The following is a 144,179-nucleotide window of genomic DNA, read 5'->3' as shown; positions in this document are numbered from 1 at the left end:
AAGCCTTAGCTCAGAAAAATCCTGAACAACAGAATTTCAGTTTGGGCTGAATCCTAGGGAACTGTTTGGGGGAAGAGGCAAAGAGAGAGGGCAAGGAGGTGGGGAAGAGTGAGAAGGGGAGGGTGGTGTACCTGCCTGCTGACCTGAGGGCTCATTAGGAACAAATAGATGAAAATGTCTCCTCACCATTCAGCACCACACATAGGGTCCCCCCTGGCATTTTTCAAGAGACTCCATTGATGATTTAAACTGCCTTTCTGGTTTGTATAGATTTCAGGTTTAATTATTTTTTTTCCTGAATGTGACACTGAGGTGAGCCTGATCAAGAAGGAACCTGCTTTTATTCTGGATTCATTCTCTTTTTATAATTACTAGTAACAGGAATGGCTCAGTATTTATGCAAACTGAGTTGTACTATCATGGTTAGATAATTATTCTGATATAAAAACACCAGAACTTTGAGTAAGAGCTGTTTGTAGCTACCTTTATTCTCACCCTGCAATTTGTCCCGAGTCCTTAGCAGAGGTAGAAGCAATGGATAGGAGAGGCTGGGAACATGTGACTTTCATTGGAATGACACACATTATTACCACGTAATTAGTAAACAAACCATTTTATAAATTGTGTCTACAGTCTGTTTTCTTATATTAAAATATGCTTACAGGAATTCGTTGGGTAAGAGGGTTGACACATCTAAGAACAGACTCATAAGATACATCTTCTCTTAGTAGAATAAAAAGAATTAAAATTGAAGGGTCCTCAGCATAGAGCTAGTTATTTTTTTTATATATTGGTCTTCGTATGAAGTGCTCTCACCACACAGCTAAGCTGCAGACAAGACCCACCTGAGTGGGTGTTTGCCAAGAGAAATAGGCAAACATGGACTGTCTTCTAAAGAGGAAGGAGTCACAAGGATGCTAAGTGTGTTGTATTGTCTTAGTCTCCATTTTCGTTTTAGATGCTTGTTCAGGTTGAAGGAACATTGATTTCTAACCCCAAGGAGAATCCACAAACACTTGGAATTCTGGAATGGAACAGATTAATTTAGAAGAGACTGGAAGGTGGAGGTGGGAGGCTTTCATTCCCCTGAGACTCCAGGAAGAGCACAAGAACAATGCATTGATTTTAACAAATACAGAGGGACTGACTCATAGGCAGCTTTAGAGTTTTAGGATTGGAATGGAATTTAGGATTTATCTAGTTTAGTTCCTTTAAGTTTCTGAAGAGGAAGGTGGAGTCAGAAGTGTGATGAAGTTATTTAAGTTTGTACAGCTTGAATTTTGCCTCTGGTATTCCAGACATTCTGCTACCCTGGGATCTGCGTGCTAAGGAGGCCAGGATGGAACTAGTGGTTCTCCTGACTGTGTGCATAGGTCACTGAGTTGACCACTCAATTACTCAGAACAATTCTCATGATCCAGAAGATTTCACCTTAAGAAAAGACTAAGCACCCAAGATGGAGGGCAGAGGCTGGCAGTGAGTTCCGTCAGTTAGTATTTTGACTCAATATCATCCACCTGTAACTTAATGAAGTGTGTAACCCTGTGCTGATTTCTTTCTTGAAGAAAGTAATCTAGTCAGAAACTTAAAAAAAAACAATGCTTGACTGAGCTATTTTTAGTATGGTTCTGTGTTCATCTTGTTTAAACGTGAAGATACTAAGATTTTAGGATTATGTTCCTTACAAGCCTTTAGTTTATTTTTTTCCTAGTATATGAACTTGGCAGTTGCTTATGTACAATAAATATGGCTTCGTTTTCAAAGACACCTCACTACTGGACCACAACTAGTGTCTAAATGCCCCCAAATGCAGAGCCATTCCTTTGACTTAAGCTTTCCTTGACCTGTTTTTATTTTTAAATTTACATCCCCCTGTGGGATGAGAAAATACTTTTCGCCTGCTTGACACTTCACCCTGCATCTGTTTGAGATGATGGTCTTCAGACATACAATAGTGAAGTGGTTATGCTTTCTCCACTTTCATCACTAGGGCAGGATCTAGTTTTCAAGTTAGTGGGCTTACATGTCCTTTTTATTATTACTTCATAACATTTATAGGTTTCATGTATATTCTTTTGCACGTATCAAATATTAATTAGCAGAATATTTAAAAATTAAGTAAGTTTCCAGAAGCAACAGACTCCTGAGGAGAAGGATCGTTTAAGTTTTTCATGTGTGTTAGGATTTGAAGCAGACCACTTACCATACCTTGGCCAATGTCGTATCAGCCCATCAAAGCCTGCATCTGAACAGTAAGCATCTTTTACAAATGCCTTTGGTTTTCCAACTCATGATTCTTTTTTTTTTTTTTCATTTTTCTTTTATTATTCATATGTGCATACAAGGCTTGGTTCATTTCTCCCCCCTGCCCCCACCCCCTCCCTTACCACCCACTCTGCCCCCTTCCTCTCCCCCCCACCCCCTCAATACCCGGCAGAAACTATTTTGCCCTTATCTCTAATTTTGTTGTAGAGAGAGTATAAGCTATAATAGGAAGGAACAAGGGGTTTTGCTGGTTGCCAACTCATGATTCTTAGTACGATACAGTCTTTTTGGGGCTGCATCCTGTGCTTACCTCTGAGAACCACGGGGATTCTTAGGCCTTTTGAAGCACTCCCTGTCAGATTTCAGACTAGATATGGGATCACTGTTGGCAAATTGAGGTGCAGAATTTTCAGAACATGAGAGATCCGATTTAGAGGATTAGAACTAATCATTTATTTTAGAAACATGATACTCAGTAGACATGTACTCCTGGGCTTTAATGTGGGAGGAAGTGGGGTTTGGAGCAACGCCTTTCTTACTCTGAGCTGCTCCTGTGCAAAGCTGTCCAGTCCAGCGGCCTCAGGAGGACTCACCTCCAGTTCCTCTCTTACTCAATCTATGGGTTTGAGTGTTGCCCATGTAAGGACTACAACTTTCCCTGGGACTGCCGACGTCATCATTCTATTTTTCTGTGCTGGTTGTGTGCTTTCCTGCCCAGCAGCTGGGGTGACTCTGACATAAGTGCAGAGCACCGTGTGGAACTGCCCACGGTTACTCCTCCACACGTGAAAGCGCTTTACAGCCTGCCAAAGCATGTTTTCGTGCCCTGTTTTGTTGAATCCTCCTTCAACCTGAAGTAGTTATGTGGCTCAGTTTTCCTTATTTTATAGATGAGTTAACTGGGATTCAGAGAGAGGAAGTGGCTTGCCCCAAGATCTCTTGGTTATTAAGTAGCAGAATTGGATCTAGATTACAATTCTGCCAGTTGTTATCCTGTTCTTTCTCCCGGATAGGAGATTGCTGATTGGGCACTAACTATGGACTGCAGCAACTGCCTTCTGGGTTCACTTTGAAGGGGAGCAGGGGTGGGCAGAGGCACCATGTGTAACTGCTGCTCCTCTGGACTAAAGGGCTCCATACTCTTTCTATCATCAGCATAATAAGTGACAAATTTTTGGAATTTCTACAAGGGTCCACTTAGACCCATGGAGAATTTTAGTTTATGGGAGTTAGTTTACTTGTCCTCAGTATTATGACACTGCTTTCTGTGATCACATTAGAAAAGCTGATACCCACTCAGCAAGGGGAAGACTTGTACTGAAATGTGAATGGTTGATCAGTTCTACCTTGGCTACCCACTGGGTAGTGCCCAGAAATGTGGGCCTCTGTTGATGTACAATACCCACCCGTAGGTATCAACAGAACCTGCTTGTTCTGGTTCCCCTTGCTTCTCTCATGCCTGATTCTTTATTGGTGGGTTTATATAATTTGGGATTCTTAGGGATAGCTTGTCTTTGGATACAGAGACAGTGGATGCTGGATGTGTATGTGTGTCCTGAAAACCACACACGTGACTGCAGCATCTTGCTTTGTGGCTGTGATCATATTGCAGATCCCTGATCTGTCCTACAGCTTAGTTTCAGAGCCACCTGTTTCTCCTTGACTGCCTGCTCAGCTAGATTGGCAGTACCTTGGTTCCAAGAAGACCACAGCTGTGCTGAGTTGCTGCCTCTTACGTTTCCCTGTGTCTGGTCACCAGCAGCTTGTGGTCACTCATGACAGCTCTCTACAGAGCAGCTGCTTAGGTCGTATGTTAGTAAGGTTAATAAAAATAATAACAAGAACAATGAAACATTTAAAAGGGTCACAGAACCTCTGAAAATGGAACCGTTGTGCGATCACAGATTCTTTCCTATTGCTGTCATTGGGTGAGAAGTGATAAACGTATGCACGTAAAATGAAAGCCATCAGACAAGCTGGGAGAAGTGGGTAGAGCTCATTCTTACTAATCCCCTTTTTAGAGTATGGTGCTGCCTTCCACCACTTCCCAAGTGCTCATCTCCACGAGGTCCATTTCTTTCACTTGTGGTCATTTCTCCAAAAGGAGCAAACAAGGTTACTAAAGTCAAGTACTGAGATAATATGTGTGAAGCCAGAGACAGCTACACCCAAAGCAAGCAGAGCCCCTGTGTTCTAGCAGGCTGTGCAATGACCAGGTTTCAACTCAAATCAGAAATCTAGATTATATGTAGATGTGAACATATTATTAACTTCATCAAAATAATTTTATTAAATACCAAATAGAGACAAAGGAATACTACATTGTACATGGGAGATATTAAAAGTGGCCTAAGCAGACATATGTGGACTATTTCCAGTACTTTGAAGGACCTTCAAAGACCCTGTCCTTCCTCTCTCCTTTGCCTTTTATAGGTAATCATTATGTTTAAATCTGTGTTTATTATTTTCTTATTTTGCTTGAATATGTAAAGTTTTGTTCCGTTTTCCAGGTTTTAAACTTTATAAGTAACTATAGTGTATGTAGCCCTGTTGACTTATAACTTGGCTGAGTTTTGTGTTTTTCTAAAATTTACCCATGTTGATGGGATGGCCTGTACTTAATTGTTTTCTATTTCTGTGTAGTATTTCATTGCTTAAAATTCTACAATTCATCTTCCAGATCCATTACAAATAGTGTCATTATCAATTATTATTTAAGTCTCTGACTGTCTCTTGCTAGGATTGTGTGGTGTGTAAATGTGTAGGAGTACAGTGCTGGATTGTGGGACACACACACAAAATACACACAATATATACACAATATACACAGACATAATACGTACATACAACACACACAATACACACATAATGCACAATATATATGCACATAATACACAATACACACACAACACACACCCACACACTACACAGATACACAATGCGGGCCAAATTGTTTCACAAAGCAATTATAAAAATTTACACTCCAACCATCATTGTGTACATTTTTATTACTTTTCAATCTTGTTAACTTTCTACATTTCTAGACTTTTTATTTTTTGCCAATCTGATGGGCCTAAGATAGTATTTTTAATTTTAATTTGCACTTCATGAAGTGGAGCATCTTTTTAAATGCTGTGTTTCCTCTTCTGTGGGTGACCTGTTTCTCTCTTAACCCATTTCTCTACTTTTTGTTTTTCTAATTGATTTGAAGAGTTTTCTATATATTCTCTGTGTTACAGTTTTTCTTTCAGTTAGAAGATTGTCCTTTTATTTTCTTCAGGAATTTTTCTGCCAACAGAATTTCTCAATTTTAATTTAGTCAAACACTTTGGTTTTTCCCTTTGTGACTTGTGTTTGTGAGATGCTTAACGAAATCTTCCATTCCTGAGACCTCATTTTCCTTTTCATGAGACCTGTTGCTGTCTGGCAGGCATCCCTTCACCTGTTCTTTAGGAATAGCTAGGTTATTTCTCATCTTTTGCTTTTTATGTACATTTTAGAACTATCTTACAAAGTTTTACAAATTCCCTGGGATTTAATTGAACTAATTTATATTAATTTGAAAAGAATCAACTTCCTTATACTTTTCAAATCTTTTCTGTCAATGCATTACATTTTTCCTGTTGGTTTACATCCTTAACTTCTTCTATGAAATTTTGTTTTTTTCTATACAAGATGCTTACATGTTTCTTATTACACTTATTTCAAGTGACCTTGCATTTTTTGTTGCCATTGTAAATGGTGTCTTTAGAAAAAACACCAATTAAATGTTTTTCTTGGCATAGAGTGAAACAATAGAATTATATGTATAGCTATACATTAGGTAGTGATGGGGACACATTCTGAAAAGTGAACCATTAGGTCATTTCTTTTTTTTTTTCCATTCAAGTGAGTGAATAATTTCTTTTCTTCATATGTGCATACAATGTTTGGGTCATTTCTCCCCCCTTTCCCCTGCCCCCTCCATTTCCCCTGTCCCCTCCCTCACCCCCCTACCCCCTCACTACCAGGCAGAAACTATTTTGCCCTTATCTCTAATTTTGTTGTAGAGAGAGTATAAGCAATAATAGGAAGGAACAAGGGTTTTTGCTGGTTGAGATAAGGATAGCTATACAGGGCATTGACTCGCATTAATTTCCTGTGCATGTGTGTTACCTTCTAAATTAATTCTTCTCCAACTAACCTTTTCTCTAGTTCTTGGTCCCCTTCTCCTATTGCCATTAGGCCATTTCATCATTGTGTGACCATCATGGAGTGTGCTCACACGAAACTAGATGGTGCCATGTACTGCACACTTGTGTGAGGATCTGGGGAGAGGGTTGTTCCCCTGAAGCACTACCCACAGCACTGTAAGCCTTGCAAACACTACCCTAGGCTGTGCTAAATTTATAAAAAAAGTTCTTCAATAAATTAATCTTACTGCAACTTTTTATTTTATAAAATTTAATTTTTTTGTGGTACTGGGGTTTAAACTCAGAGCCTACAACTTGAGCCACCCCACTAGCCCTTTTTTTTGTGTGTGAAGGGGTTTTTCGAGATAGCATCTTTTGAGTTATTTTCCTGGGCTGGCTTCCAACCACGATCCTCCTGATATTTGCTTTCTGAGTAGCTAGAATTACAGGTGTGAGCCACTGGGGCCTGGGTAAAATTTAAATCTTTAAAAACCCTTTTGGCTTTTTTGTAATAACACTTCACTTAAAGCACTTAATTTATGTATTACATAAATTTTTTCTGTTTAATTTTTTGTTTGCTTTTTAACCATTTCCTTTTGTTGTTAAAAACTAAGACACAGATACACACAGAAGCCTGGGACTACACAGGTCCTGATCATCAATAACACTGTTTTGTACCTCCATATCTCGTCCCACTGGAAGTTTTTCAAGGACAGCAGCACATAGGAAGCCAGCATCCCCTGAAAGATCTTCCCGAGGCTATTATAAAAGAGGTGTCACCCTTTTCAGACATATGCCCATGGTGGTTTGCTTCTTTTTATCATCATAGATTTCCCTGCAGATAGATAATGCACCACAAATCTTCCTCTCTATGAATGAAATTGTTCAGTGTTGGGGTCCATGTTTTCAGATGTTTGTTGCTATTTGCAAAAGCTTCTGCTAAACTCTGAACTGTCTGTTTTGGCACTGTTATTTTCTTCTCCAGATTTCTTTTCTGTTGCCACTGCAGCTACACGTCCTGTTCCAGTTCCAACAACTGCACATTCATCAGTTCCCAGGAACGATGTCTAGGAGCTCCTCAGTATCATTCCCATCCAGACCCAGGTTCAAGTTGTTGGCCATCTCAACCACAGCCTTGCTGAGTTTGCCTTCTCATCTTTGAAGTCATGTATGAATTTCTTGAGTGTTTTCTTCCCAGTGCCCTTTCTATACTCCTTGGGGATGTCACCCAAAGCCCAAGCAAAATTCCTGATGCTGTCAGAGATGTAATCCTTCCAAAACTACATCAATGACTTCCTCAGTTGCAGCAGTAGTCTAGGAAAAGGTCCTCCTCAGGTAATAGGCCTTAAAAGCTGCCTACCAAATTGATGCATTTGTTGGATCAGAGGGACACACAGCACTTTGATTTGGAATGAAGATTACTAATAAAAGGGGGGATATGCACGAGCATTATCCACAGTAAGCAAAACCCAGAAAGGTATGATATCTTCCAAACCATGCTTCTCCATTTTGCTGGTGTAGCAATTCAGAAAGACATCTTGGAAGGGGAGCTGGGACTGCCCATAACTGGCAGTGTGTATTTATTGATATGCTTAAAAGCTCTATGGTTCTCATGGTGCCAGATCACAGAGGAATTCAATTCAGAGCCTGCAGCATTGTTCCCACGCAAGACCATTATCTTGGCCCTTGGCATGGGAGCCTGGCATTGACTTGTTTCCTTGTGGGTGAAAGCCATTTGAGGGATCCCTTTCCAGAGTAGGGAAGTTTTGTGCATATCAAAGAATAGCTCTGGTGAGTAATGCCTCCCTCCCCACAATCAGCTTATTTAGAGATTCCAGAAATGCTTCAGCTGCACTCACATCAGCACTCACAAACTCTCTAGTCACTCTTACATTATGTAATGTGTTCCTGAATAATTTAAGCTACCCAAAACTAACAGTATCATAGTTAGGCCCAGCCTTTTTTCACACTTATCGTGATAAGAGGGATATCCTTCTGTGTCTGGTCTTCAATCCAGGTCATTAGAAGTTTTTTTCACATCTGATATGGACTCTTCTCAAATTTCTGTGAGTTTCATTATCTTCAATGAAGCAAATCCTTTAGCAGCTTCTGTCTTTTTATTCTTGTTCTTCAAGATCACAGCTATGGTGGAATGGGATGTGCTTGACTGGGGAGCTGTAACCATCACTGATTTTTCAACTTTGTAGACTTTAATAACTTTTATAGGTCAACCACTTGTCATAGCCCCTTCCTGGTAATGTTAGCAGGAGGTTTTTTTATGCTAATGAACAAAAAACTGTGAAATGAATTCAAGTACAAGAGGAAATGATGCAATCAAGAGGTGCATGACACAGATGTATAAGGTGCCTGCTGGCTTAACATGGCTTAATGTTTTACAGTAAAACTTGTTTTTATAAGTAGAAAGTATCATCTGAAATAACAATAGAAAGCATAGTGTAGTAAATACATAAACTAGTAAAATAATCATTTATTATCATCAAATACATACTGTACATAGTTTTATGTGTAATATTTTCATACAGCTGGATGTACAGTATGTTTGCTTATGCCACCCTCACCACAAATGAATGAGCAACACTATGTATGATGTTGTTATGACAACTCTGAGGACAGCAGGTGATAGGAATTATTTAGCTTCCTTCTAGTCATATGGAACCACTGTCATATATGCAATCTATTGTTGGTGAAATATCTATATGTGACATAGGACTGTATCTTTTTTACATCTTTAAATTTTAAATCCTGAAATACATTTATTTTATAATCTGAACTTGATTTCAGTGAGTAAAAATTTATAGGTCTGGGTCTATAGTCTGTTGTTTCTTTTAGTTCTGGTTTCTTTATGTATTTTGTGACATTGTTCTATGAACTGGATCTTGTATTTCTTAGAAAATTATTTAGTTGAGCTGGTCATGGTGACACACACACCTGTAATCCTAGCACTCAGAAGGCTGAGGCAGGAGGATCCTGAGTTCTAGGTCAGTCTAGGCTACAGAGTAAGTTTTTTTTTTTTTTTCAGTGCTGGGGTTTGAACTCAGGACCTACACCTTGAGCCACTACACCAGCCCTATTTTTTTTGATGGGTTCAAGATAGGGTCTTATGAAATATTTACCAGGCTGACTTCGAGCTGCAATCCTCTGGATCTCTGCCTCCTGAGTAGGTAGGATTACAGGCGTGAGCCACCAGTGCCCAGTCTACATAGTAAGTAGATCTGGCTACATAGGTAGATCTGGTCTCAAACAAAAACAAAAAAAAGAAAGAAAAGAGAAGAGAAATAAAGATATTTGGTGGGGGGGGGGTGGGAATATTTGTAGTCTGGGTACAAAGTGTACTCTTCACATAGGACTTGTGTTTGCTTTCGATGTTTGCTACTTCTGACGTGAGAAACTAAATTATTAGGTTGATTGTTTTTTTTGGATCACAAAGGTAGTGTTAGAATTCAGGCTAGATTCATGTACAATGGCTGGTTGGGGTTATGAAACATCAGAGGAGAGCAATGCTCAAATAGAGAAATTTTAAGTGTATTTTCTGTGACCTTCTGAAAGGAATTTTTATTTGTATTTCACTCTGAAATGTCTGAACAGGCCTTGGAATCCAACTTTATGCAGGTATCTCTTGTTAGACTGTAGGTAGCTTGGGCTCTTTTCCTTTCCCTTGACCTTGTGCTGCTGTCAACTGAAGCTCAAGGTCTCTGGGCTAAAGGTGACCTCTGACTGGAAGCCTCCCTCAGAGTTCTGCCCACCTTCTTGGATTCCAGCACTCAGTTTTCTTTTTCCCCTCTGAAGAGTCCTTATTTTCTTGCCTGTTCAGTGATAAGTTTTAAAAGATGTTTTCTATACATTATTCAGTATTTTGGGTTATTATCAGAGGATGGATTAGGGGAGCTGTTCATGGTATATATTCTGTCATACAGTTAGAAATGAAGTACCTTTATTCCTTTTCTTAAGGATGAGGAAATTCAAGTTCAGAGATGCCAAGTGTCTGCCGCAGGTTGAGGGACTCAAAGGTGTTAGGTGGAGGATTGCTAACCCTGGGCCCATTGATGATGTCAGCTGATAGCCCTCTGAAAGCTTCAACAGTAGCTAAAGAGGGATGTACATGCTGTACATACAATTAGATAATTTTCTTTAAGATTTTAAGGCATTTTTCCTAAATGGCAAGGTAGTCAGCCATGAATCATACATGAGACTTCTCCAAGTCAATTTTGATACATTTGAAAGTGGCTTTGAATTTTTCAAATAACTTAGACAAAAATCCCCAACATATATGCACAATGACCATTATATTATTTTCATGTATTATATTATTCTCATTTCCTCTTGGGAAATGAGAAGCAAATTATTCAAGTATATTTTATAAACAACAACTAACCTAACAGTTTTTAAGTAGAGGTTTGTGAATTTGGGGAGCACTTCATACTGAAGAATGTGTTGGATGACCTTCTAAGCACGTTTCTGTGTTTGTGGCAAACTTTTCTTCCCTTAAATAATTCTGCACACATGGATCAGAGCACATTAGGTAAGGAAAAAGGGTCAGCAAATTCCATGTCCCTGGTGTCTGGGTGCCAGTTGCTGTGGTTGATACTGCTAATATGACTCTATAATTTGAAAAGCAATTAGAGGAGAATTTGATATGGGAACAGGTGAAGCTCAAATAGTTTTGGATTGAGGTGAGATGAGCAAATAGCAGCTCTTCCAAGCAGTCTTGGTGCAGTTACTATGGTGTTTGGACAGGAAAATCTCCTAATGTGATTTCATTATGCTCAGGTTAAAAACTTGGGTTTCAGATCAATGATGTACAAATTTGGGTTATCATTTGAGTTCAGAAAAGAGATGACAGAACTCTAGCAGGAGAGCTCCAGCATTTGCCAAGACTACAAGCAGAAAAATTGCTCTGTTGAGATCTCTTCTGGAACAAAAATTCTGACTAGAAATGTGAAATTATTTATATTAGAGAATAAGGAATAGTTAACATCAAAGAACACTCTTGAGAGATGTTGTTTTCGTGCATGCATCTTTCTTTTACTTTTAAAAGTAAGCTTTGCTCTCCATTCCGTAATTTTAGCCCCTCCCGTACTTTATGATTTCACAGTAATTGTCCTTAGAGTAAATGAATCACAGAAATACTTAGTGCCAATCTTACCCAGCCTTGCCCTGTGTTACAGAGGATAGGAACCAAATCCTACAGCCCTATTTGTCCTTGTCAGAAGAGCAACAATGCTTGGTACTAAAACCCAAAGTTATACATGACTCTGAAAGAGCAATTTGTCAAGTGTTTATTGGCACAAATTGAATTGGAATGAGGACTTGGGCTCTTAAGGTCACTTTGCAACAGGAAGAATTCATTATCTAACTGTACACAGAGGAAACCGCCTCACAGTTGTATTTGCATGTAAAGGATGAGCGCCCACACATAAAGCCAAAGTGCTAGAGGTCACTGACAAGAAATGAGCAGATGAAAGCAGAGACTGGAGTGTCCCATGGTTGATAGCCTCCCACTCCTTCCTTCCTTCTGGGTCAGGCTGCTATGAGGCATTGTTCTCAGTGTACTGAGGGAAATGCTTGTGAAGTTCTTTGTTGTTTGTATAAAAACAATTGTACAGATCCTGTTGGAATATTCACCAGAACCCCACTGCACCCTTATATGTCTTCTCCCCTTGGGTAGGGCAAGTTTTCTCTCTATTTATATCTTCCATATTATTGTTAAGTGGACATTTCCTCTTAGAAGCATATCACATTTTATGGTGTTCTTCCATTATGTGGAAAAGCAACAACCTTGAATATTGAACACATTAGTTGAGCACTTACATGGGGTAAGTTGATGGGTTACATCTAACCCATCAACTCTGAGGGTTAGATTTTAAAATTTATTTGTGAGTAATCTAGATTAAAGAGTTGATTATTACACTTTCTGTTGGGCTGTTATGACAGCCAGAAAGAGAGCATAAATCAAAGTTACTTTAAATGGAAGAGAATAATAGCATGACTGAAGAGGGTGATTCACATGGGGTCAAGTACAAGGAAGTAGAGAGAGAGGTCCACTCCCTTAAACCTTCCCATGCTCAATCCTCTTCAAACTCAGATGTTAAGGAAGAAGGGCAGTGGCCATTTTTTACTCCTGTGTATTTTTCCTCATCCAGTCAAGTCTCTAGTTGTTTTACATTTTATAAAAAATGTTCTTTTTCTAATAACGTGGCCTGATGTGTTTTCACTTTCTTTCCTTTTTTATGACTACCGCCCTGGACGGGGATTTCATTGAATCTTTACATTGCTTTGAATAGTGTGGACATTTTAGCAATATTAAGTCTGCCAGTCCATGAACATGGGATACCTTTCCACTTATTTTTGTCTTTTAACTTGTTTCAGCAGCATTTATGGTTTCAAGCATTGCTATGGATGACTAAGTATTTGTGTGTTATAGTTCCTCTTGGATAGCAGGTGACTCTGAACATGACAGTGGTGCCCTTTTGTTGTGAGGTACAGGAAGAGAAGCTGTAGGCAGGGTATTGGTGAGATCATGAGACCAGTAATGGCTCTGATGAGTTCCAGATAAAAGTATGGCATCCTCAAAATGTCTTGAATATAGTGATTGGAGCTAGACATTGATGATGGATAAAACCATATATATGAGTGAAGATGCTTAAGAAGTATACATTCAGAGAGAAGGAGGAAGACAAAAGTCAGTTCTCCATTCATCTCTGTTCCATAAATAAGCCATCTGAGCGATGCAATGTCCCAACCTGCTAACCCTAATTCTTCTTTAAGTGCAGGCTCCGGCAGTTGGACCTGGTCAGTATTTAGATGTGAGTGCAGGTGACTACAAGGCAACAGAAAAGGAGGAAAAAGACCCTTAAAAAAAGACCCTTATTCAGACAAATAATACTACCTGTCAAGGCCATAAAAGCTACCTGCTTATGGCATCAGTCTAGCTGTGTAAAGACCATCTTCAAATATAATATTTATCCAGGAAGTTCTCTATCTAAATGCTTGTAAGTCATATGACTCTTTTTGTATTTCTTGATGATGGAAATAACCATTGGATTTTAAAGTTTGTGGAGAAAGAGATTTAGCTTCATTCCATTTTATTTTATCATTTTCTTATCATTCTCTCTGGCTTCCAGTTTGACTGACAGGCCAAAATGATTTCATTAAGTTTTTTTTTAATTGTCTATTGAGATACAATGTCATTTTTTATAGTGAAACTTTGATAGTAAAGTTTTTTAGGAAAGGAATACTTTTCAATAGACTGAAAGTGGGTCCTTCCCAGAGTGAGAATGAGAACAACCTACAATGTCATTTTAGCACCATGTGAGATAGTAAAAGTGTAATATTCTCAGTCTAGAATGGTTTAGATTTCTAAAATGGTTTGACATCAAAGGAGACTGGACTGGGTGTACTATCAACTCCATCATTCAGTCAGTGCTGTGTAAGATAACAGCAAAGAAAATGAGCGTTGGCTTCCCCAGCCTTCCTCCCTTGGAGATTCTTAATTCTAGTCTTTCCTGGTCCAGTTTTTGGCTTGTTCCATTTCCAATGACTTAGCTGTGATTTGGCTGTGAAGAGGATGGAAGAAACATGATGGTGGTGATTATTGTCCTCATAGCCCTGTGATTATGGAATATTATGTTTTGTATGTAGCTTTTATTAGGATGTAACTTCCATGAGGACAGGGAGCTTGGCTGTTTTGTTCACTATTTCATCTGCAGTGCTAATAACAATGTCTAGTTTACAGTAGTCACTCAGAATTTTTGAATTAATTTTATGGTCAGACCATGTGTTGGGTGTACCCATTTTTAGTTTGGGATGTATATGAACTGTGACTGTTCTACCTTGCAGTAAACATAATTGATTGTTAACACATTTTTAATAATTCATTTTCTAGTTTCTTTGGTGATTTGTTTTTCCCTAGAGCCTTAGTTTACCATCGGTTCTTAAGCCTGCATGTATATTTCTGTTAGATATATAAAGGTAGCTATGTCTTTTTGGCAAGTTTGATTTAGTCCTTGAATTCATTGTTACTTGTCTGGCCTACAAAGAGACCTCAATAATTGACAGTTCTGTTCAAGTGCTGAACGAACTCACAGAGCTGGTGATTATTGGTGCCTTCTAGCTGTCACTTTGATTTCAGTGGGATTGTAGTTCAAGGCTTTGCCTAGGAGCACTAGGAGAGAGACAGTTTTCCATTACAGACTCCCTATGGAAAAAAAAAAGATACCTATCAAGTTGCTTTTCATCTGGAATTAATGTGATCAGCAATGTCCAGAGAAGGTAGATAAAGCATGTTTTCATTTCAGTGAAATCAAGATTTTCAAAGCTTTTGAGCTGCTAATCCTCCCCCCTCCTCACTGCTACATTTTCTTCTTTTCTTCCATGCAATGTCTGCATCAAAGCTATGCTTCTGACGTGACCAAACAATCAGAGGGAAGGTGAAAATGCAATGCCCACGATACATCGCTGAAGCTTCACAGAGAAGCAGCAGACCTGGGCCGTGTTGTCCAGTCAATTACCAATGCACCAGGAGTGGAATGAAAGGTGGCTTGCTGGATTATCTCAGGACAGCTGGGCTGCCATTGAGCTGGGTATATTCTTAGCAAGAGACAACAAGTCAGAAAATGGAAAATGTCGGGGACCTGACTACTTCTTCTGGGGCCAAGATGAGCTCCCATTTATCCCCTCATGGGCTTTGGAAATAGCTTCACTTTGACAACAGCAGACCATGGGAACTGGGGAGCTAGGGATAGGAAGTTTTCTGACTTGCTAGTTGGATTAAATGTAGGCAGGTGGCATGTTCCTAAGTGAGCTACTGTTACTGGAGAAGCAGGGGATAAAGTCCCATGGCAGAATCTGGTGGGAAATAAAGTCAAAACAGGTATTATATTGAGAAGCCACACTTGTTTGAGTGAACACCAAGTACTTTGGGGGTTCTATTGTGTGGAAAACTGGACTCACTATTTAAAATGAGGATACCAATAGGATGGAAGAAAATATTAACTTGGAAATGTTTTAGACTGCACATTATAGTGCATGATCCTTAAGAAGAGTAACTTCTTTTCTAACCAAAATAAACAATGGTCACAGTTTCCAGCTGGAAGATTTTAGCCAAAGAGAAAACTTGTTCTGCAGACATTGTTAGTTTTTTTCCTTCTCATCTTCAGTTCTGGGCCTCAGGAAATCTTAACCACTTGCTGCATCACTGACTTGGCATGCCTCTGACAGTGCTTTGAAAAAGGACAGAGATAGAGTTGGGAGAGGGTCTGTTCATGTGGTTAGCACTGCTCTCGGGCTGGATGCCTTTCCCCTGTTTACTTCACATTCCGTGTGGCAGTTTGGAAGCAAATCTTTATTTGAACCATCTTTATAATGAAAAATCAGGCCTACATGAGAGGGAGCATATGGATTATGGTGGGAGTCTTAGGGTAAGGAAGCAGTACTGACCAGGATGTGGCAGGCCAACTGCATTATGCAGATAAATGAGCAATAAGAAGTAAATAATTTGTCATAGCCAAGTTCTCACTAGAGTGTTGAAATCTCCTAGCTGTCATCAGTTCTACCAAAGCTTCCTCTTCATTATTTTCAGGCTGTCATTTACTCAAGTGGCATAGCAGGTAGTGGGGCAAAATTCTATGGCCTTTTCCATGGCCATTTTTCTCTTCTCAGGGGAAGGAAAATAAATTAACTTTATCTGTGAGTTGGAAGGAGTTAATGCACATGGGTTTTCCATTCTCTTTTTTTCTTTAGAAGCAGACATGTTTGCAAAGAGCCTGAGTTCTTCCTATCAAAGTATAGCACATCCTAGAACTGAATGTATGCATCTACTGAATTATAAAACTTAGGTGTCCGAAGCCCATTACCCACAAATGTGAATCCCATTCTTCAATGTCAGCAAAATGGTGATAGTATATTTCAGATTCCACCTGTCTCACTCTGGTCTTGCCTTTTAATTGGTTCAGAGCTCTGGTGGGAACGGGGGTGCCATTTATCAGTCTCCACTCACTCCCAGAGCTGAGGTGTTTGGGTTTTCTAAGGCGTAAGCTCTAGACCCAGACTATTCCATACTGGATAGATCAGCACTCACTCAGCATTGTGTGTGTGTGTGAGTTTCTTGTGAAGAGAAACTCTTGGGGGGTAGGGTTAGGTAAGGACTGTATACTGGGTAAGGCCTTTCCAGTTCAGCTCCTCAGATGGGCTAGTCAGTGTACCAGCTACAGACAAAACAGGGAATGCCCAAGGAGTTTTGGATCCCACTGAAGGGGCTGTCATGCAGTGTAAGGAGGGTAAAGCAGGGGCCAGGGTCAAACAGTGATGATTGTTTTCCACTGTTTTAGCACTGTAATGAATGAGCACCACGTGGGGCAGTTTATAGGGTTATGCATCATCCTTCTGATAAGGCTAGTGAAAGATGATCTGACATTGTTCCCATAGGTCTAAATGGATCTAGTAGTTTATATTAATTGCATAGAGCAATATACATGGGAGGTAAAGAATATATGCCTTGGAGCTTGACTGAATAGGTTTTCTTCTTGCTTTCTAGCTATGTAATCTTGGGTAAGCTACTTAACTCTTCTCTGTGTAATGACACAAAGCGAGGATACTTGTGATTGCATTGTTGTCTTATGGTGAAGATGAACTGATTAATACAAGTGCTGAGAGCAGGTCCTGGCGGAGGAGTTCTTAACAAACATTAGCTCCTATTGATATTAGATGTTATCCAGAAGGTGTGTGTGGAGGAGGAGATAAGCCAGGGAGACAGGAAGGGTAGTTCTTCAGCTCATTGGAGGACTTTAGGTCCAAGACTTCTTTACAGTAATGGTGGAAACAGATAAAATTAATAGCAGAAATGACTTTTACTTCCAGAAAAATTAATTACCGACCACCTGTTCATTTTACCCCATCTTGTTGTCATAGCAGGAAAGCTTGATGCTTAGCTATGGCATGTTGTCAAGAAGAGTCGGGGAGGTAGAGTGGCTTGCAGCTTTACCAAATCTCACTGGTTTTGGATTAGTGGTAAGGCAGGAGACAAACTTTAATGGTTTTTATTCACTTGAGAGGTATAGCTGGTTATTTCATTATGATTGAAAAATTAGACGAAGTATTATCAATGAATTTATAAAAGCACTTATTGAATGCTTAGTAGATACATAGATCCATATCAGGAGCTTTGTAATTATTTTATAGTTTAACCTCAAGAAAATCGCTTGAGGTAGATGTTATTTTGATTTTACAGGTGAGGAATTTAAAGTTTAGAGAGGTAGTATGTCTTTCCAAATACACTAGGATATAACTTTCTGGAATTTGAACTCAGGTCTCCAATAAAATTTCTTAAAAATTACATAGCTTTAATGAGGCCCTACTGTGTATCATTAGAGCATAGTCTACTTCTTTTTATGAACTTTAAGAAATTGTAGAAATACAAAAAGTCAATTAAAATCACCCATAATGTCAAAATTCAGAAATAGTCACTAAGTTTTAGAATATTGTCACCTAATTTTAATGGCGTGTGTGTGTGTGTACTAAATGTCTGCTTCCTTTGCAGTAAAATCCCCTTTAAATACTATGTTATAGGGCTCTTAGCATTACTAAATTGTCTAAAAAATCTGATCTTAAATGGGCGCATTTCATCATGAAGGTGAAGGTCTCAACTCTTCAAATCTGTGGTTACCCCCATTCTAAACACGGATGCCATCAACATCTTTGTCCTTAATTCTTTTGCATATTTCTAATTACTCCCTTAGAATAGATTTCTGGAAGAATAATTACTACATAGGGGATTGCGCCTGTTATCTATTGCTATAACAAACCAACCTAAAATTTGGTGACATAAAACAGAGCATTTTATTATCTTCCTTGTTCCCATGGGTTAAGAATTCAGAAGGGACACAGCGGGATGGCTATCCTCTGCCCCAAGACGCTGGGACCTCGGGGGATGACTCTGAGTGGGGCTCTGCTAGGCCTGCAGCTGCAGTTTCTGTTGGTGGCCTCTCCCCTGGAGACCTCTGTGTAATCTGCGTAGTTCTCACTTCATACCCAGATGTGGGCTGAAAGCTCCCAGAGCGAGTATGCTAGTGGCACAAGGCAGAGGTGTTCAGGCTTCATCAAGGGGTCTTGTTGACCATGTGGTGTCACTGGTCCCATACGCTGTTGAAGTAGCAGTCACTATCCCACCTTGATTCAAAAAGGAAGGGGTACAGACCCCCAACTCCTGATAGAAGTAGTGCTAAAGATTTATAGTCATGTTTAAGAACTGCCAGAGATGACATGTGCCATTTTAAGCATTTCAACTACATTATCAAGTTGCCCTCAAAAGATGTACGCATCAACACTTTTTCTAGTGGTGGCTGATTGTACACTTTTACCCATATTGGATATCATAGCTTAGGTATTTGTCTATGTGATATATAAAATATTATGTCATTCTGATTTTCAAATTTTGAGTACTGTGAGATTTTGCATGTACTTTTGATCACTTGTAAAATTTTATATGAATTTTCTATTTTTTGCTTATTTCTCTGATGGAGAGTTTATCTTTTCTTATTAAAACTGGTAGGTTTTGTTTATATATTGAGACTAAATCAAATCATTCTGATTCTTATTCGAATTATTTACCACTACCCCTTAGCAACTCAATCAATAAACACTTTTGGTACTATGTTTATGACATAAACATAAAGTATGTTTATGACACTGTCCATTTGTAATCGTTCCAAGTTGTGTGACTTGGACAGTTTAAGTCAGCCTTCCGGACCTTATTTTCCTCATTTGTAATATTGAATAGCAATGTTGGTTATTGTGAGAACTTGGTAGTGTGTACATAGATGCTTAGAAGTCTTATTACATGCTAAGTGTTCAACCAAGTTTAGTGGTTATCATTAACATCACTAGTGTCCCCATACCTGGACACTTGTGAGTACTTTGGCAACCAGGTAATTCCTTACATCGCCCCATTTATCACTGTATAACCACAGATCTGTTAGTCATGCAAAACCATCTGGCTTTTGAATTCAAGAGTTGTGCTCACTCTGGGAAAGATTTCGTCTTTTTTGCTTTTAATTTTTAAACATGACTGTCAATTTTCCAAAGGAGGTAAGTCACTTACAAGGCAGGGTGGGCTTTGGAACAAGGTTGTGAGGGCACCTTCTTGCTGGAGGAGACACTGGGCAATAGTCTCTACCTGTGATTGTCACACCAATGTAATTAGAAAGAGTGAGGGAAAGAACTCATTTCTCTGTGAAACTCCTGAGAGAAAACCAAATTCGATGCTGTTTCTTCTGCCTCTTTCATTTGTCTTTTTATTCAGTTAGACTGATTGGGCACAGAATTGAGCATCGTGGAGCACATTGTAGAGTAGCAATGAAAGAGAAACAAAGCCCCTTTCTTTAGTAGGATAAGGCCATGTGTTGGTAGCACTCAGGAGAGCTGTTGAGACAGGAAGTTGAGGTCCAGAGTCCGAAGCAAACCTAGGCAGGGCTCAGCCCCAGGCTCTGGTTTCTTCTAAGTGGGCACCTTCCTCCCAGCCTGGCACAACCTCCTAATGCTTATGGGGCTGTTGTAGGCCCATGTATTGGTGCATGGGGGCATGGGGTGAGGCTAGCTGGCTCCATCCCCACCACCCTTGGGGGCATGGAGCAGTTGGCTGCAAAGAAGTCCTCTCTGACTTGATTGAGCCCAGCTGTTCCAGTGTGAGAACCACCATCACTAATAGTCTGGTGATGAACCACTTCAGGTCCCTGCCTCACTGCTCTGATTGCCCTGTGAAATATGAGTCAGGGGAGTTTTCTGTGACAAAGGCCTGCTTGACTGAGCCCCTATTCAGGCATCCAGTGTCAGCACTTGTCACAGCCAGCCAGCCAGACAGTGACAGATTCAACCTCCTGCTCAGACAGTCAGGGGAGTCTCCTGTTCAGGCTTGGGCTTGTCACAGGAATGCCTGGGCAAATCCTGCCAGGGCTGTGGGCTGCACCTGTGCTTCCAAATGTTAGTGGGCCCCAGCGCCAGCCGCTCTCTCCAGCGCCCTTCTTGTCAAGGTCACCTGGCTCTCATGGGGGAGGGGAGCCCCTGAGAGAGCCAGGACTGCCTCTTTTGTCCTTTGTTCTACATCAGAAGACAGACCCTTCCATATAGGGGCTCCAGACTTGTCAAAGAAAGCATCTGAGGTAGAATTTCTCCCTGGAAGCAATTGGTCCAGGCAAATTTGCTTCTCTGTGATATCCTTTCCAAGTTCCCTTCAACAGTATCTGTGAGTCTTGATTGCCTATGAAGTGAGGGAGAACAAAAAGCAATTATGGGCAGTAGGAAAGGAATGGCTCACATTAGTGACCACTTTTGAGAGGCCGCCAGGGCTGGCCATGTGGTGATCATATGATTTATGGATCAGAAGTTGCAACCTGACGGCCAGGGGCTGGATTTGGCACAAAGGATTTTTATTCAGCCAACAATGTGTGTTTGTTTTTAATGAAACTTGATGCTAATATTTACAAATCAGAAAATTTCATAAACAATTTCTGGCTTCATTTCAAAACCTGAAAGCTGTGGCAGCCCTGGGCTTGTGTGCTTGTACAGAGATGACTGTGATAAACCAAGTTGTTGTCACTCTCCCTTGTGACATGCCCCCTCTCATTTACCACAGTCCTCACCTGTCCCTGGTGCCATCCCAACCTGCTTTTCTCATTTCTGCTACTTGGCTGGTTCCTGTAGATGTGTGAGTTGTGATTCCTGCAGATGTGTGAGCTGTGGATCCTGTCGATGTGTGAGCTGTGGATCCTGGCTGGCACAGTCAGTGCAGTTCGTCTTTGCACTCGATCTGGAAGGAAGTCTTGAATGAAGTCCCCTCCCCTCTCCTCCCACCCTTGACATGAAGGAGTATTACTCCAACTTTCGTGATTTGAAAACAGCTAAAAATAGGAAATAAGAAATTATGGATTTACTCATATTTGAGGATTATGGTTAACTACTGATGACCTTTAGTTCTGGGCCTTTGACCTTGCCATAAACAATAAATTTCTTGACAACTTTTTTTTTTGCCACAAAGAGGGTAAGAGACATGTTAGCTGAGATCTGTTACGTTATCTTCTTTGAAATCCTTACAAAAATCTTCCCAAGGCAGTGACACACTTACTTTTCCATGAGTGAAGAAATGGGGCTTTGAGTTAAGAAACTTTCCCAATATTTTAAAGTTGGAAATCAAGGAGCCAGAACAGATTTCAATACCCAAGTCATTGCTGTTCTCTACAACAAACTGCCCCACTTAGTGAAATTCTGTGGCTCTATTTAGGCCTAAATTCTGGTATTGTTAAAGAGTTAAAGTACACGAGCCTCATTAAGCAGGATGCATTTGAATTTTAGAAGCATGTGTTTCATAATAAAAAGAAAAACCTTTACCCATGGTGGGAAATTTTTTTCTTGAAATGGATTTTTTAACCCACATGATCTTCAGATAAAAGATGCTTTATTTCAACAATGAAAATAATAAGGGCAAACTTTTACTGGGCATGGTGGCTCATGCCTGTAATCCCAGCTAATCAGGAGGTGGAGATTGGGAGGATTGTGTTTCAGAGTCAGCCTGGGCAAAAGTTAGTGAGATCCCATCTCAACAAGTAAGTTCCTACCTGTTGTCCTAGCTGTGCAGGATAGGTAGGAGGACTGTAGTCTGAGGGCAGACCTAGGCAAAGATAAGAGACCCTAACTAAAAAATGACTAAAGCAAAAAAGGGCTGAGGGGCATGGCTCAAGTGGTAGAGAACCTGCCTACCAAGCATGAGGCCCTGAGTTCAAACCCCAGTACTACAAAAGAAAACTTTTATGGAGTGCTTGCTATTTGTTTATAGTTATACGTGACCTCATTTAACCTTCTCCACAGTTAATCAAGGGAGGATACTTATTGTCCCTATTTTACAGTTGAGGAAACTCAGGCCCAGAGATGCGATGCAGACAGACTTGAATAAATTCTGTGACAAGGAAACTGAGGCAGCTGGGATCAGAACAGCCAAGGTAGCTTTGCCTTCAAACTCTCTGGTAGTTGGTGAATTTTAGCCAAGATGTACACACCACACCACTGTCTTCCTGCAGTTTGCACATGGCTGTTCTCCAGGGGTCACACTTGAACAAACTCAAAAAAATATATATATAATTTTTTTTTAAATTTTGCTGGGTGGGGGTATATTGTGGCATTTATGAAAGTTATTACAATGTATCAAATATATCATACTTGAATTCACCCCCTCCACCATTCTCCTTTATCTCCCTCCTCCCATTCCTGGAATAGTCTCAACAGGTCTTATTTTTCCAATTATGTACTTGTGTACATAATATATCCTCCATATTCCACCACCTACACCCTCTTTCTACATTCTCCACCCTCCCACTGGTACCACTGGGTTCTCCCCGAGACAGGACCTGTTCTGCCCTCCTGCTCTCCAATTTCATTTTTTAAAAATGACATTTTTGTTTGTTTAAGATAGCTACACAGGGAGTAGGGAGTTTTCTTGTGACATTTCCATGTATATATGTATTATAATCCAGGTTGGTTCATCTCAATTTTTCTTCTTTCTACCTTAGTCCCTTCTTATGGTGATTTCAACAGGTTTAAAAATTCTTTGTTCATTCTTGCATAGGGAGTACATCAACCACAGCAAATCACTTGTTTTGAAGTGGTGTTTGAATTAAGTGTCATAGAAGTTATCTGAATTTTGAAATATTCTGAGTGTTACTGATTATGAGAGATAAAACATTTTAGATGATCCTACTTAACCACAGTAGGTTTGCTGTTGGAAGTGTGTATAGTACCGATTAGTGAAATACTTGGATGGAGTGCATCTGAGGTGTGGAGAAGCGATGGCAGTCATCCCCTGGGCAGTGGTTTTACCTCCCAGGTGTGAGGAGCAGATTAAAGCCTATGAGAACTGGACACAAGCAAGGCAAGATGCAGTTAATTGCTTTTACCTGTAGGCCAAGATAGGCACAGCCCTCAGCCACAGAAACAGGGAAAGGAAGAACAGCTATGTCTCCTAAGCTGAGTTCAGAGAAGCAGAAGTGCAGGTTTCTCCAGTAACAATGTCACGCCCCTCCCCGGGGCTCCACCCTGTTTCCTGCTATAAAAGACCCCTGAAGGAGGAAGAGGGGCTTTTGCTTTAGCCTTTAGCGGCTTTATTTTGGGCTTTTGGGGGCTTTACTTTGGGCTTTTTGGTGTGGGAAGCTTTTGGAAGGGAAGAGAATTATTGAAGGGAAAAATTGTTGAAGGGAAAATGCTAAAGGGAAAGGCGAAAAGTTGCCGAAGAGAAAATGCTAAAGAGGTGTTGACAGAAAGTCTGCACCGAGAACTTAAACTTAGTCTTCAGAAAGCAAAGCTGAGAAAGAACTTCATACACAGGCTTTAGGAAAGCTAAAGCTAAAGAAAAGGCAAAGAGAACACGGGACAGTGTGCAGGGCAAGTCTAAGGACCAAGACCTTAAGAGTTATGCACATGCAGGTTGTAGGTGCGGCTGTTTGCAAGTTTGTAGCACCCAAGCTTTAAGACAGCAAAAGAGAGATGGGACAGTGCAAGCCTGGGGGCAAAGACTTGAACAGTGATTAAGCTAAAGAAAAGCTAAGAGCAAACGTGGGACAGTGAGAGCCTAAGGAAAGAGGTTTTAAGCAAAGTTTTTTTTTCTTTATTCATTTATTCAAATGTGCATACATTGTTTGGGCCATTTCTCCCCATTCTCCCCACCCCCTCCCTCTTCTCCCACCCCCCTCACTTCCAGGCAGAACCTGTTTTGCCCTTTTCTCCAATTTTATTGAAGAGAAGACATAATCAGCTTTAGAACCAAGGTTTAAAAGAACTGCAAGGAGCAAGGCTTTAAAGAATCAAGATAGAGAAAAAGAAGCAATGAGGGTTGTACGTCTCCAGCTGAACATACAACACACATGACCCTAAATTTCTTTCTGTCTGTCTGTCCCGTATCTTTTCTAAAATCTCCAGTCGCCTCCTGTTAAGCCCAGTTAGGTCCAGTAATAACGAAGGAGCGAGAGAGAAAGCTCACTCCAGCAAGGGAGGGAGTGCAAGAAACAGCGCCCCCTTCACCCAGGCTTCTATTCCTCATGGTCAGCCACAGGCTGCCAACATCAGATGCGGCATTGCAGGGGTAATCCGTAAGTTGTAAACCGCATACCATATCTCACTCCATCCTTCCTAGGAGATGAATCATCCCAATGTCCAGTGTATCTAGGCTGTGTACGCCACACACCCATCCATTACTTAGTGGCCTTCTAGGTTGTCAGATGGACTGCTGTTGTTTCATGGTTCTTGTGTTTGAGTAACCCCTTCTGTACTTAATAACAGCCCCATGGTGCTGGAGCTGTGATACAAAGGAGGCACAGGACAGAAGCCGGGTTAGCCCTGGACTATGTGTATCACTGTAGAGCGTAGAGGAGAAAACACAGTTCGGTACACTCTGCAGTCTCAGACACACAAACTTGCGGATAAGAGGTGACTACTGTGTACCTCTCTGCCCTTGAGAGACTACCTGGGCCACGTTGGCCAGCCCAATATGCCCACTATGAAGTGGAAAGCCACCTCACAGATAATGATTTGGAAATGTCAGTTCCTGATGCCTGACTTTGAAAGGACTTAATCTCTCTCTCTCTCTCTCTCTCTCTCTCTCTCTCTCTCTCGCTCTCTTGCACTTCCTGCTGGGAATCAAACCAAGGGCTTGGTGCATGCCAGGAAAGCACTCTTCTACTGAGCTCCTACCTGTCACCCACTTTCTCTTGACACTGGACTGGCCTGTGCCTTTTGGAACCCAGGGACCCTGGCTGCCCCGAATGCCCTCACAGATGGTTGTGGGAGGCGGTTACATCACCTGCTATTTCCATCACTCCTCTTCACATCCTTGGACTCAGTTGGAATCCAGGAGGTGTCATATAGCTGTGAGCATGCAACCACCCTGCTGGTTTTCTTGCATTCCTTTGTGTGGCATGGTGTTTTTGTTTGGGGGTATTTGGTAGAAAATAACCCGAGAAGCTCATGCCTGTGGGTGAGCATAATCTTATCAAGCAAACGGAATATCCGGGAAGTTGCCTTCAGCTCAATATGAGCACTTGGATTATCCATAGCAGAAGGAGAACTGCAGGTACTGAGCAAATTCTTTTGGGTTTGAACTCAGGGCTTTGCACTTGCTAGGCAGGCTCTTTACCATTGAGCCATGCCCCCCTCAGCCATTCTTGCTTAGTTATTTTTCAGGTTAAGTCTTGCATTTTTGCCTGGTACTGTCCTCAGACTTTGATCCTCCTACCAGTAGCCTCCTGTGTAGCTCAGATTACAGGCAGGAAACACCATATTCTCCCTAAATTCTTGTCCAGACTGACCTTGAACTGTGATCCTCCAGATCTCTGCTTCTCTTTTAGCTGGGATTATGGGCAAGAACCACCACGCCCAAACTCTAACTTCTTGTCACCAGAGTTCACATCAGGCTTTTTAAAAAGCAATTCCTTCTCTGGATAGGAATTTGTGGGTAGTTGATTAAATTGATTACCCAAATCGTGTTGTAAGTATCTCTTATGTTACCCAGTTTTTTTTAGTACTGGGGGTTGAACCCAGGGCCTCATGTTTTCTAAGAAAATGTTCTACCACTTGAGTCATATGCTCAGTCTTGCTACCCCATTCCTCCTCCTCCTCCTACTCTTCTTCCTCCTTTCCTGGGTGGCACTGGGGTTTGAACTCAGGGCCTCATGCTTTCTAGGCAACCCTGTTTGTTAAGTGTGGCTATTCTTTCATTATTCAATAAGCTTCAATTGGGCAATTTTAACAACCCTGTAATTGTAGAGAGATGAATGGAACACTGTCTCTGTCACTGAAGAGATCAGTTTGTAAATAAACAACATAACCTTTAGACATCCCTTGCTGGCATTTTTTTCAAAATCTCCCTTTGCATTAAAAGAATAAGAACAGAGATGGGAGTGAATATGAAAGAAATGTCTGTTTCCTGTTGTGAAAGAAAAATTCCCTAAGGAAAAGTGATGTCTGTAATGTTTTATGTGGGAATGTATCGGTGCTCTGGGGACACTTCAGTCTGTTTTATCTTTTAAGGAGCATTCAGATGAGGTATGTGTTTGCTTGGACACACTAATGGTGCCCCTTTAAAAAAAGACCATGTTCGCAGACCCAGAAAACCAGTGTGGCTTTTGTTTAGTCAGGTCTTGGTGGAGGGTGTGTTAGTCAGTTTTCCATCACTGTGACAAAAGCCTGAGAGAAGCAGTTTAAAGGAGTAAAGGCTTATTTTGGCTCATGGTTTCAGAGGTTTTTAACCCATGGTTGGCTGGCTCCATTGCTCTTGGCCTGAAGTAAGAGAACATTGTGGAAGAGAGTTGTGGTGGAGCAGAGCTGCTCACTTAATGGCAGCCAGGAAACAGAAAGAGAGACAGGAAGGAGCTAGGGATAAGATATCCTTCAGATGCATACCCCCAGTGACCTGCTTCCTCCAGTCAGCCCCCCTTCCCACCATCTCTCAACAATGACCTGGAATTATGACTCCATCAATGGATTCATCCAGTGAATCAGAGGCTTGATGATTCAGTCACCTCTCCATGACTTGATCCACCAGCTGGGGACCAAGCTGTCAACACGTAAGTGTTTTTTGTGGGATACTTCCTAGCTAAGCCATAACAGAGGACACTATGGAAGGAACTGCCCCAGTGTAGGACTAGACTAGGAAGAGGACAGAGAGGGGCTGAGGGCAGCCCCAGCAGAAGTATGTGATCATGGAGGGAGAAGTAGGAAAATCTCCTAGACAGTATCTTTGGGTAATTAAGGATTAGATCTTATGATATTTTAAGAGTATGCCATTCCTCTAAGTTTAAAACTACTTTGAAAAAGAAGTTTACTCTATGAAAGAATGTGGAATGGTTAACTTAAGCACAGGGTGAGAAAGTGAGACATTTGATTATGTATCTTAGCCTCATTTGTGCCCCTGATCTGGGCAGAGTGAAAAATCAAACTCACTTGTTTACTCATCGTTTCCCATGGTGTGATAATTCCTTTGCTTTTTCCACATGACAGATGAATGTAGTTGATGAACTGGTTGAAGACTCTCTAAATAGAGCGTTCTCTACATGGTATTACACATTCAAACATCTGCTGTTTTCAGGGTATTTCTGGACGCAGAGTTGCTTAGTGTCTTCCTACACTGACGAGCAGGACATGCATTGAGTTTCCACATTGTGGTCTCCTGGGGGAAGCTGTCTTCTGAGCCACCATGGGTAAGCAGATGATGAAGAGCAAGGGCCTGGGCCCAGAAATATAAATTGCGCTGCCTCCCTCACCACAGAGCCAAGAGAGCCACCATCCAGGGGCAGAGTCACATTCTTTTGGACCCAGGAAAAGTCTCAAAGAAAGATTATTTTGAAAAGGTGAACCTTAATTTTTCCTAAATTGATTAAAACTTTTAAATGTCATTCTTGTCAATACCAGAGACAAGGAGATCCTGAATAGCTTTGTGAAGAGCCATCACTTCATTGCTTCCCAATAAATCCAAAGAGCAGTGGGTGCTGCTTGTTCTCAGGATGGACCTCTCTGCTGTTAGGTCCCTGTGGCATGGGAGAGGTAGGGAGCTGATCTCAGCTTCTGGATGGATTACTTATAAAAATGGAATCTGCTCAATTGTACCAATTTTTAGCAACTCAGATTATAATATATTGCTAAAGTAATCCTCCTGAGGATGCAAATGTAGTATTATAAATGTGTTAGCTGTTGTCCCAGAGGAAATAGTATTATAAAACATTGATATGTCACTGACTGTTCAGTAGGTTGCTGGCTTATTGGTGAACTTGGAGGGCAAGCTCAAGATTTCTCTTTCTGCTCTTTGCTATGCTCAACTAGAAAGGGGTGTGAAGATGCTGTGATGGTTGTCCCTGCCATCCTTTTACCACAGAGCAAGAACTGGAAAGAAAAGACTGACATCCTTAAAGTGAGTGTTCCCATCATGATTTGCCAGCAGGATAGGTTCAAGATGGAGATTCCCTTGGAGAGATCCATTGTGCCACTGAAATTTTAGCCTGATCGGAGCTTAAGGATCCTATCCCATTCATGGTGGACTATTGAATTTTTGATATTTAGAAGTGCTCTTGCTGGGGAATTTAGGGATCTGAGTTTCAGTCAGCCTGGGATTCTTCCACCCACATACTCCCTTAATTTCTTTGGGACCTAATTCCCTTTCTGTGAAGGAAAGAAGGTTAAGTCAGGTGCTTCATTAGAACTCTTTTGCATCCAAGTTTGCCTTGTTATTAAAAAGTCTTTAACTGTGACACAGGTTACTCCAGAGGCACCTGCACACCCATGTTTATTGCAGCACTATTCACAATAGCCAAGTTATGGAAACAGCTAAGATGCCCCACCACTGACGAATGGATTAAGAAAATGTGGTATCTATACACAATGGAATTTTATGCAGCCATGAAGAAGAACGAAATGTTATCATTCGCTGGTAAATGGATGGAATTGGAGAACATCATTCTGAGTGAGGTTAGCCTGGCCCAAAAGACCAAAAATTGTATGTTCTCCCTCATATGTGGACATTAGATCAAGGGCAAACACAACAATGGGATTGGACTTTGAGCACATGATAAAAGCGAGAGCACACAAGGGAGGGGTGAGGATAGGTAAGACACCTAAAAAATTAGCTAGCATTTGTTGCCCTTAACGCAGAGAAACTAAAGCAGATACCTAAAAAGCAACTGAGGCCAATAGGAAAAGGGGACCAGGAACTAGAGAAAAGGTGAGATCAAAAAGAATTAACCTAGAAGGTAACACCCACGTACAGGAAATCAATGTGAGTCAATGCCCTGTATAGCTATCCTTATATCAACCAGCAAAAACCCTTGTTCCTTCCTATTATTGCTTATACTCTCTCTACAACAAAATTAGAAATAAGGGCAAAATAGTTTCTGCTGGGTAATGAGGGGGTGGGGGGGAGAGGGAGGGGGCGGAGTGGGTGGTAAGGGAGGGGGTGGGGGCAGGGCGGAGAAATGACCCAAGCCTTGTATGCACATATGAATAATAAAAGAAAAAAAAGTCTTTAATTCTTCTTAAAAAGTCTTAAATTTTTTTTTTCTGTTTGGTAGATTGAACCAGGTCTTTGGGCACACAAGACAAATAGTCTGCCACTGAGCCTTACCCCAAACCCTCATTTATTCATGTTCATTCACTTTTCCGTCATTCAGTCACTCAATAGTACTTCCTTAAGTGCGGATCACTGTGCTTACAAGGGTGGATATCGGAGCTTTTTCCCCAGGACCTCAGTGTACAGTGTGTATGTGGAGAGCAAGGAATGACAATCAATACAACACAATGACAAGCACAATACAATGTGCTGCATATAATCTATGGGTGGTTTGGGAACTCAAATAAGGGATCCCTCTTTGCTTGAGAGTGGGGGAAGACAGAGATGGCTTCCAGGAGGAAATGACATTAAACTGATTCTGGAGACAGTTGTGCTAAGCAAGAGCATGAAGGGTCAGAGCTGCAACATGTGGGATATTCAGAGGCAAGCCTTTGCACGAGGGCTGAGAGAGATAGAATGAGGATGAATGTGAGTTGTGTGCTTGTGGGACTGGAGGGAATTCAGCATGAAGCTATGACATAGAGAAGAACAGGGAGCAGGAAGTAGGATGGGCAGGTTACCATGTGCACTGTACTTTGAGTCAGGGAGTTTGTATCTCATTCTGAAGGGTGATGGAGAAAAGGGAACTTTTAAGCCTGGGAAGGATCAGTGCTCTGTTTTTGAGCATCTTGGGCATATGTAGAAGGTGTGGGGGAAGATGACAGGGGCCTTGGCTGGGCAATGCTGGGCCAGGGCACAAAACCAGTGAAGATGCTCCTCTCCTGCTTCTTGACAGGGCCCACCACTGTGTAACTGGAGGAGTTTTCCAGGCTGGTGGATGTGGCTCCTGATGATGTTGACTGAGGAGTGAGTAATGAGAGGGTACCAGATGCTGCTGTCTAAACTTAGGCCCCCTCTTGAGCCCCAGCAGGCCCGAAAAGCGCTGTTCACTGCCTCTTCTAATCTGGGAGCTGACAGTGGTGGTGGTGGGGGTCTCCTGTCCAGGCTGGGGCTGCCATTTGTGACCTCACCAGGGGTGTAGAAAGAAGGGCCAGCAGCTCCTTACGCAGGCTGTAGGAAGTTGCTGAGGCTCCACAGGGCACTGTCAGCCAGGATTTCCTCATTCTTGGCTGACTTGTCCAAAGGGGCCCATATGTCCTCCAGATTCTGTCCATGCCCTTGGATGACTTTGCCGCTTACACTTTTGTTGCCTCGTGAGATACTTGCACTTTCCCAAAAATGTGCAACCTCCTCCTTTATACAAAAAGACAGCTTGGTCATTCTTACAAAGGGCTGCAAGTTCCTGGATGAGGGCCTACCAAACACCTAGAGAGACACAGGCTTACAAAGGGAAGGGAAAGGAAGCAGCCTGGGCTATTTGTTTTAGGCTCTTTTGAGCCTAGGGAAACAAGCAGCACACGTGTGTGAAGTCACAAACACTTGGCAGCTGTACTGTTCCGTTCATGCTCAGAGACCAGGGTGGGTTGAGAGAGAAGGGTCGTCAGTCTGTCTATGCATAGGGTCAGGGCTCCTGTCTCTCCTTTGCTGGGCTTCACTTCTGGGCCTGAGGCAAATCCAGTGGGAATCAGTTATTAAAAAGCCCATTCCAGAGACTATGGAAAGCCTTTGTGAGGGTGTTCTGAATATGTTGTGCTGCATTGCACCTGTCTGTCATCACCACATTTAGCTATTTGTATAACATCATAGCTTGTAATTCCCTGAAAAAGCAAATGGACTTTTCTATCCTTGTTTTTCTAGAAGCACTAAAGTAGGGTGTCTTATACACACTGGGTTCCCAACAAGAGCTTTATTGAATAAAAGGGAATATGGCTGAGGCTTGCTCACCTGACTTTGAAGAATGTGTTGAGGAAGCCCTAGGGTATCTTGCCACTGCTCATGCTATTTAAACCACTGGGCTGTCACTTTGGACACATTCCTGTGACAGAAGATTCCAGATACGGAACTGTTTCTGGATGCTCCACATCTATGGGTGGATCTGTGGAGAGCGTGCTGTCACATACCTGCAAAGCCTTGGAGTTTACTCAGTGATTATGAACCATTGTAGCCCCAGAATCCACTGGGAGCTCCCCACATCCCGGGCCTCAGTGTGAGACCCTGGCTCAGGGCTTTGCATCAGTACTCAACCTGTGAAAGCAGTGTTGCTGGGTTCAGGTGAGGACACCTAGACTCTCGAGGTCATGCCATTGCTCAAGGCTAAATAGCTAGTCATGCTGGAGCCAGAACTCAGACTTGGATCCTGCTGATTCTGTAGCTCCAGAGCTTCACTGGTTGTGTTAATGAGGTCGGGTCCCAAGCATGGGGAGCAGTGTCCCTGATGGCCTCACTGAACCTGGAGGAGTGAGGGTAAGCGTGTGTGTGAAGTGACCAGCTTCCTGGGAGCCACAACAGCAAGTGGAGAGCTACCACAAAGTCCAGACTCCCTGCTCCTGGCCCAGGGAGAAGAAAGGATGGTTTCTGAAGATTTTCAGGTATGATCCAGAAAGGGAAGGAAGAGAGATGTAATCTTGGAAGAGGGGCCGTTTATGGAAGAAAGAGAGAGAGAAAGGAAAGAGAGAAAGGAGAGGGGTAGAGAGAACACAGATTTTTTGGGGCCTCTGGCTGACTGTTATAAGATGTAAAAAGCAACCTTCAGAGTTTGGTAAGTTGGTTTGGACACTGAACAAACAACCTGAACCTAGTGTCCACCCAATAGTCACACTTGGGCTACCGCCTCTAGGAAAAGTTCAATTGTAATCAAGCATCTGCTGTGCTGTGGAGCAGAAAGGATGCCTCCCTGGGTTGATTACCCAGATCGTGGGGTTGGCGGGGAAGTGGCAGGAAGGAGGTGGTCTAGAAGCTGGAAAGTCTAAAAAGAATAAGTAATAAAGCAATAAAAGAGCCACAAATTGCTGTGTTGTTGAGGTATTCTGTGTTGCAGCTTCTGAGTGGTTACAATAGGTAGAATCATTTCTTGTTCTTGAGATCTTGGTGCATGGGAAAGATAATATTCTCAAAACATTTGAAGCTCGACAAAGTTGTAGGAACCCAGGGAGTTATTACTATAATGTAGCAATTTTTGCTCTACCAACACCCTGATATTTTCTTGTGAACCCAGCCAAAATGTTAAGACATAATTTCCCGAAGTACCTGAAGTTTCTGTTGGAAAAATAAAAGATGTTTTTCCATGTCATATTCATAATTCCAGCGAAAGTTCCCCTGTCCCAGTAAATAAGCAAAGTTCTCTAGAGACTATGTTTTGGAAGATGAGGATGAGATTCTAAACCTAAGCTTGTAGCTGTGATCGATCCATTTCAATTAGTGGAAGAGGGGGAAAATTTTGTTTAAAAACCCAGGAAACAAAACTAATTAAATTCATTTCCTGATGATGATCGACATAGCTTCTTAGAAATCTGTGCCATTGTCAGAAGGGTGGGAATTTTTTGGTGGAAGATGACCAGTGGCATTGGCACTGTGCACTGAGCACTGAGCATGCAGTAATCCTTGCTCCTGGCAGGCTTAATTTATCCACTGAGGCAGTGAGTGCTCATGGTTAGGTACAGCTCTGACATGATCAAGGCTATTATGACAGGGAGAAAACAAAAAGATGTATTGAGGTTATGTAGCAGAACAAATGGTTATAGCTCTACCTGGCTTCACCCTTGTTCCCCATTACACAAGTGCTGTGAGAGTTGATCTGTGTTCAGAGACAACCTTAGAGTATAATGATCCATTCCTGGAGCCATACCTGGACTCATTAAATCCATTTCAGTCTCCTTCCTTCTTTGTAGAAAAAACTCTCCATTCTACTATTGACTAAAGCAACTCAAATTGGTAACCTGACTTTGTGAGGGTCTGTATTATTTGGTTAGGATCTACACAACTTATTTAACTGATTAAGGAAAATCACACAAGACTCAACAATGCAAAACAAATAGATTTTATTGAATTTCGGTTGCATTTTTCAAGTGGCCTCTCTCATTTTGAAGTCCCTTTCAGATTGATCAAAAACAAATTTTAAATGACAGTGGTTGAAGAAACCAGGGGTTATTTGGATCTGTTTCTTATGGGCAAAAGTCCATCCCTGGCCTGGATCTGAAATCTTCAGTTTATACCCCTTTCCTATAGAGTCCAGTAACCAGAAGACTTCAGAGGTAGGTTTTGGGCATATAAAACTATGTTCCTTGGATGTAGAACATCTTGACACAAAGTTTTGTTCAAAGATTATTGTGGGGAGCTTCTTAACCACTTTTTTGCATTGGTAAAATGATTCTTAATTAAGATAAGGATACTCAAGGATGAGTGTGAATCCTGACCTTATGTTGCTTGAGTTCCATCAGTGCCTGGGGCAAAACTGTGACTTCATCAAAATTAAAGCCTTTTGTACTTCAAAAGATGCCATCAAGAAAGTGAAACCCCTATAATTGAGAAAAGTTTTGCAAACCTTGTATCTGATAAGGGACTTGTATATCTGTAATATTTAATTTTTACAACTCAGTTATAAATCACAAAAAGACACAACCCAGTTTTAAAAGGGCAAATGATCTGAATAGACAGATCTCAAAAGGAGATATACAAAAGTCCAACAAGCACATGAAAAAATGTTCAACATCAGGCATCAAACAAATGCAAATCAAAACCTCAATGGGGTACTCCTTAACACCCACTAGGATGCTCTAATAAAAAGCACAGGTAATAAATGTTTGGGAGGAGATGAAGAAGTCAGAACCCTTGTACATTAATGCTGAAAATGTAAAGTGACACCACTGTTCAGGGGACAGTCAGGTAGCTAGTCATCAAATGGTTAAACACGGAGATTCCCGTATCATCCATCTATTCTCCAAAATGTATACTTAGTGAAATGAAAGCCTATATCTACCAAATGCTGTGCATAAATGTTCACAGAAACACTTTTCCCAATAAGAAACAGGAAAACCCCAAAATGTCTGTCAAGTGATTGAAGGGAATAAATAAAATGTGGTATATCCATGCAATGGAATATTATTCAGCCATTAAAAAGAAATGGCATTATGATATATGCTACAACAGAGATCAACCTTAAAAGCATTAGAAGAAGTGAGAGAAACCAGTCACAAAGGACCATGTTATATGGTTTCATGTGTATGATATGTTAGAATGGATAAATGAATTGCATGGTATGTGAATTACAGCTCAAAAAAGACATGAAGAAAAAAAGAATGTATCTGTGCTATCTCATTGACTTGACTTTTGCACTTGACTCTCAGAAATAAAAAGGCTTTATTTTAAAATTATATTTAAAATCAACTGGAAATCCTGAAGGGGAGAAATCCAAGGATTAGATGTGAAAACCTTAAACTTCAAACTTCTAGATTGATGAAGCACAAATAAACTGTGAATTTGAAAGAGTGAGCACAGACAAATTGTCTTTTAATGCTGCCTTCTTTTGAGACCAAAGAACAAATTTTGTAAGAAATATGATAGTTAATGGCCAAAGCAGGCAGTGCACAGACTTGGAACTGAGGAAGAGAGACACAGAAACCAGAGGCAGAGACTCATTTCTGAAGCGCAAGAAGCCTTTGAATCTGGTGTCTTTGTTCTGCCTGATTCAGGGGTTGGTGGTATCTTTCTGCAGACTTGTTGTCTGTTGTTAGGAGATAAAGAATCAAAGCCGTGCCCATGGCTACTCTCCTTAAAACTGCACCTCACTGAAGGTTTTTATGTGTCGCTGCCTCTAGAGTGTGTTTGGGATGGAAATTGTTAAAAAGAAAATACAGCAGAGTCTGTAAGCCAAAGCGGCACTGGAAATTCTCCAGCCATCCTGCAGAGAAAGCACAAAAGAGATGTTTAAAGCACAGCTTCATTTTGAAAGAAAAGCCTGAAGGGAACACGTCTTAAAAATTCTTTAAAAAGTCTTTGTTTGGTGCATGAAAGTGAAGCAACCAGAGGGAGGAGGAAGTTAGAGGCAGCTAGACTCTCAACTTCAGGGCAGTGGCTGGTTTTCTGTTCTTTCTACTGTCTCATTGCATCAGCTACCGTTCACTGCTTCAGTAATTGATGAGGGAGACAAAGAAAACGTGGAGGAAAATGGCAGAAAATTCCATCAATGAATGGGATTTAAATAGTACCCAGATGAGTGGCATAGCAACAAGGTAACCACGCAGTCAGACACCTGCTCCAGTGTGGAAGTTTAAAGCAGAAGATTCAGGATACTGAAGTTTTGCCCTCCCTCCTCCTTTATTTGGTGCAAGTTTGTATTTAAGAAGTTTAATTAAAAAACAGCAACAACCCTAAAATGAAGAAGACTGAAGCTGAAATTCTTCAGAGCCAGTGCCCAAAGCATCTTGTCGTTTGCTCTCCCATTGTGATTTATCTGCTGTGTGTGTTTGTTTGCATATTGTTTTATTAGTTGGTGCCAGCTCTTCTGCAGGCCAGTCAGATATCAGTGGCATTATCTAGTGTTTTGTTAAAAGACAAACCCCCAAACCCTCGTCATGGGAGGCACACCTTGGAACGTGCATTTTTAGTTATTAAATTTGCCTCAACTTGAGGTGAACTCTTACATTAACCACTTATACTGTAAAGTGTTTCTAAAAAAGCATTGACTCCAAGATGATAGAAGAGCCATGTTCCTAATATTTCCTGCATGTGTTGAAATGGTTGTCTGTGGGAACAGACAGCAGGGGTGATCTCACTGTGTTATCAGCAAGGACTTGGAAGCAGATGGATGGCTGCCCCTCAGGTCACACTGCACCTGCTGATTGGGAATTGGTTCTGGAGCAGGGTCTAAAGAACTTGGTTTCCAGACTATGGCACTTTGATCTTAGATAAGCCTTAGTCTGTTCTTGAACTTGGGTTTTGAATACAAGGATTGAACCACATGAACTCTTACAACCCTTGTAGCAATCAAACCCCATTCTTCTGAATCCTCAGGTCTAGGCTGCCATTCCAAGAACAGGTTAGACCCAACACATCACTATAATGTAGAGTGGGCAAAGTGTAGAGGACACGGATGTTATCCTTGCTTTTCTTAATAAAAAGTTTGATAATATATTATATAGATCCATATACACATACATTAAAAGAATATTATTTTCCTTAGTAGTTAAACTGAACCTTGCTGGTGATAGATTTTCATTAGCCCAATTGCCTATGACCTATTATAAATTTTCACCAGTGTGCAAAACAAATAGCCCACTAAAGCCATGACTATGAATCTTGTTCTCAATTAACAAGCCGTTATGGTGCATTCAATGTGTATTCACTGTGTTCTCAGATCTCGGTGGTAACCAAAGAAGTTTAAACTTACCTCAACAGAGAACAAGCCCTGAACATACTTTGGTATCACTTGTGTACAGAAGAGGAATCAAAGAAGGAGGAAAAACATAGAAAGTGGTTCGAGTGAGAACAGGCTGCCCTGGCTGCAGACTCATCTCAGCACCAGTAAGTCCTCAGAACTCTGGGCTCCAGGTTGCCCCCAGCCCCAGGCTGACCCCCATAGCTGTAGGCTTAAGACCTGCTCCAGAACCGAGCCAGTCACTGCAGCCCTAGTCATCAGGGTAGAACCTTGGACTAAACCTCTAGCCTGGCTCCTATAGATACAGGCCCCAAGCCCACGTGGTGTCAGGCCAGCCCTGTAGCCCCATGCTCCAGGTCTGCTAGGTACAGATTGGACTTTAGATGTCTCCCAAAGGCTATATGTTGAAGGCTTGTTCACTAGTGTGGCACTGCCGGAAGGTGATGGAACCTTTAAGAGGCAGAGTCTGGTGGAAGGAAGTTAGGTAATTGGAGGTGTGGCCTGAGGTAGATATTGGGACCCAATCTCCTTCTTCTCTGTCCTTGCTATTTAGTCACCATGTGTTCCCCGCCTGGTATTCTGCCTCACCACAGATACAAATACAATGGAGCCAGCTGACCACAGCCTGAACCTGAAACCATGAGCCAGAATTTATCTTTCCTTATTTTAGGCTGTTTATCTCGGGCATTTTGTCATAGCAAATGAAAGCTGCCACAGGGCCAGCCCACTGAGCTCCAGGCTATGGGCCTATCCCAGGGTCAGGTCACTCGGCCTCCACAGCCTCAGAAACTAGTCCAGCAACCACAGACACATGTTCCAGGCCTGCCTGCTGTCAAGCTGGTACCTGCAGCTTCACCCTCTTAGCCAACCCCTGAGCCCCATACTCCAGCAGCCCCAGGGTCCTGGTAGTCTCCATGCTGGTGTGGTGCACCCCAATGTAGGCTCCAGGACTTCTGGTAGAGCCAAGTTCCAGGCTGGCACCAGGACCTGGGACAGTCCTCACAGACCTAGCCTCTGGGACCATACCCAGCCTTCAAACCAGCGTCTGTGGACTTAAACTCCAGGCTGGTCCCAATAGACGCATGCTCCAGGCAAGCTCCTGTGTCCTCAAGCAACAAGCCAACCCCTGTAACCCTGATTCTTACCCTCTCTATTACCTCATTACCCCATTATTAGCCATCCCCAGGCTCTGGTATAATTCCAGTGACTTCAGGCTCCAGTGGACTCAAGGTCCAGGCCTACCCTTTAGACCTGGTGCCAGGCTTGCCCCTGTGGACTGAACACTCCTGCATATGCAGTCTCCAGGTTAGCTGTATGGACCCAGCAGTCACTCCTGTGAATTTAGCCTCCAGGCCAATCCCAGAGCCTGACTGGTCCCTGCAGATGCAGGCTTAAGGCCTATCCTACCTCCAAGTCAGCTCATGGGGACCTTAGTTTCAGGTTCACTCTGGAGATGCAGCTCCAAGTCTAGCCCAACAGAGCCAGTCAGCGGGTCCCTCCTGGTTGATCTGTGCTCCAGGTCTGCCCACCTGCAGACTCAGCCAACTGGTGAAACAGTCCAGTGATTCTAGTACTAGCCAGCCTATGCATCATGGTGAGTCTGGAATCTCTGGATGGGTGACCGATGAAGAGCATTCTCAGACAAGTCAGCCTTCAAAGATAGTAAGCACCACTTCTTCAAATGCATGGTCATCAATACATGGCAACAAGGATCAAGAATAACCAGGGAGCAGTGACGTCAGCAAGATGGCTGACTAGAGGTGCCTGGTGTGCTCCCTTCCACGACAAGGACTGAAACAAGGAAGAAAACTGTTAAATCTCTGGGATATTTGAGGCAGTGTTAGAGGCAGAGATGTTGCTCAGCTCAAGGACACATGAGAAGGAAACTTAAGGTAGAAAGGAGAAAAATGGAGGGGATAAACCAATTCAGGTTGTAATACATATGTACATGGAAATGTCATAATGAAACTCCCTGTATAGCTATCTTATATAACCAAAAATGTCTTTTTTTCAAAAACAGAGCAGGAGGTAAAACAGGTGCTGTCTGGGGTTGGTACCAGTGGCGGGGGTGGGTATAAGGAAAGGGTGCAGGAGGGTGAATATGATGGAAATACTATGTACTCATGTATGAAAATGGAAAAATGAGACCTGCTGAAACTATTCCAGGAATGCGAGAGGGAAAATAAAGGAGAACGATGGAGGGGGTGAATTCAACTATGATATTTTCTAAGAACTTTTGTAAATGTCACGATGTACTGCCATACAACAATAAAGAAAAAGAAAAGAACTAAGCCAGCAGTATCTGCTGCCTTACTTATCAAATCGATGCTGGACCAAGAGGGGCTCTGGTTGTCAGGGAAAGAGGAAGCAGCAAGCCTGCAGGCTTTGGCCATGCTGCAGGCCCCTGAGGTGTTAACTGCAGGAGAAGTCTGTGGCCCTTGCAGAGATCCTGAGCTCAGTTTGAGAGCTGCAGGTTTAGTTACCACACCATTGATTTGCCCTGGAAAGAACCCAGCCCACATTGTACCCTCCCCAGTGAAGCTCTTTCCACATGAGCCCTCTGAAAGCCTCACCCACCCACCCAGGACCTGTTAAGCAGTCAGGCATCTGCCCCCAGAAGCTCTGCCAGCACAACCCTGTGAACAAGCCAGGAGGTGCTATCCATCTTCCCACAGCCTTGGGAAACACCTGGGAGCCTGTCCTGAGTGGCTCTGCTTTCAGAGGCCCCCAAAACAGTTGATCATCCCCGCACACCCCAGAAGAAGTTCTATCTACCCACTCTTGTCTCCAGAAAGCAACGAGGTAGGCCTGTCCGTCCCACAGACAATGAAATGAAAATAGTTATGAAGATGTTGGTTATTAATATAACTTCTCAATCATCACTTTAAATGTGAATGGCTTAAATACTCCAGTTAAAGGAAAGAGATTGCCTGAGATTAAAAAAGGCAAAAAATAAATAAAAAATAAAATACCAACCCAAACAGGAAGGTCAAACTGCATGTTGTTTGTAGGAAGCCTGCTTTGTATATAAAAACTTCTATGTGTAAAAACTTTCAGTGACTTTCTATGCTACTTGGGATAAAACCTACTTCCCACTGAAGTCCTCAAGCTCCTATAGTCTGGCTCCTGGTACCTCTCTGATCCCTTTGCCTATTACTCTTGCCTTGAAGTATTCTGGTCCAAAGTTGAACTCTAGGACTGCTTTCTCCTCACGACCCTTCTCTGTGCTTCTTCCTTCACTTGAACTGCTCTATGCTCAGATGTCTTCATGGATGGCTCCACGGCTGCCTCTGGGGCATTATTCAATAGCTACTTTATAGAAGGTCTTTCCTGAGCTCTTGTTTAAAATCTTAATGACTACCCTCATGACCTTTTGCTGTTTTATTTCTTCCTAACTATAAGCCATCTGAAGTTCTTTTATTGTTTTGTTTATTTGGGTTTTTATCCACTAGAATAAAACTCCATGAAGCAGGTTTTATATGTGTGTGTGTGTGTGTGTGTGAGTGTGTGTGTATTTATTTTTAGTGGCACTGGGGCTTTGAACTCAGGGCCTTACCCTTGCTAGGCAGATGCTCTTAGAGCCACTCCACCAGTCTGTGTGTATGTATTTTATTTTTTTGATGCTGTATCATCAGGGCTTAGAATCATGCTTTATATAGAATTATCCCAATGTGTATTGCATATTTGAAGGAAAACTTGATATGTTATTAAATACTGAATCTATAGTGCTTAGCCCAATGCACAGAACAAGAGCTGAAAAAATACTTGTTGAATGGGGGGGAATAACACCTGATTACAGGCTGAGCTTTGGATTCAAACTCCAATGAGCTCGGGTCAAATGGGCTGTGAGCCCTGATTTACCTTTTTCCTGGGCTCCACCAGGGATATGCTGCAGCTAGTTTGTACCAGTTCCCCAGTGACCACTGTCATGCTTTCAGGAATGATGCAAGGTAATTGTTACACCAGATGAAAGTGGCCATGGAGGGCTATTTATGCCATAGAAGGTAGCCTACTGTATAAGTCAGTGCTCACATTCTTCCTAGGTTTGGAGAGCCACTGTTTTGCTAATACCCAGTGGGAGCAGGAGGCAGTGGGAGGGGCTTTTCTTCCTTCTTGCAGCTAAATAAGGACACCACCTTTGACTTACTTGGGGAACTTAAAATACACACACATACACAAATGTCAGTGGCTACGTTCCATTCAGACCTAGTGATTAAAGCAGTGAGACAGTGTTTTATTGCTGCTAAAACAAATTGCTACAAAATTAATAGTTAAAACAATATAAATTTATGATTTTGAAGTTGGAAAGGTCAGAAGACTTCAGGAGAGAATCTGTTTCCTTGTTTTTTAATCACTTAGAGGGCACTTACATTCCCTGGCTCATGGCCCCTTCCTCATGTCACTCCATCCTCTTCCTTCTGTCATGGTATCTCTTACTACTGCCTCCCTCTTACAAGAACTCTTATGTGTACATTGGGTCCTTGTGGATATATACAGGATAATCTAATTTCAAGGTCTTTAATCACATTTGCAAAATCCCTCTACTAGGTATAGTGGGTTTTGGTACATGGACATCTTTGGAACAGTGGCATTTAACCTTTGCTGAATATTAGGGTCATCCAGGGAGATAAAAAATACTGATGCCCAGGCTGCCTTCTAAACAATTAAATTAGAATTCCCAGGAAGCCTTATATCAAAAACTCCTCAGGAGATTCCAGTGTGCAGTCAAGGTTCACAAACACAGCATTTGAGGCTACAGGATGGGATCCAAGGATGTATGTTTAAAAACATCTCCAGAGGCGAAATCTGAGAGCACCCCTGACTTAGAACTTGTGTTTTTAAAACAGGATTTATTAATTTATACTATCTGTGTTTTTTGTTGTTGTTGTTGTTGTTGTTCAACCTAGCTAGACTGTGAGCTCTTTGGGTTCAGGGCCATCGTTTGTCTTTGACATTACAGGACACTGTGTGTTAAACTTTTGCTTAACGCAAGGATAAACAGTTTAAAAATACTTTGTTATGTAATTCTTCTCACACAGTCTACTAAAGAATGTCTATCTTGGTAATTTCCTTGGGCCCTTACAAACTTGTTAGGTGCATCTGGAAGAGCCTCAAAGAAGGGCTGAATCATCCCTGGGAGGGGACTGTGCCTCACCATGACCTTGCTTACCTGATGGCTGACTCATTTCCTATGTAAAGTTCTCTGTTCTCTTGTATTTCACCTCATTCTCTGCTTTTACATATAGCCAATGGAACATAGAGTGCCTCTCTTTCAAGAGTTTTCTATACTTACTAGAAATGTGCATGGTTTAGTTTTAAGGAGAGCTCACACCACAGAAGGTGGTACAGAATATCTGTGTCAACATTTCTTTTCCACCTTGGCAACTACTTTTTTATTTGTATTTTTCTTATTGAGACTGAATAGTACAAATAAATTGACAAGCAAAATAATGTAGCTAAGGTGTACAATGTGATGATTTGACATATTTAAATATTGTGAGATGATGTTAGTGAAAACATCCATCACTCACAGAGTTACCTTATTATTATTATCATTTTTTTGGTATGGTAAGAACACTGTCCTTGAAAGTGTTCCAGGAGATCTATTCTAGAGAATTTCAAATATATAATAAACTCACCAGGCTGCAGGAATCGTTCATCTGATAACTGGAAGATTGGACCCTTTGACTGACATGTCCCCATGTCCTACCCCTCCCAGCCCATGGCAGCCAACATTCTACTCCTCATTTCTACGAGCTCAACCTTTTAGATTTCACATATAAGTGAGATTGTGCAGTACCTGTCCTTCTGTGTCTGGCTTATTTCACTTAGTGGAATTCTTCCAGGTTCATCCATGTTGTCTGTCATGATGGCAAGATTTCATTCTTTCTGTGGCTGAATAATACTCCAGTGTGTGTAGGTGTGTGTGTATCTGTATGAGTGGACCACAGCTTATTGATATACTCATCATCCATCAGTGGATGCCCACAGTGTTTCTATGTCTTGTCTCTTGTGCTGTAATAACCATGGGAGCACAAATACTTGAGGTACTTCTTTCATATCTTTGACTATATGCCTAGAAGTTGGGTAACCCTACTTTTAGCAGTTTTCCATAATGACTGCACCAATTTATATTTCTACCTTCAATAACTCCTCTTTAAAATGAGTAGGAAGTAGCTAGATACAGATGTATATATTGCAGCAGACACAAAGAACAAGCAGAGAGGGGAGGTGGTTTTCAAGAGGGGTGGGTGAATCCCTGCTTTTCCCCCCAGTCATACTTCTCTGACCACACTGGCCACCTTCTTGCTTGTGAATATTCCAGACAAGGCCAAGTACCCTCTGCCTGAGAGCTTTTGCCAAGTTGTTTTCCAATTCTTTGATGCTCTTCCCCAGCCGTCCCTGTAGCTAACTCCTGTCCATGTTCCCATTTGTCTTCACAAGGCTACCCCTGCCATGCTCCTACACTCCTGTTCCCTTAACTTTCAAAGGATCAACCACACTCTAGTATTTTTCTGTCTTCCGAAAATCCAAGGACTTTTTCTGTTTTGTTCATTGATGTACCTCAAGCCTCCAGAACAGAGCCTGGCACAGAGTTGGTGCTCAATAAATATTTTTGAGTAAATGAATGGGAAAAAAAGATTCCAACAGAAAGCAGAGGCACACAGAGATTAAGTCTAGGGGAAGAAATGACGGATGTGAGCAGTAAGCATGGTGTGGAGAAAACAGGATGCAATATCCTGGATACGTGGAAACTTACACCCAATGCCAGTGAGAAAGGAGATGTAAAGAAGCCAGCATTGAAGAAGGAGGTTGGATGTCAATGCAGTTTTGAGTAAAGTTAAAAGGGATGAATTATGGTTCAGTGGAAGAGACGTATTTCTCCTGAGGAATCCGGAAAAAGGCTAAAGACAGTAATTTAACTTTAGCCTTGGAGGTGGAAGTGTGCAGGTACTAATCATTTATAAGCTAAAAGTTCGGGGCATTAGCAAAGGGCGTATAAGGACAGTGCTGACAAGCACTGTCTGGAAAGAATTGTGCTTAGCGTATTTATACCTGGACTGTCACCAAAAGTGGTAATGGTGCGATTGAGTGCTTTAATTAAATCTGAGCTGTGCTGACCGCCTCATGTGAAAGTGTAAGGACTATGAGTTCAGTGGAATATGATTTGTGTCTTCAATTTTCTCACTCTCTGGCTGTTCTTCTGGCTTTTGTGTGCTGGACTACTCTGAGCAATCGGGGATGGCTGTTGCTGGATGGTGGTAGGGGAAGCAATCTATAGAGAACATACCTTGTAGGATGCTAGAAACGGGAGCAAAGGCAGGTCAAAGTCAAGAACAAGATGAGGCCAAGCTACGCACACACCCCTATAATCACCATGCCTGCTCAATCAGAACCAACAGGGCCCATATTTTAAACTGCTTCCTTTCCCCTTAAGGAACTTGTCAGAGTTATGATCAAGCACTTGAAATTAATAATGTTGGTGTTTGGGGATGGCTGGTTGTGTCTTTTGCAAAGAGTGCTATGGTTCACAATTCCACCCTATGCTGAACTGAGGAAAAAATTGCAGAATGAACCCAGGTTGGCAGGTAAGAGCTGATCAATCCTGTACTCCTGCTTAGACATCAGTGTTTTATGTCTTACTGAGGTTGGGAGTTCCTATAAAAGCTGCCCACCATGATTGTGTCCTCAGGAAAGGGGGGTAGCAAGTCATCTTTATATTTTCTAGTCTGGATAGATCAAGATATTTCTGGCAAGTCAAATAATTCCACTGCTCTACAGAATCAGTGATTTGGGAGGGGAAAGGTAAGTGTACTGAAGGATGGAGGTGAAGTGACATTGGCTCAGAGCTGAAGCTCCACCCTCCTGCTTATTGTACCCACGATTCCTTCTGAAATTTCTCTTAAAAGCTAGCAAGCAACTGCTTACATGGTCATGCAGAACCTTCTGAAGTCAGATCCCCCTTCTCTCCTCGTCCCTGAATCTCACTCATGAGCTTTGATTGCTGGCATCATTCCAATCTTGTTTGGCTTCGATTGCTGACATAATGGAAATGTTGTGATTTTCTGTAAACTCAACAAGTAGGTCTCAAATAACCTAATTAGCACTGAGGTTCATTAATAGGGAGGAAATTTGCCTCATGAAAGGACAGACATGAGTACACGGTGTCATTACACACTGAAGACTGAGAACAGAAAGATGGAAACAATATGAAGGAATATGAAGAGTCTGTGTTGCTTTTTTTTAGGACTAATAAGATAAAGCTATATTTACATGCTTGTTGAGAAATGGCGTACTTACCCTGATGTGTCTCATTGTGAAGAACATCCTGGAAACAGCCCAAATCCTCTTCCACAGTGAGAAGCTTTCTCCCTCTTCCAAGTTATTTATTTACTCTTCAAGGCTTTGCGGGATGAGAATTTTAAAAGTCGGAAGACAGAACATCATGCTTTCTCTGACTTAAAGACAAATACAAAAGTATAAAATGATCTCAGATGATATCAGTACATTAGATAATCACATAAGCTCTTTGAGTGTACAGTACCAAAAACATCAAGAAAAATATTTGCTTTGTTGAAACAAAAATAGAATTTATACTGTTACTCATATTAGTTGCCAAATGAATGCCACTTCTCATATATTTTAGCTCTCTAAGTAAGAATTATGTCCAGAGAACAACTCAGTATTCTGGCTGTCATTGTGATCTGAACAAAGAGCATATGCCAGCACACCAAAGGGCTAGTTTGTAAGTCTGTGACTTCAATCTCAATCTGAGAAAGAACCAAAAGGACAAATGTCCCCCAGCACCCTGTGCAGCCAGACCTCTGTGATGAGCACTTTGAATGTAAGCAATGGGCAATTTCCCTGGCTTTATTGTGTCTGTATGTGCTGCCCATTAGTGAGTACCTTGGCCAGTCTGTCCACAAAAACCCAAACCATGATGATGGAGGAAAATAAAGAGCAAAGACTAAAAGATGTCTTCAGTTGGAGGTGTTAATTATAGATTTTGAGTGTGAGAGCCTCAGGAAAATGGAAGTAGGAGGTGCAACAAAGAAAGGGCATTGTGGGAATTTTAGAGACAGTGTTCTGAGTGTTGGGAAAATTTACTCTCAGCAGACTGAAAAGGGTAGCGTGAAAGTGGTAGTGATGGCTACGGTTCCTGAATATCCCAGGGAAAGACTGGGCAGGAAGACCGCTGGAGGAAAAGTACGGAAACTGTGGGAAGACTCTTGGATCCAAGAGTAAATTTGATTTTTCCGTCTTGTCCAGTTTCTAGATTAAACTTTCATTAATGATGGGGAAAAAATGAAACTCATTTGTTATTGACAGGCAGAATGTTTGACTAGAATACAGCCTACCGCTGAGCTACTAGGCTTGGCACAGTGTGTTGGGAACACTGACCTCCTAGTGCCTCATCACCATGCTTGGGATGGTGAAGTTAAAAATACCGACCTTCTGAAAGAGCAATTGGGAAAGATGAGACAAGGTCTCTGCTTGTGGTTTATGGTGTGCTTAGTTTCAGCTTGCTCTCAAGGGCAGCGTTTGGGGCTCATACCATCTCAAGTGGCAGCTGGAAAGACATTTGCAGCTTTCTTTGTTTTCTAACATTTTTTCTTTTGGTTATTCCTTCAACTCAGGGCATTTATCAGGGGTCATTACCTATTATTTACATTGGCTTGTTATTTAAACCCCTCAGGTCTTAAAAAATGTAAGGCCATAAGAAGAAACGAATCATAGGCTTTTAAGGGTGGGAAGGGACCATGAAGGTCAACACTTACCATTTTTATTTACTCTACGGTTCTTAAGATACTTTGCAAAGCTGACTACCCCTGGATCGGAGAATAAGTAGGACAAAAAATAAAGAATCTAGCAAGTGTGAGAACTGAATTTGCAGCTAGGTCTGTATTTCCTGCTTGGCTTTCCATTGTTTAGAATAATTGCAGGGTTCTGTCTTCTGGACTACAGGAAGTAACATCCTTCATGGGGTGAGAACCGTTCAGAGAGAATCACAGAGACAAAAATCTGCCATTTGAGGGCTGCTCTCCTGCAGGCAGCACCTGAGCTGTGCACTGTGGGAAACAGGGGAGGCCGAATATCTGTGGCAGCCCTCTGACAGGTGTCTGATTTTGCCTACACATTTAAAGTGGTCATGCATACCTTCCTGGAGAAGTTGGGAGGCACTTTTTATCACTGAAAAAGGAAGACATTTCTTTATCTTTCAATTGTAAAGAAAATGTTGAAATACAAAGACTTTCTTTGGTGTTCTCAGAGGGTTGGTTCCAGGATGCCTTCAATACCAAAATCCGCAGACACTGAAGTTCCTTATATAAAATGGCCAGCTGTATTGCTATGCCAAGATCTGATCCTAAAATTAAGTGTGGGATAGCTGCAGAAGGCTGAGACAAAGGGAGGCTGAATTTTACTGGATCATTTAAAAATCATGCTTAGAAATTTTATTCTCTTGTCAATTACACTGGAAAAGGACTCCCATACCTCAGAGGCAGGATAATCTCTGTGCCCAATCATGTACTATTAATTGATTGGTCATGGGTTTATTTGACCTGGTATATGGCAGATTTTGTGTTAGACATGGGTTAGAAAGACAACATTGACTTAGTTCCTAAAAAAATCAGATGTACCTATCCAGTACATCTATTGAGTGTGACTTGTGTTTTCTTTTCTCTACCTCTGATGGAGAATGTGCTGAAATGGCTTGTGTCACCCTTGGAAGGGAAAAAAATCATTGTTTCTTATTTGACATTTAAAATAGATTTTAGTTTTCAGAGAAGTTTTATGTTCCCAATAAAGTTGAGAGGAAGGTATAGAGATTTCACATATACTTCCGGCTCCAAACAGTCATAGCCCCCTTATCATCAACATTCCCCAGCAGAGGGAACATACGTCAGTGACCCAGGAAATCCAGCGTATCAATCATTTCCATTCTTGACTGTGCCCTTGTTGCTATGTCTATAATGTCCTCATTCTTCCCAATGTTTTCTGGAGTTTTCCCCATGCTGGGTTCTATCAATATAGCTTTGCACTTTACCTCCAATTCCGTGACCCATTTTGAGTTACTTTGTGACTGGCATAAGGCCTGTGTTTACCGTCCTTTGTTTGAATGTGGATATTGTTCCGCCATTTACTCTGAGTGCTCTCCTCCTCATGGCTGGTTCCCTGGGCTTTCATCTCTCAGACTTGTGCACAGCATGATTCCAGGGATTCCTCAACAACAGCCCAGGTTTCCCTGCGCAGGCCCTGGTTCCCATGGAGGTTCCTGTTGAGGTAAGTTGTGATTCTTTGTAGTTGCCTGTTGATCTCTGCAATTTCTGGAGAAATAGTTTGCCCTTTGACCTCACTTCTCTGACTGAGGGATCTAGGAGCTACCTCCCTAGTCTTTTTGTTTTTATTTTGCCTTTGAGACAGGGTCTTGGCCTTGACCTCTCGATCCTCATGCATCAGTCTTCTAAGTAGCTGGGGTTGCAGGAGTGTGACACACTGCATGGCTTACATTTCTGCTTTTTGTTAGGACGTTAGTATGTGAGATGCTATATGGCACATGGCTTGAGGAAAGTGTGAATCAAAATGATACTATACCAAGCTCCCTCATTTCAGACTGGAAGCGCTGTCCCTTTGGGCCAGACTTGCTTCTCTTTTGATTCCCTAAGTCCCTGGGATCTTGGGTCATAGAGAGGTGAATTCCTAGGAGGGAGGTCCCCATCAAAGATGATCTTCATTGCGAGTGGATTCTGTATTTGACAATTATTTGCTTACTTGCTAAGATTTATTTGTAATACCAAAATTAATACCTTCAACACATTGTGCTCATTAGCCAATAATTCCAAAATGATGAAAAGTTCAAGTTGCCTAATGCTCACATCCCCTGCTAAACAGAACCAGCTGCCACCTGCTTGGTTTTAGTTGAAGCGGCCTTTCCGTGGTCTGTTCAGTGCTACTGTTCTCACTTTGTGCTTTCTGCTGATGTTCTAGAGTGCCATGTAGTATGTCTAAGTGAAAGAAGGCTGTAATGGGCGTTCTGAAAAGGATAGTATGTTAGGTAATGTATTTAGTCATCACTTGTACTGTGGCTGGCCTTCAGTTCACTGTTAGTGAATGAACAAGTGATATTAAATATGTTGTTTTAAAATAGAAACACATATAAAACAAGGCTGTGTGTTGATTGGTTGATGAAAATGTGACCAGGGGTTCATGGGAATCTCCAAGAGCAATGGTTTGATACTCACTAACTCATAGTATGTGGCAACTTTATAGAATGTAAGTAGCATGAGTAATAAGCACCAATTGCACCTATTTTTTAAAATGTGAGTGTGAAATAAGTGAGCTAGGACTATATTAAAACCTTTAGATTATGAAAACGTTCTTAAGTTTAAATGATTAAGGATAAAGCTTTGTAAGTTCCCTGACAGAAATTATATAGATTGGTCTGTCCTTAACATTTTCAGAACAAGAGAACAGAATGGGTAGAACCCATCCCTGGCTCTACTGCACACCACATACAACCTTGCACACATATGTAGACACTTCAAATTCTATGTCCTACCTCATTCATGCCCTCTTCCACCCCTTAGTCCAAACATTCACACCTAAGTGATCCCCAGGGCTGAGCGATGTGTATGTTGACAACCTGGCTTGCTCTGGGAGTCAGACTGGAGAGCCTTTGCCAACCCTGGAAGAGAGCACAGAGGCAATGAGCAGGAAATTCTGAGGTCCCAGTTATCATGTCTAGAAGGTTAGGAGAAGCACAAGCTTCGGGTGCTTAAGTCATTGTCCCTTCCCCTGGATTCCTTCTTCTATGGGGTGGTCACAGTCAGAGTAGTATGGTGCCTGGCATAGGAACTGAGTTTGCTATGTCTGATGCCAGTGCTGTGTGTGGAGTGTGGCAGCACAAAAAGGTGTTATTTCTATTTTCAAATTAGGTAAGGGAGGTGCAGGGGAATTCTTTACAGAGGAAATTATCTATGAACTGAGTTTTGAGGACTGACTGGGAGCTTCATTGGTGTGCTGAGATAAGGACTGGATGAGGAGAAGGTACTTGGGCAAAGGCAGAAATAAGGACCAAGTCAAAGAACCCAACAGTGTTGTGGTGTTCTGCAGGCGAGAGGGACTCCGTTGAGTTCCAGCATAGTGTGAATGGCATGGCAGATACAGATGGCAGCACAGGCAACATCACAGAGGATCTTGATTGCCATAGTGAAGGGTTTCTCCTTCATCTTGTTGGTGCTGGGGAATTATGGAGTGACACTATTAAACCTGCATTTTATTACAGTCATATACAGGCTGGACTGGAGAAGCATGGAGTTGGAGAGAGGACTGTGGAAGTAACTATGGGAATACTGTCATTTGCCCAAGAGAAAGGCAAAGAGAAGCTGAACTGAAGTTACACAACTGTGGGGTGATAAGAACGGACATGAACAAGAACGATAAGAGTTCATATTTGTTATAAAACAGGTACTGTTCCAAGTGTTTTACAAACATGACTTAATCTTTATATCAATCCTGAGCAATAGGTACTATTATCTATTCCTATTTTACAGATGGAGAATCTCAGGCAAAGAAAGGTCAAAGGTCATATTTTTTTGGAAGTGGTTGTGTCAGGATTTTAACTAGTTCCAACTCTACAATGCATTTCCTTAACCCACTACAATGCACTGAAAAGAGAGGTGAGGTGGAATTTGAGAGACTGTGCAGCATGTAGCATGTGGAAGTTAATGTGCTGAGGACAGGTTCACGTGTACACATTGGGACAGGTTCTACAGAGAGAGTCAGTCATTTGAGAACTGCTCACCAAGAAACAGAGGACGAGGGGAGAGTGACACATTCAGCCTGGAAGTGACTTACACCAAAAAAAGGCAGCAAGGAGCAGACTATAAGGTGTAAGCTATGAGCTTTACCATGTTCTGGTCGTGCTACAGTGAGTGGCTTTATCTTTTCAGGTCTTGCTTTTCAAATCTGTAAGATGGAGATGATGAACATCTCTCCCTCCTAGAGTGATTATTGATGTTTGATGAGTTCCTTCTTGAAAATATTTACAACTCTGCTTGGAACATAATAAGGACTAGGTAATGATTTTAGTTATGGCAGGTTGCTCTACAAAGAAACTCTAATTCCAAAGCAGAGTCTCCTTTTCCCCATCTCTCTCTTTTTATCTATGTCCTTCTGTCCTTTACTCTGACACAATGTGTCAATTTGTTGGAGGGTTCCTTCATGAAGGAGGGACCACCTGTGTAAGGCATATCCATTTTGTCATAGATGATGCTATTGAAGTGAAGTAATATCAGGTCAGACAGACACACACACACATCCCAATAGCTTACTATTTTTCTTCTATGTCTTTCTCCTGACCTTGCCCTGCTGAATGTATGAAGACAAGTAAATTTAATCCAACATGAAAATTTTAATCCTTTTCAGAAATTGCAACCAGCAGTAACTTACTCTCTGTCAGATAAATGCTAACATCTTTCAGAGTTTCTTCCCCTTTCAGACTTGACTCTCAGGTGGAGGTTAGGTATATGGTGTTTGAGGTGGGACTCAGACAGTTTTGAAGTGACAGAGAAGAGTGTGGCCTAAGCCCATGCTTGTAGGACTTAATCCTTTCATTTGGGTCTCTGGATTCTGGGGTTGTCTTTGTCTGTCAGTGTATCAATTTGATCTTCATGTCTGCAGCTGGTAAACTCATGACAGGTTCTTCAAGCCCTACCTTGATCACTGCTGGCTTGTGTCCACCTGAGGTCCCTTTCAATTCAGGCTGAGTAACTGGCTTGGTAGGCCTGGGCCACAGGGTTATATCACACTATCAATGTGAACCCTGAGATGAGCTCTGGAGATAGACTTCTTTTGCCTTCCACTCTCCAAACCCATGAAAATGAGACCACCTTCTGCTCCACATGGGAGCCCAGGGTGTCTGGTGACTCAGATGCTTCACTCTCCCAAACTTACTGAGCTGCCATTCCCCACTGAAGCAGCAGGTTGGGGGAAGGGACAAATAAGTGTAAGCTCATCTTCTCTACAATGCCATCTCCTCTCTTTGTCACAGAGAACAAGGGCACAGTACCTCTGTGCTTCGAGTTTCTGGTTCAGTCTAATATACTTTCTTCCCTATGACCTGAGTCTGGAGGATGTGGTCATGGCAGCCTGTCTTACTGCCTCCTCTCCTTCTTCAGTGTCGTCTCCAAATCCAAAGGAATGTAGGGGAAAAGGACGAGCCCTTAGGCACTGTTGGTGAGAATATAAATCAGTGCAGCCACTATGGAAATTGTTATGGAGATTTTGCAAAAAACTAAGAACTACTGTATGATTCTTCTGGACCAGTCCTGGGCTATATCTAAAGGAACTTAAGTCAGCATACCATAGAGACACCTGCACGCCCATGTGTATAGCAGCACTGTTCACTATAACCAAGCTGTGGAATCAGCCTAGGTGCTCATCAATAAATGATAAAGAAATGGAGATATACACATAAACATAAATATATGAATGAAAAATCATAAGGAAATCCACTGTTTTAAAAGGGGAGAGGAGAGGAGAGGGTTAGGAAAGAGTAATACAGAAGTGGTGAATTTGATCAAGTACATTCGGTGCATTTTTGGAAATACCACAATGAAACTCCTTTGTACAATTAATTTATGCTAATATGACACAAAGGGCTGGAAACAAATGCTTTCTACTTCTTCTTGTTTTATGGGATGCTTTCCACAGCATACTCTTGTGTCTTATTAAGGTGATCCTCCCTGTTCCCCTTTCTAGGGGGAGCAAAAGAGGAAAAGAAAATACATAGATTACCTAAGTGACATTAATGACGGGAGCCTCTGTTTCTGAAGCCATCATAACCCTTCAAGAAAAGATAGAAAAACCATAAACCTCTACACAAAGTTAGATAATAAAGCTTATTCCGAATCTTATAAAAATCACTTTAATGCACTTTATTCCTGGCATGTGTAAAGAATTCTACAGTATTGGAAATGCTACTTTAGCATATAAAATGAAACCCAGATGTGTCATGAATTAGTCTTCTTTAAAATCAGTATGGCAACATAATAGGTATGTATTAAATATTTAATTAGGTGTGTGGCAAGTCTCCTATAGGCAGGATAGGTAATAAATCCACATTCTTACTAACAACATGCGCTTTTAAAAGTTACTTAGCCCTCAGGTGCCCTGTTTGTAAAGCAGGAGTCTTAATAATAGCTACATCTAAAGTGCATGATGTGCAGATCAGGCCAGCACCAGGCACACAGTAGGCACTGCATTAGTGCTTGCTGCATTCATTATGATTTGAGTGATCTCAGCCCTAATGTTTTAGCTCATGTTTTTCTTTTACTGTTACAAACATGGATGTTAAAAGTGATTACTTTGATCACTGTTCTTTGTATTGCTTTATGTTAGATGTCATTGTTGCAGCTGAACATTGAGGTCACCTTTGATGTGGCTAGTTGTGAAGGTTTGGAAAAGCGAAGTACCTTGCCTTTGTGTGGGACATTCCTTTTCACTCCTTCACTGTTTTGTATCTACGGTCTTTTGCATTTGGGTGTGCTACAGTTCTTTCTGCCTCTTTCTCTCTCTCAAAATTCCTTGAGAACCACCTGTAACCCTAGCTACTCAGGACGATTAAATCTTGAAGCCAGCAAATAGTTCATGAGACTCTATCTTAAAAAATATCCAACCCAAAAAAGGGTTGGCAGAGTGGCTCAAGTGGTAGAGTACTTGCCTAGTAAGCGTGAGGCCCTGAGTTCAAATCCCAGTACTGAAAATATAAGGAAAATTCCTTGAGCACTAAATAATTCCAGCATTCCCAAGACTGTAGCCAGTTTTGAATCTCTATATATGTAGAATTCTCCCAAGTGGTAAAAGACAGATATGATGTTATACATTTGCTAAGCATGGTCATACCTACAGTGGTTTTGAACACTAGAAAAGTTAGAAAAGAGGTAAGAAGAAACACTGGTGCTAGAGAAGGGGCAGAGAGGATGGACATCGAACAGTTTGTCTACACTTGCATTTTTGGGTTCACTAGTGTTGTGGACCTGTTACCCCGTCTGTGTTTTCACTAGCTGATTATTTTCTTTTCTGTATCATCTGTTCCTGTCCTTGGTTCATTTGTTAGAATCTTACTGACTTGGACTTTGATTTGTGTCAGTTCCTCAAAATTATTAAAACCCTCTGTGTCATAGTTGTAGCAAACATTTGATTGTTGCCTGTTGTCTTTTGATTTCAGGTATGAAAAAGTTTTGAAATTTTACAAAACCAAATCTAGTGATCCCATGTCCTAAGACTTCTCACATTACTGTTCAGATGGCAGAATTTTCCCTCTGTAAAGATTCGGCAGATTCATTTAAACATTGTTCTCAAGCTTTGACTTTGTAAAGCACTTAACTCTTTTGTGCTCTTGGAGTTTATATTGCTTGTTGTTTGTGATAAGTACATAGGCTAAATTTTAATTTTTCTCTTTTATCAAAAGAAAATTGCTTATAATATCACTTACTGAATTCATGATACTTCTTATCACATGTAACCTTTTCTGTGCCTGCATTGTCCAAGACAGTAGCCCCTAGCTATGATGCCTCCTGAGCACTGAGATATGAAAAATGCTGTGAGTGTCAATCACACACTGAATTGAAAGTGCTTAGCACAACAACGAAACAACCAGACCATTAATGGTTTTGGATATTCATGACATGTTGAAATGGTAATATTTTTGATAGAATATATGATATAATATACTATGTTAATGATGTGTAATTATTGACAATGATATATCTATATATGGATAGATAAAGATATAGATATAGATCGTGGTATAAAAATTACTTTTCACCTTTCATTTTTACTTCTTATTTTTTAATTTAAATTTTTTGCTGTATCATTAGATTTTTCTTTTTATTTGTCTATTTTTTAAACATTTTTATTAGTATATGACAGTTATACAGGGAAGGTTTTATTGTGACATTTCCATATATGCATGTATTATACTCTGATTTGGTTGATCCCCTCCATTATTCTCCCTCCTTTTTAAGGTGGCTTCAACAAGTTTCAGTGTTCCATTTTCATACTTGTACAGAAAGTAGCTCAACGATATTCACCCTCTTTTACCCTCTTCATTTACCCTCCCTTTCCACTACTGCCCTCCCCATAACATGACTTGTTTTACATTCCTGTCCTTCATTGTTTAAGTGTCTGTTTTTCAGTGGGGGTTTTGCCTTGGTGTTTTACCTGTAAATATATTGTGTTAAATCAGACTCACCCACAACACTACTCTACCTTACTCCTTCCCCCCATCCTGTATTGTTCAAGAGTTTTCAGTGTGTTTCATTGTGTCTTGTTCCTACACAGATGTGATGTGTTTCAATATTACTCACTCTGTATCATTCTTTTCTTCCTCTCTTAGTCTCTACTAACAGTCCCACTTTTGGAAACATGTTCTTTAAATATATATATGTATATATGATAATGATTGCATTTGTATTGGATCTATCTTTCACATATGAGAGAAAACATGAGAACTTTGTCTTTCTGAACCTGGCTAACTTCACTTAAGATGATGTTCTCCAGTTCCATTCATTTACCTGCTAATGACAATATTTCATTCTTCTTTGTGGCTGAATAAAACTCCATTGTATGTAAATATCACATTTTCTTAATCCATTCCTTGGTAGTGGAGCATCTTGGCTGTTGCCATAGCTTAGCTATTGTGAATAGTGCTGCAATAAATATGGGTGTGCAGGTGCTTTTGTTGTAACCTCGCTCACATTTCTCCGGGTATATCCTTAGGAGTGAAATTGCTGTATCGTATGGCAGATCTATTTTTAGTTTGTTGAGGACCCTCCATAGTGTTTTCCATAGTGGTTTTACTAGCTTACATTCCCACCAGCATTATATGAGAGTTCCTTTTTCCCCATCAACATCTGTTGTTGTTTGTGCTCTTGATGGTAGCCATTCTAACAGGAGTGAGGTGGAGTCTTTCATGTTTTTTCTGAACATTGTAATTCCTTTGAAAAATCTCTGTTCAGTTCATTTGCCCATTTCTTCATTGGGTCATTGATTCTTTGGGAGTTTAGTGTTTTGAGCTCCCTGAGTAAAGTATTGATAATTCTTTTTAAATTATATGTGTGGCTCATATTACCTTTCTGTTGGACATGTCTGCTTGATACCTCAGTGTTGTTCCTAAGCTGTGGATTCTCAGAGCTGTCTCCACATTTAATGATTATAACTTTAGAATAGATTTTCAGATCTGCTTGAACTACTTTCTTTCATTGCTATTCTTTGTCAGTTTTTAATATTTATTTTTGCTTGTTTATTCTTCAATATAATTTAAATAGTTTTTGACAAGTTCTAGGAAAATTAAATCCCTCTGGGACTTTGATTTTAATCACACAAAATTTGTAAATTGATTTTAAAAGGATTTACATCTTTATAAGACTGAGTCTTTTTTTCCTTCCAAACATGGCATCTCTTTTTATTTTTGTCTTTTCTTTCACATTACTTGGCAAACTTTCTGGCTTTGTTCATATAAATTAAACACATTTGTTCTTTAGATTATTGTTAGGTGTTGTGTTTTTATTGTAAATGTGAGTTATTACTTCAAGTCATTTTCTAACTACTCTTTGTTGGCATAGAAAAGGTGATTTTTAAAATGCACCTTGTAACTAGACATTTTTACTGAGCTGTTAAAAAGATTAATTCCAATAGTTTTTCATCTGATTCTCAAGTTGTTATTTTCAAATTAAATTACCATATCACAGTAAGTTCCAAATGAGATTTTATAGTGCTCTCTAAAATTCTTGCTTTAAAAGTCTGCTTTTGGAAGAAAGTAGAGTAGTTAGGTATAAAGTCCTGTTGTTTATTTTAGATTGATTTTTATTCAAAATTTGTCTATACTATTGGAAATCACAGAGTTAGACTCCTTTTCTTGTTTCTTTACATCCAAAGACTACCAGAAATAGTACATGATTCAGAGAGCTCAGCTACTAGATACATTTGAATATTTGGTGAGTGAGAGGAGTTAAGACCGGTTACAAGAAAGAGTTGTTTGTATAATTGCTTTACAAGAAAGAGTTGTTTGTATAATTGCTTTTGATGTGCACCTGGGGTGTGTTCCTTACCCAGACAGTAACAATGGCTGGCTGGCTATCTTCTTAACTGGGAGTTTACCTCAAAACCCTCACTCTTTTCTTGGATCTCTGAGAGCCTGGGACTTAAATTTCATTGTTGCTCTGTAATTATAGGGATTCAATTTTTATTTGGTCCTTAGTATGTTTTCTCTTTTGCATTCTGCTTGTATATTTTACTAATGCCTTTGAAAACCTTTTTTTTTCCTTTTTCAGGTAATGTAAGTAACGTTTTTATTTCATTTTATTAAAAAACTAGTAGTTTTAACAAAAATCTTTCTGCATATGATCATTCAGGTATTACACTGGTTTTAGCTACCTTTGAATTTGTTATGTTCAGAATCATCCCTGGTTATGGAAGTGATGATGTCGTCATGTTCTCAAATAGTTGTTACAGCAGTGCAGAGCAAGGCAGGAAAGAGCGGGGTCAGGAAGGAGGGATACTGCCTCATTGGCATGAACCTTCGACACCATCAGAGAGCAAACCAGATTAATATAAACCTTTCAGGGGTGACACGAATTTGTAGATTAACCTCAACCCTTGCCGTAAGGCAGAAAAGAAATCCTCTCTCTATTGACATATTCATATAAAGCTACCAGCTGTCCTCAGTGGAATGTTTTCTCTCTGGCTTAATTTAGGGACAAAGACAGGCTTATGTGCTCTTGTGGCTAAGCACTGCCTACCCTTTTGTCACACCAGAATTCCATAAGGTGCTGTCACAATGGTTGGCAGAAAACACGATTACAGCTTTGGGAACATGAGATTTCTGTCATGCAAAGTACGTGAAGTATCTGTGCACACATGCAGACACATTGGCTGTAGAACAGAAAGGTTTTTATTTGTTTGTTTGTTTATGGTGCTGGGAATTGAACCCAGTGCCTTGTGCTTGCTAGGCAAGTGCTCTACTTCTTGAGCTGTCCTCTCTACTACTTTTGTTTTTATTTTGGTTTTGAGCTAGGGTCTCACTGACTTTGCCTGGCCTGGCCTTGAACTTGCCATCCTCCTGTCTCTACCTCCCAAATGACTGGGATTACAGCTGTGTGCCACCATGCCCAGTTGGAATAGAAGTCTTTACTGAAAATTATTATACATTACACCTCCCCCCACACACTCGCAATTTCACATTCCACATTTTTAGTTACGGTAAACTGTGGTCTGAAAATATTAAATGGAAAATCCCAGAAATAAAGAATAAGTTTTTAATTGTGTGCCATTCTGTGTAGCATGATGAAGTCTCACACTGTCCTTCTCCCTCTCACCCAGGACAAGAATTGTCCCTCTGTCTAAGTGTGTCCACGATGTGTATCCTATCTGCCCATTAGTCACTTAGTAGCTATCTCAGTTGCCAGACTGACTGTGATGGTAGCACAGTGCTTGTGTTCAAGTAAACTTTATTTTACTTAAAAATGGACCCAAAGCACAAGAGTAGTGTTTACTTTATTATAATATATTAACATAATCATTGAATTTTCTTATTGTTGCTGATCTCTTATTGTGCCTAATTTATAAATTAAGCATCATCATAAGTATGTTCCTGTAGGAAAAAATAATGTATGTAAGGTTTGGTTTCAGACATTTGCTGGGGGTCCCGGAACAAATCCCCTGCAGGTAAGTTGGGAGATGTGCAGGTGTGTGCGTGTGTATGACGACTCTGTAGATGAAGCTGTACCTTAGGCCTTTGGATGCTGACGCAAAGGGAGAACATTTACATGTGGTTGGCAGTGGATGTGACTGTCTGCCACAGTAATGTCATCAGAAAAGAAAAGCCCATAGCATGTAAGTGTTAAATATCTCTTCAGCCCCAAGTGAGAAATCACTTCAAATAAGACAAGAATATGTTCATCTGTGTTCCATGAAAAGATGGAAAAGTAGCTTGTGAATTATTAATCTGTCAGTGACACATATTATCTGGAGTGACTGTGAATCTGGCTGAACTCATGCCTGCTCATTCTCAGGAAGGAAAGCCTCTGTGAAACAGAGGACAGAGCCAATCCCTCCCAACCCCAACCAACACCAACATGGGGGCTTTCAATGGAGTGGTGAAATATGATCAGAGTTCTTTCTCATCCTTCAGAGAACACCACTGAAACTGTGGATTTAGCCCTTCCCCTAAAACCAACTCTGAAATAAAAATGTATTATTAGCTGTAAGAAAAGCAACTCTTAACAAAGAAAGGAAAATACATTCACACATATTTTTAAATAGAGCATGTTTTAAAACAGAATAAATTATAGTACCACAACAATACTATCTGAGAAGTATGAAAAAGTAAAAGGAAAACATATATTTCAATGCTAATAAATGTATTAAAAATGCATGTTTTTTTATAACTAAGTATCTTGAAAAATAAATATTTGCTAATTAAAACTCAAAAGTTTGCAGCATAAATTCTCAGTAGTCTTAGAAAGACATTTAATGTCAAATAATTAATATTCTCCTTACCCACTTATTTATGGCCAGAAATAGAAAATCTTAGACTATCTTGTAGGTGAATTTAAATATGTCCCCCAAACAAAGAAGCATGATATGACAGGATATAAGGCTCTAGGATTGTCCTTGACAAGGATGCTTTATATATTTTGGTGTGGAGTTTGTATACTTCAGATACAGTTTGTGTATTGTAAGTATCACTTATGTATTTCAGATTTAGAGTGTTCAGCTAAGAAGTATCTACAGTTAATTGCATGGTAACAAAATCTTCTTAATAACTCTGTTGCAAAAACTCTAGTAAATTGTGTCATATACCACATCCTCTCTAGTGACTTAGTGACTCAGGGCACAGTAGACTGCTAGTATACTTAATTATTGAGGTTCCTATTGCCAGGGACCCAGGACATTTTCAGGGTGTCATAAGGGTTTCCCTGGGAACATAACTAAAGTAGGAATGAAAAAAAATATTTCTTGCCTGAAATGTCTTGAATGGCCCTGACACTGAAGTTCATTCTGAGAACACTTGATGAGGACAGCTGATAAGAAAGCTGTTTTTGTTACAGGGTAGGTTTCTTAAAGAGTATTGTAAGATAATAGCATTTGGCAGTAAAACTCAATGTACAACATGAGATCTTAAAATTATACCAACTAAAGTACAGTGGTCACTGGGGTTATGATATCCTCTTCTGAGAGAGGCCAGAATTTCAGTGGTGCCAGAAATGAAGTCCTGTGAAGCGTTAGGTCATGGGAATGGCCTGGTCCCCAGTAGGAAGGAAAACCCCCTGGTGGCCAAAAGGACCTTTAATGTTTTGCCTCCTCTAGGCTCTGCCTCACCTTTGCTTCTGATCTTTAACTGAATATCCTCCTACTAACCTAATTGGTGGTCCAGCTCACTCCTCCTGCTGTTTAGCCCCAATTCTAATGACAAAGTCTGGATAATTAAGTTCTTTCTCAGCTGCCTCCAGCCAGCACTGTCTAATAGCTTTGGCCAGCAGGCTGACTAACCCTGCATAGCCCTTTGCCAGGGTCCCCTTCCTTCATTGGGACAGGTTTTCAGCATCTTTGGGCTGAATTCTCCTCATTGGGTGCTTTCATTAACCCCTGCCTAGTGCCAAGAAACAGTGCTCTGAACACTCAACATGCCCACCTTATCAAAGCAACATAAATTGTACTTGCACTTGACCGCCTCCTCCGTTTACCTGCTTCACCCACTTCGACCTCATTTGAACTGTGCTTCTTCACACTACATCCTTAACGAGGTTATTTACCCTGCATGCCCAATGAGCTTGCCTCTTATGTAATAAGTTCTCAGCTTTGAGCTGTGCCTGAGAGGGCAGACTTTTCAACTGCTAAAGGAATTAACCTTTTAGCTGAGGATGGCCTTTACTGGCAGAGATGCTCTCCTAGCCCAAGTTTGTGACCATTTAAGAATGTCACAGTAATAGATGGGGTTTTTATATCTACATGGAGATCAGTTTCATGAGTCAGAGTAACCAAGGGTGAATAACAATCCATGCCAGCTATGCAGTTAAAAATGCTAATTTATTTTTGAAATGGCTCTACACAGTCAACTCGATTATTTATCAAAGTGGGAGAAAGGAGTGACAGTGATAATTAGAGCCCACTTGCGAATTCAAACCTCATTTGGACGAGTTGTCCAACACATTCTCTGCCTGCTAGAGGAAGGGAGAAAAACCAAACTGGTCAAATAGGACATTGACATGCTTGTGGTGTGAGGGAAAATGTTCTTTAGTTTTATGAATGTTTACTGAGTGGTTTAGACTGATTTGATAATTATACCTAGGACTTGGCTCAGGTAGGCATACAACAAATTCTAATTCCTGCTGTATTTATGTGTATACCAGATGCATTTATTCATGTTTATTCAATACTTGCTCATGCTGCAAGTATTCTCTCTCTCTCTCTCTCTGTCTGTCTGTCTGTCTCTCTCTCTCACACACATGCACAGCATTTTAGATCTTGGGCACAAAAGGGGACATTCCTACAACCTTAAACCTCATTTTTCTGTCTTCTTCTCTTCTCCTTTGGTCCCAATGAATTTTCACTTGTTACTTTTGTCATGGAGACGGTTTGGTTCTCATGTGTGACATTGAGAAAGAAAGAAAGAGAGGTGGCAGCAAGAATTTGGGATGAAAATGTCATGCATTTACTGGCCATTTGTACCTCTTCCTTTGAGAATTCCCTGTTTAATTCATGTGCCCAGTTCTTCATTGGCTGTTGATTCTTTAGGGGCTGAACTTTTTGAGTTCCCTATAGATTCTGGATATTAGTCCCTTGTTGGATGAGTAGCTGGCAAAGATTTTATCCCATTCTGTGGGCCATTTATCCCATTCTGTGAGTCTGGTGACTGTTTCCTTTGCTGTGCAGAAGCTTTTTAGTTTGATGCAGTCCCATTTGTTCATTGTTTCTCTTAGATGCTGAGCCTTTTGAGTTCTGTTTAGGAAGTCATTCCATATATCTGTCTATTCCTGTGTATTTCCTACTGCTTCATGGATTTGTTTCAATGTTTCAGAACTTATGTTAAGGTCTTTGATCCACTCTCAGTTGATTTTGGTTCAGGGTGAAAGACAGGGATCTAGTTTCAGTCTTCTCCATGTGGATATCCAGTTTTCCCAGGGGTATTTGTTGAAGAGGCTGTCTTTTCTCCATAATGTGTTTTGGGCTTGTTTGTCGAAGATCAGTTGGCTGTAGATGCATGGGTTTATATCTGGATCTTCTATTCTGATCCATTGGTCTTCCTGTCTGTTTTCGTGCCAATATTATGCTGTTTTTATTGTTATGGCTCTATAGTATAGTTTGAAGTCAGGCATTCTGGTGAAGACATGTTCAACTTCTCTGGTTATAAAAGATATGCAAATCAAAACAACACTTAGATTTCATCTCACCCTAGTTGGAATGGCCATAATCAATGATAATAACAATAACAAATGCTGGTGAGGATGTGGTGAAACAGGAACCCTTATACACTGATGGTGGGAATGTAAGTTAGTGCAACCACTATGGAAAGCAATATGGAAATTCCTCAAAAAACTACAGAAAGAACTGCTATATGATCGATCCTGTGATACTACTCCTGGGCATCTACCCAAAAGAATATAAGACAGGATACAGTAGAGACACCTGTACACCAATGTTCATCACAGCACTATTCACAATAACCAAGCTCTGGAAACAACCCAGATGTCCTGCAACTGATGAATAGAATGAGAAATACACAATGAAAAGTATTGCTCAGCCAAGGAATAACACCATGGGGTTTGAAGGTAAATGGATGCAATTGGAGGACATTATGTTAAGTGAAGTTAGCCAGGATCAGAAATACAAAGGTCACATGTTTTCTGTCATACGTGGAAGATAGATCCAAAGATAAACGTATACACCAAAACAAGCATGATCATATAAAAACTCAATTGTAGAACATGTTTGTAACAGTGGAACTACTTTATGGAACTCAGGGAAAGAGAGAAAGCAAAAGAGAATGACAGAGCATCAGTAATATCGCATACCATAAGATATGATGGTAGAGGATATAAGAATGTGTAGTGAAAACTATTGAAAAACGGGGTGGGAGGTAAAGGGGTAAGGGAGAGTATTTGAAGATATTGAACAGACCAAAGTAAAGCACACCCACAGTGGGCATACATTGAGATACCCTATTGAATGTCAACTCAAACATTAATAATGAAAACCAGGACTGTAAAATAGGCATGGTGTGTGCAGAGCCCCACTCGTGGGAGTGGGGAGGGTGAATGTTAAAGACTAAGGTGACAGTATATGGTTGATGGACTTCATACACCTATATGAAACAGAAGTAAAATACCTCTTGCAATGGCTTTAAGTGGAGAAGGGGCTAGAGGGAGAGATAATGGGGACAATGTAAATAATGTACCATATAAGACAATTCAGAATTGTCACATGAATCCCCCTGGTATAATGAATATATATCCTAATAAAAATTTATTTACAAAAAAAAGAATTTAGGATGAAGGTCTGACACCTTGTGGCACTGAAGAGTCTTGAGTGTGGGCCAAGTGGTAGTTGCATGCTGCCCCACTTTTGATGGCACTCGGGGATACAATCGTGGTTACAGGGTGAAGGGGATTTGGAGAAATTGAAGAGAGAAGATTCAGAAGGACTCAAGCACATAAAATGAAAGCATTGATTTCACGACAGTGCTGCATGCTTCACTAAGCATGGACTCGTGTGCTTCATGGAGTCGTCATTTAAGGAAGGGCAAGGGGAGCCATAGATCCTTAGGCCCTCAGCCTGTGCCTGAGCCTGTACAGTGAGGCAGGGCTATGGAACTGAAGGCTGCTGAGAGGAGGGAAGGCCAGGCTGGAGGAAGAGGAACGACCTGGGCTCAGGGCTGCCGTGGAGCAGGGCTGAACCAGAGCTTCCTGCAGCTTCCCTGGGATCATCTGAGATTCTCACTTGCTCACCTGAACCAGAAGGTTCTCATGCGAGAGTAAAACAATCCTGGTTTCCTTAGTTTCTATGGAAAATGTAGTTGTTTGAGAGGAATTTCATTTTCTTAAGTCTTTGTCTTTTGCTGCTGCTTGTCTATACTAGAATCTTAAACACGATGGTTTTTAATTTGACCCCAAATAACAGCATTTTAATTTCAAGGTGCAACCATGGCAAGATGGTCTGAAAGAGTCCTCTGCCAGCATGACTCCTACCTTGGTGGGACATAATGCTGTAGTCACAAGACCACACATCATCTTAGAGTTGGAGTCTCATTTTTTATACTTAGTGTCTTCTACTTACTAGCTCGCTCATTCTTAGGAGGGCCCCTCACCTCTGTGGATCTGTTTTTATTGAGAATCTGCAAATTAGGGTAATACAAAAACCATTTGTTGTGATTATTAGTTGCAATTATCCATGTTAAAGCACCCATGTCTTGCCATTGTGTGTGCTGTGTTCATGTACACAGTGCACATTTCCCTTCTTTTCTTCTCCTGAACAAGTAGGAGGCATTGTGATTTCTCTCAAAGGAACCTAGACTACATTTGCAGACTTTCCCTAGACTTTTGCTGAGACTCTGTATAAAAACAGATATGAATGGAACTTGGGTAGGGGCCTAGGGCTTCCACTTTTCCCAGAGCTGTGCTCACACATGTCCTGTGTAGATAGTGACCTGCAGGTATGCCTTGATATGTATTCTCTGGCATCTCCCTGGGCTACACCAACTCTATGTCACTGGTAACTTATTCTTTTTTCCATGCTTTACTTATTGCTCTGAGATGTTTTGCTGGTGCCACATACTGGGCGCACAAAGACTATAGGAGAACACTGCGCCATGCGTCCTCTCTAAAACCAAGGGAGGGGAACACATGCTTGGGGGGGGATTCTGAAGCACCAGTGTTTGGACCTGAGATATGCACAAAATGTCCTTGAGGGGTTTCATCATGAGAAAGGCCATTCCATTTTTAAACAACACGAAGCAGCTCTCAGCACATTTGCCAAGGATTATTGCTTGTCCTTGGGTGTACGCTGTGCCTGGGGTCAAGGTGAATGCAAATATTTACTAAAATCCCAAGCATGTAGTGCATTTCCTCCTGCTAATTTATAAACAATAGATTTTACTAGAACATTACCAAAAAGTCCCTTGAAACACTGAGCTCATTGATGCTCAACTCAGTGGTGCATCAGCACCCTGAATATTGAATCTTCTCTAAACAATTAGGCTGAGTCCTTATGCATACTAACAAGTGTGTGAGTGTGGGATATTTATCCTTTTTCTGAGGATTCCACAAGCTTTTGGCAGGTGCTATCTCTTTCTATTTGGCTGTATAATATGTGCCCAGAGGCAATTATTCTTTGCCAGAATACATGCTCCAAACAACAGAAATGGATGGGGCTAAAAATTGTCCTGAAATACAAGTCTCAAATCATCTATGGAGCTCCCCTCACTAACCTGTGCCACCACTTGGTGGCTGCCCTCCTGTATCTCTAATAATCCATTATGTTGGTTTTCAAAATGTGTCTTCCATTTTGCAATCATTTAAAGAGGAGAAGCACTAGGATTTCTACCTTTTCAATTTTTTAGTATTTCATAGCTTATAAAGCAATTTTGTGTGCTAAATTCTTAATTCCTTTAAACTGTTGTTGGTTTATAAAAGTGTGTACCTTTAGTGGGTTAAAAACCTTGAATGGCTGAATGCAATACATGTGAAATTAATATGGCCCAGATGATGGTTAATAAAAGAAGAGAAATTGACAAGTTATAGAACACTGTATTTGATTTTTGATTTGGGAGAAATACTTACATGGCTGACACAAGAACTGAATTTTAATCCTAAATTGCAGTTGATTTGGAATATGGCCTCCTGCTTTCATTGTATTCTTCTGTGTCTTTGTTTTGCTTTTGTTCATCTTATTGCATCTACCAACTGAAGTAAAGGTCTTGAAATTCAGGAATAGCCATTCCTTTGATGTTTCCCACCCAGTCTCCATCAGGCAGTCCAGTGGGAGGTCATACCTTTGGAATCTGACTGCTGGGCTAGAGGGCATTGATCTCCTTCTGACTCCAGTGAGACAGGAGGCAAAAGAATATCCCTGTCTCAGGTTTTCTGAATCCAGACCCATGTACCACAACTGTTTTCAGGTGGTCGGTGTCGTGTTGTTGGTAGGTAAGTTAACACTCACCAGTATAACTATATCATGTTGTTTTATTTTTTTATCTTTATGACCAAACGTCAGTGGTATGCTTTGCTGTCTTATGGTTTAGTGATAAACATTACACAATTACCTGATAGTATCCTAGATTGGGTCTCTATGGTTGTGGCAGGGCTGGTTTCTACTTCTAGTATATTTCTTTGACATTGGTCACTTAAATTCTAGACCCTCTTAGCACAGTTGATCTCAGTCCTTATATGTGAAACCCAAAGAAGCAATTTGAAATGACAATGACTATTCTAACCCATCATGTAGTTGTGATTCATTCTGAGTAACGCAGTTGAGAACACAATTGATTTTATCATACAAAAGCATCTATGTGAAACTATACCCCAGTGAGCTCAGTGTGCATCAGTCTGTATTCTTTTCTAGGAGCATAATTTCCTTGTATCTGTTACTGCTAAAAATAAACATGCTGTCAATGGGATCTGGGTCAGAGTTCTGTCACAGAGATACATATTTTTTTGGTGTTTTGATACCATACATGTACTATGGGTGGCAATGTGTTTTGAATAAGAAATTGATAATTCTTATCATTCTTGTCATCTTGTAGCTGTGTAAGTCTGATGAAGTGTGGAAATAGTGCACACTATCATTTTATATGTACAAACTGCAGGTTTGGTAAAAAAGCATAAGCTTCTGTTCCTGAGATTTCATCGGGAAGTTGGCTATAGAGGACTTTGGTAGTACTGGGGTTTGAACTCAGAGCTTCGTGCTTGCAAAGCAGCAGCTCTGTCACTTGAACCACTCCTCCAGTCCTGGCTGTCTGGGATTTTGATGTGGTAGAACTGGAGGAAGAAATCCTTAACTAGCTCCTGACTCAAAAGGAATCACAGCCCAACCCAAGGGAATCATGTGCTTGCCCTTAGCTTTTGTGCAGAGCTTGGCAATTCCTTCTCCTCAAGGTGAGAAGGAAATGTGTGCAAGAGAAAACTGGTGTTGAAAAATACAAACAATGGGGATAAATTCTGAAGTCAAATCTTTGCAGGTGATTAAAGGTCCTAGAAAAGCTTGCTGAAGTGAGGGCACCAAGTTTACATGGAGTTGGCTTCAGGTCCTAAGGAAAGTTCAATCTTCTGCAACAGAGCCAGTAACATTAGCAATAAAAAAGACCCATAAAAATAGAGAAAGCCACTGAGATAGTCCTGATGGCTGACAGTTGTGGAGCAATTTCTAGGTGCAGGTTCTATGGTAAGCATTTGATGTGATAATCTTTTTTAATACAAAAAGATAATGGCGCTATCACCCTCATTTTACAAATGAGAAAATTAAAGTATACAGAGGCTAAATAACTCGGTCAAGGACAGCCAACCAATATTAGTAGCAAGTTTAATTTAATCAAGGAAGGAACTGAAGTTCTCTTAGGTGTTCATACTTTGCAGTCTTTTTTGCCTATGAGGGTAAAATGATGGTTCTCAATCTTGGCTAACCTTTAGCACTCTTGGGGAGCTGTCAACACCAGTGACTGATCCCCCATATTCTTTTGTTAGTCTGGGGAGTGAGGGGGGGCTTCTAAACCTCCTCAGGAGGTTCCCACATTGTAGCCAAGGTAGAGAGCACCTGCTCTGAAGTAGTGTGTTCTATTTAGACTTTCACTGGATTTCATAATTTTATTTAACCAGAACTTATTTATGGTCAGATAGCTTGTTTAATCTGTCCCTCCCAAGCAACAGAGGCTCTATCAAGGTACAAACCATGTCTGTGTTGTTCACTTTTATATCCTCAGAGGCTGGCGTAGTGCTGGGTGAGTAACAAAAAGCTTCAACTCTGTGAAAAGGGTTATTTACCTACTGGGACATACCCATGCTTCAGTTCTTACAGCCAGTATTCAACACTTTTCTTGCAATGGTAATCTAGTTAAGATGTGAGGGTAGGTGGTGAATTCAACTATGATATATTGTAAGAAGTTTTATAAGTGTCATATTGTACCCCCAGTATGACAATAAAAAAAAGATATGAGTGTGAGATCAGTTCTTACTTGTGAGTGACCCCATGAGACAGTCAGCTGGGGAGAAGATGTAGAAAAGGGGAGACTGGAGGGTCACAGTGCATACTGGGCTCCTGACAGGACTGTTCATATAAGGCCAAATGTCCCTCATCTGATGTGCTTGGAACCAGAATTGGGTCAGATTTTGAACTTTTCAAGTTTTGGAATATTTGCATGTACATAATGAGAGATATGGGCGTGTAAGCCAAGTCTGACCACAACACCCATTTATGTTTCATATATACCTTATCCACATACTCTGGAGGTAATTTTATATAAGACTTTTTAGCACACCTATATGGAGTCAGGAGTATAATTTTCAACATATTAAGTCATGTTAGCACTCAAAAAGATTTGGATTTTAAGCCAGCTGTGGTGGCACGTGCCTGCAATCCCAATAGTCAGTAGACTGAGGCAGCAGGGTTGTGAGTTCCAGGCTATTCTGGGCTATACGGCAAGACCCCATCTCAAAGAACAAAACCAAAACCAAAACAAACTAAATAAAAATGATCCAAAATGAAAGGTTCTAGATTTTGAAGCATTTTAAAGGTGCTCCTGTGTCTTTCTAGTTCTAAGCTCTGTGATTAAAACAACCAAAAGGTGCCTTCCAACCTGGAGGGTAACTCTTGCTTTGCAGCAGCAAAATTTATTACATAATAAATAATTTTTCACTGCTTCAAAAGGAATAAAGATTTCTTTGTCAAATTATTTCCCATTTGAAGGTTAACTATCATCACATCATTAATGCTTGATCAGACACTTAACTTGAAATCCAAATACTTAAGATTTAAAGTGAAATTTTCCCATAAAATGAAATGATTGACTTGACAAGCTATGGTCTCTGGGTATAGTTCTAAGATGTATAAAGGTAGGGCATGGAGGAGGTGTAAGGACACAAGGAATCAGAGTATGCTTTATATAAGGAGTGTCATGGACTATTTTTAATTTTATTTATCATATGTTATAATAATACTTAGTATATGCCACACACTAGGACGAGGACATTACAACTGTGTACTCGTGAAATCATATCAAGTCTGAAGTAGATATGTTGCTATTGTTTTGATTTTATAGACAAGGAGGCACTGGGAGGTTAAGTAACTTGTTGAAGATCACACAATATGTTAGTGGTACAGCCAGGACTCATTCCTTGGCTGTCTGGCTCCAGAGCCTGTGAACTTAACCACTAGGCTAAATTACCTCTCTAGGAACCTCCAGATCCATGTCTTCCCTTCTTAAAGCTGAAAGAGTGCTTCCTCAGGAAAGAGACCATTCTTGCCACTTCAGTGGAAGATGTTTCATGTCTAAGAGGGAAGGTGGCATTTGTGAGATTGCTGAGTGGTGACAATTGGCTTTGTGAATGCATTCTGAAGGATCTGCCATTTGAGCATTGGTCAGGCTCTTATCTGAGAAGTCCTCCCATCCGTGAGTGGTTAAACCAGCAAGGCCAAGCCAAGTGTTTGCAGCTGTATTAAAAGAGAAGAAAACATCTGGGAGATTTCTGTGTGGATGCAGAATCAGTGGCCTATAAGAAGTGGTCTGAGTTGGGATGGACTTGATGCCCATATTTCCTTATATGTCTTTTGTGCTGTGCAGGGTTTTTTCTTTTTCAATACTGTGAAAGTGTTTCATGATATTTTCAATGACAAACAATACCTCTCTTCATATGTACCAACTGGTGTACAAATGGAATCAGGGACCGTAGGTGGCCTTTGCAGTAATTCATGTAGAAACTGTAAGTATCTGAGAAAAGGTAGATTAGTATGGGTGGGGGGTGTAGAGGCTTTTGGGGCAAAATAACTGCTAGGAATTGGATACCTGTGAGTTCTACCTTCCTGGGATACATGCCTTGCAGATAGTAAGGTGAAGTGTACCTGGTAAGCTTCTGTAATGGGCTGAGAGAGATGGAAGCTAAGGGTATCTGGGAGGATGGTCCCCATGGATCATCTGCAGCTCTGTTCTTCTGATCCTAATGCCTGGTGGCACTGCTACTGATGCACTTGCACTTGTTGGGACTCTGAACCCTAGGATGAGCCTTATTTTGACAGCTTGCCAGTAGGAAATGTCAGTAGGAGGCAGTCCAAGCCCATCTAAGCTGACAGACAGGTACTTTTGCATTATACACGTCTGTAACGCTAGCAGGAGAACAGGTGTCATGAATTCAAAGATATGTGATTAAATATTTTTTAAAACTGTGGTTAATCAGATCAAGATGGAATAAAATGAATGAATTTTAAACCCTTATTAAGGTTTCTAATGCTAAGTATTTACTGTTAAAATCAATATTTTTCTCAAAGTAATGACTGTAGATGCTAGCATTTATCATTTAAGCATATACAATTTTATGATAAATATATATTGGGAAATGATTTCACACTTAACTTTTCTTTTAGGAAAAGTTGAAAAATTAGAGTCTGGACAAAATCATATGTGATAATTCATGTGGAAATTAAATTTGTTCACTAACAAATATGCAATTGAAACATTGTGAAAATATGAATTGTATAATACTACATGAAATCTAAAGAGGCAAGAAAATGGTTGTTAATCACTTGTTGGGTTAATATTTGTCCTGGTTAGTCCTTTATTTCAAGTGGTCAGAATTGTAAAGTAGAATTGTGTATTCCATATGCCGATAGTGCTCTGGGGCCCCTCACGTGATCAGTGTGTCAGTATTAATAGTAGCATTCCTTTTAATATCCAGCCCCTCATTTTATTGTCTCTCTGTTCCTTGCTGCACTCTGAGGGTCCTTCTCCTTTAGGAAAGGAGAATTTGAAGAGTTTTTGGCTGAAGACAGACTGCACAGGTTCAAATCCCAGCTCCCCTGTTTCTTAGCCACGTGACCTTGGGCACATTATTTAATTTTTCTGTCCAGTTACCTACTCTCCAGTGAATGAATACAATGTATTCCTACCTCTGATAGATGTGGGAATTAAATGAGTTAACACATAGAAAGCAGTTAGGGCAACGTATCGCTGTGTGCCTACGGTAAAAATTCAATTACCATCACATAGTGCTATTTGTTTTGGGTTGACTCATGATCTTGGAGTAACGGATTCTCAAAACCTATTATGAAAGATTAAATATGAACAACTCACATGTGTTGTGTTGAATGCCTACTGGGGGCGTCAGCTCCTTTTTTTAGGCACTTTGCATATGCTACAGAAAAGGAGAATTTGATATAAAAAATATCTTAGATAAACATGGTGGAGTGGAATTTTCCATCTGTCTAAAAGACCTGCTAAGCTGATGTGAGAGACTGTGGGTGCTAGGAGGAGAATGGCTTTGGTCATTCTTCCTAGCAGCACCTCTATGAGAACCAGAGAGTTGTTGCCTGGGGACAACATTCTAACCCCCAGAATCTTGGTGGTTCTTGACTCTTGACCTACTGGGAAGCTATCACTAGAGGGCACACTGCTCACAGATACACTTAAGAGCTAGGCTGGCTTTCCCTCCCATAGACATCATGATTTCTCGTGGAAGATTTCATTTTAGTGGTGGCAACCTGGATACCCTGGAGGGGTATTCATCGTGTACAGAATCTGACTTACTCTGTGAAGACACCCATCTGCTTTTCACAGCTTGCAGCATATCTGTGATCTCTCAGAAAGATGGGATGGTGTTCTTGTAGGGCTGAGTTGAACTCTCTTAAAAACTCCTGAGCCATCCATTAATGTCCAGCATACATTTGTGCTTATTTCAAAAACTTCACAGAAATATGCTATGTCTTACAGCAAGAAAGGAGAGAGAGATTCTATACTTAGGTTTCTCCAAATCTGTGTGAACATATGTAAACCTGGGCAATATATAAACATATTTAATATGTCCATCATCTGAAGAATTGAGAGGTAGCTTACAAGATGATGTACTTGGGGGGAGGGGTGATAAAGGAGAGAAGTGGAGGGGCTGAATTCAACTATGATGTATTTGATACATCATAAGAACCTTTGTAAATGCCACAATGTACCCCTACCCAGCACAACAATAAAATTTTAAAAAGATGATGTAAAAAATGTCAACAATTTTTCTATGACTTAAAACTCAATTTGATGATTTTGAATGCTTATAAACAATCATGGTTAAAGATTTGAGCCAAGACTTTAATATGGCACTATGGTTTGCTGGTTGACTGGGATGAAGGCTGATAAAGGAAGGGAGGCTCTTGACTAGCCTTCAGGGTTGGAGATGACCAGCTGGTGAAAGAGAAAAGCCAACAGGCTGGAGAACAGAGGCAAGACAGTGATGGGAGAGCACAAAAGATAGCCACTGCTAGAGAAAGCCACTAAGGTCGCTACGCTCTGTTGACGGTAGGTAGGGTTTTTGAAATCTTTGTGTTGGGTAGATTTGCAGCGTGATTTTTAGAGTGCAAAAGTCAATCATTTACAGCCCATTCCTCTCTTCCTTGAGTTATTTGAATGCTTTTTAAAATCTTTTCTATTTTGGGGCTAGGATCGAACCCAGGGGCTTGTGCATGCTAGGCAAGTGCTCTGCCACTCAGCTACATCCCTGCTCAAGTTATTTGAATTCTTTAACTCTGAGAACTTGAAGAAGAATGTAAAGCTATTGGTTTTGCATTGGATAGTTGCAGAAATAATTTCTTAGCTTTCTATTCCTGCATGTTTGGCTTCAGGATGGAGACTTTCACAAATCAAGGCACACTTTCTTTTTCGTTTTTTTTTTTTTCATTTATTCACATGTGCATACATTGTTTGTGTCATTTCTCCACTCTGCTCCCCTTCCCCCTTTCTCCCCTCCCCCCTAGTTCCTGTTCTGTCCTTATCACCAATTTTGTTGAAGAAATGACATAAGCATAATAAGGAAGACAAAGCATTTTTGCTAGCTGAGATAAGGATAGCTATACAGAGAGATTCCTACTATTGTTTTCTTGTACCCATGTGTTACGACCCATGTTGATTCAACTCTAACTGATCTTTACATTGGTTCCTGGTCCCCTGCTCATGATAACCTCTGTCATTTTAAGGTTTCTATATTAGTTCCTCTGGAGTGGGGACATCAAAAACTTTCATGTTTTGGGTTTTCTACCTATTCCTATATCTCCCATATGTGCTCTTCACTTGTCATGTGATCCAAGTCCAACCACATTGCTGCATTTTCCCTGGATATGTGGATATAGTCCACATATGAGGGAGAACATACGATTTTTGGTCTTCTGAGCCTAGCTGACCTCGATCAGAATGATGTTCTCAAGTTCCATCCATTTACCTACAAATGATAAGATTTCATTCCTCTTCATGGCTGAGTAAAATTCCATTGTGTACAAGTACCACATTTTCTTGATCCATTCATCAGTAGTGGGGCATCTTGGATGTTTCTACAACTTGGCTATTGTGAATAGTGCTGCACTAAACATGGGTGTGCAGGTGCCTCTGGAGTAACCTGAGTTGCATTCCTTTGGGTATATCCCCAGGAGTGGGATTGCTGGATCATATGGCAGGTCTGTGTTTAGATTTTTAAGAAGTCTCCAAATTTTTTTCCAGAGTGGTTGCACCAGCTTTCATTCCCACTAATAGTGGATTAGGGTTCATTTTTCCCCACATCCTTGCCAACACATGTTGTTAGTGGTGTTTTTGATGATGGCTATTCTAACATGGGTGAGGTGGAATCTTAGTGTGGTTTTGATTTGCATTTCCTTTATGGCCAGAGATGGTGAGCATTTTTTCATGTGTTTTTTGGCCATTTGAATTTCTTCTTTTGAAAGAGTTCAGTTGCCCATTTCTTAATTGGTTCATTGATTTTAGGAGAGTTTAGTTTCTTATGTTCCCTGTATATTCTGGTTATCAGTTCCTTGTCTGATATATAGCTGGCAAATATTTTCTTCCACTCTGTGGATGGTCTGTTTAGTTTAGAGACCATTTCTTTTGTTGTGCAGAAGCTTTTTAATTTTATGAAGTCCCATTTATTCATCCTTTCTCTTAGTTGCTGGGCCGCTGGGATTCTATTGAGGAAGTCTTTGCCTATACCTATTAGTTCCAGAGTGTTTCCTGTTCCTTCCTGTAGTAACTTCAGAGTTTTAGGTCTGATATTTAGGTCCTTGATCCATTTTGAGTTGATACTAGTACAGGGTGACAGACATGGATCTAGTTTCAGTTTCTTGCAGACAGGTAACCACTTTTCCCAGCAACATTTGTTGAAGAGGCTGTCTTTTCTCCATCATATATTTTTGTCACCTTTGTCAAAAGTGAGGTGGGTATAGTTGTGTGGATTCATATCCAGGTCCTCTATCTGTTCCACTGGTCTTCATGTCTGTTTTTGTGCCAGTGCCATGCTGTTTTTATTGCTACTGCTTTGTAATATAGTTTGAAGTCAGGTATTGTGATACCTCCAGCATTGCTCTTTTTGCTGAGTATTGTAAGCCACACTTTCTTTAGGGAGGAATTTGACTTAGAGTGAAGAGACATTATTCGCTCTTGGGAGCCATGGTTGTAGCTGCACAAGTGGCATATAGCAGTGACCTTGGAGAAGAACCAAGAGGTAGGAAGAGGACTCAAGAGAGTGATATCCTGGCCGTGTAGCAACTGTGGCTCCCCAGATTCTGCATGACACAGCTGAACCATTCTCTCATGGGCTTCTGGAGCACTGAAAGTGGGTAGTTAGCATTCATCAGTTTATTTTCTCCTCAGTCTCAAATGGAGAATGCACCTGCCTACTTCTCTTATACAGGAACAACATTTTAATAAATAAGAAAACACAGGTTTTCTTCCCCTCTCTTCCTTCCTTCCTTCCTGGGTTTCAGTATATCAATAGAGGGTTATCCTCTGAGCTATAATACTTTTATACTTTTTTTTAGATTTTCAACATTGTTAAGGTACTTTTTTTTTAACAAAAGGGGAAAATAAGTGTCTACAGAGATGATTCTTCATGTAGCCTGAAATCTATTACATTTTCTTCCCTCCAATCCCTGAGGCCAAGGCTTATCAACTCTCTCAGATTGTGATGCCCTTAGTATTTCAATATGTTTTCTACAGGACATGGAGGCCAAAGAAATACCTAGAAGTTCTGGGTATTAAGTAGTTGTATCTGAGCCACTTATGAATTTATACCCAACAATGAAGTAACTATCTGTTAAGATAACACCCATGAACTGGAAAATATTATTTTATTCTTAAATAACACAATTACTCACTGGATGTGTGTGTTTGACACTACACCAGCTTCTCCAGTCTTGGAATCAGATTGAATCACCTTCACTTCCTATTTATTTTCATGACATTTGCTTTTTCTCACAGCAACCACTCAACACCTAGTTTTGTACAAAATTGATCATTACGAAAGGGAATATGTATGGACCAGTGTTGAAACTGTGAACCTTCTTGAGCTAGAAGTTTATGGCATATCTACAAGATGTCAAATGTCACAATTTTTCCTTCAAACATTTAAATTACCTGTGAAATTACTGTGGCATCCCAGGGTACCTTGGCACACAGTTTGGGAATCAAGACTTTAAAATTGAGTCATCACCAATGGAATTTAAAGAAATTATCCCAGCTGGGGAGAGTTAGACAACTTCTTCATGGCACCATCATCCACATGGTGGGAAGTTGAAAAATTATGACCTGAGCAACCAGGGAGGCAGGTGTGGAGTAGGAAGGTGGAAAGGGGTTGGCTGTCTTGGAAAGGAGATGAGTGAAAAATGTGTGCTAATTTTAACTCAAGGAATACAGTGCAGGTACTAGGAAGACAGAGTCAAGTTCATTCCAAAGTGTTCCACCTCAGTGGCTGGGTGAGTGGGTTTTAAACGTGTAAAGCTGTGGCCTCAGTGTCTTACCCTCCACCATGTTTTATATATTACATAAAAATGTCTGCTTCTTAAACTTACTGATGAAGCTGTGGCGTGATTCTCACCCCTGCATTTTCTGTCACCTCGGAGTGCAGGGATAGGGGCAATATGCTATCCATCAAAATTCCTTATGGGATTTAGGTGTTACATTTTTTTTATGGTGGTACTGGGATTTGAACTGAGGGCCTTGCAGTTGCTAGGCAGTCTCTCTTTCATTTATGTCTTGACTCCAGCCTTTTTTTTCTGCTTTAGTTATTTTTGGGATAGGATCTTGCATTTTTGTCAGCACTGGCCTGGACCACAATCCTCTGTTTATGCTTTCTGTATAGCTGGGATGATAGGCACACACTACCATGCCCAGCTATTGGTTGAGATGGGCTCTTGCTAACATTTTTGTACAGGCTGGTTTTAAACTGTGATCCTCCTGATCTCTGTCTCTTGAGTAGCTGGGATTTGAGACACCACACCTGGCATACTGTTGCATCCTAATAATGCTCACTGTTATAGAACAGCATTTACCAATGTTCCATGGGAATTAATTGCTACTACATGAAAATAATGTTCTGTGTTTAGGGATAGTTAATGAATACTGAGTTAAAACATGGTGAGCAGGGCTTCCTAGAGCCTTTATTATTTTAGTGCACATTGTGAAGTTTCAGGAGGAGAAATCATAGTATCATCTTTCCCCAAGTTTTGTTTGCCAAGGAAGCTTTTTACATCAAAAGAACCATCTTACGGACCTATGCTTCATGGAGTACACTTGGGAAAATCAGCTGCAGAGGACTTTTTATCCTGTGTTGTAAGTGAGGCTCGGGGAGTCCATTCAGTGGTGAGAACACGATGCACTGTTTAGAGACTTCCAATTCATGACTTACATGTTACGGCTTTGGAAGGTTGTTTTTATAATTCCAAACTCGGAAAGCAGCTGTGTATTTACTTATTTATTTATTTGTATTGTGGTGCTGGGTGGGGGTACCATGTGGCATCACAAAGGTTCTTACAATACATCAAGTACATCATAGTTGAATTGACCCCCTCCACGCAGTTGTGTATTTAATCTTTTGTTTATAGTGGTGGATGAGGCGTACTCAATGCACATGAGGAAAAGAACAAGCTCTAGCTACGAATAATTAACACAAAAAGGAATGGAAGTTACTGCCTCATCCTTATAAAAATGGCAATCGTGAGATTTCATGTGAGAGACTACAGAGGCACACAGCAGTCCCTGCACACAGTTTCTCTGTCCATGGTTTCAGATGCCTGTGACCAGCCTTAGTCTGTAAAAGGCTGAGAAATGGTGAGTATAGTATAATCAGGTGAAAGAGAGAGAGAGAGAGAGAGAGAGAGAGAGAGAGAGAGAGAGAGGAGAGAATTCATGTAAGTTTTATTATAGCATAATTTTTCTATTTTATTATCAGTTATTGTTAGTCTCCTATTGTGTGCCTGATCAATTTATAAGCCAATTTATAATTGAACTTTACCATAAGTATGTGTGAACTCTATAGGAAAAAGTGTGTGTCGTGTTCAGTACTATCTTTGGTTTCAGGCATCCTCTGGGGGTGTGAGAAGGTGAGAGCCCTGAGAGAAAGGGGGCAACTGGGTCTGGCTGTCTACTTTCCTTTCCCACAGAAAGGATGTCAGCCTGTGTGATAGGAAGCTCACAAGGACACAGTAGCACATGGGCACCTGTGCCTGGAGCCAGGTGCACTGGCACCCCCATCCCAGTAAGGGGGCCATGCAGGAGGTCGTTCAGCTCACACATGCCTGGCCCAGCACCAGGCTGTCATTCCACATCAGGGAACTAGCACTTTATTTAGGGTGTTTTAAACTACTGCAGTAGGCCTCTTTTTCAAATGAAAAGATCCAAACCAAGGAGAAGGATGGTTTGATGTTAAGAGAGCAACTTGTGAGGGCTTTTGATAGTTCTAGCTCTACAGGAACTGGAACTGTGAAGACACTATGGATAGGTTTTGCCTCCAAGGTAAGAGTTCAGGGCAAGTTAAATAAAAAAAGGGAGTCTATTCAAGCTTGGAGTAGGAACCCAAGGCTAGAAGGAACATTTAAGATATTAATAATAGCAAATAAAACTAAAAGTATCCTAGACATTTGTGTTCCTTTAAATCCTTTTTTAAATTGAATGCATTTAAAACATGTAGAGGCTGAAAATATTGTAGTGGGCTTAAAATTGAGACTTTTATTTTTCAAGTGAAAAGGATTATTGAGGAGGAAAGTCTTCCTTCTTTCCCCTTCCCTTCTTTCTTCTCTTCAGCTCACCACATTTCTGGAACAACTGAATATACAAGTTTTAACCATATATCCACACACTGCTCCTCTGAGTTGCATATACAACTAGTAGGCCAGATAAAGTCAGAGAAAATTGATGTCTCGAGTGCTGAGTTTTCTGTCTTAAATACATATAACCAAAGTACATACCAATCTAGTCAAGAGAGTTTATAGAGATTGAAATGGCAGATGTACAGCCATCATGATTTTTCCAGGAAGAAATCTAGAGAAAATTGACATTTCACTAAAGAAATGAGGAAAAAATTTAAAGGGATTTCTTTAAGTAAAAATTCTACTTAAAAGATCTTTTTTAAAGGTAACACAGGTAAGAGGTAGCGGTTTAGGATTTGAGCGAGTCCCTTTCTGAAACAGTGAAATCTCAGAGTGTAGAGTTAGTTGCTGCAGGAAGGGAGAAAAGGGAATTTTGACTGCATAGATGTCAAGTGGCAATGACAAATTTTGGAAAAGATAAAAAGCATTGTGTAAAGCAGAGAGGGGGCTGGACGGGAGCTGAGAGGAGCAGAGACTGCCCAGCACAGGACAGAGCCTCGGTTCTCGTACACACTGCCCAGTATCACACAAAACCAAGCATGAAAAGTGAAAAGAATGGGTTTGTAGCGGAGGCACTGAAGCCACCCACTGCCACTTTGAAAGACTTGCCCCTTCACCTCAGGAAATGGCCCTTCATGTTACTCACTCCCATTCTGGCTGGCAGCCCAGAAGTGAAGGATCAAAGGAAGATGAGTATGAGATTCAGAACTTTCTTAAGTAAGGTCCAGTTAGTTTGCAAGTTCAATACTAAATTGATTCAGTGGTGGGTGGGAGGGTGTATGTGTTGGGGAGGGCCAGAGATGAGTGTTGTCATGATGGTGATATTTTCTGTTTTTTAAAAATAGTGTTTAAAAATCCTTTCAAGAGTTTATTTTGGCTTGTGGAAAGGAATTTAAAATGCTCCAACTTTGATGTAGCATTGGCAACGTTGGGGTAAGATCGATGAAAATGTTAAACCTCTGGGTGCTTGGAGCTCAGGGAATCATGGAGTCACAGAAAATGAATCCACCCGCAATCCAGCCCAACCAATAGGCTTTGAAGTGGGGAAATCATCTCTTACGACATTCACAATCCAGAAAGCGTCCTGTGAATTTACAGAACAACCAAGACTAGTACCCCAAGTTGTCTTTACATTTGGTATAAAAGCTTTGTACTATAACATTGCACTCTAGGCTAAGAATAAGAATATACAACAGGGTCCATGCAAGTGACTCTCTCCCTCTCTCTCTCTCTGTCTCTCTTTCTCTTTCTCTTTCAGTACTGGGGCTTGAACCCAGGGCTTCAAGCTTGCCAGGCAGGTGCTCTACTGCTTGAGCCGTGTCTCCAGCCCATTTTGCTCTGGTTTTTTGAGTTAGGGTCCTGTGTTTATGCCTAGGCTTGGGGACCCCAATCCTCCTATTCACTCTTCCTGCCCTAGCCACCGCACCCAGCTTTTTCAGTTGAGTCTGGGTCTTGAGAACTTTTTGCCTGGGCTGGCCTGGAACTGTGATCCTCCTGATCTCCACCTGCTGAATAGCTAGGATTACAGGTGTGAGCCACCAGCACCTGCAGAAGGACCTCTTGGTGAATAACAATGACTTTAATTTCAAAGTTCTCAAGTCTCCACAGATCTAAGAGTAATACTCTAATAGGTCTTCTTTAGGTAAATGTAAATTTAAAAGTTTAAGAAACCACTTAAACCACTTTCCTCAATGTTAAGTAGAAAATTTTTTTTATCCTTGGGCCAAAGAGGTCATCTGGAATAGTGCAACCTTATTGAACAAGAGCCTTTCTGCCAAACATGATTAATTTACCTTGACTTCTCACTGTCTGGCAGCAAGTGTGCCTGTGATGAGCTCATAGGGCATTCATTTGTGCAGAATGCTGGAGCTATCAGTAAATGTGTCCTAAGTCATATCTTTGAATATGGTAGAACAGCCATCAGAACCCCACCTTTCATTTGGAGTCTGGATATGAATTCTGTGCAGACAGGAAACACCCTTACTCTTGAATCATAGAATGGACTTAGTGCACCATACTGAGTCCTTTTCCTCCAGGAATTTCACCAAACAGCTAAATTGCAGGTTTTCTTTAAGTGTAATTCAAGCCTATTTATATTTAATTCTGATACTTTTACTTAACTGTAAGAATTTTATTTTTATAGTGCCTGTGTATTGCAAAACCATTCATATTGGTAATAAGTGTTAGAGAGACCTGGGGCTGGCTTATAAAGGTATGCTGATGTGAACTCAAACTTTTGTTCAAGAGGCCTTGAGAAGGAAAGAAAGGAAAAAGGAGGATGAGAAAGAGAAAGTGGAGAAGGGAATAGGAGAGGTAAAGCAGGGAAGGAGGATGACAAGAAAGATATAATAACTGTGGTGGTAACTCGTGTACTGTTCACTAAATGTTTCTAGCTCCCCTTGCTTGTGGAAAAGAACCATTGTACTTCTTCCTTTTCTGATGTCAGGCATGGCCTTGTGGCTTACTTGGCTAATATGACACAAACAGACATGGAATGTGCCACTTGTAGACAACAATGTAAAGACCCAGTATAGTGAGTGGTCCTCCATGCTCCCTTCTCTCTGCTACAATTGTGAAAGTGCCTGCTGAGATGAAACCTTATCAGCAGATCCCTGAGTGACAATGACAGCAGAATCCTTCCTCTAGCCTGCACTGCACATGCTGTGTGAGCCAGGAAACCAGCTGTTGTTTAGGCATTGTGACTTTGCTCCCATAACACAACCCAATTTATCCCATCTGATCCAAGAAATGGAAGCCAGCAGAACAAAACCATAGAACAGGTGGCATTGGCCTAGCTGCAAAAGATGGTAATTCATGTCACACAGTGGCAAATAATTTATTTAGCTAATATAACTCTAACCTTAGGAAATGGGGTTGAAAACTAGAATCTTAGTAGCATGTGTTGGTGGCCATTGACTTGCCTGGCAAGCTCAGGAAACAATTGCCCAGTGCAAGCAGGAGTAAAAGGGAAGACTTTGGAGACTTGTTGGTTTGAAAGAGACAATTGCTTTTCAAACCTAACTGGCAAAGAGAAGACTGGGCCACAAGGTTAAACTCACCCTCATGGCAAAGAGCAAACTGAAAGTGTGGTTGTCATATATTGTTAAAACCTGTGGGTGGATTAAGACACCTTGGAGTAAGAGTTCAAGTGGTGGGGCAGTACCCCAAAAGTCCTTTTCAGTGACCAAAATAACTTACAGAGAAGAGTCTAGAAGATGAGGTGTGCCTCTACTCTGTGTCTGATAGACTTGAGGTGCTTACAGTTAAAGGGAGAGAGGGGAAAGGGGACGGGGGGAGAGCAAGAGAGAGAAGGAACATAGGGATGAGAAAGCAAGAAAATACAGTCAATCTAAGAATTGTGTCTGGAAGAGAATCATGGGCACAGCTCTTGATATCAGGAGCTGCAGGCCTCTTCTCAAATAGTGTCAGCATTAGGCTTTTTAGGGGATTTGTACTATCATAAGGACCATTGGTCTGAGCTGAGGGAAAGTAAGCTATTGAAGACCCAAAGTGGGTTCTGGGTAACAGTGTATAGGGAAGGTTGCCCTCTCTGCGGACATGTTCTTCAATATCCACACTAGGGAGCTCTCAGGAAGCTGATGGAAACAAGTGAGAGTCAAGAGCCATGGAGACCAATGGCTGGAGAGCTCCACCCACAGAGCAAATTCAAGGAGTATTCAGCACCCTCGGAATGGGGGAGCCTTGCTCTGCCTGTCCAGCAGTATTGAGGAATTTCTGTAGACTAGTGACTATTGTGGGCCTCCCATTCCTCTTATTTCACTTTGAAATATTGATGTGAATTTGCCTACAACTTCTTCTTTTAGTTCCTATTGGAATAGATCAAGAGGAGTTATATACACACCTTTTCCAGGGACTCCAATGCACCACACAGACATCCTAGACATGCTTCTATATAGAGTAAACATCATAAACTAAGCCACAGACCTAAGACCAGCTAAGGAGAGACAATTGCAGCACATGTGCCAGAAAAGGGCTAAGCCATGATTATGACAGGAATGCCTACACGTCAATTAAGAAAAGTCCAATACAGCAGTAAGATGTTGAACAAAATATAGGAACAGTTAATGTGCTGGTCTGGGTCTAGTGAGAAGTAGATAGGATTGAGGATGAAATTAAATGTACAATGGAGGTGCCTTTAGGAGAAGGTAGAGGGATGGGGAGGTTGTGAGACTGTGATGCAATGCTTAGTTGCTGTTCCTGCCATGCTTAGTCACTAGCTAAGATCTTTGCCTCTGATAGTTGGAGGTTGTTAGGACACAGTCTTATGGTCACCACTATGAATTTAACAGAAAAAGACATGAAACACTTGAAAGATGGGCAACCAATCCCAAAATAAATAGATTTCAAAATGAAACAGAAACAAGGAATTTTTTTCCATCCTCATATGAAAAACATATACTCTGCCAGCAGATGCATAGACAGCACCCCCTCCAGCTGTGATCCTGCAAACTGGAAGAACTCCCAGGAGATGGTTTTCTTGTCTCTTAAATTCACTAATGTGATGAATCTTGCCCATTCTGTAGACATATTCACACACCCACAGTGTATGTTCCATGTTAGTTATTTAAGCAATGCTTCCACTAGCAAAAGATTAGAAACAATATAATAGATCATCAACAAGGAGCTAATTAAAGTATGTGTGTCCGTAAAATTAAATATGTGCCTTCAAAATAGCAAGGCATGTGATGAAGAAATATGCTATCTGAGATACTTGAGTGAAAAAGAAGATGCAGAGCAATGTGTCAAGTATGCTGACATTTGTGTGTCAAAGAGGGAGGGAGTCCTGTATGTACGAGGCTCTTGGACATATTGCCTATTGTAGCTCTGGAAAACTGTGCAAGAAGTCATATTAGTAGCTAAAATCCCCCTGGGATAGGAGTGGAAGGAGTTGTAACTTTTCACTGTGCTGCTTTTAGTGCTATTTGAATGTTTTTACTGTGAGGATATATGGCCAAATTAAACAATTAACAATTAAAAGTAAATAATACAGTAAAAAACTTTCCTTCTCCTTCTGCTACCCACAGCTACCATATGTCAAGTTCATTTCTTATCAACCTGTCATATGTATGGTCCTGGAGGGCTTTCTTTGGCTGGAATTGGTACATATTATTAAGTTAAAAAAGGAAAAGAACATGAATGCTATTTCAGCCACCTGGGGTGAAGATTTGCCTTCTACTAGAATCTACCCAACAATGAACAGTGCTACATAATCCGGAGAGAAAGAGAATTCAGTGTGATAACCACTTTGAGGGTGTGGTATTGAAGTTCTATTTATCACTTTGCAAAAGATGTTCTGAAACAAAAGCAAACTTCATATTTTTCTTAGAGTTCACTCATTGTTGAGGTGTCAGGCAAGCTCATACTGAAGGATGGGACATGACACACTGCCATTGTCTTGAAGGGAAACAGAACAAGAACATCATACTTTTAATGGGATGCCCACTACTGCATCTGTAGTTCTACCTGTTTTCTACATTCCCATCGGCATCTCTGAGATATGGTATTCCAGAATAGCACAAACACAGGGAATTTACAGATCATTTACTTTTCCCCTTTTATTTTACAGATGAGAAAAACTTGGTTGGGCCCAGAGAGATTAAATAAACTCCAAAGACCACAAAGCTGGAAGAAAAACCAAACTTCCCTACTTTGTAGTATCTGGACCCTTAATGTGAGTGTGATTTTGGTTTCACAAATCCAGCACCTCTCACCACTTCTGCTCACCCTGCCAGAAGCTCAGAAAATGCTTTCAGTGGGCTTCTGTGTGTGCTCACCCCTCCTCTCAGCCTGTGGAAAGGTATAGGCCTTTCCAGAAAGAGTCCCTGTTGGTACACATTTGTTGGAGAGCCAGATAGCAAAGTTAGCACAAAGAATTGAGATTGCTCATTGTTTTTCCACTTAAAAATGTATCTCGAGTCTTTTTTTTTTTATAACCTTCTCACAATTACCATCAGTATTGATTTTAATTAGTTCTGTCTATTAAGATTCCACTTCGGGTTAGAGGCCAGTTTGGTAATTAACTGTTTGGCTTACCTCTTGCTGGCGGGTTTGTTAGATGAATCACCACTATTCCTGGTCCAATCCTGGGATACAAGCCATTCTGCAGATTCACATAGAATTTGTCTCAGGTGGTCCCATTTTGTTATAGACATGGGGGGTGGCCGGGAAGGAGGCTTCTTGGATGGTGCGATGCTTATTCTGTTCTTTATGGTAGATGCACCTGTGTCAGAACCTCCAAACCATGTATATATTGTCACCAAATAATATGATGATGTCCAGGTGGATTTTTCTGAAGCGTGTCTGATATCAAAAACTGGTGATATCATAATATCAAATCATGCCCCTTTGTATTTCTTGAAAGAACATAGTACCTTTGTTGGGTGGACCAGGACCTGAAACAAAAGTTAATAGTATTTTCTTCTGCTTTCATTTTATTATAAATTCTGGGAGAGGTAGAGACTATGTCTCAGTAATTTTGGATATATGAAATCTAGTCTCCCAGAAAATGTGTGTGATGTTCAGACTTTTAGCATAAGATTTCTGAGATTCGTATTTTGTATTATGCATATTTTGTATTTATGTAGAGTTTTTGACCAAATTCATATTTGTGTTTGTAGCTACAACATAATAGGTGCTCAGGATAATGATAGTAATTCTGGAATTTGTTTATAGGTAATCAATTAATAATTGGGTGAGAAGCACAGCAATAATCCTTTTAGATTAAATAAAAATCCCTGCCATTTTCTGGGACCTATTTTTAAGGGCAATCAATTATTTTTAATGAAACAGCTAAACAGTTTAATGTACCCTGTACAATGTTCAAAAGCTCTGGATTTACTGTGATTAGGATAGCACTACAGAATTCTCTGTGTTCCATAGAAACAACAGTTGCAGTGGAGATTATCCAGGTCCATCTGTTCCCATGTGCCACAAGTCTTCCTTCACCACTGCTCTCCCCCCCTGCAGTGTCCCGTCTGCCTCAACAGACTCTCTCTGGGTACCTTGAAACCTTGCAGTCAGGGTTCATTTTTTTTCCTTTATTATTCATACGTGCATACAAGGCTTGGGTCATTACTCCCCCCTCCCCCCACCCCCTCCCTTACCACCCACTCTGCCCCCTCCCTCTCCCCCCTACCCCCTCAATACCCAGCAGAAACTATTTTGCCCTTATTTCTAATTTTGTTGTAGAGACAGTATAAGCAATAATAGGAAGGAACAAGGTTTTTTGCTGGTTGAGATAAGGATAGCTATACAGGGCATTGACTCACATTGATTTCCTGTGCGTGGGTGTTACCTTCTAGGTTAATTCTTTTTGATCTCACCTTTTCTCTAGTTCCTGGTCCCCTTTTCCTATTGGCCTCAGTTGCTTTTAAGGTATCTGCTTTAGTTTCTCTGCATTAAGGGCAACAAATGCTAGCTAATTTTTTAGGTGTCTTACCTATCCTCACCCCTCCCTTGTGTGCTCTCGCTTTTATCATGTGCTCAAAGTCCAATCCCATTGTTGTGTTTGCCCTTGATCTAATGTCCACATATGAGGGAGAACATACGATTTTTGGTCTTTTGGGCCAGGCTAACCTCACTCAGAATGATGTTCTCCAATTCCATCCATTTACTAGTGAATGATAATATTTCGTTCTTCTTCATGGCTGCATAAAATTCCATTGTGTATAGATACCACATTTTCTTAATCCATTCGTCAGTGGTGGGGCATCTTGGCTGTTTCCATAACTTGGCTATTGTGAATAGTGCCGCAATAAACATGGGTGTGCAGGTGCCTCTGGAGTAACCTGTGTCACAGTCTTTTGGGTATATCCCCAAGAGTGGTATTGCTGGATCAAATGGTAGATCAATGTCTAGCTTTTTAAGTAGCCTCCAAATTTTTTTCCAGAGTGGTTGTACTAGTTTACATTCCCACCAACAGTGTATGAGGGTTCCTTTTGCCCCACATCCTCACCAACACCTGTTGATGGTGGTGTTGCTAATGATGGCTAGTCTAACAGGGGTGAGGTGGAATCTTAGCATGGTTTTAATTTGCATTTCCTTTATTGCTAGGGATGGTGAGCATTTTTTCATGTGTTTTTTGGCCATTTGAATTTCTTCTTTTGAGAAAGTTCTGTTTAGTTCACTTGCCCATTTCTTTATTGGTTCATTAGTTTTGGGAGAATTTAGTTTTTTAAGTTCCCTGTATATTCTGGTTATCAGTCCTTTGTCTGATGTGTAGCTGGCTAATATTTTCTCCCACTCTGTGGGTGTTCTCTTCAGTTTAGAGACCATTTCTTTTGATGAACAGAAACTTTTTAGTTTTATGAGGTCCCATTTATCTATGCTATCTCTTAGTTGCTGTGCTGCTGGGGTTTTGTTGAGAAAGTTTTTACCTATACCTGCTAACTCCAGAGTATTTCCTACTCTTTCCTGTATCAACTTTAGAGTTTGGGGTCTGATATTAAGATCCTTGATCCATTTTGAGTTAATCTTGGTATAGGCTGATATACATGGATCTAGTTTCAGTTTTTTGCAGACTGCTAACCAGTTTTCCCAGCAGTTTTTGTTGAAGACCAGCTCTTATTTTGTAATGGGTTTTTTCAAAATAGGTCTCACGGAGCTATTTGCCTGGGCTGGCTTCAAACTGAGACCCTCCTGATATCTGCTTTCTGAGTAGCTGGGATTACAGGGGTGAGCCACCAGCACCCAGCTACTGGATAATATTTTTAAGCAACTGTCCTATGGCAGGATGAAATGAAGCACTTGTGCACCTCAACTTGTGTTTAACAAAGGGACACTGGAGAGAAAAATACGGGCGTGTGCTAAAGCAAGTGACAGATTTGCAGTCATGCTGGGGATTTTCAGGAAGAAGTGGTAGATTATCAACCCACCAGTGATGCAGTTAACCAGCTGACTCATCTTGTCATGACTTATTGCATGCATACTCTTACCATGACATCATGAGATGCATGGAGTGTTCCTTGCCCTTGAGGAGTGACTTAATCTAATCAAAGATGTCACACAGTCTGTGATGAAAATGAACTGAGGTTGGAACAGGAGAGTCTGTGAGCAGCTGTCACGTAAGCAAGCCTGAGGAGAAGGTATTCGTTGACTCAGCTCAGAAGAGACTTGGGTCACCAGGACTATGTGTAGGAACGGGACTCACAGCTGGATCTTAAGAGCAATTATGAACTATGACAATACTGAACAAGAGCTGATTTCCCTGTAGACTTGAGAGCTGCAAAGTAGGAACGTGTTATCTGTCTCCTTTCACTGCAATGCTTAACGGTGTGCCTGTGAGGCCACAGAACAATCCTTTACTCAACAAAGTGAGTGACAGTCATTGACAAAATTTGCTGGGAATTAATTTTCTGCAGTTCCCTGGTGAGCACATGCATTTTATACTTGAAGATTATCACTGCAGACAAAAGAAATGTAGAATAAAATGCAGCTCTATTTGATCCACATTAAACATAATACTTGAGACTTCCAGGGGGAAAATGTTCATATTTCTTTTAAAGAAGGTTTGCCAGAGATGAAACATGAAATGTTTGAGTACTAACCTACCTTGAGATTGTTTAAGATGTTATATTCTGTGGCCATTGCTTCAGTGTCTGATGTACAGTTATTTTCAATGTTCCTCTTTTGGAAGATGGTGCTCTTGGGGAGAATAAACAGGAGAAGGAAATAAGATTTTTTTTAAAAAGAACTGTTTTAAAAGCAGTTCCTTTAAAGTTACTCACAATATATCCTCTGAAAAGATCAGTTTAGAGGAATCACCAAATTGTGTATACAAATTAGATCTAAATGCAAGTTTCTGTGGCACAGGAGAACTGGAATCACACTGCAACAATGTTTTTTAAATCCTGTCTCTGACACTTAATATCTATGTGATCTTGGCCTACTTACTAAATCTCTCTGTGCATTAAGAAGTATATACCTTATAAACTTTTTGAGGATTAAATAAACTAGTAACAACTTAATTTGTGTATATACTACGTGTCCAGTATCTGTTTAATATGTGTCAAATAAGACCAAGTATTCCTGACTTAGAGTGTGTGCTAAAGAAATGCTTGTAGTTGTCATTGTCATTATTTCAAACTCTAGCCACTTGCTATTGTTTCATCCCAAATGGCTATTGTCACCTCCAAGCTCATGCTTGTTAGTGACAGATTGATTTTGTAAGCAAAGAAACAATTTTTAGGGCCATGGGGGGTGATTTGGCTCCATACATGAAGGCCTAGGCCAACTCTCAAGACCTCCTTCCTTCTTTCCCAAATGCTGTGTGTTGGATAAATTTCCTTTAATCTGTATAGAGTTTATTCTCCATTTCCATGAAGGATTCCAAGTGATGATTTGAGGTTTGAGTTCTCCAGCTGCACCCGCATTTCCTGGGGGGCCTTACAGAAGTTGTTTACAGAGACCTCATTGTTCTCTGCCACCACATGGCTGAACAAATGTGACAGTTGTTTTCTTGTTGGAGGCAAATCTGTAGCAAATTTGCTGAGTGTGGAATTTCTGTTGAAAAAAATCTCATACAGGGTCTAAAGGATTCTTCTTGCTTCATATAGATTGTAACTGAACGGATGTCAGAGCTTTCTTATACATGAACTCTCTTACCTTCCTCCTATCCTACCTCAAGCGTAAACATGTCCACAGCACCTGCTGTGTGCAAGTTAGAAAATGTTAGATTTCCACTGTAATTTACCTTCAGAATATATATTTCCAAATCAAAGAGTATGTCATGTCAAATTTTCCTGGCATCAGACATCAGAATAGAGCCAAAAGGAACTTTCTTGTATGATGTGGAAAAACAAAACAAAACTAAATTTAAGAAGGTGAATTTCCCTTAGTCACATCTGAGGGGCTCAGAATATAGTTCATTGGTAGAACAGTTCGCCCAGTGTGCAGAGAGCCCGCATTTGATCCCCAGCACTGAGAAAAAATCCTGAGTATGTCAGAGTACCAAGAATAAGGGAGCCAGAGAAAGGGGAGAGAAATAGGGTGCCCAGACACACTGTTTTCAGAGGATGTGGGGAGACAGGACATGTGGCTGCCTTCCGTCCTTTCTCCCTTGTTCTGTGGTTTATGTCAGATTCACACCTGCCCTGCAGAGACAGTGCTAAGCCCCTGCCCTCACTCTGCCCTCTGTCCATATCCCAGTGCTTGGGGAACCCACTGACTTTGGATTTGTTCTTCCCTAGTCAATACAAACCTCATTAGGCACTGTTTTTCTGCTGTCTTCATTCTCACAGTCACCAGAGAAATGATCACTGTTTCTCACACTGGCTACCTTGGGGTCACTTTAATTCCAGGGCAGACATGGGTCTGTGAATTTGTATGAGCTGGGAAAGGTAGGGATCAATAGGTATTTAGGAAGGAATGTAACTCTCACGCTGCTTCTAATAAATTCAGCCACAGCAATGTTAACCATTGATGGATTTTGAAAATGCATTTATTTGCTTATGTATTTATCAAATATAGTAAAATATAAACTCTTTATTATTATATTATATGCTAATGTACATAACACACAGTTTATCCATTTATCATACATATGCATATATGTTTATCATCTATATGCATATATATGTATATATAAAGAATTATAGGTTTATTTCTCTAAAAATGTCTAGTATAGCAACATGTGTTAGTTATCTTGAGAGAGAAACACATCTGCCCAAGAGTGTGAGGACTTATGTGTGTGGGAAGACACAATTCAGGCTGCACCTCGGTGCTTACCATACTTTAACTTTTAAGAAGTCCTAAAGCTAGGGCTCTGGCTGTCACCCCATACCACCTCTCTTCTTTCTGGCTCAGATGAGATTGCCATAGCCAGACTCACCCAGGGGCAGGCCAATGGCCTTCAGCTTCTAGACTCACCCAGGGGCAGGCCAATGGCCTTCAGCTTCTGTAAGTCCCAGTATCAAGGATGTTCTGGTTTCCACTGCTGTAGCAATGAATTTGAGGGCTGCCAGACCATGAAACTTAAAACCAGGGCTATCTTGGGGAATCCAGGACACAGATGTGCTTGTTACCCCAGCCACTAAAGCTGGGTAGGAAGGAAGGGGGTCTCTTCTGATAATGCTGTGGTCACTGAGGTGACAAGTCCACATGGCATCATTTACACCACTAATGCCTCAGTTTGCTCTGACAGTCGACTTGCGATAACCATGTTATTTTACACAGGTACATTGTCCTTTTGCTTACTATCAGCACTATGCTTATTGAACTGTAAACTGTTCTTAGCCTTGTAATTAAGCGGAGAACCACAGAATGCAAACATGAAAAGGCAGGCATGTGAGAGCAGGATTTGATGAGGAATAATGGGAAGGGTGCTTCAGTAAGAGGGCCAAGGTTTGGATTTGAGTCCTGCTGTATAGGCTCCCACCTCCTGGGGCTGGCCCAGGGATGTCTGAGACTCTGTCATCTGCTTGGTTCATTCTGTGAAGTCTTTGCATGTCACCTTCTATTCGCTTGTTGGGCCACATGCTGACTTTCTCTTAATTCCTTGAAATGTTTTCAGGTGGATCTATAAGCAGGTCTTGGTACTATCTCTCCACCAGGCTTTTCCCAGCACCAACCACTAGTTCCTTACCTGCATTAACCAGTTCCAGTTCCAGGCTGTCTTGGGAGAGGTAAAACTGTGTGAGAAGATAGCCCAGTTTGATGCTGAGAAGTTTGCAGAGCTAGCCTAAAAAGGACACCCCATACAAAGAGCAGGGCTCTAGGGAAGAGAAGCAGAAACCCCAGCCTGAACAGAAAGAGGAGAAAAAGGCAGCTGCCTCAGCTCCTGAGCAGGAGCTGGATGAATGTGAACAGGCACTGGCCCAAGACCAAGGACCTCTTTGTTCATCTGCCCAAAAGTACCTTTGTGTTGGATGAATTTAAGCACAAGCACTCCAATGAGGACATTCTCTCTGTGGCACTGCCATATTTTGGGGAGCATTTTGGTAAAGATGATTGGTCCCTGTGATTTGCTGAGTACTGCTTCCCTGAAGAGCTCCCCCAGACCTTCATGAGCTGCAACCTCATCACTGGACTGTTTTAGAGGCTGCAGAAGCTAATGGTGCCAATGAGAGGTAATTGGATCATGAGAGCACTAGCATCATCCATTGCTGAGGTCATTGCTGGGCTCTTAGGAGGCAGAGCCTAGTTGGGGATGTAGGTCAGTTGTCATTGCCTTTGTCAGTGTCCTCCTCCTTGGACTCAATGATGGCAGCTCCTTTCCTGGATTCTGGGTTTTCTGAGGTCAGGGTCTTACTTTTCTACTAAGTTCCCATTGGCAGGTGGATTGTGAGTCATTTACATGGCAGAAACTGGATCTTGGCAGCAAGGATACCCTTCCAGCATATGGGCAAAGCCTTCCATCAGGGCAAGGTCATCAAGTAAACATCTCTTGCCATTGCCTAGCCATCTGTTCCTGCCCTTCAGAGAGATGAGGGTCGTATTTTATTTTATGAAGGAGGAAACTGAGCAGAGAGGTGTTAAATAACTTGTCCAAGATCACAATGGTAAACTTTCATCTATCCAAATCCCAAATCTTACCATCTTCCCATTCCAGAGCATCTCCCTCTCCCCGGCAACCCGAGAGTGTACTGTCTCCTAGGTCTTCACCGCTCTGAATGGTTGGTTGTATTCTGTCTTTGGTGAGTGGGATCTTGGCACCTGAGACAGCGCCCTTTTGTCTTCATTATTTCTACTTGCACACTTAGCTAGACAGCTCTATCTTTCTTTCCAACCCCTCCAAAGTAAGTGAGGTGGCCTTCATCTGTAGAAATAAGGATTTTTAACCTTTTTACAGGTTGTGTTAGTTACCACTCCATCACTGTGACAAAATGCCTGAGAGAAACAAAGGCAGACAAGGTTTGTTTTGGCTCAGGGTTTCCAGTGTTTCAGTCCATAGTTGCATGGCCCCATCACTGTGGGCCTGTGGCAAGGCAGAGCATCATGGTGGTAAAGGTGTGGCATAATAGCTCTGCTTATGTCATTGAGATGGAAAGAAGGAGAGGGAGAAGGAGGAGAGGCTGGGAACAAGCTATTCCCTTCCAAGGTGAAATGACCTATTTCCTCCAACTAGGCCGTACCTCCCAGGAGCCCACCAATGAACTCATCAATGGATCAGTCCATTATGATGCTAGTGCTCTCGTGATTCAACCACCTCTCATTAGCACCATCACCTGGGGACCAAGCAAGTCTTCAATACAGGACCCTTTGGGGACATTTCATATTCAAAACATTACGCAGCTAATAGAGTTAGATATTCTGATGAAAGTTAACAACTCATGCACACACACATTTTTGCATACCATTTCAGGACATTCAGAGGTCCCTTGAGGACTAACTCTGAACCCCTTCTCAAGATGGCCTGATATGGAAGATCCAACTTTCTCTATCCTGTGTAGGCAAAGTAATTTATGTTACCATGTAAGACATGGTGTCCATGCCTCTTCCCAGGTCAAGCTTTTGTAGGCAGCTGCGTTTCTATGTCTGTGCATGGCTCTCGCCAGCTGGCTGTGGAGGTCTCACCTAGAACAACTAACTCAAGATGGTCCTTACTTTCTTCACCTGATATGTTGGCATGATTCTTGTTTTGTCTGCTTTGCATGGTGGAGGTAAGATGGGAAAAAGGATGAAAATCATTTTGAAAGTAAAGTCAGACATGTCAGCCTGTCACTGAGGCAAATGCATTGTGCTTGGCCATTTTTTGCATAGGCGGCTATTCCAAATGCTGCCTGTGGAGGTATAGCTGTAGCTGACACTTCTCAAATTCCCTCAAGGAAGGGAAATTTGTTACTCCACCTGAAGCTTAGGTAAATAATAGCCCCCTGCTGGTGTACTTACAAGCTGCTCAAGCCCTTCATTTTATTTTATTTTATCTTTTTTATTATTGTTGTACTGAGGGTACACTGTGACATGTACCAAAGTTCTTACAATATGTCATGGTTGAATTCACTCCCCATCATCATTTAGCCCCCTCCCCCAATCCTGGAATAATTTCAACAGGTCTCATTTTCCATTTTCATACATAAGTACATAATATTCCACCACATTCACCCTCCTACACCCTTTCCTTATATCCTCCCCCCACCCACTGGTACCAACCCCTAGACAGGACATGTTTTACCTTTTTGTTCTCCGTTTTTATAAAAAGATATTTTTGTTTGTTTAAGATGGCTATACAGGGAGTTTCACTGTGACATTTCCATATATATATAGATATAGATATCTATATATCTATATCTATAGCTATCTATCTGTCTATCTATTATGATCCAAATTGGTTCATCTCCTCTATTTTTCTCCTTTCTACCTTAGTCCCTTCATATGGTGATTTCGACAGGTTCAAAAATTCAATATTCCTTCTTGTATAGAGAGTACATCACCCATATTCACCTTCTTAACTTCCTTTTTAACCCTCCCCCTCACATATGTGACCTCCCCTTAGTGTGACCTGTTTTTCATAGTGTTGCTTGTACTTGTATGGGGCCTATATTCCACATATGAGAGAAAACAACATGTGACCTTTGTCTTTCTGGACCTGGTTAACTTCACTTAAGACGATGTTCTCCAGTTCCATCCATGTAGCTACAAACAAAAAAATTTCATTTTCTTCATGCAAGCCCTTCATTTTAAATGGACTGTGAGGCTTAATTTGGACAAACCTTTCCATTTTGCATTTTCTCTAAGAGCTGCCCAGGGATGGTGGCAGATTTATAGCTGGCTATGGTTTGATTAATTTGAAAGAGAGCCACACATTTCAAGATTATATAAACCATACTGTACTGTAAAGCAAGCATCTTCTAGGTTTTACAATCAGCCTAGTAAGCATGACACCTGTCCTTAAAAAGCTTGACTTGCTTGGAACTTTATGTTATGGGTTTGAAGTTTGAGATGTGTCATGGTAGCCTTCTGTTGTTTATTTAGGTAGAGACTCATTGCTGTTCAAGACATAACATGGTCTTATTATAAGAGTGACTCCAGGGTCTTCAACTGAGCCAGCAATTCTGGTTTATTTCTCAGTGTGATGCAAAAGATACTTGCAACTTTACTCCTTTCTCTGCCACACATTGGAGCTCTTTTTAGGTCTAATCATTTGACTTTGCACTAATGAGATTAAACCCAGCAGGGGCAGATATTTTCTTTTATAATTTTCATTCCTGTTATTTAATTGGCATTACGCACACATAATGAGACCAGAAAAAACCACCCTGTAGAAATCTGTTCAATACAAATAACTCAGGCAGATGCAGCCAGATGTATCCATGGTGATCTCCTTGACTGTCTCATCACACATACATTGGGGAAGGTGGTCCAGAATGCTTCACTCCCTGTTTGCTGAGTGTTTCAGAGATGTGCAGATGTGCTTTCTCCTGCTCTTCTCCCACAGAAAAGGGAGTTCACCCAGGTCCTGTGTTTCTTCCATATTGGGAGTGATCTTGGCACCCACAGGATGACACAGTTTGGAGCTGGTAGGTGCTCCTCCCATGCATTAGTGCTGGCTGATTGCTCTGTGGCTGTAGTGTTGTAGACAAAGGCATTCTCTGTCTGTTCCCAAGACTTCATCTTACAGTGTCCTTAATTAAGGAGAGAGTTTGAAGCATATGAGAGGCCAGCAGAACAGGTAAAAACCAGAAAAATTTCTTGTGCACTAGATTTCTCTATCAAACCCAACTTTCTCTTCTGAAAAAACAGATACTGTTCTTGGGTCATCAGGAGTATCTGGGGGTCCTCCCGATAAGCCACAGTGGTTTTAACTTTTCAGTGTCTGTCCCTGGATTCTGGATTCCAGAGACTGCTTCTTGATTGACAAGGTACCCACAAAGCATCAATATACGGGGACACCATGAGGCTTCCATCAATACACTGGTACAAACCTCCTTTTTCCCAAAATAGGTCAGGTGAAAATTATACTGTATTCCATTTCCCATGGAACAATTTGTGTGATTCTACCACATGTACTAGAACTTTCCTTTGTTTACAAAGCATGTGGGACATGAAAAGTACCAAGCCTGTTATACACAGGACATTAACATAGCATTGAAAGAATGACACAAAGGGAGGAAGTCTCCCTTAAGCCCAGTTGTGCTCCATACTCTTGTGATTTTCTCTACCCCACAGCTGGTCCTCCCCAATGCCCCAGTTCATTCCAGGGATAGAGTGCTGTCTTAAAGACGCAACACTGAAGACCCACCACACTTTAGCAAAGCAAAAGCAAAACCCAAGACAGAAATCTATTAAATTCTTACTATGGCCTGCAGGGCTCTGAGTGATCTGGAATCTGGCCACGGTCTACTAAAATGCCAACCTCACTTGTGTGTACTCCTACAATAAATACCTCTTTATTAGCTAGCTGTCTTTCACTCTTAGCTGAAGATAAAATGGTAGTGCTCCCTCCATGACTCTCCAGTCTCATTTAGCTCTACATTGCCCTTCTTTTTCTGTGCTCCAGTCACAACTGGCCTGCAGTTCCCAGCCCCGAGCCTCCCCTTGCTCTAGGGGAGCAGAGTTCATACTTTTTTTTTTTTAAATAAAAATAAAAAAATAAAATCAAATGGAGTTCTTACTTTTTACTTCATCTGGAACACCCTGCGTTCTCCCATACTTGCCTTTCACCTTGCTAGCAGCTTAACCAGCTTCTTCAGAGCAGCCTTCCTGGTTCTCAAGGGCAGGTTGTGTGCTCTGTCATCCAGGCTCACATACTGAGGTCCTTTTCTACTGACAGCTTCTGGGGGCACCACCTCTAAAGTGACCTCAGCTTCTGATTCCTAGTGAGGGAAAAGTTGTTCTCAAATTTCAATAAGCAAACTTGAAGAGATACAGATGAAATGATCAAGTGTCTAGTTACATTTGATTCAGGTGTACTATGTGTTTAAAGTCAGGTTAAGTGAAGTAATGTTCATTTGGAGATACATTTACTTTGCACTCTTATTTTTTCCATGCTATTTATATCCAGCTTTGACAAACTCATCTTTATCACTACTAAATTTAGCCACGTTTGGAATCCCCTCAGTGCAGTGGAGGGATGTCACCTTCACTTCCATCTAACTTGTTTGTGATGCAGCATGTTTTGAATCACACATGTTGCGGTCACTGGAGATTCATCCTGTGCCATTGGAACCCATTCGTGTAACATTAGTACAGCTTTTTTTGTTCTTTCATTTATCCAGTGGGTATATATTATGACCTTCACTCTGAGCACTCACTGTCTTGCTTTAAAAGTGAGCTTTAAAATTTATAAAGCTTGTTTGCAGTGACATTCAACATTTGCAGTTGTTAGGTCCCCCAGGGACAATTACTAAATCTTTGTTAAATTCCATTTCTTCTTTTATTACCAATTATGTCCCTTCTAGGTTAATTTGCTGAGAGACAATTCACTGAATGACCAATTTGCTTAATTTACCTGTTTCTTTTCACTAATTTTAGTGAACAGGCTTTTGTCTCGCTAACAGTATTTTAAAGGATGATAAATTGATTTCTGCCTCAGTTCCTGGCTACTTGACCTGGATATTGCTGGCTGAGTGTCATCTGCCTCTGCCATGTGTTTCCTAATAGAATCTCAATCTTCCACGGTACCCATCCCCATTCCTCCTTCCCAGCCATGGACTCCAGGAAAGCTGACCCCATCCCTGTTTTAATCATGTTTCTTGAGTGAGGCATGATGAGGTCTATGTAGATAAAGAAGGAGAAGTGAAGGAATTTTCCAGTTTTGTTATCCTCATAGTTCCCTGAGGAGAGCACAGTAGGTCATATAGGGCTATGAGGAGAGGATCTTTCACGAGGCAGAGAGAGCTGTTGTGGTTTCTATAGGAAGGAGTGAGTGAGGCAGGTTAGGTGGTTTTGGGATTACCAGTTGTATTTGAAAGAGGCTTCCCTATCAAACTCAAGTTCACTGTGACTGTTAAGAGTATATGGTATGGGTCTATCTAAAGTCTCCAGGTGTTTATGGGTGAGCCAGGAATTGATAACAAGTAGCCCTTTTGTGAATGTTAAGTCATTAATTTATAGAAGTTAAGTCTGGCTCCTACAATCCCTACTTTACCTGCAGATCCTGGTGATTCTAAGTCATGCATGACATTCCCCTGGTGCTATGACAGGAGTTGGCCTGTCCTACCTTGCTGTTCCCCCTCTCCTCCCCAAGTAGAGAACATTCTTATTGAAAATCTTGAATCTCTGTCCAGTCTGGTCCCGCCTACCCTGTGGCTCTTACTTCATTCTAAGTTATCTCTGCCTTTTCCTAGCAGCAAGATAGGTGGTTATGCATGTCATTATGGAGATGGTTGTTCTGAGCATCTGAGTAATACCAGTGCTCTCCTTACTTTCATGCATGTAGGACAACTTAATAACCTAACAACACAGATGACAGAGAGTCAGTCCCAAGGGACTGGAGCCAAACTGTGAGATGAAAATTCTCCCAACTCCATGGTTTCTCATCTACTGTTCTCTCCCTTCATACTTTGGAGAGTGTAAGAAAATGAGCCATGCTTGCCCTTGCAGCATCCATGCAAAAGAATTTCATCTAGACCCTCTGCACACTACTGCCTGCTATTTGCTTGGGGATTTCTAGTCTGGATTCTTGGGCTTTCTGACTACTTATCCATACCATCTTGCCTTTTGTTTTATGACTATTTAGTTTTTGGACTTTCAATCTTGGTTTGGCTATTTTGGCATTCAGTGTCTGCACATAGATGTGGCTTTGCCTAATGAGATGCACAGTCAACCTCTTTAGCCCAATGCCAAGACCTATATATACTACTCCAGGTGTCATTCTAGAAAAGGATTGGCAGAGTGGTAGACAAAGAGAAAACCCCAAACTAGATAGCTAGAAACTATCTAGAGACAGAGGGCAGAGGATAAATGGAGCAACGATACTCATGCAAAAAGACTCAGAAAAAGGTCCTGACATTGGGATGTTGGGTAAAACAGCACATGACATTTTAAGGCTCTTGATGCATGAACAAGTTCCTAGAAAAGTTGTAGAAATATTCTCTCACAACTCATCTAGGGCTATGGTGGGCTATGACAGCCTATGTGGCCCCTTGGTGTGAATTAGAAAAGATGTCCTTCCTCTAGTTGAGTGCAGCCTGTGCCAGGTTCAGGGTGACAAACAGAAGGCAAGGTGCATTTCAGCCCCTCGCCTTCTTGTCTAGGTGCCCTTATCAGGACCCAGCCTGTATGACAGTCCTGATCTTGTTTGGACTATTTTTATGTTGTAATTGTTTCAGCCAAAATTTCATTCACTCTGTATTGCTTTTTGAATCTGTAATTTAATCTTACCTCATTTCTTGTCACTGGTAGGTCATCGTCATTGTCGTCCTCATCTCCTCCTTCTTCTTCTCCTCTTCCTCCTCGTCCTCCTTCTGCTCCTCCCTCAAAGCAGTCATGTGGTATCTATCATCCTTCAGTGACCTGTAAACCCAGTAGGTTAATATTTGGTGGGGTTAATTCAACCCCGTGCTCTTAGGTTCTAAGTGTTTCACCTGCCTCCCAGAGCCCATTCTGCCAGACGGGCCTCTGTGGTGTTCCTTGAATGCAACAAGTGACTCTCATCCTCAGAGTTTTGTAGTTGGAGTTTCCACTGCCACAAAATTGAACAATCATTTACTCTTTCAGCCTCTCAGTTCTCTGAACAAAGTTCTTCCCCCTCAGAGAGCCATTTTTCTGACCATCAGGAACCCTTTGCTCTCTGGCCACATACCCTGCTTTAAGTTTCTTCTCTTATCACACTCACATGACTATTTTTTGTATATTCATTGTCATAGTCCTAGCCCCTAGGATGTCAGGCTCATGTAGGTAAGGACTTAATTTTTTTGTAACTGTTAGGTAGAATAATGTATCTACAATAGTGTGTGGCATGAAATAAGGTCTTAATAAATATTTGTTTAAAAAATGGACAAGTGAACAAATGCAAGAATTAAACTACTTCCACTTTTCAGAATACAATAGTAATAGCTGACTACCACACTGTCCTAAAGGAAGCCATAACACAAAGAGAATAAAAAGAACCAAGAGGCAAATCTTGGCTTTTAAACTTTAAAAAAAAATATTTGTTTGCGAATTTAGGATGGGAAAAAAGATTGAAAGAAGAGACTTATTGAAAAGTAAAAGCCCAGTCTTGCAACCATGGGGTTGGAAGAGTCTCTCTATCTCAATTTTCCTGCAATTCAGAAAGAAAATTGATCAATGGAGGAAAAAGAAGCCTAGTGGAAGTAAAACAGTGGAAGGAACCATTGACTGTGGTCTTTGTGCCTGGAATCTGTGACCTGTGTTTCCCTGGGTGGGGGGAGGGGAAATAACTGAAGCCAGAGATCAAATTTGCTGGAGATTTTCCAAGAGCAGAGTAGCCCTATGCCTTCCTTTCAAATCCAAGGGTAATGCAAGCCCCAGCTTCACAAGGTGATAGGCCATGGGCTGGCAATTACCAGGTGTTGGGCTCATGGCCTGGAGGGCAATACCCAAGTCCCAGATGCTGCACTTTATCAGGAGGGGAACATCTGACAGCATCTATGTTGGCTTTCTAGGGCTACCATAAGAAATATTACAGACTGGGTGACTTAAATAATAGAAATTCTATAGGTTCTAGATAAGTCTGTTTCTATTCAGAGCATAGATCACCCCCATGGAGAAAGGAAGGAGGAGTGGTAAGAGGGGATAGGGGCTATGTGCTTACCCAAATAAATTAGAGAGAGAGAGAGAGAGAAAGAGGGAGAAAAGGGGAGACAGAGAGAAAGAGAGAGAGACTGAGAAAGAAAGAGAGAAAGAGAGAAGAAGAAAGAAAACACCTGTGGGAAAGGAGATGGGCCTAGGTTATTGATTTGACATGCTCAGGTTGCCAAGACGAGTTTAGAAATAAGGGAAATTAGACTGTCAGACTCAACCTTGCTCTTTAGCAAATACTCTTGTCTGACATTTTAAAATATCCTTTCATGTGGGATGTTCATAGCCACAGCTCTCCTTTTAAGCTTGGTGCCTCAGTTGGTTTTACCTATACTTTGGTCTGCTCATGGTTCTTTTAATAGTGTACCCCTCACGGGTGTTGTAAGAATTGCAGGTGTCTAAGCCAACTGTGAGTTGAGTTACTTTGGATCTACTGCCTTGGATGTAATAAGTGGAAATTGACTACAGACGGCATTTCCCAATTATTCGTATTGGATTATTTGACATAAAATATCCAATATAAAATGATTTAATCCTTTTAGACTAGAAACCTATACTATTTTAACTTCTAGGCAGGTGTTAGAAATGGTCCTCCTCTCACCTTGCAGGTAAGGATGCTCACAATCTCTCTCCCTCCAACACATACATAGATATTACTTAGCAGTGTCTTCAGAGGATGTACTTCTTCCACATTTTTATATCATCTCTCAAAAGTTTTTGTTATATATTTAAATGTTCCAAAGGATATTATTTCCAACATTTGGTAAATATTAACATCTTAAAATAAAACTTTTTAGATCAGCCTTTTAAATTTGTCCAACAAATGTGAATTCCATAGTAATTGGATTCCCACTATTATCTGTTTAAAAATGCATGAAGCTCTTTTTTAGCAGTACGAAATCTTGCATCATTTCTTCCTGTCCTAGCCATCTTATTTCTATTTCACTTCCTACACAGAAATGAATTCTAACATAATTCAGTGCTATGTTTGAAAGTCTTTCAGCTCATCAGACTTCTCTACAACAAAAATAAGTACTATATAAATTTAAATTTTAAAAAATTTCCTATCACCTTAGGGTTCTAAAATGTGAACCTTTTTGTTCTAGATTGTTATTATTACAATTATTTGTCATATACAGTGATCAAGAAGCATCATTTATTATACATTGCAATCAACTTTTACACATAAAAGTAGATTTTATTGGGAATATATTTCATGACAAATTTGATTAGAGGAGGTTAAGATGCCTTGCTTACACGATCATGTATCTCTTCCCCTTGTTTGGTCGCCTTGTTTGGCCTGGTTTGGCCACTTGAAGAAATGTACCAGAGTAAGAATATACTGGAGCAGTAATATTACCAGAGTAATAATTCCCACGGACACTTTTCCTTTGTTAAGGTACTTTGTGAAAGGGGTGAATCAGTTTAGGAGCATGTACAGAGATGCTGAGTGTCCAAACACTGGCCTCCTGCTCACTCCTTAGATGTCTGTGTGACTCTCAGGGTTGACCATAGCCTACCATGAAGACCACTGTCGTTCATTTCAAGGAATCTTGTAGAAGTGTTTCAGGCTTAACTTGGGAAAGAAAGAGACCAGACTAGGCTGTGGTCTACTGTGTGGTCTGGGATGTTCATGACAATAGATATCTGAAGTATAGTGATGATTCTGCCATGGCTGAGAGTAAACTCATATTTTTTTAAAACATGAAAAGCATGTTTTGGTTGTTCCTTAGAGAACAACCAAAACTCTTAGGTGCTAGGGAATTAGCATAACTCAGTGTATGCTAAAACTGAACTTATTTTTAGAAATTTACAGAGATTAGTTATGACACACACTACATTACGAAGGGTAAAATAACCCCAGAATTCACAAGATCTTCTGAGGTGCAAATTAACAAAATATCAGAGTACCTATCAAAGAAAACGTCTGAAAAGATTTATTATAGAAAGTAGGAATACCTTCAAGAAGGATTTTCCCCTAGGTTAGATAATATACAAGCCAAGTGTATATGTCAAATGTAAGACAAATAACGGTCTTAATAGAATTGCAGGACTGAACTGCTTTGATAGAATTGGATCAAGGGAAAGCAAGAGCGGGGGCACTTTTGTACAGGGTGAGGTAATTGTTTTGGAATGCAATGTCTCATGAAATTTGGCTTTCAAAATGGGCTCAATTTAATTTTGAGAATAGTTATTTGAATTGAAAATAAGCCTTTAGAACCCTAAGAAGAAAAATAATAGCTCTGGGTTGTGCTACAGACAGTCTGGGGCTTTACTGTGATTTGGCGACAAGTTTGATTTTACCCTGTCTTCTCTATCTTCCTGGTTTGGGCAGTGTCTTACTTGCTATTGTGACAGGTGTACATTCTGGATCACCATGCTAGACCTCTTCTGCCAGACCCAATTGCAGGGCACACTCTTTGATAGCTTTATTACTAAGCAAACAATTACACAACAGCAAAGACCGCCAGTGACCTTCCGCTTTCACCTTGGTCTCTTGGCAGGTGTGATATACTATTTTAATATAGAAAGTGTTATAGACTTTGAGGTTCTGGACACTTCAGCAAATTTTTTAAGGGCAAGTGCAAGGGTGTTCTTCTCTTTTTTATTTATGCCCTGGCTTCCTGATGATACACCATTGGTGAGATGTAAATACCTCTATTTCTATTGACTTATTTTGTGATATCTTAGTGGTGGTGAAAGTTTTTGTTGTTCAAACTCTAAGGAAGGTAATTGTTTTAAGGCTTTGCTATTTTCTATTTTCTTTGGGGGGGGTCTCTGGTGATTATAAATGATGTCATAAAGTATGTAAAAAAAACCTGTTATCATTTATGTTTAAAGGAGTTTCTTAGAAAAAATATAATAATTCTATATAATACTTCTAGGCAGCTTTAAAAAACTTGGACCAAGGTTAAATGCAGAGTCCAAAATTCAGAAGTTAACAACTGAGAAAAATGGATTGTATTTCCTTAATATTGTTTTGGACTGCAGAACCCACGCCATTTTTCTTAGCAATGTCATACATGCTGCATTAAAATGTTATTGATACAAATAGTATTTGCTAATTAATTCCATGAATATTCTCGCTATATGCGTGACAAATACATAGTGTTATCATATTTATACCAAAACTGTGACATCATAGACAGACTAAATCATTCCATGCATATTTGCACGTGAAATCACCCTGAACAGTACTCACTAGAACATTTAGTTGCTCCTGGGATAGGTATAGAACAAGACGCCATAAAGGGACAAGGGAAGGGTGGGAGAATTAAAGAGCTTAACATTTAGCAAAATGCCTACTTGGGATTAAATGACCTTTCCTATAAATCAGAAGAGAACTCGGCAGCTGGGTGCTTTCTCATTTGCTGTGTGTACAAGCAGCAGGAAAATGAGTCACAGCATTCTTTGAAGCAAAACATTCAACATGATGCAATTCGTTTCCACCACTGTCTCTACTACTACTGAAGATAAATCAGGTGAGGGCCAGAGCACTGCTCCCCCATGGGCAGTTCCTATTAGTCGCATCTTTATTTTCTTACTCGAAGCACTCCTTCCCTTCCCAGCACCTGGAGTCAGATAAGGTGAGTATGTGCTGAGTCAGATCCTTGTGATACGGAAATGGACGTTTTGTGATACTAAAAACAAGAAGAGTATGAGTTATATTATTCCAGAGGATGGTTATGAGGTACAATAAAACTTCTTGGAACTAATGCCAAAGTCACAACTCTGCTGCTCATGGAAGTTCTACCTGTTGGTCTAGAGTCGTGGGAACTCTGTGAGTACACTCATGAAATCACAGCTACTCTGACACCATTTTAGTCAAAGAAAAATATCTGCAATCCCCATGACCACCTGAGGGAAGACCAGATTACCTTCTTCCTTGAAAACGTTATTCTATTTTACTGTTAGTTTTCATATTCCTTCCCTATCTGTCCAACCTTCTTTATTTATTTTGAGACAGGGTCAGGCTGGCCTTGAACTGGCTATCCTCCTGCCTCAGCCTCCCAAGGGCTGGGATTTCAGGCACATGTCACCACACCCAGCCCAACCTTATTTCTGGAGACACCAAATGCATTCCTTGCCAGGCTGTCCTCTTTTTCCAGTGGCTAACCCATTATACTCTCAACTACTTTAAGCTTTTGCTCATACTTCCCTTCCTGTCCCTCTGGTCCCCTCAGCTATCCACATTTAATATCTCTCTGTCCATTGTAGGTGAGTGCTTAGGGTTGGCATTTTCTCTCCAAACCAGCAATTCTATGATAGTCACTGTCCTTTCCATTGTGACTCAGTTCAGGATGTCAGGAGGAAAATACTCCTAGAGAGTTTTAGGGGGATCTTAGCAAAAGTGACAGCAATGAGATGTCATGGAACAGCCCAAATTAGAGTTTTACTTATCCTCCTGGGGTAACCATTTTGTCTTTGAAATCATGTCATTGAGTCCTCTTATCCTGCTTCAGTAATCCATAGAATGTCTGAATGACACACTCCTTGTAATAACCCTTAATACTCAGCACAGTCATTTTGCCTGAGTTTTTAATGGTCCTAATTTTTGAATAGTATTGAAAGAGCACTCATGCTCTGATTTGAACAAGACACTCAACAAAACAAGAAAATTAACAACAGGCCTTGTCTCCTAGAAATTTTCTCAGTCCACTTCTGTATGCATGTGCTTTGTGGTAGGGGTAAAATAAGAGAGAATCTTTAGGAATGGTGACCATGGTCAGGATGGCATACAGAGATCCAGGATGTGGGGGTGGGTGAGGTCCAGACAGCCTGGTGCTGCTGCAGGTAGAAAGTCTCATTGTCCTCCCCTGCAGCTGTGGTGGCAGGACTTGTGCGATTCTATTTACTGGTTAACAATCTTTTTTCAAGGACAGGCCCTCAGGGCTTAAGTTTCTGCATCAACTGTTGTTACAAAGGATTGTATTCTTTATGATTTCCCTTCTCAATAAGAAACCAGTACACACTTGTAATAGGACTGGGGTTAAAAGAATACAGTGGTTAATAATTGTTGAGTGTTTATGTGAGGGTCAGCCCAGGCCTGCTGGGAGAGGCCACACTCAAGGAATCTTTGTTGGAGGTCACCAGGAGGATGTCTCCACATCACCCTCCAAAGGCTCATAAAACAAAGAGTTAACAGTTGCCAAATGTCAGATCACAGAAGAATGAGCCAGGCTATGTCTCCTTTACCTTAATGCCTTCCTCCTGCAGCCCCTGGTGGTGGACTGGAGAAGGAGGAATAGCAGTGTAACGCCACTCAACACACTCCTCCTTGCATTGTTTCTTGGCTAAAACAGTAATGAGCTGGGAGGGTGGGGGGGCAAAGGGATTGTGAATTAGATAAGAGTTTGGGGTTTAATGTTTATGGCTGGACAATTATTTCTAAAATATAACTGTTCATGTGCCTAAAAAAGACTTGAAAGACTTATGGGATCTGAAAGAGGTTTCATCCAAGAGTCAGGGAAGAATGAGTCTGCAGATGTGGTTTGAATGGGCAGTAAACCAAAGAATCAGGTTGTTTTCTATTTCTCCTTCTGGTGTATGGCTTGTTCTACTAACAGCGACAGCTGTGACTGTCCAAGTCCTGGTTGCCAGTACAGAGCAGCTGGGTTGTCTTAGATAGGAGGAGTTCACAGTAATTTTAAAACATGTCCTTTGCCACTCTTGGCTCAAGTGAAACTGGCATGCTTGCTAAGGGGCTTTTGCTGTGTCACTCCCCATGAAACTCCAGATCAGAACAGGGCAGAGCCTGGGGCAGGAGTGTTTAGACCTGGCCCCTCACCAGCCCCCTCATCCACATCTGGCCTCTTTCTTTGTAGCTCATTAGAACGGAAGGCTCGCCGCCTGGGAGTGGGCTGACTGACTCATCGACATTCCCCGGACTGCATTCCTTAAACTTCACCTGTGTGCTCACATTTCCTTCTCACTCTTTCTCCTCTCCTCACCCATTTCTCCTCCACACCCTTGATTCTGTCTTCTAATCATTCCTTGTTTTTCTAATATAGCAAAGATCACAGTGAGAGTTGATAGGGGGTCAGAGGTTATGTTCAAAGTTGCAGCTGTGTGCTAGGTGAATTTCCCTTTTCACTGTTTCAGTGGGTGTTGCTGAAGTAAAGATGAGACAACATGTGAAGACATGAGGAAGTGATTATATAAGAGGGGGATCGGTACCCACATTGTGGGGTGATTATTTAAGAGGGATGTGGGTACACCACAGGAAAAGATGGAATCCCTGTTTTCAATTTGTACTTTTTGAAGGAAAAGAGATTGGCTGAGTGAGTCATTTCTGAATCCAGTGAAATGAGCCTTCACGGGATCAGACTGTGGGATGGATTGATCCTGACTTACTGCAGTTCAACCTTGCTTGTTGAAGCAATCACCATTAAAAGGCTACACTCGCAATGCTGAAAAACAGAGGGATGAATGGGTTCTAACTCTCCCCAGCACTGAGCCAGAAACTCCTCATTTGTTTTCTGCTCTCAGAGTCACCTCATGCTATTCAGACAAGACTACAACTGACAACCATGCCTGATGAAGCTCGCTAAGCCACTTTCCCTCAGGCATGTGGGCACAGGTTTTAGAGAGTTGGATCTGAGGAGACATTGCTTTCCAGATCAGCAGAGCTTTTCCACGACCAAGGACAGAGCTCTTCTTTCAAGAGCCACGAAGCTTACTTGGTGACTCTCACCCCTTCTCCACTGGCAAGTCATTTAATCTGACATATCATGCAACGCTGCAGAAGGCAGGTTGAGCACTGGAGGCTGATGGAGCTCTTTCTTCCTTTTACTTCCTTCCTCCCTCCCTCCCTCCCTTCCTCCCTCCTTCTTTCCTTCCTCTCTCCCTCCCTCCCTCCCTTCCTTCCTTCCTTCCTTCCTTCCTTTCCTCCCTCCCTCCCTTCTTCCTTCCTTCCTTCTCTTCTTTCTTTTGTCTCCCTCCCTTCCTCCCTTTTCATTCTTTTCTCCCCCTTCCTTCCCTCCCTTCCCTCCCTCCCTTTCTTCCTTCCTCTCTTATTTCTCTCCTCCCTTCCTTCTTCCCTCTCTTCCTTCCTTTTCTTTCTTTTTTCTCCATTCTTCTTTTCCTCCCCTCCCCTCCTCCCTCCTTCTCTTCCTCCCTTCTTTCCTTCCTTCCTCTCTCCTTTCTTCTCTCTCTGTCTCTCAGTGATACTGGGGTTTGAATTCAGGCCCTCCTGATTGCTAGGCATATCATTTACCACTTGAACCAAGCTCCATGCTCTTTTTTGCTTTAGACATTTTCCCATAGAGTCTCATGTTTTTGCCCAGGCCCACTCTTGGTGCAAGGATCCTCCTATCTATGCCTCTCACATAGCTGGGATTACAGGCAAGAACCACTATACCTGGCCTGTAATTCTATATTTTCTGACATCTTTTCTGATGATGGGAAGTCAATGTAGATATGAATGACTTTGTAATGTCACCAATGAGCTGACATTGGCTGAAGGGGTCTGACTTGGCATCTGAAAGTACAGGTTGGTCTTTACACCCTCTCATGGATCATAGATGAGCCTGCTGCAGATTTTCTCATTCACAAAAAGAGTTAAGACCACTTTGGAGATAAAAATATGTCATGTATTTCTCAGTTCTTAGTGTGGAATATCTCAATATAACCTTATAATATTTCCTCTAATTCTTTGAGATATGTAATCAGACTCACCCATTATTCTTAGATAGCATGTCTCTGAGTAGAACTGGCTCTGTTTCATGCATCTTTTATTGTCTATTATTTTATTTTGAGGGGTAGAGGTGGACAATGGGGGTATTTTTCCTCCTTTACTGTGCTGGGTTTTATGGCATATGGAGAGGAGATAAGGCATGACTCCTAGAAGGAGGTTTGCAGATAAGATCTATGAACAAGCGAGAGTTAGGTAATAAACACAGGAGGTTCTTACTAGTAAGCATGAGGCTTCCAGGGGTGAAGGGCATGTGGGAGACTGCGTAGTGAACAGAATGATGGACACTGAGGGCCTCATTTCATATGGTCTCACCAAATCTTTGATTTGCTTTGCCACTTTTCCTATTATCAGTGCAATCTACAAGTCTCTACTTGTAGAGACTCCATAACTCTTTTGATGCTCCATAACTCTGCCTGGATAAGGTGAGGACGTTTTTCTAAATATCATCCTGTACTTCCTGAGGAGAGTTGTTATAGACCTGGTTCCTTATTTAGTCATCTCCCTTCCCAAATTTCCAGAAGCCCTATGAAGGCAGGGGAAGGTCTATGTTGCTACTATCACTTTTTTTAATGACTGAAAATTTCATTTTTTTATTGATTGAAAAAAGTCATTGGTAATTAAAATAAGGGTCTGTTACCCTTAAAAATGATTTTAAGACTCAAGCATGGGTCAGTAGTTTTCTTCACTTGGCCTCTTTGTAGTTATATTCCACCTCTCTCATGGAAGGTCAGATCATTTCAGAAAGATTTATAGACATATGCATTACACTGAGTTTTGGCAGGAAACCAGACATAATCAAACTGGGTAATTTGGAGAGAGTTTTGATGTGGTCAGGGCTTAGGAAAGGCAATACGGGCTGGTGCAGTACCCTGGTGCTGGTGGAGGAAGGTGGGCAAAAGGCAGGAGTCAGCCATAGCCATGGGTGGAGGCACCCAACCACAGTGAAACAGCAGGGGAGGGGTTGGGGCTTGGAGAACCCTCATTCGATGACTCTCCTTAGCTGAGTCTCCCAGAAACAGGAACAGAGGAGCCCACTGATGCAGGCCTATGGGGAAGTTTAGCAGGACTTGAAGGAGAACACAGCTAATGCTTCTCTCATGTTTGGAATTTAATCCTATGAATCATAGAGAGCCATTGGAGGACTCTGATGAAGGAAATGATATGTTCCTAGGTATGTGTTGAAGAGGTGACTCTGGCTGCTATGTGGAGACTTGGCTGTATGAGGCAAAGGTGGAGGTAGGCTGCCTTGCTAGGAGGCGCATGGCTACCTGCCATCCTCTGCACATGACTCAGTCCCTAAGGCTGGCTCCTGACTCTCACTGGTGCAGTTGACTTGACTGACCATTGGCTAAGGATCACACATAGACAGAAGTTCCACGCTGAGGGTGTGAAACCACCATCACTCATTACTGTGACATGTCAAAGACAGGTGTTAGTCTCATAGGCATCCAGGAGAATGACCACAGCCCTACTTGTAGTTTTCAGTTTAGTCTGAAAAATGACTGCTGGTTGACTAGCTATGGAGGGTCCTTTCATGCAAACAGGATCCCAGTGCCTGTGTGTTGCTGGGCATGGATGGTGTGGGAATACTTGGAAGTGTCTTCAAGAAGGAGCTTGGCTTGAGTGGGTACCATCCTGTGTAGGATGGCACTGCACTAGGCTCTTGACTCTTATTTCTGTATTATCAGATGGTTATAATCTGGGACATTCTGGGGTCTGCTTTCTCTAAATTGTGTTTTGGTGAAATAAAATTGGATCTGAAGGAAATTTTCTGAGAAAGCTCTAGATTAGATAGGTCATCCTGGGAAGAAAGTACATTGTGTGTGTATGTGTGTGTGTGTGTGTGTGTGTGTGTGTGTGTGTGTTAGGGAAGGGAGTAAAGAAGGAGGGAGAGGGACAGAGGAAGAAGACAGAGGTTTTGACATTTTGATGAACTTAGCTTATCTTCTAAAATGTTTGAGAAACTAAAGCAGATACCTTAAAAGCAACTGAGGCCAATAGGAAAAGGGGACCAGGAACTAGAGAAAAGGTGAGATCAAAAAGAATTAACCTAGAAGGGAACACACATGCACAGGAAATTAATGTGAGTCAATGCCCTGTATAGCTATCCTTATCTCAACCAGCAAAAACCCTTGTTCCTTCCTATTATTGCTTATACTCTCTCTTCAACAAAATTAGAGATAAGGGCAAAACAGTTTCTGCTGGGTAGTGAGGGGGTGTGGGGGAGAGGGAGGGGGCAGAGTGGGTGATAAGGGAGGGGGTGGGGGAAGGGGGGGGGGAAATGACCCAAGCCTTGTATGCACATATGAATAATAAAACAATAAAAAAAAATAAAATGTTTTGTAGAAAATGCTCTCAGGTATGTTCTTCCTAAATTGAGGACAAAGGTGAAATTGGAAAAAAACATGAAGACTTCTTTTCCCTGCATATTGCTTGTCCATGCTCATCAGTCTGGGACATGGATGTGTTGCATGTAGTTACTGACATGATCTGTAGTTGACTCCAAGAGAGGGTTGTGCATAAAATCTGCAGAAGGAGTAAGGGTACTTACTGCAGTACTTAATTGGTTCTTGACCAATTAAATCTCTGACTCCATCTAAGTAAAGGCTACATAATATGGGTGATGATTGAAATTTGAAACATGTATTTATACGGTCAACTAGAGTTTTGATAACATGGCAGGCAAAAGAATGAATGGCTTTAGCTTTCCCATAACTTGAAGAAGATATTTAAAAAAAACAAAACAGGGTACAGTTTTCCAGTTTGAAATCATTAAGGAATAAATCAAATGTTAATGATGGATAATATTTTAACACCCTGTTAAAATTATATTGATCTAAATTGTTCAGGAATCTTTGAATCATTAGTTAGTATTCAAGGGATGAGAATCATGTAATGAGATGGCTTTTAACAAACTCATTAAAATGCATTCAATTGACAAAAAATAAATTGAATGTGGACTATTTGTAAGGCAAGTGAGGAAAACTAAAATGCAGAAGACATAGTCTTTGCCCCCAGGAGTTTATGTATCATAATAATCTTTGTACCTCAATACAATCACCTTGGAAAGCTATCATTTTTGCAATGAGGTCACTCCTGCAAATCATTTAGGAGTTGCTTCTTTGGAATTGTCTTCAGTGATAGTCTAACACGCCTTCACAAACATGTATACTTATGGTCACTTATTGCTTTAGAACAGGGGTCAGCAAAATACCAGCCTTATACTCTTTTGATATGACTTCAGAGCTAATGATAATTTAAATTTTTTAAATGGTTGAAAAATTCAAAATAATAATAACATAAGACAGCAATAACATATTGTGCCCTTGTTTACTCATCTGTGTACTGCCTATGGCTGCTTTCTCATTCAGGTGGCAGAGCTGGGTAGTTTTTAGAGACTATATGTCCTCAAAGTATAGAATGTTCATTCTCCAGTCCCTATTGAATCATGTCTTTAGGATCGTATCTGTTTTTTTTTTTTAAGTATCCTTCAGTTAGATCTGCTGTTTTCTACGATTTGGCTCTGAATTGATTTTTCCAATCTGAAAAAATCAAACTATCCAACAGATATCAAAATTTTATTTAACTTTATGGACACTCAAGGAAATCTGATTCAGGTTTAGAAGCCATGTCCAATGAGTTCACAAGTACCATGGGTAATATCATCTTGTTTCTATACTGAAGAGGGAATGCTTGGATTAGTTGGATATAAGGAATTGGGAGAAGGGAAAACCTGGAAGAGAAATTGAGAATGTTTCCATACAACAGAGGCATATCAGTGCATGTCCTTGGCTAAAACACCTGGTTTCTATGACTCTGCCTTTCTGCTGTGCTCACTGTGGCTCAACTTCTGACTCTGCAGACTCCCTCCCAGTATTCTCCATCCTGTCTCACTGCTTGTGCATGTTCTCTGGGGATCTCGTGACCCTCTGGGCTTATCACATCCAGACACTTTGAGAGGAAGTATATTACATTTGACAGTGACTATCTTGTAAAGTTGGTCCTTTCTCAGTTGGTGGGACAGTCCACAGTTACATAGCTGCAACTTTTTTCCCTGCAACAAAAAAATTGACCAATGTTAGTAAATTCATTGGTTTAAGTTCTTCATAGATATTCAAGAAATTTGAATTTAAAATAAATCACCCACATGTTCAAAGCTCTAGACCTGTCTACTTGCTCTCTGTCTATTGTTTTTGTCACTCACAACTTTTCTTACATAGTTTTATTTGTACATTTTAGGTAGAATCAGAGTGAACTAGGGGATAATAGGACACTTGTTCTAGAAGTGCACAGATTATAAAACAAAACCAAACAAATAAAAAGAAAAACAACCTTGATTCAGGAGTCCCAGCCTGATAGTGGGAGTCCACCATAGGAATCTTTCTTGTTGACTTCTTGGTGACAGTCACATCTGCCCATTCCGGACACCTTGGATACCCCATGGTGGTATGAATGGAGTCCCTCTGGAAGATTTATTTCTTTTCATTGTCAGGTTGAATTGGCTCTGAGAACCAAAGGAGGAAAGGCTGTGGCCATGATCTTGAACATAGGCACTATGCCAAGATAAAGCAGGTGTGACTAGATAACTTGGACTATATTAAAGGTTGGATGTCCACCAGAATTACTTCCATATTAGGAATTAAACATTAAAATGCTTCTTAGGGTTGTCTCAAGAGTGTGGGGAAAGAGGCTCTTTATTCTTTTTCGGAATATTTATTGTTTGTTTGAATTTTTATCTTCACTTTTTACTGTTCTTTCTTTTTTCTTTTATTATTCATATGTGCATACAAGGCTTGGGTCATTTCTCCCCCCTGCTCCCACCCCCTCCCTTACCACCCACTCCGCCCCCTCCCTCTCCCCCCACCCTCTCAGTACCCAGCAGAAACTATTTTGCCCTTATTTCTAATTTTGTTGTAGAGAGAGTATAAGCAAAAAAACCATACAAAGAATTAATGAAACAAAAAGTTGGTTCTTTGAAAAAATAAACAAGATCGATAGACCCCTGGCAAACCTGACTAAAATGAGGAGAGAAAAAACCCAAATTAGTAGAATCAGGAATGCAAAAGGGGAGATAATGACAAACACCATGGAAGTCCAGGAAATCATCAGAGACTACTTTGAGAACCTATATTCAAATAAATTTGAAAATCTTAAAGAAATGGACAGATTTCTAGATCATCCAAAACTGAACCAAGAGGAAATTAATCAACTGAATAGACATGTAACACAAAATGAAATTGAAGCAGAAATCAAGAGTCTCCCCAAAAAGAAAAGTCCAGGACCTGATGGATTCTCTGCTGAATTCTATCAGACCTTTAAAGAAGAACTGATACCAACCCTCCTTAAACTGTTCCACGAAATAGAAAGGGAAGGAAAACTGCCAAACACATTTTATGAAGCCAGTATTACACTTATCCCAAAGCCAGGCAAAGACACCTCCAAAAAGGAGAACTATAGGCCAATCTCCTTAATGAACATTGATGCAAAAATCCTCAAGAAAATAATGGCAAACCAAATTCAACAATACTGTTCTTTCTTGACTAATTTTGCCTTTCCCATTAAGAACTGGACTTGCCTCACATCATAGGAATAGACTTTGAGCAGTTCCCCACCAGTTAGTCACTACTTAATTGTTCCTTTTCATGAGAGAATGGAAAAGAGAAACACAAAGGTGTCCCTGGGCCATACCTGTTTGCATGTGAGGGAGCACGATGAAGGCAACTTCTCTGGTGAAGTGTGATGTCTGGACTGCAGCACAGTTGGACAGCATGATAGGGGAAGTTAATTAACCCATCCAGATAAGAGACAGAAGCAAGAGGCACACTTCAGAGCTTCAGACAGTTTGGAGCATCAGGATAATTTCAGAGAGAATAAGATATTTTGAAATTATACTGTGATCTCTATTAAATTGATAACAGCTGGTACCAACTTGAAACACCAACACATTTTATAAGAAAGATAAACTGCATACTTCCTATGAAACCCAGCTGGATTAAAATCACCAGAAATTCTAACCAAAGCACTTACAACTGTCAAGAGAACACAGCCTGGTTGACCTTTTATAAATGGGTGAAAATAAGTTTAGCAAAGCCCAGCAAGACATATAGAAGGCTGGGGAGGTGAAGGGTAGGAGAGCCCAGTGGTTTTACTTACTCAGCTAGTCAGCAGTAGCTGGTAGCTACCTTCTTTCTGGACATCCTGGAAGACATTTTCCCATCAGTGAGCTGTGATTGCTTGAGATCACTTTATTGACTCTATCTGCTGGGTTTTAAGGATGTATTTCCCCTATGAGTTTCAGCAATGATGTTTATAAATCTGAAACTCAGACTGGTAAGTGTTCTCTGCCTGGATGACAAGCACTTCGACTTTGCTTCCCTGTTTTCTGCCAATACTGTGACCTTGATGCCCTGTGGCATCTGTCTCGCAACCTGTGTACTTTATGGGGACAACCCATTTCCATGAGCATTCTTTCTTTTAAGTATTTCTCGCTAAAAATGAGCCACTTTGCGATGACTACACCACAGTATCTTTTTGTTGGAGTCATAATCAGTATTGTCAGTATGTGTCTAGTTTCAGTCCTCTGTCCTGTGGAAGGCACAGGCAACAGGACACTTTCTCCCTGTTTTTTGGATACAATTCTTTTTTTTTTTCTTTTTGCAGTACTGGGGTTTGAACTCAGGGCCTTCACCTTGAGCCACTCCACCAGCCCTTTTTTTTGTGATGGCTTTTTTTGAGACAGGGTCTTGAGAACTATTTGTCTGGGCTGGCTTCAAACCACAATCCTGATCTCTGCCTCCTGAGTAGCTAGGACTACTGGCACGAGCCACCAGCACCCAGCTCTGTATACAATTCTTAATTAGTGATCATGTTACATGTTTATGCTCAGCCAAAATTAATCATTTAATCAGGTACAGTGACCTGAAATACACTTCTCAAATGTGAGCCAAAGCTTGCTACTTCAGGTAAGCCCAAAGCTCACAGGATTCTCCTGGGAGGCTGAAATCCAAGGCCATGGAACCAAGCCCCCAGGATGAAGTGGGATGCAGTGGAGCCCGCCTTTTTCTGAAGCTCAGTAACGAGGCCGGTTATTTATAGTGCTCTTTTCGCTCACTGGCTCTGTTAGCATTTTTCTTTTCAATCTGGATCTTGGCCTGTATTGTGCCCCCTTCAGGAGGCAATGTGCCATTTTGATTTTAAAATAAGGGGAAGAACTCAGATGCTGCTTGTTGGTGATATGACTCTCAAACTGTCTGCAGATTGCCGAGTAAGTGAAATGTTTTGACAGAGAGAGAGAGATGTGTTGTCAACATTGCTTTAACCATGGTTGAGAAGGGAAATTGAAACTGTGCTTCAGCAGGGCTCGGATGTTGATGGGTGGAGTGATCACAAACAAATGGCTGTACATCACTTTGTTTTCCTTTATGCCCCATTCTTCTGTAATGAAGTGTCCAATTAAAGGCACAGCTGACGTGCCTTTAGGGAAAAAATGGCTTAGCAGGGATTCTGGGAAGGAAAGTGGCAACAGCAATTTGTCACCATGGGGGGAAAAATCATAGAACCGTCATGGAGAACCAGTGCCATGTTTTGACCTCCAGTGTCCTGCATGGTTGGTGATTTTTAAGGAGACTCAAGTGAATATAAAGCCTTTTTAAGATAGGAAAGTTTGTGTGTGTGTGTGTGTGTGTGTGTGTGTGTATGTGTGTGTGTGTGAGAGAGACAGAGAGAGAGAGAGAGAGAGAGAGAGAGAGAGAGAGGAGGGAAAGGGAGAGAGGGAGGAGGAGAGGAGAGAAACATGAATTATTTGTGACACATCAAATAGCAGACACTGGCTGAAAAAGAAAAAGAAAAAAGGGAGCTGAATCCCCAGTGGAGTGATACATTTAGGACAACCTGTGAATTTGTCTCTGGGATTAAGTGGAGCAAAGAACTGTGTGTTGTCTTCTAGTAAAATGAGGTTCTTTCTGTCTTCAGCAGTCGTGTTCCTGTCAAGAGCTTGCTGGGAGTGGGGAACCTGGGTGACCATTTTCATCACACTCAGGTCTGCATTGTGGGAGCTGCTCTATTATTTTCTCACTTTTAGAGAACACTCTTGATAAGAGAAATTGTTGACAGCTTTGCCTTTCCTGAGAGCCACTGAGGAAACATTTCTTCTTGTCAATCTCCTTTCATGTGCTGTGCAAGAGAAAAGAAAGAGGGGCATGGCTTTGGGGAATATACTTGACCTACAATGTACATCTAACAACCAGTTTCCTTGATCACCTTCAGTGTGCATGAGATTTGTGACTCATTACCAGGATGAATGAAGCTGAGTTCCTATTCTTAAATAGTTTAGTGCATTCTCATTTAAAACCCAAATGGTCTAATTGGATGGGCTATGAGGAGTGTATAAGGTTATTTATATGGGTTCAACTTGGCTCATTTTGCGGATTCTGAAATCAGTTTGAACACTGACTTTAACATCTGTTCCCTATGGCACTGGTTGGTACAGTGGTTTTTTTTAACATTCTAAATCTCTCTCTCTTTTTTTTTTTTTTTTGGTTACTGGGGTTTGAACTTAGGGCCTTGTGCTTGCTAGGTAGGCGCTCTACCACTTGAGCCATATCCCTAGCCCTCCACTTAGCTCATTTTTAAAATGAGGGTAGTGACCCCTCCTATGTGGTGCTGCTGGGGTGAGTGAATGAGACGCCACAGATAGTATCTAGTGCAATGCCTGCCACATATGCGTCTACCTGGGATGTCAGGTTCCTTTCCACTTCCTGCCTCCCCTATCAGTACTACTCACGCCTCTCACAAGCCTGTTGGCATCTCACAAGTGCCCACTGGCATGAAGATGACTCCTTCAACTGTGTGGTAGCTCTGCAAAATAAAGAGATCCAACACATCAGGGTGACCACACAATGAGAGTAGGTTTAAAATAAGCAATTTCCAAATTTTCTAAGTCTGCTTGATTCTTGATCACACAGAAAATGTGTGGAAGTCATAATCTGGTCACCATATTCTGACCCCTCTCCTTCCAGGAGAACTGCAGGGTTATACTTCTCAACCACCAGGAAGTGAGGCAGGCTCTGACTAATGAAATGTGAGCAGAAGCTACTGTGTCACTTCCAGGAGGAAGCTTTAAAAGATTCCACTCTCACCGCCCCCAGTCATGGATGCCCATGTTGAAACGGAATTGTTTCAGCTGAGACCTCTGAAGTATTACAAGGAAGACCCCTCTGTTATCCATGTTGCAAGTTGACTTTGGTTGTATTGCACTACTAAGATTTGAAGTTGTTTGTGCTCTGCCTAGACTAATTCAGGAGATTGCACAAATTCTACCAATTCTGCCTTTGCTGAAAATATCCCAGTGATTCAAGATTCTGGTGGAATTGCTTTCAGGATAGTAAACCACAACCATGGTCTCAGTATAAAGCCAGGTTTTCTCTTTGCCCTGTAGCTGCATTGTCTGGCTTTGTCCTCCATTTTATTCATTAGACTTCACTGCCTACATTTGCTGCAAAGGCACCAAGCACCACTGACCAGTTGCAAAGAATGTGCCCTTCAACAGCAATGCCATCCAAAGGCTGGGGTGGTGGGGGAGGTAGATGTAAAGACAGTTTTCCCAGGAAGCAGGCAAGAAGGTACATTGTCTACAGAAATTTTAACATAATAGAACCAATTTAAATAGTTTCCTTTTAATCATCATCAACATAAACCCACAATTCTAAACAATGGCAGGGACAAAATACTCCTTCCTTCTCCACTCCTGCCTCCCCCTGCCCCTTCTGCAGCTGTGCAGGATGCGTTATAAAGAGTTCTCAGAACTTTTGGAAAGAGAAATATGAACTGGAATATGCTGCTCTCATTACAGTGATAACATTCATTTGGAATATTTCCAAATGAACAATAATGCCTTTGTATGGTTGCCTTTGTACATTAATTTTAATACTGGCTTATGACTCTGTATCTGGTTTTATGTACATTTGTCTAATGATTGCAAGATTTGTAAAGGCGGGGCTGAGCCTCATTCATTCTCAGGTGTCCATAGGGTCTGATCAGTACTTGTAATAGAGCTCTTGTGATAGCTTTCTGTTACTGTAACAAGTATGTGAGAGTCAACTTGTAAGGAGACAGGTTTATTTTGGCTATGGCTTCAGAGGTTTCCATAGATGCTTGGCCTTATTTCTTTGGGCCTATAGTGCCCCAGTTCATTATGGTTGAAGGACATAGTAGGAAAGATCTGTTCACCTCATGTTGACCAGGAAGCAAAGAGAGAAAAAGAGAAAGAGATAGGCATTCCAATATCCCCTCGGTGATGCCCCCAGTGACCTAACTTCCTTCCTCTAGTCCCCACCCTCTAAAGATCCTAGAACCTTTTAGTACTGCCACAGGCTGGGAACTAATACATGGGACTTTGGGAGACATTCAAGATCCAGACTGTAGAAGTCTCAGTGTACACATTGGATGACTCAAAGTAGTGTAGCTGTGAAACAGCATTTCTCTTTTATCAGTCATGATAATTGGGGTGATGGCTCTGGGCTACTGCTTAAAGAGTCTTCTAATTGTTCATGCTGAGAAACTCCAGAAGCTGTTATTGGGGGGAGGGGAGAGAGGGAGACAAGGAGGGTAGGGGGAGGGAGAGAGAGAGAGAGAGAGAGCAAGGGAGAGAGAGAGAGAGAGCAAGAGCGAGCATGAGCACAAGAGAGATCTGAGGCCAATGGACATGTGACATGTCAACCACACCCACCATCATTAATGAAAATTGGGAAGGAGTGCCCCCCCATGTCCACACATATGATCGTCAATGATGATCACTGTTCCTTTCAGATTTCCATGATTCATTATCTATAGGAAATGAAGACCAAGCAGGACTGTCAGTGGTCAGTGGGTCACAATTGATTTGTATAAGAAGCTGCATTCCTGAGTCCTGGTGCAAATAGAATTCTGTAGGAGATAAGATGGGAGTTTGAATGTTAGCTGTCACTCCAAACTTCTGTTTTAGGAAATACAAATGAGTATGATACAAAGAGGATGGTTGGTTTTGTTGTAAACTGACTTAACATTAGAGACACGGTTGAAATACTTTCTGATGTGTGTTTGATAAGAGTGTTAAACATAAAAGATGTATGATGGTTGGGACTGACCCATGCTAGTGAGTAATCATGCAAAGTTCCTTGATACCAAATCATAGTGAGCTTGGACTTGGGGAAAATGTTGCTCTCCTGAACTCTGATTGTTTTATGGGTAAGTGGGTGGGAGTTGGGGGTTGGGGAAAGGGATAGCTTTGTCCAGAAGAAGCCTTTTTTTTTTTAACCATTCTGAATGCTTATGTGAATGTTCCCTGGGTGAGGGACTAAGATGTCAGCTCTGCCCTACTTACAGTCCATCCATCTTTAAAAGAACCTTCAAGATGGAGAGCAGCCTTGGGCAACCATCTCCTGAAATGGAGAAGATATCCAGGGATGGACAGATGTCATTTGGAACTTTTAGATTATAGGCCAGGTTCTGGGAATATGAACAGTTTAACAATGCAGAGATGTTCATTTCTGTTTTTGTTCTAGAAAAGTCAGGTTATTTTTGAACTCCTAAGGTGAAAGCAACTGTAAAATCCCATATTCCTCTACTGCAAGCTCTGCAGGTCTGGGTTTGCCAGGAAGAATTTAGTTGACTGATGTGCAAATGCTTCTGCAGTTAGGGGCTTGACATGAGAGGCAAAATAAAGAGGTGCTCAGATGTTTGGCTTTGGTTTTGCTCACTAAAAAGAACCCCTAGACCTTTCCACCAGCCTTTCTAGAAAGAACAACTAAGTGGGCCATCCTAACATTATACTGAATAACGCAAGAATGTCTGAAAGAATATCTGATTTAAAAAATAGTTCTTGCCTTTGGAAACATTAGGTATATGGGCTTCTTGGAGTTTTGTACTTCATTCAGTGGGTTTTGAAGCCCTGGTTATTACTGTGCTCCTTACAGGGAGTCTTTGGGTAGTTTGTTTATTTTGCGATGCTGAGTATTGAGTGTAGGGCCTTGTGTTTGCCAGGGAAGTGCTCTACCCCTAAGATCTACCCCAACCCTTTTTCTGGGTGAATGTTTTTAGTTTAGAACATGATCTCTTTGGCTTTTTTTCATTAGTCATTTACTATTCAGACAATAAAAAGGATACAACTCCAAGCATGTCTTTGTATGAGCCACTGAACGGTTGTAAGCTTGTCATCCATAAAGTATCAGGGGTGGACCCTATGATACCCCGAGGTCCAGGCCAGTACTTGAAGGCTCTGATTTTCAGGCAGGGAGGCAGCGGTCACGGGTGTGCACCCCCTTGCCCTTTCCTTCCCATTACTTATGTTTTCTTTGGTGCCTAAGAAGTACCATTCCATAGGCGCAGGCATCAAAATAGTGTTTCTTTTTTTTTCCTTAAAAAGCAAGGTTTTGGATTTCGCAAAAAATGTTCTGGGTAAAAGGGAACAATTAAAAACCTTATTGAAATATTATTTTTAGGTTTGCACATTATCTACCAGCCCATTCCTTTTCGTCTCTTCTTTGTCAAAGGATTTAGGCATGTTGTTTCTTGGGCTTTCATCACGTATCTTTCTTCTTCCCTTCCTGCTCACATAAGCTCTGTTTCCTTTCCCTGGCCAGATGAAAGCTTGTGCACCCTGCTCTTCCTGATACCAGCCCCATGCTGGTGGTGCAGGAGTTCATGTCACTCCTGATTGTCAGTTGCAAAGGATAATTTGGAGACTGTGGATGAAAAACAAACTTCAGTTTTCCTCTTCACATCTTTCCAAGACACACTGCCTGTGTATTATTTCAGAAACTCCATTCAAAAGTAGACTGTTTTCTTCCCCTATTCGGCACCAATTCAAGAAGTGGCACACCATGCATCGTTGTGTTTATTATGCATCATTTTGCTGCTGACACCAAGGCCATCAAATATTGGGAAATTTACAACTAGGGAGGTCCAGCCATCACGCCTGAAGTGAAGGACAAAGTATTCTGTTCTCCATTCCAGCCCTGGCCCTTTACAATGAGACAGTGAGCTGTGTACTTATCAAAGTCAAAATAACCTTCACTCTGGAAGACACACTTGTTCCTAAATGCCAGAATAAGAAAGCATAAGCAGCCTCTCTTGATAATGAGATGGAGCCCAAGCTGATGCAAATTTTTAGTATTTTCTAATTTAGCAATAGATTTTAGCTCACAAATTATGTGTAGGTTGTACTGGAAAAGTAGAAAGTCTTCTGAAGTTTAAAAGTATTTATGCAGTCTAAATATGTATATCATATTTGTGATATACACATTCATGCTATTTTTTTTCTTTTTAGGCAAAGCTAAGGCTAGTTGCACTATTGTATGTGTGAGGCACTGGGGTTTGAACTCAGGGCTCCATGCTTCCTAAGCAGGAACTCTTGCACTTGAATCATTTCTCCTGCCCTTTTTGACTTCAGTTACTTTCAAATAGGGTGTCATGTTTTTGCACAGGCACTGCTGTAGACCTCCTCGATCCTCCTACCTATGCCTCCTGTGTAACAGGGATTATAGATGTACGTCACCATATTTGTATGCTTAGGGCATAGCTGTAAAAGCTTGGATGCTAGAATCAGGAAGATATGCACTTGAATCCCTGATTAACTGTGACATAGATGTTTGCCTCATTTTATTTCTCTGTAAAATGATAATGATATCACCTCCTATAAAGGTGTTTTACTTATAAATGAGAATATACACATTGAACATTTCTTAAAAGATTGCCTGGTCCATTATGAGAACTTGAGAAATATTATTATGGTCATTTCTTTTCCTGTTACTGTCAATAACACACACAGTGCCAAACCCTTTGTACACACAAGGCAGGAAGGAAATGCTGTTAGTGCCTTACAAATATGTTTCTTTTTCTTCTGGAACTAGAAGGTGTTGGGAGGTACAGGGTTTTGAGAACTTTGCTTGACTCTGAAAGCAGAGAAAATGATCTTTCTTGACAAGGCAGTTAGTTACTCTGAGTAACTAACTCATGAGTGCTTCTCGCCAGATACACATCTTAGAGTTAGTGTAGTCTATGCAGTTGTCATGTGAGCATTTGATGTTAGGGCTGTTGGACACAGGCAGGTCTAAAATGTGGATCATAACCCTTGTACCTGCAAGTGTCAGTGCTGCCAAATGCAAAGGACAGAACTAGAAATGAGTCCAACTGCATTCTGGGAAAGGCAGGAGAATCTGTGCAACTGGCCTTTCTCCTGGCTGATGCGACATGGTTGACAAACATCTTCCAAGTGGTGAAGTCGGGGTGTCAGTGTTCGCTTTCTCCAGCTGTCAAAATTTCTCCATAATGACCATGAATGAGCATTAGATGATGACCTGGAGAAATGGACTGGAGAAGAGAAATATTGGGAAATTAATAGGCTATTTTACTTATAGAATAATTGAATAATTGGCCCAAGAAGAGTTTGTTTGTTTGTTTGTTTTGCTGTTCTCTGTCATGCCACTGTAGGATTAAGTTTAGGCAAATCAATTGTCAATAGGTGATAATTTTAGACAAATAGTCTATTCAAAAATCATAAGACAAGCAGCAGGGAACTCTATTTGAAATGAAAATTATAGTTTGAGTATTTTATCTCTTGCTTTTTTGTTTTTTTTTAAGTAGGATGAACAGGTAAAACTATTAGGATCTGTTCATTTCACACACACACACACACACACACACACACACACACACACACAAAAGCAAAAGTCTTATCCAAACCATTGAAAAGTTCTCATTCAGGCTCCATGTGTGTTACACAAAAATTGCTTGGCTTTCCCAAGAACCACTGTTCTCAGAAGAGGACCCATAATGCATATTAATAGTGAATAAAGCTTTGTTGGGAAGTACCAGAAACCCTGGCAAGCCATAAACTCTGGAACTTGATTCTGGAATGAAAGTGGAATGAACACTCAAAGCACAAGTGGAGTGCATGTGGTCAATGAATGAGTTTTGGTCTTGAATCGCTAAATGCAGTTGGTGAGATGTCTACTGGGCTCCACCACCTTTTCCTTCACCTCCTCTTTGAGCTCACTTATTGCTTTCCAAGTGAGACCTGGCAATTGAGGGAAAATGTAAAATTTAATGACACAGGGTAAAATTTTGAGTGGAAAAATTTTTTAAAAGTTTTCTTTATTATAAATTTTAAAGAGATGCCCTTGGCTAGCATTTTGGGCTGAACAAGCAACTGTCAGCAAGTTGGCATATTCACCTCCATAGACACAGCTTTCTCTCTCTCCAGAAAGGCACATTTGTGGACACGGCTGTTTCTTGGGCAAAGGGGAGGCCTACTTCTGGTTTGTCCTGTGTATACCCAGGAAGCCTAGAAGCAGTTCTGCATGAGTGTTAGCTTTCCAAATGGCTTCTCTCTTTTCCTGACCTTGCACTCTGTTCTCAGTCCCCATAAAGCCACAGAGGTGTGCTTGTTTAAAGATTTATAGCTCTGACCTGTGCACATCCACATTGGGCCATACTGGAGTTTCTGCCAAGCTCCATGAGCTCCACCTAGGCCTCCCATGGAGTGATCTCAGTGCACGTGTTTCAGGGCTGTTGTCTGTGTGCACAGTCTCAGTGTATAAATTCCCCATATTCCTGGACTGTTTGCTGGGCCTTCAGCCAGTTCTGTATTGTATGTGTGAATGCCTCATCTCCCAAGAGAGAGCCAAGCACTTCTACCTGGATGGTGTCAACAAACTGCCAGGCATTGAACAGAACTGGGCTCTGGCTTGTACAATGCTCTCCTGTGACCAGCGTCCCAGGGCACAGCCCAGGCCTTTGTGTACAAGTGCATTCAGCTGCCCTACAGTGGTGTGTGACCACTATGGAAGGGGGCAGCATGTCTGCTTTGCTTTGGGTTTAATTGAGCCTCAGTCACTTTTATTTTTTCATTTCCCTAGAATGATTGGGCTTTCCCAGGTTGGACGTACCAGGAATGAAGGCATCTCTCATAGAATTCGAAGTCATTGCTTTAATAAAGTGTTGACAATGGTGGATGAGTCCTCAGAGACAGGGGAGAAAAATGTCACTTGCATTAGTTTTAATCACATGATTCATTTTTCCACAGAGGCTTTTAACAATTGTAACATCTTCAGGTTTATAATTCTTTAAGAGAAGCAAGTGAGGAGGATCCTGTGGTAGAGAAGGAAGAAATAGAGCAAGGCAATGCTGGGTCCAGTTCTGGTAGTGGCACTGAGTCACACTGTACACAGTAAGACAGGAGGCTAGAGAAGGTGGGTGAGGGCACAGCTGAGGGAAAAGTGAAGCCCCTGCCTTGGATTCCTCATTTAGAAGTGGAGGAGGTACGTGGCCAAATGCAGGAGGGGAACAGGAGGCTGGGAGAGAATGAGGGTCTCTAAGACACACCTGAACCCATAAACAGAATGTGATCACCCCTAAAGACAAAAGGGCTCCTCCTCTTCACTGCCCACACCTTTACAGATTGCTCACTCTCTGCCAGGGCTACATTCTAGGGACACTCGCCTGTCGTCATCATCAGATCTACATCTTTATTAAATGTTTCCATCAGTCAGTGCATGCTAGGTACTTCAAGGGAGTTTACAGGGGTCAGTGGAGTCCCCCCGCTGAATTCTGTGAAAAAGACACGATGCAAGTGCTCCTTTGCTTCTTCTACCACAGTGCTCAGTGTTTGGAATGAACACTTTCACACTGTTATGCAAATGCCAAGGTAACGGAAGAATGTGTATACATTACAATAGTAGCAATTACTCTCTGGAAAATTTGTTGGTGCTTAGTTATGTTATTGTGTTTACTGCAGATTAGAGCTTGTTACTTCCTGTTCTAATATACTTTACCCACTTAAGTTTTGAAATAGGAATGAATTGCTGGCATATCATCATTTTGCAAGAAAGATATATATGTTTCTTATATTGCGTCAGACAGGTTAATATGTTTTTGCATTTTATAACAGGGAACTTTATTAGAATGATGAAATTAATGCATGCAGGGCAATATCTTCCAAACCAGTTGTTACCAGTAGATAAAGTCCAATGTGGTAATTGCTAACTGAATGTCAGATCAGGTTATTACTGATGTAAAATCATTCACTGTGGGCTGATGGGGTTACAATATTGTGAAGATAAAAGAGCACCACCACTCTCTAGCTTTAATTAGCTAAAGAGGTGTCCTGGGAGGTTTTGAAGGGCTCATCTTATCAATATTGTTATTCAGAAATGATTTACAATATTGTCGCAGGGTCTGCTAATGTTCCTGTCATTAAAGGTCTATCATTCTCCCATTATAAGTCCTGTTGTTGGAGGCTCTGCAGACATGGTTATGTATTTATTTCAAAGCTGTGTGTGTGTGTGTTTAAAAACATTTGCTGTACACTTGAAACCTCAGGAGTTGCAGTTTATGGCCATTATCGATCTTAGTTATACATGTGACATTGCCCAGATTCAGCTCCTTAAAAACGTGGAAGTGTAGTGTGATTGCAGAAAATGGCTTCTCCCTTTCTTCACTGATGGCTAGAGTTTGGAAGAGAGTCTGGTTACCCTAAGTCTGCACGAGCAGACCTGATGGAGCATAGATTCTGCCATTTGGTCATTAGGTTGGTTCTAAGAGTCACGTTTTGATGTTAACACAGTTCCCACAGGTATGTAGTGTATGCTCTAAAGTGGTCCTGAATGAAGTTCCCATGTCAGTCAGTTCCTGAGTAAGGGTAAGTGGAGGCATTTTTTGAAGAAAAATGGTCTTTAGAGAGCTGTAGTTTCTCTTATAACAACTGTCATCCTGAAAACACCTGTTTGCCAAATACCAGTTGTGTATGGTGAATCCTATCCATGGTCCCTGAATTTACAACCTTGTATCATTTCTGAGGCACAACTGAAGTGCTGCGGCTATACAGCTACTCACGAAGACTGGCCATTGGACTCTCGCTGTATAATCTTTGGGTTTTAAGATGTACCAGGCACCCATCTCACCAAAGTCCTTTCTGAGAAATGATAAACTTGCAGAAAATTTTCTTTGAAATTGAAAGGACCATATGAATTAACTATTCTTTTTTCTTTTAAATTGACATGTAATTGTATGCACACACATATACACACACGGTACAATGTAATATGTGAATTCATGGATACAGCGTGTACTGATTGTGAATTACTTATTCTTATTTATGGTTTACAAATGAGAAAAATGAAGGGCATCTTCTCTTGGGAACCCCCCAACTTCTGGGGCTCTACTTTCTTCTTTATACTTTTCTATCTCAGTGAACTCTCCCACATTACACTTTTCTCAAAAACAAACAAAAAAATGAGAAAAATGAAACCCAAAGCATCAAGTATTTGTTGCGAGTCAAGTATCTACTTAGTCAAAAGATCTCATGAAAATGTTGCCTGACAAGGGGGGGTTGCTTTCTGCTGACCACTTTCCTCACATGATTGTTGGGAGCTGGGAAGATTGCTGGTGGTTCATATGGCTCTGGGGCCATCAGAGATGCACTGAGCCAGCAGTACTGATGTAAAATCCCTGCTTTTCTTCCTGGTTCTAAGGTCCAGTCCTCTCCTAGAAAAGGAATATCGCTGGTGGCATGTCAACTTTTAACACGTAGATTGTCACATTAAAAAAGATATTTTCACATGGTGAGAGAACATGATTAACCTGTGTTTTGTAAAATGAAAGTTATGGAAGAACAATTCTATGAAAAACGTAAAAGATCACGTACGAGGAGGGGCATCCCATATTTGAACCTATAGTGGGGAGCTGAGCTCTAGTGAAGAGAAGGTAGAAAGCTAAATTTCATTTTCGAAACAAGATAACTCTAATTACTAAACTTCAAATTTATTTTCATAGGAGACTTTTTAAAAAACCTGAGTAACACTTTTATTCTTTTTAAGTATATTTATGTTTCCAAGTGTCAGATGTTACAACGTATGTCTTCTTATTAAGTCTCTTATTTGTAGTAAGGGGAAGTCACACAGGTTTCAGACTACTCACAATAAACTTTTTAAAAAAAGGGTCACTGTAGGGTTTTGTAGCAGGGGTGATGCATCTCTAGCATTAGCACGAAGCTAGCTGCTATTAAAGCAAATTCAAACTGTACATTATAAAATTTATTTCTTACCCAGTAAAGTCCAAAACAGATCGTCTTGGCTTTGGGTTGCTTTCTTCAAGATGGTGAGCCAGGAGCCCAGTCTCTTTCCATCTTTCAGCTCAGTCATCCTCAACGTGAGGTTTCCAATGACTGTTTCCACCCTGTGGGAAGGGTGGGTGCGTAGGGTACATCAATTCCTTAACCCCATTGGTCTTCATCATCATCATACATGTTGCATTGTCATGGGCAAGTCCCAAGGTCTGCTAGATTCAGGAAGGTCAATTTTGGCCAGGTAGCTGTTTCTCAGTAGCACACTGTACTTTGTACTGGGGAGCATGAAGTTACAGAGTCAGTTCCTTTATTGCATAACCTACTGCAGCCAACATTCAAGTCATGAGTGAGCCAAGGGCTAGTTTTGGAGGCTATTGAACTGGGTAACTTCACTGTGAGAATCCCTAAGCAGTATTCATTTAGAAGACACTGTTTGGAAATGGTTTGGTGTAGGTTAGACTCAAATGAACATCCTAGCCAAGCTAATTATGTGATGGCCCTTCAAATTAATAGTTTAAAAATATTTGTTCAGTACCTATTTAACATGGGAGATAAAAAATGTTTACTGTTAAAATATCTGTGTTCAAAATATGACCCTTGGATGTATACAATTTCCAAAGTAGGTAGTTTCTTAGAAGACACACACCTATGTGTATATGTGTTATGTTAGATATATGTGTGTGCACATATATCTATAAGTATATACTATACCTATTTACCTTTATATATGTATATAATGAAGTAAATTAAATAATGAAGTGACTCTCGTCATTATTTGCTTATGGAATCTGAGCAGGTTATCAATCCAGTTTACTTGACTCTCAGTGGATGAGCTGGCAGGCTTCAGAGATGTCAGCTTTCTGCAGGATAAGGTACAGTTCACATCACAGAAACCTGAGAGATAATGGGTCCACTTAATAGCACTATTGATTTGAGTGCAAGTGTTTCCAGTCCAATTTAGTAGTTACTATAAAACCATGTTAAAAACCCAAAATATCTGGTACCTTATTTCCAATGTATCCCAATAATATGTTAGTGCCTACCAGTTTTCCATGTTTGGTATTTTGTAACTTTTTTCTAGATTATTCCACAGGTTTGAAACCTGACAGGATTTATTTATGGCCTTTGGAGAGGTATATTACTTGTAGTACTGTACTGACAGAGCTAATCAATTCCTGAAAGAATATGACTCTGTCTCTACCCAGCAAAGAGATGGCTGGAGGACTTCTGAAGTCACTGTTCTCTTGGGGTGCTTGCAGTTGTGCTATGTTGGGTAGCTACATCATCAGAAGCAGTGATCCCTACCGTGGTAGCACACTGGAATCACTGGGGGACCTTGTAGGAAGTACTAATGCCAGCACCACTACCCCACTGGCTCTGATTGTCCCAGAATGAGCCCTGGGCAGTGATAATTTTTAACAGCTCTCCAGGTAATTCTAGAAAGCTCCCACTCTAAAAAGATCCTCAGGTACTTAAGTAAGGGTTGAGAATTACTGATCCAAAGTGATGGCCCTTGCGGCATTGTTTAATAAGAGGAGAGTCTTTCTTTTTTTTTTTTTTCTTTTTTCATTTTTCTTTTATTATTCATATGTGCATACAAGGCTTGGTTCATTTCTCCCCCCTGCCCCCACCCCCTCCCTTACCACCCACTCCACCCCCTCCCGCTCCCTGCCCCTCAATGCCCAGCAGAAACTATTTTGCCCTTATCTCTAATTTTGTTGTAGAGAGAGTATAAGCAATAATAGGAAGGAACAAGGGGTTTTGCTGGTTGAGATAAGGATAGCTATACAGGGCATTGACTCACATTGATTTCCTGTGCGTGGGTGTTAAGGAGGAGAGTCTTTCATGTGAAATCACCATGACCTGGCTGTCCTATAGCCTTGCAGCAGAGTTGGAGCTGACAGTTTTGTTGCGTTCTCAACATGATGACTAAGTGTGCTGTCACTCAGCTCTTCTGTGTTCACTCTGGGGACTAACTCTAACTTAGTGGTTTAGGCTTAACCTAACAGTAAAACGAGAAAGCCAACTGTACCCCAGCATTGGGTATGTGACCCAAAGACAGGAACCTTATTACTTATTTCTTTCCTATGAGATTGAATCAATATTAAGAGCAAGTGCTGTTTATGTGACTCTTCTGCTTGCGTTAATAAGTTGGGACTTATGTATATGTATATATATGACATGTCAGAAGACATACACATTTGAAGATAAATGTTTAATCATTCATTGATCCAAAATATTTATTTATCCTTTCATAAATCAGGCATTGGAAGAGTCTTACGAGTCACCATGGTTAGCATCTTTGTAATCAAAATTTACTGCAGAAGTAGACAAAACATTTTTTAGAGTTACTCAGTGTCTTTGAGACAAAAACCTCACAGTGTCATGTGACAGGAAATCTGATGGCTTTTCCAACAAAAGAAGTCTTCCAATGTTATACTCTTGAGTTTCTGATGTAATTAGCAAACTGGTGTGATGGTTCTAAGCCTTTTGTATTATGGCAAACAACTTCTAAATTAGAAAATTTTTGGTATATACATGAAGGGAATGAAAGATGAAACTTAGATAAAGTAGAGTGACTTACAAGAGAGAAAAGTAAAGAAGTAAAAACAATCAACAAAAGAGATTGTTTAAAAGTTATGATATATCCATATGATGAAAGGTTGTAAAATAAGGTTTTTGAAAGAAAGTAGAAATATACTCATGTTATATAGAGAAAGCCGAATATAAAACAATGCCAATAGTGTGATGCTTTTAAAAATCATAAATATTCATTCAACTCTGTTTTTCTCCATCCCATTGGCCCTTTGAAGTGATGACCAGTGGGGAAAAGCGGCATACCGCCTCTGTTGTCCCCAATGCCTCCCCGGGCTCAGGAAGTCTGAGTATCTGCTTTTCTCAGGTCTGGGTTTCCCATTTCTACTGAGTCTTTTTCAAGACTCAGTTCCTGCTGGAATACCCCAGGTAAGAAAATATGGATAGGTCACTAAAACACTGAGTACCTAGCAATGACTTGGACCAGAGTCAGCTTGAAAGGTGACAGGTCCTCAGAGCCTCATGGCTTTTACCTGACATAACTCATGGTGTCCATTTACATTTCATTCTTGGTAGTGTGACACCACTTTCAAATCCCTCAAAAACCTTTTCTCATGGGAAGTACACTCCCCTTCTTGCTAGTTTCTTTCTCACTTGTGGGTGGCTTTTCTCTTTGTAATATAACATAAGGTAAGGGTCTTCAAAGTGTGGTTCCTGGACATATAGCATCAGCCTCATCTGGGAAGTGGTTTAAAAACATTAGTTGCTTTTTTTTTATATTATCATTGTGCTGGGGGTACATTTGAAAGAAAGTAGAGACTTTACAAAAGTTCTTACAATATATCATAGTTGAATTCACCTCCTCCATCCTTCTCCTTTATCCTCCCTCCCTCCATTCCTGGAATAGTTTCATACCCATTTTCATACACTGGTATGTAATATTGCCTCCATATTCACCCTCCTGTACCCTTTTCTTGTGTCCTCCCCTCACATAGGTGTCAGCCCCCAGACCGGACCTGTTTTACCTTCCTGTTCTCCAGTTTTAGAAAAAGACATTTTTGTTTGTTTAAGATACTCTACATAAAGAGGATACTGACACAACAGGGAAAATGGGAAAGTGACCATTCTCTTCCAATTTGTGGGAAGAGTTTGGTAAGACCAGTGCTATTTCTTCCTTAAATACTCAGAAAATCAACTGCTAAAGCCATGTGAGTCTGGATAGTTCTGTGCAAAGAGTTTTTCATACTCCTGTACTGATCAGGCTTTCTCTTTTCCCAAGTCTTTTGTAGTAAGTCGTTTTATGGGAAGTTTTCAAAAGTAACGTATTACTTTCTGGTCACCTCTCATTCATACCTCAAGGAGGCAATGTTATTTCTTTGAAATATAACTGAATCATTTGTTTCTGTTTCTGTTGTATTTACAGTCATCCTCATCTCTATTTTTGATATGTATTTTTTTTCACTATATGAAATGTTAATGTGGTTCTAAATGTTAGATAAATATAAAAAGGTATTTTCAAACTGTTTGCCCTTTCCTCATTTCTTTTTTCTCATTCCCTGCCCTTTATCCCCCATAACATTAAATTACTCCCTTTTCTCACACAAAAATAGCATATTATACTCTTTTTCATTTTTACTCTTTCATTTAATAATATATTCTAGAAGTCATTCCATACCATTTCACAGCTATTTCCCTCTTTATTTTCTACAGCTGCATAGTATTCCATTTTGTGGGCATAATAGGTTTATTTAAGCATCCTTCTGTGTATGAGTATTTTGTTTGCTTCAAACATCTTGAAATTATAAACAGTCATGCAATGTATTTCTGTCTTCTGGAAGGTTTATCTTAACGATAACTTCTTAGAAATAGGATTGATGAGTTAAAAGGTAAATTTGCTCATAGGTTCATTATATATTTCCACATGTTCTTCAAAAAAGATCGTACTCATTTGCATGCCCACCAAAAATGTATGAATATACCTGGTTTTGCACAATCATGCCAATGTATGTTTTTACCATACTTGTAAATTTTTGTCCGTCTGACAGATCATAAACCATATCTCTGTGTGACTTTTTAATTTGCCCTTTTTTCAAATTATAAGTGAGGTTAAATATCTTTTCATATGTTTAAGGGATATGGATCAGACTTTCTATTTATTCCTGTATATGCATTTATAAATATATACATATAAAACAAACAAATAAAAAACTTTAGTTGCAATCGTTTGGATGTGACTTGCCCTCCAGGGCATGAGGTGCTGGAGGCTGGGTCCCCCGTGTAGCAGTATTAAGAGGGGGAAGACTGAGAGCTGAGACCTGGTAGGTAATTAAGTTATGGGAGCACCACCTTGGGAAAGTGCTCATCTTGGGGAGCAGGTTATACTAATGAGCAATTTGTGCCATTCTTGCACTTGACCCCTTCTGCATACAGCCAGTTCTCTTCCCACTTATTTGGCAGGATGTGACATTGTATGTGTGTGTGGGGGGGTGAGGCATGGGTAACCAGAGGCTAAGAAAATGGGGCCCCTGATCTTAGACTTTGAGCCTCCAAAACTGTGGACTAAATGAACCTCTTTTATTTATAAGAACCCAGCCTAAGGTATTTTTCTGTAGCAATGGAAAGCAAACTAATACAGAAAATTGGTACAGGAAGAAGGGCAGTTGCAACCACGATGTATATGAAGATGCGGAAGTGGCTTTGGAGCTGGGTAATGGACAGAGGCTGGAAGAATTTTGAGCAGGTGAGCAAAGGCCTGTGCTGCTCTGAGCAGAGCAAGATGTGGCAGGGGGGGTGGTGTCTGGGGAGGGCTCAGAAGACAGTTTGATGAGGGAACTGGTCTTCTTAGAAATGATGATCCCGTTAGAAGCTGGACAGAGGGCTACACTTGTCACACCATTGTCAAGAACCTACTGCAGTTCGTCCATGCCTGGAAGTCTGCAGAAGGCGATTTAAGCCTCAAGATTTCAGGCTGTTGCCTTGTTATCACTGGCCACTTCAGTGAAGTTTGCAGGGAAACTCGGTAACAAACAAACAGAGTGGAAAGATCTGGGAAAGCCACTACTGCCTGCTTAAAATTAGGGCCAAAAAGCATGTTTGGAGCCAATAGCACAGTTAAGGGACTAAATAAAAGGAAGCCTGGTGCTAATTGTTTCTGAGACACTGCAAAGTCATCTCAGAAATCTTTTAGGCTTCCCCTCTTGTTTCAAGCCCTGAGGCTTAGAAGGGCAGAGTTCTCTCAGGATCCTGGGGGTACTTTCCACAGGCCCGGTGCACAGTGCCACCTTGGAATTCTGCTTCCTGGCTACTGGAGAAGCCAAGAGCTGCCCAGTCATGGTTCAAGCAGTGCCAAGCATGGCATACACTACTGCTGCAGGGAGGAACTGGCAAACAGTACCACCTACATGGTGCTGATTCTTCAGGAATATGGAATGCAAGAACTATGGGGTCATGGTAGCTTCCTGTATTTACTTTTGAGATACAAAGGAAAAACCTGCGAGGCCAGGGAGAGCTTTGCACAGAGGTGGAGTCACCACAGAGTCTGCAGTGGGAGAATGCCTAGTAGAGCCATGGGAGTACAGTCACAGCTGGGACCCGGTGATAGAGTCACCAGCAGAGTGCAAAACCAGCCTGGAAGGGTGGCTATGGAAGGGGAGCTGCCTGTGAGCCTCCTACCTGTGTCATGTGCGCAGGTTGCCAGACTTGGAGTTTTAAGCTTTACTGTCTGCTTGGCTGGGTTTCAGTCTTCCTTTGGGCCAGATACTCCTTTCTACTTCCCCATTTCCCTTGGGGAAGGGAATGTTTATCCCATCCCCTCCACCCCCCCACCCCCCAGTACCTGGGAAATTGGTTTGTGTTTTGCAGACTCACAGGTATAAGGAGGTTGCCTTGAGTCTCAAATGACACTTTGGACTTGGACTTCTGAGTGATGCTGGAACAAGTTAAGATTTGAGGACTATCAGAGATGAGACAATCTAATCTTGTGTTGTGAGGGGTAGTGCTCGTCCACTTGGGGCCAGTGGAGGAACACTATTGTTTGAATGTGGTTTGTGCCCCAATGGGTCACATGCTGAGGGCTTGGTTGCCAATGTAGTGATGCTCAGAGTTGGCAGAACCTCAAAGAGATGGAGGCTCATGGGAAATGATTAGGTCAATGGGGCACTGACCTCAGAAGGGATTCACTTGGGTCCCACAGACTGAGACAGCTCTCAAGAGAGTTGGTCGTTATAAAGCAAGGCCACCTCACACTAGACCCCTTCTTCATGAGGTGGTTCCCTTTCTGCTTATCTGCCATTTGTGGCACAAGGGAGCCCTCATCATGGGCCAGATAGAGTTGCCCAGTCTTAGATGTTAATCCTCCAACATAGTAAGCTAAATAAGCCTTGGGTGTTTTTCTATAGCAACAGAAAACAGAGGCATATACTAATTAACTATGTTTTATTTTTGAACTTCCCCAATACTATTTCCCAATAATTTATAGAATCATTATAGCTAAAATATACATAACTCTTAATTTGTTTCAGACAATCCTTCCAAATGTTAACATAGTTATGAAGTAGGTTCTATTATTTCCCTGTTTTACAGAGAAGAAAATTGAACATGGGGAATATAAGTAATTCACCCAAGTTCATAGAAAACATTCTCTAAAGAAAAATACTAGGAGCAATATAAAATGTTAACCAGGGTTATTTCTGGGTGTAGAACTACACATGGTTTCTGTATTTTCTAAAATAAATACATAGAACACTTGTTATCAGAAAAAAGCCACAATTTTAATGAACAGAACGAAGGCAGGGACTTCAAAGGCCTGAGGTCAGGGTGAGCCAGGACAGAAGGAGGAGCAATACTGATAGCAGCTCTTCCCCTCAGGTCTGGATTCTGGGAGCTGCCAAGTGAGTGAGGAAGTAAAGAGACTCAGGTGTGAGCTTTATGGGCCCAGAACTAGAGGTCCAGGGAGGCAATGACACTGAGCAATGTGCTCTTTCTAATGCTGTAACAAGTTTGGACACTTACTGTCTTGGTAGGTAGGCAGTGGTTAAATGCATTTTCTCACAATGTGTCCAAGAGACATTTGATGGAGCAGAACCGAGCTCTTGACATCCAAGCTATGGAAGTTTAGCCATAAAATAATGCCCTGATTCATCTTGAAGTAAGTGGACAATGGAGAAAAGGAATTAATGTCTTCCAGTGTCTGGGAGGTCTGGAGAAACAGTTATACATTTTCAAAATAGCCCATTATTACCAATCTGCAGCAAATCGATTGGTACCCACAGTTCAGTAAGCCTTTAAACAAGCCGGACAATAACTGAAGTAATTATTTGGGGTAAATTATTGCCATTGTAAAATGTAATCAATGTTTTCTTACAGCAAGCAGGATGCTTTTTTCTTAATTTCCCTCTTCATTCTACTCTTCTCAGCCCAATCTTCTTGCCAGGTCTGGGCAAATGATCATTTTTTTGTCCCCCCCACCATCCCCACCATTGGCAAGAGTGTTTCAGTCATTTGAATGCAGCAAGACAGGACACAACTTGTAAAGGTTTTCCATTTTAATATCCTTTAATGACCAATAATGAATTCTTTATAGTTAATCTGCTATTCTCATGAAAACAACCTAGATAGTTAAAAAAATCAATCATTAATGAACAGTAAATGACAGCTCCCCAACAACACAGCTGTATTTTTGTAGAAGTGATTAGACATTGTCTGAATTCATAATTGTATGGTTAATAAGAATGTTGAGCACCAAGTCAAGCATTGTTGCTAATGATGACAGATTATGATGCTCCAAATGCTTTGGAGTTATGGGGCTAAATTTTCAAAGGCAGTCCTTGGAATGAAACGCACACAGACCCACTAAGTATTCAATTTGCATGGACCATTACCAGGTTTGTGCATGGCATCTGGGAGCTTTGCAGTTGAGACTCTTTTGAAAATCTGGCCCATTATGACAGAAAGCATCTGCAATTAACAGTAACTGATCTCCCTCTGCCCAGACTTCTTGAAAGGTGTGAAATGCTCTGTGTTAGGTTTGATGGAGCCCAAAGCCCTTTGATGAAGGGTCTGCAGCCCAGAAGGAAAGTAAAGCGTCTCTGGTGTTGTAACTCACCCTTAAAGGGGTATAAATATCAGAGTCTTGCAAGCATGTGGCAGAGTGGGCAAGTCATTTAGAAGGGGACTTGGTAAAATCTCATCTCAGAGCACCTTCCCTTCCATAGATTATTTGCCTAAACATAACTAAACCTTGGGAATTTTTGGATTAGGTCCAACTCTTTAAAACATGAGGTTTTCCTGTGGTCCACCAGGGATTAAGACTGGTGCTGAGGCATGAATTTCAACCTTGATGAAGCCGAGAGTCACTTGGTGATTGAACAAGCCCTGTCTGCTGCTCAGTTTGTCAGCACTCTGATGGGGATGAAGCAATTCCATTTATGAAGCTATGCACATCCACAATTCATGAGGACAGCTACATGCTAAAAGGGAATTTATGATCTTGTATATTCATGCAAATATCATGTATCTCTCCGGTATGTTGAAGGTCTGATAGAATTTTTGGTAGTGTTGTATCTTGTGCTTTTATTTACTTATTCTACTTTTTATGTATATCTTACCTTTACAGTATCTTGGTCTAGAGGAGAGAAACAATTTGTATAACTCTTTTGAGTTCCTCATAGCACCTCACTCAGTGCTGTTTTTTTTTTTCTGGATCACCCAGCCCTTGTCTGAGCAGAGGGTTATGGACTCTTGTACTCTGTAAGACAGATGGGTAGAGGGTGAAAAGCATGGTTTTAAGATGCTTGGGTTTGAAATGCCACTCTCTTACCCACTAGTGACATTCTACAACTCTGGAGGCCTTGCTTTTCCTCATCACTAAAACAGAAGTAATATTAGTAGATACTTATTATGGTTTTTGAGTATTCAGTGAGATAAGGATATGTAACTCCTTGCAGAGTGGCAGCACTTGGTGTGTGTTAGGTAAAAGTTATTTGTTTCTATATTTAGTGTTGTTCAGGCCACTAACAACCTAGGTTAAGAAACATTGAGCACCACTGCTGAGGTTACAATCTCCTTAACTGTGCTGGGTCATTCTTCATAGATCTAAGAGGCAATGGGGTCCTGCCCTTGGTCCCCTTTCTGTGTGATTGTTGTTGATAATCTGATTCTTAGATATTATGGGTTGAAATGTATTCCTCTCACCCTCAGGAAGGTAGAGAAGGGAAAGAGGGAATGTCAGCCTAGAAAGACAGGTGAGCCTAAGGCCATACAGCTGTCATAACTAGAGGGTCTGAGCCCTGGCAATCACATCCAAAGTTGCTGTAGCTCCACATGCCAGACTGGGGTTGAACTGTTGATAGGATGAGCTTTTTGGAGCATAAAAACCAGAGGGACCTGAGGTGATGCTCTGACTTTTGCCTTGGCCTCTGCTGTCTTGAAACTTCCCATGGAAGCTTCTCATGCCTGTGTCTATGGGCAATAGCTGGGGGGAGAGGGAACCTTTCTTAAGTAGCAGAACTGGATACAATTTAAACTTTTACAGGCTCTGGTACTGTTATCCTTCTCCTCTTTAGGTTCTTTGCTCTCTAATGACTTAAGACCCTCATCACAGAGAACAATACAGCAAAATGTGCTGGATGAAACTGAACCACAGAGAAAGAATGGCTTGTGTCTTTGGTCATCTCTCCTCTCTGTTACCCCACTTCATCATCACAGAAAATTTAAAACCATAATAGAATTTATTTGAAAAGAATAAAACTGAGGGCAGAAATGAATGGTGTTGTAGAATTTAAAAAAATCCACATGTATGTCCGTCATTTTTAAAATCAATAAAAAGAATGCAATGGTGGGGGAGGGTGTGTGGCTCTAGGTATTTAATGAAGAACTTGAAATGATGCTATCAATAGCTATCTTTGCTTTAAGGCAGATGTCTTCATTTGGCAAACAAGAATCACGCTATTACCCACTTCCTCTTAGTGGATGAGGACTACTAGCTGCTGAATTATTGTCAGATATTTTGTGAATATGAAATGCTGACCCACAACAGTAATTTGCATGACAGTGACCAGGAGTCAGGGCTTTGTACCTTATTGCCATAAGTGGCCAGCAAGGTTAGGCAGGGCAGTCTGCATTTGGAGCCATCACAGACGCTGGCAAGAGTCCAGGAGTTCAGATGCGTGTTCTTGGACGAAGCAGAGCACTTCCAGGCTGTGTGTCACATGTGATGCTGCCTCACTAGACAACGCTTAGGACCTACTGCCACCCAACAGCAACAACCCTCCTTAAGAAGCCCAGGAACTACCCCTCTCCAGCCCCTGCTGCTGTCTTCCTCATTTCTCCTGCTCCTTGCCCTGATCAACACTGACTCCTAAGGGCAGAATAAGCTCTTTGTTATTCTCATGCATGGCAAATTCAACACTGAGAGTCCACCTTCAGACTCAGTTCAGTCTAGGGCTGTGTCTTCTAGTGTCACATCAGGACTAGCCATGGGACCCCGGGTCTGTTTCTTTAACCTTTCTGAGTTTCAGCCTCATGATCTGAAAATCGGGAATGTGATACTTACTGTTCAGTATTATTATAAGATTAAATGAGATGATGTGAGCAATTAGGAGTCAGTAAGTTTAGTTCAACATTGTGATGTGCTCTTCGGCTACTTGGACCATCAATGACACCTCCTTTGTTTGAATTCCTATCACATTTACAGAATTCCTTCTGTGGCATGCACCTTGATGCTTGAACAAGAACGGTTCTGCATTGTCTGTTTGCTGTGTTAGGTGTATAAAAATTCCACAGCTCATGTTTCTCAAGTTACCCCTGGAGAAAAGAGGCTAAATATCAATTGAATATCTAATAGGAACCTAAATAAAGCTTAGAATCAGATTGTCAGAGATGGGAGGAATTGTGGGGATGTGGCAGACTATATTTTCCAGGATGGCCACCACAATACCTCCCATCCTTCATGCTTTCCAAGAGGTAAAGTATAATTCTTCTCCTTTGAATCCAATCACATCTGTAGCTACTTCAACCAGCAGAGTGGAGTACAGTGATACTATTGACTTCCAAGAACAGGTCGTAAAATACCATGTAGCTTCTACCTTGTTGTATAGGATTATCCCATTTTGGAGTTCCCAAGTCACTGTGTAAGCTGTCAAACAACGCTGAGGTGGCCAAGCTGTGGCCACACAGAGAGGATACCAGCCTAGTGAATGAAGATAACATCTTGAAAGAAGACTTTCCAGCCTCTGTTATTAAATTTATTCATGGATGCCTCAGACATTATGGGATAGAAAAGAGTTCCCCTACTGTGTGCTTTCCAAAGTCCCAATCCCACAGAACTCATGAGGACAGTAAGTGGTGGTTGCTTATGTCACTGAAATATTTAGGGTAGTTTGCTGTGCAGAAAAGATAATTGGAACAAGGAATCACAATTTGACTAGCAATATGTTGAAGATGACATAGACCCTGAGGTGTTAAAGAAACCAGTTTATTCAAACAAGGACTTAGCAATATTCATTCTTGAGCACTGGCTTTCTGTAGTGCAGCTCCATGCTCCTATCTGCTACATCACATACCTTCCCAGGTCTTGACATTAGGCCTGCTCATTTGCATAGCTAAGACTTCACTGGGTATCTGTGCTCAAAGAATGAATCTTCTAAGAAATATTCTGCTCATGTAGTAAACTGTAAGGAAATTAATTATGGAGTACACTAGCAGAGGGAATCTTTTGTATGCTTTAGGTGGTGAGAGATGCTGAGAGTTCCTGCAGATGGGACAAAGTTGGAGAAGTCAGATGATTCTGCTGACATTGGAGCTTTGCAGGGGAGGAACTGGAAAATGGCACAGTCGGATGATAAAATTCATGAGACACTGGTGGGAGAAGATGGGTGAAACTGCTTCAGTTCCATTCCGGCAAACAACTGGGTGCTGATAAAAAGAATGTTGGCAAGAAACTTTAGCCAAACTCTTACTGTCTACAGCTGAGCGGAAGGAGAGGGGGAGCATATGGAGCAAGAGGGAGCAGAGGGACTCAGCATGAGTGGGGAGGAAGCTTGGGGAGAGAGATGGGGAGCCCAAGCGAAGAAACAGGGAAGCAGTTGGCCCTAGGGTCCAAAAAAAATCAAGTAAATTGAAGACAGTGGGAGGTGATAAGAGAAATAAAATAAGAGTCCAAACAAAAAGTTCAGAGAGAACATTTGGGGTGCAAGTTAAAGCAATAAAGAGTGTCTGGAGGAGATGGGAAAGCCAGGCTTGAAATATACTGCAAGTAAAAACAGTGAGAAATTCCAGTTTTGATAAGAGAAAATCATCTGGGTGAGAGTTTAAGTGGCATGATGTATTTTCAGTTACCTGCTTATCAGGCACTATTATATTCCTAACATACTCCTCAAAGTGGAGTTTGATATGCCATTTTTACTGCAAGAGAAATTATACATATCTACTCTTTAAAATGAATGGTTAGGGATTGCATTTTCTTGGAGTCCTAGGAGACAGAAATAGCAAAAATGGAGTAAAGGTTTATAATGTAAAGAAGCAATGAAAATCTAGTAGAAGTGTCTACAATGTCTTACTAATGCTTGTATTTGAAACCGAAGACCAGAAACACCAGGAAGACATTTATCTGTTCATAGCCTGGAGCTCCTCAGTGTGTAGACATGTTCTGACATATATATATTTTGACTTGTTAGTGTTTTAGGTCTGAAATCTTGATGATGATTATGAAAGTGGTGATGATGATGGTGGTGGTAAAGTAGAAATGATGATATTCCGTATGCCAGACAGTCTTCTAGGTGTTTTACATATTTTAACTAATTTAACTCCCCAACAGTAACTTGGGAATTGTTTTAGATGTACTGGGGTTTGAGCTCAGGGTTTCATGCTTGTCAGGCAGGTGGTCTACCACTTGAACCACCTGGTTATTTTTGGCTATGGTTATTCTGGAATTAGATAGGCTCTCACATTTTGCCCATGCTGGCCTGAGCTATTTTTTGCTTCCTGCCATCACTGGGATGACAGGTATGTGCTACCATGCTCAGCTCAATTTCCATTGAGAGGTGGTCTTGCAAACTTTCTTGCCCAGACTGGAACCTTGATCCTCCTGATCTCAGCTAGGATTATAGGCATGAGCTACTTGTACCTGGCTTAATTGGGGATTATTTAAGTAGATTTAATATTTCTATTTTTTGAGTGAGACTATTGAGGCACAATTCTCTCTTTTTTCTCTCTCTCTTCCTTATATCTATGTTTATCCAGGAAATAGGAAGAACTTGAAAGAAAACCTATATCATGACCAGTGATAGAATGCAACGATCTGGAAGGTCTTGGTCATCCTGATGACTGGTCAGCCCCATTCACTGAGGCTTTGCTAATCATGAGTCCATTTCTGCCTCCCACAAATCTACTGTTTTCTTATTAATGATTGTCATTGTTAATGGGATGGTAATTATTTTTGACTATGGGAGAATAGACTATTATAAACCCACCTAAGAATAGGATTTTATTTTCAATGGCTATCTGTCATAAAGGAAAGAATAGAAACTCTATAGTTGGATAGGGTTTCGAATTTATTTAAATCTTGGCTTCATTCCTTACCATCAGTCTGATTTGGGACTATTTATCTATGATTGTTTTATTCATTTGTAAAAATGGGCATAATATCTTCCCCTCTGTGGGTCCATGTAGAGATTAAGTGAAACAAGAGATGTGAAGAGTCTGGGAGAGTACCTGAGAACTAGTAGAGGTTCAGTATTTGTTACTTCTGCTTTTTGTAGATCTGACAATTGGTGTTTGCAAATATTTCATAGTAACAAATTAGATGTTGATAAGTCTTTTGTAGGTGAAGCTGAAAGCTTCCTATTTTCATGTGCACATGTATAGTTCATCTCTATTATAAAGCAATCACTGGATGAAAAGTTGAGAAATAATTATGAAACTTAGGCAAATGAGAGGGAAAAACACCTGAAAGAGAAGACTATTAAAAATTAAATTTCAAGAATCCTGCATTAGACAGAACAATGATTTCCCAAAGGTGTTTGTATCCTAATCCCTCGAATCTTTGAGTATATTACTTTATGTGGCAAAATGACTTTGCATATGTGATTAAGTCAAGGTAAGAGATCTTCCTAGATTACCTCAGTGGGCCCAAGGCCATCACATGAGTCATTAAAGTTGGAGAACCTTTCAAATTGTGCCCAGAGACAGACATCATGATGCAAAAATGATCAGAGAGATGTAACATTCTTGGTTTTGAACATAAAGGAAGGAGCTCTAAGCCAAGGAATGCTGGTAGCTGCTAGAAGCTGGAAGAGGTGAAGGAATTTATTCTTCCATTGAGCCTACAGAAAGGAATAAAACCCCATTGACACCTTGATTTTAGCATGGTGAGACTCATGTTGGACTTCTGATCTACAGAATATAAGGTAGCAAAGTTACATTATTTTAAACCACTAAGTTTGTAGTAATTGGTTATAGTAGCCATAGGTATGGAAGAAATCATAATCCCTCCCTATGAAGATGTTCATAATGACTGCTAGTTATGATTTTGTGGATGGACTAATCTTAGACAGGTTCAGGGTCTGATCAAATCTTGGCAGGCTATATTGGCTTCTTTTTTCTGATTAAAGATGGAACAGTTAGTAGTATTGTTGCCTTAGTTCTTAGACACCTGTTGAGAAGATTCAACTCTGGCAGTTTCTTTTCATATGAGGCTCACTCCTAATGGTCTTTTGAAGTCATGATATGCCATGGTAAGCTCCCATTGGAGTGGTTGACAATGACTTCATTTTCTCATGGTTGCCCTGTCCAGTCTCACAAGTGAACCTCTCAAGTCATGTTTATGTTGCAGGATGACCCACTTGCTCTCAGTTGATTTGAACAGAGGAGGTTTCTTGGCCCAATCTGGACAACTAACTCCTGGGCTAGGAGTTTAAATTGGATTGTGTGGTGGGGGGGTTAGTTAGTTTCAGCCTCTGCATGTTACTTAAATAGAGAAGATGAGAAGATGGATGGGCATGGAAACATAACAATCAGGTCTATAGGGAAAAAATCTTGAGGTAGGTACACAGAGCAGAGTAGAGTGTCTGAGAGAAAGATCAACAGGGTGGTGGTCTTGTTCTTGCTGACTTTTAGTGAATATTTTACCTTTACTGGGGCCTGAGCACATCTCTATCCCAAATTCCACAAGATAACATTGTCTCATTTTAAAGACTATCTTAAAAAAACCCCAAAACCTTGTTAAAATGGTTTCTGTTACAAACAAAGAGTGTTGACCAAGATACCTGCTGGATGGAGATGAATCAAGGGAACAGAAAGGAAATTCTACTAATGTCATTCTGGGTCCTCATTCATGCTGATTCCAAGGAACCCATAGAAACTCAGAGCAGCTTAATTATTCAGCAGGCCAGGGGCATTTTGTATATCTATGACTGTAGCTGGACCTCATGGCAGGTTCTGCCTTTGTAGGGGTCGAGGCCCCTGGCCATAGAATGATTTATTAGGTTCTAACCAAAGGCATCTAATTCTCACATTCAAAATTAATGTTGGCAGATGGGCATTTTGAATCAGAATTTTGTCATCCAGCTGACTTTTCTGCAGCAAGCCTGAACAGGCAGACAGCACCTCAAAGACAGTCTCAGTGTTTTGCTGTAGTTGCTTAATTTTGAGACTATGCCTGGTAGAGATTATGGTTTCTGGAAAAGAAATTGAAGCCAAAATTAGTTTTTCTAATTTTCAGAATTCTAATTCCAGAATTTAAAAGACAACTATAAAATCTTATTATCCAACTGTTTATTGTACAGACAAAGGAATATGCTCCAAAGGGCTAAGTGACTTATTTTATGGTCTTTGGGACTATATGTGTAACTATATGTAGAATTAACAAACTCAGGGAGGTTTAGAAAATGAACTAATTATCACATAGATAACACAGAAAACTTTGAAGTGAAATATTTTTATGAATACAAAGTAATTTTATAAGGCATAGGAAATATTGTTATTTTTTATTAATTGAAATTCTCTCTATAAATCCGTGCAGATCCAACAAATTACAGTCTCTTAGATGAAATGGGTGTTATTAACAGGAAGTTAGGTAACCCTAAAAGGAAAATTTCCATGAATTCGTTCAGCTTTCCCTTCCTCCCTCCCTCCCTTCCTTCTCCTTTCTCCCTCCCTCCTTACGTCCCTCTTTCCTTCTTCTTCCTTTTTCCTTCCCTTCTTTCCTCCCTCCCTCCTTCCCTCCTTCCTTTTGCTTTTCACTGACTGCATACAGGTCTAACAATTTCTAGGCAAGCACTCTACCACTGAGTCATATCCCAGGGATGTGCCTAACAGTTTCTAAGAGCTGGAGAAGTAATGGTAAAATAATATATCCTCTTGGGACTCTCCTCTCTTAGAGATTCTTCCATAATGGTGCTTGCATTTGACTTGGAGAAATAGAACATAGATATGTAAATAAATACATAAGCCAATTTTGGATAATAATAAAGTTCTATGATGAAAACAAAAAGTACTATGAGAGATGATGGGATGGGACAGAAGGTACTCTTTTTTATATTAACAGGTGCCATTTAGTGGATTTCTATCCACCTATCTAGTCTCTGTCTTCTTTAATTAGATAGAGAGCATGATAACTTTATTTACTCCAGAAAACAGAGATCAAGTCACTTTTCCTGGTCATAGAGTTCATGATTTTAAATCCATTATTTTTCTGTTACTGCTATTGTCACCTCAAAGAGTAATAAGTCAGGGAGAGAAAATACAAGTAGTAAATATTTCAAAGTGCTAGTGATTTTTCCCTCTCTCTTCAGTTGTATCTCAAGAACTTCTCCTGTGGTCCCTGCTGTCTTCTCTGGAACCCCTACATTGTCAGGAGAATTGTCAGAAACAAGCCCACAAAATCATAGTCATTCTTTTAGGAAGCATCTGGTCAGTGTAAGAGCAAGATTTGGATAAGCATTTTTAGGGTTTGTCGTCCCAAACTGAGAGCATACATTATAGAATGTCAACTGTTACTGAAGCCAACACTAGTTCCAGCTGACTCC

General features: G+C 40.9%; 2 long non-coding RNA genes and 1 pseudogene across 2 annotated transcripts; 1 reads left to right on the top strand and 2 right to left on the bottom strand.

The window, feature by feature from the left end:
• Positions 1 to 43,485: 43,485 nt before the first annotated feature.
• LOC109702684 (elongation factor 1-gamma-like) lies at positions 43,486 to 91,611 on the top strand (annotated as a pseudogene).
• A 1,410-nt stretch (positions 91,612 to 93,021) lies between these two features.
• LOC141418098 (uncharacterized) lies at positions 93,022 to 98,525 on the bottom strand. The gene is made up of 3 exons (XR_012442740.1): positions 98,447 to 98,525; positions 95,737 to 95,937; positions 93,022 to 94,746 (listed from the first exon to the last, which is right to left on the bottom strand). It is a non-coding gene; the product is annotated as an uncharacterized lncRNA (long non-coding RNA).
• A 12,595-nt stretch (positions 98,526 to 111,120) lies between these two features.
• Positions 111,121 to 113,491, bottom strand: LOC141418097 (uncharacterized). Its single transcript, XR_012442739.1, has 3 exons — positions 113,211 to 113,491; positions 111,855 to 112,026; positions 111,121 to 111,576 (listed from the first exon to the last, which is right to left on the bottom strand). It is a non-coding gene; the product is annotated as an uncharacterized lncRNA (long non-coding RNA).
• Between the last annotated feature and the right edge of the window lie 30,688 nt (positions 113,492 to 144,179).

The sequence above is a fragment of the Castor canadensis genome, chromosome 16, assembly GCF_047511655.1.
Source record: "Castor canadensis chromosome 16, mCasCan1.hap1v2, whole genome shotgun sequence".
In the NCBI taxonomy this organism is placed as follows: Eukaryota; Metazoa; Chordata; class Mammalia; order Rodentia; family Castoridae; genus Castor; species Castor canadensis.
This window is presented reverse-complemented; position numbering and strand designations above follow the sequence as displayed.